Source organism: Gorilla gorilla, chromosome 3, assembly GCF_029281585.2.
Source record: "Gorilla gorilla gorilla isolate KB3781 chromosome 3, NHGRI_mGorGor1-v2.1_pri, whole genome shotgun sequence".
Classification (NCBI taxonomy): domain Eukaryota; kingdom Metazoa; phylum Chordata; class Mammalia; order Primates; family Hominidae; genus Gorilla; species Gorilla gorilla.
The window spans coordinates 141417700-141561878 of NC_073227.2; the positions used below are offsets into that span (position 1 = coordinate 141417700).

General features: G+C 37.8%; 1 protein-coding gene and 1 pseudogene across 1 annotated transcript; both read right to left on the reverse strand.

The window, feature by feature from the left end:
- Nucleotides 1-29076: 29076 nt before the first annotated feature.
- QRFPR (pyroglutamylated RFamide peptide receptor) lies at nt 29077-82523 on the reverse strand. Its single transcript, XM_004040339.5, has 6 exons — nt 81812-82523; nt 42106-42264; nt 38477-38538; nt 34499-34734; nt 32137-32234; nt 29077-31425 (listed from the first exon to the last, which is right to left on the reverse strand). Exons 1-6 carry the CDS (start codon nt 82149-82151, stop codon nt 31028-31030), a joined length of 1293 nt encoding a protein of 430 aa, XP_004040387.2. The 5' UTR covers nt 82152-82523; the 3' UTR covers nt 29077-31027.
- LOC101127351 (putative monooxygenase p33MONOX) lies at nt 70914-71856 on the reverse strand (annotated as a pseudogene).
- Nucleotides 82524-144179: the final 61656 nt, after the last annotated feature.

The window sequence follows — 144179 nt, forward strand, 5'->3', positions numbered from 1 at the left end:
CCTTTATTACCCTTAATATTTTGGGGTTGTTGGCTCCCTAGATCTGAGAAAGAGAAATAAAGTTTTTTCTAGATATTTCAGAATGTGGAAATATTGCATATTTAAGCCTAGGCACTTTTTACTGTCTACTTACTGCCATTCTCCCCATATTTTCATCTTTTCAGAAATGCAGGTCCTAACACATGCCAGGAGCCATAGCCATTTCCCACTGCAGCCAGGCTCTCTTACACACCTTTGAATGAAGGACTTACATCTCAAACATTGCCTGAGAGTTTCTTTCAACCCATCTGAGACATTTAAGTTCCTATCTCTGCTTCACTTCCTTCTTGATCTCATAAACCCAAAGTACCACCTACCAAGGCCTGGGCTTCTCTGAAGTTCAATGTTTCCCACTGGATGTATTTGGTATCCAAAGGAGAATCTTTATTTCTGTTTAAAAACTTTTTTTGTATACATGGATGTTGAGTCTGCAAACTCAGGATCTATAGCAGCTCTTCCTGCTGTATTTTTTCTCTACTTCACTTTCAGGCAACAATTCTCTGTACCTTCAGTCTTCTCCTTGGCCCCATAAGACATATTTCCTACCCTGGTGATGATGGAGGCTCAGATGGCCTGAATCTGAGTCCAATATTTGGGAAATGTGAGCTGGGCTCCATCATGGAAACATCTGGCAGAAAGTGAACTCCAGGCAGGAGTAGACATTCTGACAGTTCTTGAAAAACATGCTCAGCCATGACTCTCCTCTCTTTAATCCTGCTGGTAAATTCATTCATCTACTCTGTAAGGTTTATTATCTATATAATAGATTGTATTCATCCAAATATCAAAGGTCATCCCCTAGCTACATCAAAAGTCATCACCTAACTAGTTTAGATAATAAACTAACCAGTTTAGATAATAAATCATACAATATACCTAGTTTCAGCACTGAATAGGTTTCCTGCACATATGTGGCTAAAATTCAACCTCCTACCTCCATGCTACTACCGTAAAGCGACCCACTTAATTACATTGAAACTAACAAATGATATAATCACTCATGTTTCTAAAGCACATCTAGCCTTGTGATAGAAAGAAAATTAATGAAATGAGCTTTGCTAAATTGTCTTGATTCCTTTAGAAAAAAAATAGAACTTCTAACAATACATAATTGGATAAAAATAATAAACTATTCAATTTATGACCATGTGTTCAGAAGAAATTAGAAAGAAGTCTGCCTAAAAAGAATGGAGACGTGACTTGCTGTATTTTCCATCCTCCAAAGCTGCCTTATACACACCCACACACAGACCTGAGCAGGCTGTTAGCGCTTCATGGCTTATGCTCAATGAAGGAGCTGTACTTTTATTTGCATGATCCACAGTTAACATTTTTCCACATGATGAAAAATGTTAGTAGCCAGTTCCACCTTTGTCAAAAAAGTAAGCCGTTCAGTTAAAAACAAAAATTTTAAACATTTGTTTCAACAAAGGGTAAATCAGATATTCAGAATACTACAGATTTTGCTTAACTGGTAAAACTGAGTTATTGTGTGCTGGTTACTCATCCTTTGGAAAAAGAAGGCTTTTCAATAATGGCCCATGCTTTATTTATAAAAGGACCGTGGGAGACACCGGTGTTGAGAGAGATGGACATGTATTATGCTGGAAAGAGTACTTGCAACTAACACTGGTAATTACAGTAACAGCTGAAATTGATTGAGTTTCCTGAATGTTTGGCACCACACTAAGCACTTTATGTGCAGCACATCATTTAATTTCAAAGCAGCCCTGCTGCATCCGATGAGCTAGATATTGCAGGATCATATTTGCAGGATCATAGTCTACCTGCCAATGATAAATTATAATGATTTTGTCATAAATTTTCCAGTGAAAATTTCTAATGATTATCTGCTTCAGCGCTGGGAAATGTTCACAGGGGTGTGAATTACCAAATATGAAGAGTATTAATTATTTGTATTAGAATATAGATGGAGTGTTAACGGGTATGATATATTGTAAGCTCTCCCCAATTAACCCTGAAAGATGATAGCAGAGAGGTTGCTAGTTAAAATTTTTGTAAGTTTAAATCTGATGACTGAAATATGATTCAGAGGAAAATTGTACATAGTGTTAAGTGAGAATTATATGTCAAGGCAGGGGAACTAGAATTAAAGAAGGTGGTTGGGTATTACTGGAAATCTTCAGAAAAAGCCCCTACCCAATGTAGGAACAAGTTGGGCCCAACAGGCTGTGACTTTTATATGTTGTTAAACAAGATGTGTCAAATGTATCCGTATTTTTCCCATTCCAATTATTTTATATTTTCTGAAGATGACAAACAATTCCTGCAAATCAACTTAAAATTTATTTGTTTATAAATCTTGCTCACTTGTAATTTATATATATATACACATATAATACACACACAAACACAAACACACCTATATATGTTATCAAAAAGTTAAAGATTTTTCCCTACGTGGTCCAGATATGGCAGAAAAAGAAAATTGTGATTCAATCTCTCCATGGGTCCACAACGTGGTAAAAATTAGTAAAGAGGGTCAGAAGACTACCATCACCAGTCATTTGGAGGAACAGCCCCCCAGTTTTTACCACAATGGATTGACCTCAATCTGCAGTGGGGTAAAAAGCCCATCTAGGTTCACACTGACAAATGACCAATGCTGTCTGATGGCTCAGAAATATTGATATAAAAAATTGATCCTTTCTTCCTCAGAGCACAAAAAGCAGCATTCATATGGCATTTGATTTGATGAAGGGATAATAGGAGAATCAAAAGAATCAACTGTCAACATAGACCAGAAAGGGAAGGCATCTCTACTTTTGGCAGATTCCTAATTAAACAGTAGCCAGATATAAGGATAAGACCCCCAGCCTAGCCTGAGGGTCTGACACCTGGGATGCAAGGTGATACTCTAAGCTACTGCTTTTCCACATTAAATATGCCTACTCCCAATTGAGTGGCTAAATATTTTGAGTTACACCTCTAGTTGAAAGAATCCAGGGGACAATTTCTACTCTGAAATTCCCAAAATTTTCTCTATTGTCTACTTATTTGTGGAACCCAGAGATGGCCATAGGCTCATTTCCACACCAAAGCAAAAGCAGCTGGCTGTATAGTCCTCTTGTTCCCCTATGCCTTTGGTTCTGTAGGTTCAAGTGGACAAGACAGGAAGGAGGAAATAATGTAATAAAGTCACTGAGAAAAGCAGAGGCCCCAGTTCATTTTTACTTTAGTAAGTTCATTTTTACTTGACTAAGTTCTAGGTAAACATCAGTTAAGGAGAAAAACTAGAGAAATTTTAATAGTAGATTAAATTTCTATTCAAATTTAATTAGAAAATATTTTTACTATTTTACACATGAGAAATCTGAAGCTTATAAGAAAATTAATTTGACTTTACTGTCTACTTACTGCCATTCTCCCACATATTTTCATCTTTTTAGAAATGTAGGTCCTAACACATGCCAGGAGCCATAGCCATTTCCCACCACAGCCAGGCTCTCTTACACACCCTCGAATGAAGGACTTACAACTCAAACACGGCCTGAGAGTTTCTTTCATCTCAGGTCTGTACTTATTCTAAAGTGCATCCTCCTAACCACCCAGGTTTTTCACTCCTTTAGGACGTATTCACCACCTCAGCCTAGGTGGTGATTTCACAGGGAAAACATGGTGAATCGCTTTTTCACTGCCTCATTGACATAATGAGGATGATATACATGTGAAGATTATATATATATACATATTCCATTTACTACTTAAAGGCTGGGACTTGACAAGTCCTTTTCTTGAACACAAAGACTAACATCACAAAGGGCATCTTTTTTTTCAGTACCTGGTTTCTAGTTGCTAATAATCTATCGGGCTCATAATATAAAATAAATTTATGTTATTTTATGTGCCCTAAAAGGGCTATAAAGTACAAATAAACCTTGAGCTATCTTTCCTGGAAGTTCAAAAGAATACTGTGAGATCATAGCAACATGAGTAGAAGAAAGAATGCCTGTACAATGAAGACATATTCCTTTATGGATCATTCCTGAGAGTAAAGGTTTCATAAAATTTGTTGGGAAACAAAGAAAATAGGTCATTTAAAAAATGTATGAGGCTGGTTTAAAATAAGCCAAATGATTGCATTCTCTTGATTATCCCAGATTTATCTCTTTCTTTCCTAGAATTAAGTGGGTCTGAAATAATGTTTGATTGATGTTTTTCTGGTACAAAACACATATAACCTATTTGCTTATTAGGAGGAAATTCAGTTCACCATTGAATAAACCATTCTGGTATTAGTCTATAAATAAATAAATTATATTTGTGTACCTCCTGTGGCTATGAAATAGTTAAATAATAAAAAGTAACAATATTTGGAACATGGGAAATGGGACTGATGAATTGAGGAAAAACATGCATTCTCTATGATCTATTATTTTTGACAGAAGAGAGAATCTTTTTCATTTTGGAAAAAATCTGGAAGGTTTTCTTTCCAGACTTTTTGAGAGCATACAGTAAATACTTTTTTGCCAATAACAATGATAATGTCACAGAAGAGAAAGAGTGACATGGATAAAGATGCTCCTAAGTAATAAGCTGCAATCAGCATTTTGCAGAATATGTTAAAGAGTACAATTCTTGGATACCGGCATTTCATGTGTCCATGTAGTAGGAGCCAGAACACAGAAGTGCAATTTCTTAAGATGTTATTTTTTAAATGTGAATTTTCAGTAACTTACAAAGAAAGGGAATTTTGGATTATCTGTAACTGGTATTAAAAACTGTTACCAAGAAAGTTAGCCTTCCAACACAATAAATAATAAATAATAAATGGTATAGAACACAGAAGATATCCTGAAATACTATAAGAACCCAAAATAAAGTGGTGGATCCATAGATTTCATAAGAACTAAATGGTGTAGAAAATGGAAGAGAATGCAAAACACTTCAAAAGCCAAAATAAAATGATGGATACAAAGTGGACATGAAATAAAGTAGACAAGAGAAATAGGCTTAGTTATGATCCAGATTAAGCTGAAGTTAGCAGACGAGACTTTAAAATAACCATTATTAGTAAGTTAAAGAATGTAGACAGAAATATGCACAACATTGAAGAAAAAAATGGAGGGTTACAATAGAGGATTTATAAATAAAGAATTTATTTTAAGAGCTCAAACAAACATTGCTGTGATAGTTAATTCTGTGTGTCAACTGGAAAGGAGAGCTCAGGTTAAACATTATTTCTGGGTGTGTCTGCGAAGATGTTTCCAGATGAGATTAGCATTGAATAAATGGACTCAGTAAGTAGACTCCCTGCCCAGTGTTGTTGGGCATCATCCAATCTATTGAGAGTCTGAATAGAAAAAAAAGGCAAAGGAAGGAGAATTTGTCCCTTTTACTTCCTGCCTCCCTGCTTAGCTGGGACATCTCATCTCATCTTCCCAGTTTTAGGATTAGGATTCATACCCAGCTTCCATGGCTCTCCAGCCTTGGGACCCAGACTGAATCACTGGCTTTCTTGGGTCTCCAGCTTGCAGACAGTAGATTATGAAATTTCTCATCCTCCATAATTGTGTGAGCCAATTCCTCATTATATATATTAATAATTATATATTATATAACATAGATTATATATGTGTGTAATATATAATATGTATATACATATATATTTTTTCTCTGTCTCCCTCTGGATTACCTTGAATACAATTCTAGAAGTGCAAAATACACAGTCTGAAATTAAGAACTCTTTTGATGGGTTTAACAGTAGACTGAACATAGGAGAAGATAGGATTTACAGACTCAAGTCAGTAGAAAATATTCAAGAAACACAGATAGCAAAAAGAATAGAAAGAACAAAACAAAACAGATAAGAAATGTGGAACAGGATTTAAAAAGTCTAACATGCATATAACTAGAATCCCAAGGAGAGAAAAGAGAGATAAAAAAGTTGAAGAAACAATAGTCAATAGCTTTCAAATCTCATAAAAAGAAACCCCACAAGTTCAGTGAGCCCCAAGCAAGATAAATACAAAGAAAACTTCAGCTTTATTCTAAAAAGAAATAATAAGAGAAGATCTTTAAAAGAAAAAGATCATATTGCTTCTGGAGAAATATCAGGAAGAAATCCACTGACCAGAACTGTGCTAGAAGACATCATTAAAGAACTAAAAGAGAAAAAACAAACCTGCCAATTTAGAATTCTATACAGAATGAAAGTATCCTTCAAAAAAAAAGGCAAAGAAATAGACATTTCCATATAACCAAAGCTGAGAGAACTGTCACTAGTAGATCTTCAATACAAGAACTACTGAAGAATGTTCTTCATGTCAAAGTATAATGGTCCCAGATGGAAGAACAGAAGTACAGAACAGAAGTATAACACAGAAGTCCAAGAAAAGTTTATAACTTATGTAGGAGTAAAACAATGTGACAATAGCAGCAAAAAAGGATAGGAATGGTTAACTATTATAAGTTAAAGCACTGCAAGGAGCTTGACTATTGTGAACAGTGCTGCAATAAACAAGTGAGTGCAGATATCCCTTTGGTATACTGATTTCTCTTCCTTTAGATAAATACCCAGTACTGGGACTGACAGATCATACGGTAGTTCTATTTCTAGTTTTTTGAGAACTCTCCACACTGTTCTCCATAATGGCTGTACTAACTTACATTTCCATCAACACTGTATAAGAGTTCCCTTTACTCTGTATCCTTGCCAGTATCTGTTATTTTGCAGATATCTGTTATATCTGCTCATTGCAGTGTTTGAGATATGGCAAAAGGAGACAAAATTATGGTTGCATTTTGTGATTTCTAGGGTAACCTCTAAAATGACACAAAAACGTACAATAAAAAAGCTGATAGATGAGATAAAATTCAATAATAAAATGTAATTGATTAATGCAAAATAAGTAGGTATCTTAAGTCAGTAAAGAGTAAAAGGATTGTATAACTTTGGCCTTTTTTAAAATACAAAGTTGACTTACATAGTTGAACTATTTGACCTAAGAGTGTCTACTTTGGGTTTTTCATGTTGTTTTAATATACTGTTAGAAACGACACTTACCTTAGTGCAGTTTCCATTTCACTTCCCACTGCATACTGGTAAGTCCACAACTTGGGACTATTGCTCTGTATAAGTCAATTTGAATTGTACATTGGTATGCACTAGATTCTATCACCTTCTCAGTTCACTTGACACTTTATCTAGTTAAAAATTTACAAAACTAACAAACATAAGATAAGTATGCAGCATGTCCAACAGCCAAAGAGGCCAGAGGTCAGGCCAGCTCAAAGTATTTTTCACCAAAAGTATATCCTGTTCCTCTACCAGATATCATCAGAAGATAAGAATTATTATACTCTAAAGATGTAAAATGAACTTGAGAGAGAAAGCAATTTTGTTTTTTTAGAAGGCAGTAAAGCAATCTAGATTCCAGGGTTTTAAAATACAAATCTCCACTTCTCACCCTAGGTCCATCCTTTTATTCATTTCCAATTTTGTAAATGCAGTGATTTTAATATACAAGGAACTCAAACAACTCAACAGTAAAAAAATAATAATCCCTTTAAAAAGTGGGCAAAATACATAAATAGACATTATTCACAAGAAGAAATATAAATGGCCATCAGGCATATGAAAAATTTCTCAATATCACTAATCATCAGGGAAATACTAATCAAAACTACCATGAGATATCTTACCTCAGAATGGCTGGTATAAAAAGACGAAAATTAACAGATACTGGCAAGGATACAGAGTAAAGGGAACTCCTATATAGTGTTGATGGGAATGTAAGTTAGTAGAGCCATTATGGAGAACAGTGTGGAGAGTTTTCAAAATACTAAAAATAGAACTACCATATGATCTGGCAATCCCACTCCTGGGTATTGATCCAAAGGAAGAGAAATCAGTATACCAAAAGGATATCTGCACTCACATATTTATGGCAGCACTGTTCCCAGTAGTAAAGATATGGAATCAGCCTAAGCGTCCATCAGAGGACAAATGGATAAAGCAAATGTGGTATATATACACAATAGATTAATATTCTGCCATAAAAATAATGTAATCATGTCATTTGCAGCAACATGGATGGAACTGGAGGTCATTACATTAAGTAAACTAAGCCAGGAACAGAAAGACAAAAAATGCATGTTCTCACTCATATGTGGGAACTAAAAAAGTTGACCTCTTGGAAGTAGAGAGTAGAATGGTAGACACCAGAGACTGGGAAGGGTGTGTGGGTAGGAGGTGCATATGAAGAGAGGTTGGTTAATGGGCACAAATATTAGATATAAGATATAAATTCCTCTTTTTTTTTTTTTGAGACGGAGTCTCGCTCTGTTGCCCAGGCTGGAGTGCAGTGGCGTGATCTAGACTCACTGCAAGCTCCGCCTCCCGGGTTTACTTACGCCATTCTCCTGCCTCAGCCTCCCAAGTAGCTGGGACTACAGGCCCCTGCCACCATGCCCAGCTATTTTTTTTGTATTTTTAGTAGAGATGGGGTTTCACCGTGTTAGCCAGGATGGTCTCGATCTCCTGACCTCGTGATCCGCCCACCTCGGCCTCCCAAAGTGCTGGGATTACAGGCGTGAGCCACCATGCCCGGTCATAAGATATAAATTCGAATGTTCCATAACAGAGCAGGGTGACTACAGTAAGCAACAACATACTTTATATTTCAAAGTAGTTAGAAGAAAGGACATAAAATATTCCCGACCCATAGAAATGATAAATACTCAAGGTGATGAATACCTCAAATATCCTGACTTGATCATTCTGTGTCTTACCCATGTAACAAATACTCACCTCTATCACATAAATAGGTAAAATATTATGTAGCAATTTAAAAAATTGTATCACAAGTCTTGAGAGTGTAGCCACTCTCGGGTTCTTTCCGGTTTTTGGCATCTTATTCCTTCTCTACCAACCAGGCTTCCAAAACTTATCAAGTTCTTGGAGAAGTTTATAGAGCAATTAGGAATATAGCATCTCAAGTATTGTCACAGACCTAACGGCATCATCATTTCTGTGGATGGGGCTCAGGAAGTCTTTGTTTTAAGATACAGAAACCGCTCTTTCAGGCTATTTTTTAAAGGTACAAAACAAAAACCCTCTAGGTACTGAAAATGTCCTCTTCCTATAAAAACTATATTCTTTGAATCTCACAGCAGATCATAGTGATCTGCTATGAGATTTCCTAAATAGAATTGGCCCACAGAGTTGTGGTTGGGTGAATCTCTATCAAGCATGTCTATTGGCAGGGCTGTTTATCAGTAGGAGTATGCTATTAATGCAATTGCCTGTGTTCACAGATAGGTGAGTCAAATTAATTTCTGAATTGATGAGGTTTTCTAGGCATTTTTATTATTCTTCCACATATTTTTCAAATTTGCTGGAGGATCTCAAAAAGACATGGATGGAAAGAAATGGAAAACAGCCAATGCTCTTCTTCAGTTACATTGTCTGTTTTCTGAGTAAGTTAATGAGTCTCAGAATTTATCTTTATTTGTGCATTATTCCTCACATTCATATTCACTTTAATTTGTCTTCCAAAAGAATAGTTTTAGAAAAATGATTTATTGCACAAAACAAAAGTCAGAAAGAGACAAAAACAAAGTTTTATTACCAAGGTAAGAGAGGGTATCTGGGCAAGAGGAAGTAAAACCATGAGTCTGCATGAAATGAAAAACACCTCCCTTATTCTCATGACTTCATCTTTCAGGCAGCTCCTCTAGTCCACCTTCCCACAGGCTAAGACAGGCTCTTGAACAGGGTGTCACGTTTTTACACAAGCCCAGGTGAACCCCAAAAGGAGCAAAACGAGATATAAACCGGGCTGTCAGGAACATCCACTAAACTTTAAAGCTCTGTACCTTTTGTCTTGGGGCCAAACCAACCTTGTGGCTTGCAAATTCCAAGCATCTTTTAATCTTTGCTTTCCAGACTTTAGAGGCAACTCACCAACATCTAACCACAAACCAAACTTGAAAATACTTAGCTCTGACCCAACCATGTGCCAGAGTTCCAGATGTCTTTAAAATTAACCTGTTCTCTGAGTCCTCTTAAAGGTCAGTTTCTTTAGCTACCAACTTGCCACTGTGCAGCAATAGCGCCATCTACAGAGCAATGTTAGGAAAAAGGACACCTGGTTAGGTGCAGGTCAAATTTGGGAGAAGGGAGTGGAATAATACATATATTTTTTGAAGTATAGCCCTTTACAGTCTATTTTCCAAATGCATTTGGTAGAATAATAATATCTTTACATTTAAAGAGCAGCTTGGTATTTTTCACTTTCGAGAGTTTGTTTAAAAATGTGAAAAAGAAGAGATATAACAATGAACTAGAGAGGATAACAAATTTGGAATTAACAAATCACAATTTATGTAGCACATGGGTCATGGTAAGCTATATAGGGTCCTAAGGCCAGCAATTATGGTGGTAGCTCCTTGATGCCTTATCTTCCAGATTGTGGCAGAGGAAGTGGCTTCTTATCAGGGCAGTTACATCTCATGAGGGTAATTCCTTCAAATTCAGCCCGGAGCCTACTTCTCCAGCCCTTTTAAAAATCTGATGAGTCACCCCAAAACTGTTAATTAACCTCTTTTTACATGAACTGACTAGAGGATATTCTGTTGCCTTCAACCTAACCCTGACTCTATATGATGACATATTAATGAAATAGATTACTAATGGAATTGAGGCATGAGTCAAGGGGGCCTCTGCTACAGCTGCCACAGAAAACCAAATGCCTCCTTGGGCCCACTTTCCTTCAGAGGCAGCACAAGCAGCAGAAGATGGGCCTCCTCCTCTGTAAGTTTCATTTATGTTCTTAAAAGATTAAAAAAGTGACAGCTAACCTGTATTAGAATATAGGTGTGATGAGTGTGTCTCCTAGATCTCAAGCCAGTGCTAGGTCCTTGTGGTGGAGCTAGATCTCTTAAGGCATCTGGGAAATGTTGTCTTTAGCTTCCAGTCTGGCTGTCTCAGTGGTAGAGAGCCAGACTTCAGTACTGGCCTCACATGCTTTCAGCCTAAAAGTTCTTTCTGCAATTCACTAAACTCTCCTTTCATTTCAGAGGCAGTTGGTTTAGCAAGGGCAGCTGGTAGTGTACAGCAGGGGTCCCCAACCCCGGGGCTGGGGACCAGTACCTGTCTGTGGCCTGTTAGGAACCGAGCTGCACAGCAGGAGGTAAGCAGTGGGCAAGTGAGCATTATCACCTGAGCTCCACCTCCTGCCAGATCTGCCGCAGCATTAGATTCTCATAGGAGCATGAACTCTATTGTGAACTGTGCATGCAAGGGACCTAGGATGCGTGCTTCTTATGAGAATCCAACTAATACCTGATGATTTGAGATGGAACAGTGTCATCCCAAAACCATCCTCCACACCCTACCACCACCTGATCATCAATGGAAAAATTGTCTTCCGAGAAACCAGTCCCTGGTGCCAAAAATGTTGGGAACCACTGGCATACAGGGTTTTCCAAACTTCATTCTTATATCACAGTCAAGGCTAATATTTATAAGATGTTCAACTGCCACTGCTGAGCATCCAGGGGCATGGGAAGAGGGCAGGCCTTAGAGACAGGTCTGACTTTAGATGCTGCACCTCTATTATCCTCACTAAGTTTCAGCCTCCACCTCTGCAAATTAAGGATAAAATTGCCTCTCCAGTCAGCCAGTGACTCTGAAGATAATAAAATGGTAGGTATTTTCTCATTTTTCAAAGGTTCTAATATAGTCATTGGCTGCTCTGGAAGTTCAAAGATGATCAACTTTTGAGGCATTTAAATATATGCTATTTGATAATTATTTTCAATGGTATATAAAGTATGAAAATATGGGATGTAGTTTATATAATAAAGCCAACATTGGCCTCAGTATAAAAAAATGCTAAAACTCCTTTCATTCTTTCAGTTCTATGCTTATACTTTGTACACTTTTCTCTACGTATGTTATACTCCAATAAAAAGTTTGCAATAAAAAATGCAAACTGCAAAGAGATTTTATTAAGATAAACCTGGGACACAATGAGGTGGATTAAGCTATAGACAAATATATTCCAGAAAAGAATGGGCAATGAATGTAGAGTAGGTATTCAGGTAGAATGAAGAGAACAAGTAAAAGATTTATATAGTTGTGTTCTGGGAGTCTCGGCACAGAGTATTTTTTTTAAACCCAAGAGCTTTTTATTTTACGCCATAATACAAACGGATTTAAGTCAAAACGGAAAAATGTGCAATTGTTGGAAATTACCCTTCAGTCAGGTTTCTCAGTTGGCTATTTAACCTAGTGATTTGAGTAAAGATTATAGTTTTTTTCCCCTTCGTCGTATAGTGTATTTCTTTTCTTTTTGTCTTCAAGTAAATATTTATTTTTATAATATAATATCATCATAGTTACAGACATTTTAAATGTAGGTGTTCTTTCAAATGCTTGGAAAACATAAGTACTTTTTATCTCAGAAATATGCAGTGATGGTGTAGAGAGGGGGTTGAAGTGATTTTTAAGTCGAAGATCAAAACATGCAAATACTTGCAGTCATATCACATGAGTTGTATGAAGAAGAATATAATAGAAAGTCTCTAAAAACATAAAAGCTGAAAGAAGTAAGAAACATATTTTAAATGTCTCAGAGTCAGATGTTTTCATCTAAAAAGAAAATTACTCTCAAAGTTCGTTTACATTTCTAAGTGGCTCGAGTCATAGTGACTAAAATAAATTCTAATTTTAAAATTAGTAAATCTGAGTGTGCCCCAGCAGTATTGTCTTGAAATGAATAAAACTAGGGTGGGTAAAAACCTGGATTCTGCTGGTAAAGACAGTCATGGAGGCCGGGCATGGTGGCTCATGCCTGTAATCTCAGCACTTTGGGAGACCTAGGCAGGCGGATCACTTGAGGTCAGAAGTTCAAGACCAGCCTGACCAACATGGTGAAACCCCATCTCTACTGAAAATGCAAAAATTAGCTGAGTGTGGTGGCGGGTGCCTGCAATCCCAGCTACTTGGGAGACTGAGGCAGGAGAATCACTTGAAATGGGAGGTGGAGGTTGCAGTGAGCTGAGATTGCCCCACTGCACTCCGGCCCAGGCAGCAGACTGAGATTCATCTAAAAAAAAAAAAAAAGACAGTCATGGAAAGCATTTGGCTTTTCCATGACAGCTGTAGCAGAGGTCCCAGGGCTGGCTTCCTCATTCTCCAGTGTTGAACAGTGGAACATGGGATATCCATTCTCCTGGCATGGATCATGGCAGAAGTGATCTGGTCCTGGAGCCAGCAGTGGGGATTGGCTCTCAATTTCCTACCCATCAATGTTGGATACTAACTAGCTGGAATAATGTTTTTAAAAGTCTGTTTTGATTGAAAACACTGGGCAAGGGTATATGTGTCCTGTTGGAGCAAACTGAATCCTAACTAATGCAGGATGATAGAGGAAAAAGTGTTTGAGGAAGAATTGTATCCCATTTTCAGAGCTCGAGTATAAAATCAACAATCATGTGCTTTGAATGTCTGAGTAGACTCTTGCCTATTGCTGAGAAACTGAAGAAAATATTACCGCATTTAGTTTTATATGTCTATATAGTAGAATGGCCATTACTTTGAATTTGCAGAGATAAATAAATAAACAAAGCATAATGAGGGAATACTATAAACAATTGTATATAGCATACAACAAATCAGATGACTTAGATGGAATTAACAAATTCCTAGAAAGACACAAACTACTGAAACTAGCTCAAGAAGAAATAAAAATTCTGAATAGATATATAATTATTGAATAAACTGAATTAGTAATCGAAAAAGTTCCACAAAAAAAAGCTCAGGCCCAGATGGCATCGTGGGTGAATACTACTAAATAATGCAATTTATAAAGCCAGTATTACTCTCGCATCAAAACCGGACAAAAATATCACAAAAAAGAAAACTACAGACCAATATTCCTTATGAATACAGATGCAAACATCTTCAACACAATACCAGAAAACTGAATCCAGCAGCATACAAGGATTGTATAACAAGACCAAGTGGGATTTATCCCAGGAATGCAAAATTTGTACAACACATGAAACTTAACCAATGTAATACATATTAATTAAATAAAGGACAAAAAACACATGAACATCTCAATAGATATTATAGAAATATAAGGGAATGTATCCAATTTGATAAAAGACATTTAGGAAAAACCCACAGCAAATATGACACTTAGTGATAAAAGACTGAAAAGCTTTCCTCCAAGGTCAAAAACAAGACAAGTTGTTCATTTTTACCACTTCTATTCAACATTGTGCTAGAGGTCTAGCCAGGGCAATTAGGCAAGAAAAATAAGTAAAAGCAATCCAGATTGGAAAGGAAGAAGTAAAACTATCCACAGATGGCATGATATTATATATAGGAAGTTCTAAAGAATTCTTAAAAATCTACAAAAATGTAGCCCAACTTTCAATTCTTTTAGCCAAAAGAAAGTTTGTAATTTGTGTCTTTTATCTTTATTTAATTGTGTGTCTAACTTGTCTTTAAAAATTTTTTAAATTTTTTGATGTTCCTGGGAAAATCTAGTTCTAATTAAGAAGACATTTAATTAAATCTATACAAGGTATACATTTTCATAACAGCAAGATATAAATAAATAGATATTGGCAGTAGGAGTAATGAGTGATTCCATGTTTAAAAACTTCCCACCAGCCTAGCACAATGGCACTTGATGGTTAGATTTACTTTTATGAATTTTTAAATTTAATTAAAGTCAAATAAAGTAATATAGTATGCTTTACTTTTTTAAGTTTTAGGTTTTAAACATTTAACCACCACCATCTTATTGATCCTTTATATTATAACCTCATTCTATACAGAAAAAATATGATTCAAATAGATGAAGTGACTTGCCCTAGCCAATTCAGCAAACAAGCGGCAGAGGTGGGAACATGAACTGAGGATATGACCTTAGCCAGTGTTATATCCACTACTCCATGAATGACTGACTAAACAGGGAATGGGAGGGGCACAGGGAAAGTATTCCAGGCCATTGTGAACATCCCTCCACCCAGATTAGCAAATTCTACCTTCTTGGAATAAGTGCCCAAGTAATTATCATCCCTGGATAAAGCCTTGGTGATAACCAGTTAATTAATCAGGGCTTCTTCATTCTTCAGTGCTTCCCACACTCCATGTTGGACAATAGTGTTCATACTCTAACCCAGACCTTTTGTTAATCTTCTGTTCCATTTTCCCACTCTCACTACTACAAATGTTTCATTAATGGAGGCCTTCCATCCAAATTTTCAAGAATTTCATGATAAAGAGATATAAAATGTTAGACAATTTGAGAACTTATTATAAAGCTCTCAAAAGCAATGATTCAAGATCAGTTTATATATATGTACAATCTTGTTTTCCTACACAACATTCTTTAACAAAGCTTTAGTAAGTATTGCGTGGACTTTAGAGCTGCTGTATTTCCACTGAGCTATATGACTCACATTATTTATAAATACAGAATAAGGATAAACTCAGTGACCCTTGTGGAAAAAATTAGGATACATGTCAATTTAAGTCAACAAATGTTGTACCACTATGTTGTACAAAGCACTGTGCTTTTTTGTATCTCTATCTCACACAGGTGTATATGAATAAACTTATACTCTTTTCCCTCAAAGATTAGTTGTCAAGATAAGACATAAATGCAACTAACTCAATATTGAGCATAAAATAATTAAATAGCATTTTCCTAAGCCATTTGGTAAAGAAAATATTTAATACTTTTACCAATATAGTCAGTTGGCTTTTTGGGATCTCTTGGGAATTTCAGTGCTCCTGTAGTGAACCTTGATCTAGGACCAGCTTGCTTTTTCTCCCTCCTGTGCCTCCCTTTGTCAGCAGAAGCCTTACTGTTGTCACCAGTTGACAGTATTCATAAGATGGCTGCATCAGTACTTACCTAGAGTCCAGAAGGAAGGTGAAAACTTTTGTATCCCAAAGGTGGCAAAAACATTCTGAGATTAATTTTCGTTGGTCAGAATTGGGCCATGTATTTAACCTTAGACTAATCACTGTGGCTTACACTAATCATGGAAGATTCCTGGAGCTGCGAGCAGGGACACTTCTAGTCAAACACTATGGTCTAAGTTGGGGAAGGGGTGATATTCAGAAGGAAATTTTTTACCATAAAAAGGATAGACATTATCGGTATGTAACAAAATAACAAACCACAATTGCCCACTACAGACCTTTAATGCTTTTTAATTATTGCCGAAAGGCATTAAAGGTCTGATATCTACAGAAAAGCTTGCAGAAATAGTGCAGTCAGATAAGAGAAATGAACTGTAGCATATCCAATAGCCTTCAGTGGTCCAGGTGACAGTGTTAAGACAAGGTATTAAAATATAGAACTCAATATTTAGAATAAAAAAGATAAAACAAAGCCCAAAACCTACTAATAAGGGCCTCAGAATCAGAATAGGAAGCTTCAGTGGACAAGACAATGAACCAGCAGCAACAATGCACAGCACAGAATCTTGTTTCTTTACCCACAATGGATAAGGTTACCATCGACGAATGAAAATATGATGAATTTCTAAAAAAATGCTACCACATATACTCATATATTCATATATTTATGGTTATTCAGATTCTGGTATCCAGAGTAGGCAACATAAAGGTCAGTAGCCCATCCACCACTCATTTTAGCAGAAATCTGTCTGTATATACACATGCTGCAGGAGGACACAAAAACTATCAAGGTCTAAGACAACAACAGAAGACAGAGCAGGACTAATCAGTAAAAAGAGCCTTAGGACTTTGGCGAGAAGTCAATTCAGGCCAAGCTCTTCAGGAAGAAATGCAGGCAATATTGTTGTGTCCTTCACATAGGAATATGACGTAGGAAACATAAAAATATGTATTTTTACTTGCTTTTTTCTCTCCAATAAATAGTAACATCTTGAAGTGATTCAGCTATATATTTTTACCCTACCCCTCTTTTGACATAGTCATGTATTTATGAAAGATGTACTGAGGACAAGGATGCTATCTATAGCCATGGAAACACAAAGCTTTAATCAGTTCTTGAGCAATCTTAGGATCTAACATTTCTCCTCCTGTATTTTGAAAGCCCCAGTGAGTTTACATTCTCAGAGGACCTTATTACCAGCAAGGCCCGGAGTCCCAAGAATAAAAAACATCTTCCTCTCCTCTGTCAGGGGTGATGAGGGTAAGGTGGTGTCTAGAGGCCCAGCCACACCAAATTTTCAACTGGAACAGTTATACCAGATGCCCCTTAATCTCCTCTATTTGCAAACATCTGCCCTACCAATGTGTTCTGTGCTACATCTCATACTTACCTCCTACTGTGTCCAGCCCTATTATCTGTGCCTTACAACATAGATTAACCCATCATATTTACTCATTCCTGTCCATATTCGTTCTCATCTTCCCCACTATCTCCTCCTGTTTTCTCATCATTTTCCCATTATTAAAAACACAACAACTGTCACATTTTCTGGACAGCACCTCTTATTTCAGCGTTCTTTTTGTGTTCGCCTTCTCTGCTGACTATATTTCCCAGACAAGCCCATTTACTCTTTGGTATTGTTAGAAAATGTCATTAAGATCACATACCTTGGTTGACCACTAACTTGTGAAATCTTCCTTTAATCTGGCCCAACTGTCCACTCAGAAACTCTCTCAATCATCTTTTATTTACACATTTCCCATAGTTGACTGTTGTGGACCATTTCTACACAAGCTAGCTTTCTAAATACTATCCTTACTCACAGTAGATCATGTTGCTTAAAACAATCTTATTTGAATTTCTATAAAATACTCCCTACTACCTCCAGAAATCTTTTTTACACTATTCTCCTTACCGGGAATGTTCTTGCTTCCCCAGATCATTCCAACTCCACAACTGGTCTAAATCCTTCAAATTTACCATTTCCTTATTGTCTTCTTGACTGTTCCAGGATCTTCTCTAAGTATTCATGGAAATATTTATAACTCTCATTTACACTTATCCTTTGCTTCCTAGTGTTAATTATCTTATAGAATTTTAAAAGAAACATAATAAATATCCTCCAAGAAATTTTAAGGAGGATTCTGGTGACATGAAGAGGAAATGGAAGTTATATCAAAAAACCTAATGGTTTTTATATAAATAATACAAAATTTGAAATGAAACTATTATGAATTGGGATGAAAAGAAAGAGTGGATACAAAATAAACAAATCACTGAGCAAGAATATTATATTTCAAAATTCTCCCAGAAGAGAGAAAATTAAAATTCTCCAGCTTTTTTGATTTCATGTATCTATACACATACATGCAAACACAAAATAAAACAAAAATGTAAAAAAAAAAAAAAAGAAACTTTCGCAGAAAAACATTTAAAAAGTTAAAAAAATGAAAAACTAAGTAAAATGGAGAGAAATATCAAGCCTGTTTAATAAAAATTCCAGAAAGAAAAATAAAATAATTAGAGGGAAGAAAATATTTGAATAAATGGTAAAAACTTTCCAAAAATAAAAATCAGAAATCTCAGACTAAGAGTTCTTACAGAGTACCAAAGGAGCAAAAAGATCAACAACACCTAAACATGTTAGTAAGATTTTATAGAATCTGAAGATTCAATACAATTTCTTTCAAAAAGCCAATGTCATTTTCCACAGAAATACAAAACACAATCCTAAAATTTGTATGGACTCAGAAAAAACTCAGAATACCCAAAGTAATCTTAAGCAAAAAGAACAAAGCTGCAGGCATCACACTCCCTAATTTCAAAGTATATAATAAACTACTGTAATCAAAACAGCATGGTACTGGCATAAAAATAAAAACATCGACCAATGTAATAGGATAGAAAGCACAGATAATTGACATATTTACTGTCAATCGATTTTCAACAAATGTGCCAAGAACACATGATAAGGAAAAGACAATCTCTTTAATAAATGGTGTTGGAAAAACTGAATATCCACATGCAGAAGAATGAAATTGGTCCCTTATCTCACACTGTATACATAAATCAACTCAAAATGGATAAAAGACTTCAGTGTAAGACATGAAACTGTAAAGCTACTAGAAGAAAACAGGGGAAAAGCTCCATGGTATTGGTTTGGGCAATATTACTTTTTTCTTTTTCTTTTTTTTCCTGGGCTTAGCTCTGCTGAAGACGCAATGATTCCTTGGATAGGACTCTAAAAGCACAGGCAGCAAAAGCAAATATAGACAAATGGGACTGCATCAAGCTAAGAAGCTTCTGCAGAGTAAAGGAAACAATTAACAGTGAAGAGACAACCCACAGATTGGGAGAATACATTTATAAACCATACATTTGATAAGAGGCTAGAAACAAATATATATTGGATAAAACTCAATAGTAAGAAAACAAATAACTGGATTACAAATGGTCAAAGAATCTGAACAGACATTTTTCAAAAGATAGGATACAAGTGGTCAGCAGATATATTTAAAAATTCTCGGCCGGGCGCGGTGGCTCACGCCTGTAATCCCAGCACTTTGGGAGGCCGAGGCGGGCGGATCACGAGGTCAGGAGATCGAGACCATCCTGGCTAACACAGTGAAACCCCGTCTCTACTAAAAATACAAAAAATTAGCCGGGCGTGGTGGCGGGCGCCTGTAGTCCCAGCTACGCAGGAGGCTGAGGCAGGAGAATGGCATGAACCCGGGAGGCGGAGCTTGCAGTGAGCCGAGATCGCGCCACTGCACTCCAGCCTGGGGGACAGAGCGAGCCTCCGTCTCAAAAAAAAAAAAAAAAAAAAAATTCTCAACATCTTTAAGCATCAGGGAAATGCAAATGAAAACTACAGTGAGAATGTCAGAATGGCTATTATCAAAAGACAAAAGTATTGGTGAGGATGTGGAGAAAAGGGAATCCTTGTACACTGTTGGTGGGAATGTAAATTAGTACAGCCATTTTGGAAAATAGTATGGAGGTTCCTAAGAAAATTAAAAGAATTACCATATAACCCAGCAATTTCACTACTGGGAATGAAATATGTCCAGTATGTGGATGAGACATCTGCACTTCCAAATTCATTTCAGCATTATATTCACAATAGTCAAGATATGGAAGCAACCTAAGTGTCTATCAACAGAGAAATGGATAAAATAAAAATGGTGTGTATATGTGCAATGGAGTACTATACAACCTTTAAAAAGGCCAATTTGTCATTCACAGCAACAGAGATGGGACTGGAGAACATTATGCTGAGTGAAATAAGCCAGGCACAGAAAGATTAATACTGCATGATTTTACTTATATGTGGAATCTAAAAAGTTGATGTCATAGAAACAGAGAGCGAAAGGGGGTTACCAAAGGCTGGTGAAGAGGGAGAATGATGCAGAAAGGAAAATGTTAATCAAAGGATAGAAAATCTCAGTTACACAAAAGGAGTAAGTTTTTATGATCTATTGCACTGCATGGTGACAACAGTTAATAATAATGTACTGAATACAGTAATCCCCCCTTGTCTGTTGTTTTGCTTTCCAGTTTCAGTTACTGTGGTCTGAAAATATTAAAGAAAACTACCAGATGAAAAGAATTCATAAGTTGGAAATTGTTCTATTTAAATGTATGTATACATTTATTTATAATTGTTTTATTTTATTAATAGTTGTTAATCTCTTACTCTGCTTAATTTATAAATTAAACTTCATCATGGATATATATATGTAAGAAAAAGCATGATATATATATAGGGTTTGGTACTATCTGTGGTTTTAGGAATCCACTGGGGGCCTTGGGATGTATCCCCCATGGATAAGGGAGGACTGTAGTATTTCAAATTTGTTTTAAAAATAGATTTTTAACATTCTTACCACAAAAAATAAATTGGTGAGGTGATGGATATGTTAATCAGCTTTAATCTTTCTACAAAGTGTACACTTTACCCCATAAATATACACAATTATTATTTATCAATTAAAAATAAATAAATCAGAAAAAATATAGAATCTAAGACAAACAGCAAGTTTTAAAAGATATCAAAGAGAGGATGTGGAGAAATAGGAAGACTTTTACACTGTTGGTGGGACTGCAAACTAGTTCGACCATTGTGGAAGTCAGTGTCGCGATTCCTCAGGGATCTAGAACTAGAAATACCATTGGACCCAGCCATCCCATTACTGGGTATATACCCAAAGGATTATAAATCATGCTGCTATAAAGACACAGGTACACGTGTGTTTATTGTGGCACTATTCACAATAGCAAAGACTTGGAACCGACCCAAATGTCCAACAATGATAGACTGGATGAAGAAAATGTGGCACATATACACCACGGAATACTATGCAGCCATAAAAAATGATGAGTTCATGTCCTTTGTAGGGACATAGATGAAGCTGGAAACCATCGTTCTCAGCAAACTATCACAAGGACAAAAAACCTAACCGCATGTTCTCACTCACAGGTGGGAATTGAACAGTGAGAACACATGGACACAGGAAGGGGAACATCACACACCAGGGCCTGTTGTGGGGTGGGGGGCTGGGGGAGGGATAGCATTAGGAGATATACCTAATGTTAAATGACGAGTTAATGGGTGCAGCACACCAACATGGCACACGTATACATATGTAACAAACCTGCATGTTGTGCACATGTACCCTAAAACTTAAAGTATAATACAAAAAAAAGATATCAAAGAGAAAGAAGATATCTCAGACTGACATCAGAACTCTAAATAGACATGTTGGTATCAAAAAGACAAAACATCACAGATTTAGATGTTTTGAAGGAAATAAGACTTATACTTTTTTTTTTTTTGAGACAGAATCTACCTCTGTCTCCCAGGCTGAAAACTTATACTTTTATATGCAACTAAACCACCATGGAAATATGAGGGCATGACTAACCATGATTAACATATGTTCAGGCACACAAGCACTGGATATTCTCTGTTTGCCCACCGTTTCTGCACCACTGTGCTCCGTGTCTGAATCAAGGAGCACCTTTGTCTTTTGATTGTGCTTGAGGAATGAAGACTGCTAGCAGATCAGAGGGAGGAAGGAGTTAGGTCAGCATATTAATGTTTATGAGACTCTCCATGAGGGGTAGCAAAGGTTGGTGGCATTCTTCTACCCAGGACAATAGCACTTACAGGCAGTTCTTTCCACACAATTCTCTCTCTCTCTCCCTGTCTCTCTCATTTTTTTTTTCTCTTCCTCCTCTTCCTTTTCTTTCTTTTCCATCTTCTTGCCTCCCCTTCAGGCCCAGGGGTGGAAAGGGTGCTTTGTTGTTATTAGCAGCTAGGTACACTAATCCTTTTGTTTTTCTGTATCCTGCTCAAGCCTTTGTAAGGAGTCCCTTTATTTATCTCTCTTCAAATTACTCAGTTTGAACGTGTCGTCTGTTTCTGGACAGCACCCTGAATGACAAACATAGCCTCAAGAGGTTTGTCATGTAAGCATACATTAGAAAACATTTTTGAAGAAAGTTTTATGAAGGCTTCTATTAAACATACGGGCCATAAGGATGAGTAAATAATCTATTTTTAATTTCAACAATCTATTTTCAATTTCCAAAAGCCTTATTAATCCAATTCTTCCTTTTTGTAGCATGCTTTATTTATGGTTTTATAAAGGGAATATCTTATTAAATCTCTATAAGAATACGAAACAATTCCTAATTTTTTGTCACCTTGAATTATTTGATTATTCTAGTTAGTTTTCTGTCTCTTCATCTTAGTTTTTTTCTTCCATTTTTCAGGGTTTTCTAAAATATCAATGATCTTTTAAGAGTGCAGAAATGTGAAGCTGACCAAAAACTCTGTACATAGGTTGAGGGTGGCAAATGGCTGGCTTTGACTTAGGGTTATTGTGAATCTGATCATCACACTTGGGCACTACAGTATTCTAGAACACTGAGGTGTCTGCCAATATCTCCCCAGGCTCCTTTAATTTCCTTCAGGAAGAAATGCATGTGTATGTTTGGGGTGGGAATGTTAAGCACTGAGGAATAAACACCTTCCTGGTAGCCATTCAATTTATGGCAGAAGATGGAATAGACCGTGATGTCTAACTCTTCTGGAGACATATCATTAATTCTTCCACTACTGTGGTCTGCTGTGGGCAGAGCCTGTGACTTTCTCTCTTTTTTTTCATGATTTCAATGCTTTAATCAACATCTAGGTTTTATCAGGGTATTTATTGAAAATTTGTATCCACTGTGGCTATCCTCTCTTTTTCATCATGTTTGTGGATCTGTACATTTGCTGTTCCTTTAATATCATTTTGATAGGATCTCAGTAGGGAGGAGAAATAAATATGTTTACATAGTCTGCTGTTTTAAGTAAGAAATCATTCCTTAATTATTTTTGAGCCACTCAGGCTGTTGGAGTTTAGAGAACATCTGTTACACTTGAAACGCCTCCTCCCTACAGACAAGAGATATAACTGGGTGCTTCTCAGATATTCCTTTTCCTTGAAACTCCTTCATTAAAAAATCACCTTTGCCAGTTCGTTAAAAATTAATTTTAAAAATAGTTTATTTATATATAAGTTTTCTTAATAGTTTTGTAAACATGGCAGCAGCCAAGGATTCTTGCATAGTGACAGAAGCCACGAGACTCAGAACACGGGAATTCATTTACTTCTGTGCTCTGGTAATTCTAATGATTCAAATAGGGTCATTTTTTGTCATCTTATTTCATTTGCTTTTATTTTTTTTTCTTTTTTAGATACATCATAATCTCAGTTCTAGAAAACAAAAATTTCTGTGAACAAAGGCAGAAAGGGGCCTGAGATTTAAGCCAGGAAATCCATGTCTGTTTTTAAAGCTATGAATCACCTGTTTTATATGACTTTCGCCAGCCAACCCTTTTCAATCTGTTCTAGTTCAGAATAGAAAGGATTTTCTTGATCTTGAGATGGAAGGAGACTGGCTAGATCTGACACAGAGCAGGAGCTCCAAAAAATACCTGTTGAATAAGTCAATGAGAACAACATACTGTCAGTTTACACTTCTTAATGGATGGGTATGGTGTTTGTTTTTTAACATGTAAAGGACTTCTGTACTCTCCATAAAACCTACAAATATGGCATTTGAAAAGTAGGTGAACTGCTTTTTTACTCTACTAATAGCAATAACTTTTTTAATATTGTATTTAAAGAGCATGCTAGTCTTACAGATAATTGAATTAAATGGCTTCAGGTTAAACTTTAGGGCAGTAAAGCAGCAAATCATCATAAGCCTACTTTGGCAAGCTGAGAATGTAAAAATAACTCTTTATGGAGTGATAAATAAAGGAATTTTATTTTTGTAGACTATATGGAGTAGGCCAGGTTAAGCATTAGGGGTAACTTTCTGAATGTGTAGTTTTCACATTTTATTAGCATGACTTCACCTGCCACACGTGGCGATAAACATTCTTTGAAAATATAGATCATATGAGAATGTAATATCATTTATTTGGTTACTCCTCTACTGGCAGGCACTCAGAATTTTTTCCTATTGTTGAATTATTGTTTCTATTATGAACAACAGAACACATAGTTTTCAACAATTTATTCAATACATTTAGAGGACTTTTGATAATGCACTCTTTGAAAACTTCCCCATTGCTAAAAGATAAGAAAGAACAGTTCATAATGATAAAATGGCCAATCATAAAGGAAGATCTGAGAATCCTATGTGTACATGTACCTGATAACATAGCCTTAACACGCTAGCAAAAGCTGGTATCTTTAAAATGAGAAATAAGCCAATATAAGGCATAGTGGAAGACTCTAACACACCTCTCTCAGTAACTGACAATCTAGGCAAACATGGGACCACAGGTGCAGGAGTGCTGAGTGATGTGGAGCTATGTGCTGCCTGTCTGTGCAGTTTATCTGTGCCCTCCTGGTCTGCGGGATTCTGGATGTACTATTTCCATTTTATTATGAATTAATTATTTCTGAGACTGCCCATGCTTAACACTTGTTGGGTAAGACAGTACCCAACACACGATAAGAAGTTTTGGCTACATAGTCACTTCATAGTAGCTCACTTGGTCTCTTTAGGGGCCAGTAGCATTTCAGGCACTACCTTTTGATGATAAATTATTTGCTGCAAATAGCATGGGCTTGCTTCAGCAATACAGCGATAAGCACTGTAACTTCTTAACTACGACCTGTCAGAGGCTCCACATTGCATCTTTATCTAATATCGATGCCTTAGTACTATGGAATTTTATGGATCATATGATCCAAGTAACAGACTTTTCTCCTACTACAACATAAATTATTGAATCTCTAATTCATATGGTTCAAATGACAGAGTTGCTTTGATTACAACCTTACCTGCTGCAGAGCTCTTTCTAGCTCCGGGACACACTCATATCTAGCAGCCTACCATTTCACCAATAAAATGATCAAAACATGGTTCTCTAGAAAAGAGTATCAAATACAAAGAGGCCTCCCAAGAACTGTACTTCTTTGTTAGTGGTAAGAAGTTCAAGGTACAAAAATCCATAATTTTCTTTGAAAGACCTCTAAAAACTTCACCAATGTGGCATCCTCTAAATCTGTAAGTTTTATCACTGTTATCTCCCACTTTCTGGGGTACATGTTTCCCAATAGCACAGAGTCCTTTCTATATACATGTAGCAAGTGTGTGTGTGTACACACACACACATACACACACATATATATACACCATATATATATACACCATATATATATATATATATATATTCATAGTATCAGATACAAGTACTATAATGTCATAGAAGACCAATATTATCTTCTGTGGAATATCCAGACACTTCATGTTCCTTTGGGCTATCCTGTAAAGTAACAGACAGATAAACATAATTTTTGTTAAGACAATAGAATATACATTGTTGTTTATTCCATGTGAATGTAGATTACTGCTTATTCTCCTTCTTAACAGGCATTGAAAACAAAGCAATGGCCAGATCAATAGCTGCATAGAGCCTACTAGACGCTGTGGTAATCTGCTCCAGTAAAGATACCACATTCAGCACAGCACAGCACTTGGGGCTACTACTTGTTTGTGGCAGTCTGCGTCATGTATTGTGATCCATTTAGGTTCTGCAGGAGTCAATCATATTAGTGAATCCAATGAAGATATGATGGGTATATATGCAGTATCATTTAAATCTCTGAGTGCAGCACCAATCTCTGTTGTTCACCTGGGGCCAAAATATTATTTTTAATTCACTCTCTTGACTGGTGGTGGTGGATAGCGCAGTTTTAAAAGCCTCCACTAGGCTTTTCCTACTATGGATACTCTTCTTCAGGTCAAGGAAGAAGTATGAAGAGTTGTCATTTTTACATTGCAAAATGAAATTCCTTCGTGAAGTGTACTTTAAAAAATCAAACTATAACTTGTATACAATAAATTCAGCCTTTTAATGTATGCAATTTAATCAATTGGAGAAATGTCTAAAGCCAAGTAGCTATTACTAAAATTAAGCGATAACACATTTCTATCATCCAAAAAAGTCACTCTCTTGCATTCAATTGGCTACTTAACTACTAGCCCATGGCACCACCTGCCTGTTTTTCATTCCTACAGCTTTGTCTTCTCTGGAATTTCATGTAAATGGAATCATAGAGCACATAGTCTTTTTTGGCTGGCTTCTTTCCCTCAGCAGAATACTTTTGAAATTGATCCTTGTTGTCCTAAGTATCAACAGTTAATTCTTTTTTGTTAGTAAGTCATATTCAATTGGATTGCTTTACCACAATTTGTTTATCCATTCACCAGCTGATAGACCTTCGGGTTGTTTCCAGTTTTTAGTGATTATGAATTAAGCTGCTATGAACATTCATGTGTTTTAATTCCTCTTGAGAAAATATCCAGGAATGGAATTTCTTTTCTTTTTTTTTCTTTGAGATGGAGTCTCGCTCTGTCACCAGTCTGGAGTGCAGTGGTGCGGTCTTGGCTCACTGCAACCTCTGCCTCCCAAGTTCAAGTGATTATCCTGCCTCAGCCTCTGGAGTAGCCGGGACTACAAGCATCCGCCACCATGCCCGGCTAATTTTTGTATTTTTAGTAGAGACAGGGTTTCACCATGTTGGCCAGGATGGTCTTGATCTCCTGACCTCGTGGTCCACCCACCTCAGCCTCCCAAAGTGCTGGGACTACAGGTGTAAGCCACTGTGCTTGGCCAGGAATGGAATTTCTGGGTTGCAGAATAACTGTTCAATTTATCAGTTAATTGTTTCCCACATAACCGTGTCATTTTATATTCCCACCAGCCATGGGAATTCCAGTTGCTCAACGTCCTTGCCAACACTTTTTAACTTTAACTATTCTAGGGGGTGTGTAGCACCATCTTACTGTTGTTTCGTTTTGCCATTTGTAATGACTATTGATGTTGAGCAGCTTTTCATATGCTTATTGATTTGTGTTTCTTCTTAGGTAAAATGTTTGTTGAAATAATTTGCCAAGTTTATTACTGAGTTGTGAGAATTCTTTATAAATAATGCATTTGTGGTCTTTACCAGATGTGTTTTGCACATATTGTCTTATAATCTGTGGCTTGCCCTTTCATTTTTATAGCATTACCTTTCAAATAGCAGAAGCTAACAATTTTGACAAAGTTAATTTTATTAATTTCCTTTTATGCTTCCTGCTTTTAGTGGCTTATGAAATCTTCGCCTAATTTATGGTACCAGGATTTTCTTCTATATTTTATTGTAGAGGTTTTATAGATTTAGCTCCTATGTTTAAGTATATGGTGCATTATGGGTTAATTTTTGTATGTAGTGTAAGAATCAAAGTCCTATTTTTGGTACTTGAATATCCAGTTGTTCCAGAACCTTTCGTTTTAAGGTTATCATTTCCCCCATTGAATTATGCTGCGACCTCAGCCAAAATAAGTTGATTATAAATTTGTGCCTTTTCTTCTGGTATCTTTATTATTTTGCATTTAGCTAAATATCTATCCTTAGGCCAATGACACATTTTCTTGATATTTTAATTTATTGTAAGCCTTCAAGTAACATAGTATAGGGCCTGAAACTGGGTTTCTCTTTTTAAAATGGTCTTGGGACTAGTAATTAATCTTTAATCAAACTAGTATGTGTAACACTGGTGTTCTGAACCATACCAAACTATGGCAAAAAAAGGAGCTACCCTTCATAGTATAATCAAAAGGGACATGAACTGTGAATATTTCTCAGAAGATCATATCTATTTATAGAGTGGAGAAAAGATACTGACCTCTGTTTGGCACAATGATCCATAATGAAATAAAAGGCTTAGAGGTCTGAGCGGTGAAACGTACTTTTTTACTGCTTTCACAAATGTTTTACCTAAATGCTAATAGATGAAAAACTAGTTTTCTGTACCACTCCCAACCCTACCTCCTGGATCCAATAAAACCTTTTCAATTTTCACTCCAAGCACCAGGTAAAGGAAAACCAGATGGATAAAATGAGTGACAGGCAGCCTGTGGCAGACAAAAGGGGAAAAAAGCAGATGGCTGAGTAGAAGACAAAGGGAGTAAAAGACTCAAGGGACTGTAAAGTCAGAGAAAAGAGAACAAAAGGCAGTAGTCAGGTTCCTTTTGCAAATCCAGGGTGAACTCTCTATGCACTCACAGGCTGTGTTATATCAGTGTCTGGACTCAACGTCCAGATGAGACTCACAGCTTCTTTGGCTAATAGTAGGACATTTTCAGGAACAGATTGGACCACATTTACCTTTTGAACCTTTATAACAGAGCAAAGGGATTATATGTTTAAAGGACAAAAACAGTGTGCTATTACTACTTCTGTTTCTAAAACAGCTTTGATGCAATGTAAGCAAATTTTTTTAAAAAAAAATTTTCATAAGATGTCTGGAAATTTTACAGTAAATATTTAAAGTATTACCTAATATCTAAATATTTAGGAATTAAAAGAAACTTCTAACCTTAATAATTACATGGTCAATAACAGTGCTGATTTATCTGTTTTTCATTAAGTCATATTTAGAGCATGTATACACCAAATGTAGAAAGGATTATATGAATATTTACCGACTGAGTAAGGATAACCAAAATCAGTGAATCCAATTCATTTTTAATGGTTTAATGTTTAATGATAATCATTGTTTTGCCATAGGGTAACTAGACATGACAGGCAGTTTATATAAATAACCCATAATTAGTCCACTTCAGTAGAAACTAAACAATCAGTCTCTCTCTTTTCTCTTTGTGAATTTTGCAGTGTCATATTGACAATTTTTCATAATACTGCACACTGCTTCATCTTTGTCTTTTTCAGGCATGCTTCACTGACACATACAAAATTAAATGTCTGTATCTTGAAGATCCCAATAGTTAGTTCCTTGGTTACCAAATCTTAAAGCTTTACCTGTAAAATGTCCTATAGGCTCTTAAGCTTCTCTTCCTTTCTATTACCTGGCTGGGAGAGTAAGTGCTAGAAAACTGGAAGCAGAATAAACACTGGCTGTGAGGTTGCGGCTGGACTTTGGGAGTCTTAGCTGTTGAAAGGAAAATGACAGGGTGCTGTGATGGTGGCCTCTGTATCCATGACATTTGGGAACCAGAGAGAAGATTGAAGAGACAAGGAGTGCACTTAAGAGAGGCTGGGGGAAGGAATATGGGTGGGGAACTCTATTTTCTTCCTGACCTAGCTCTTGAGGGTCAGCCTTGGGCACAGTACAATTTCATGGGCTTGGAGTTGATTCACTCCCTCATCTACTAACTGCACAGAAAATTCCTTTTATATAAGAAATCCCATCAGTGAAAATAAGGGGCTTAAAAAGATAACCCTATGAGATAGTTTTGTCTAAATATATCACAGAAATGAGGCTCCCCAAACTTTCTTCTTTTGATTAGAGAAACCAGTTACAACACAGGTATGAAGGGAAAGTTGGGCAGGGGTTGGGGAGAGTCTCAGAAAGGAAAAGAGAACACAAAGGGGAGATGTGAGACATGGGGAGCTTATGCCTCAGAGCTTGAGGCTGCTTTAGAGTACAAAGGGCTTGTCTGCTTATGCCTCATTTTATTCTGGCAGCAACTCTGTGAAGTGGAGGGGGCATCACCTCCAGTTTACACAGGAAAACATGAAGGCTTAAAAAGGCGACGTTACTTGCCAGTCATACAACAAGGCAGCAAGGTAACTGGCAGAACCATACAAAGCTCCAGTACAGGCATCTTCCTCTAAGTCTCATTCATCCGTCACTTGGCTGCTTCTCCCTTTGCTTTGACTTTATGATTGTGGCACAGACCTCATGTGTAAGAGACTGTATTACCTAAATTCAACAGTGCACTAAAAATCACATTACAGCATTGAAGTATTAACTTAATTTTCAAGGAAGAAGATATTATTTTAAGTTATTTTCTTATTCAATCTAGCAATACATAGAAAGTCACATTACAGTGACTGCGTGGGAGAAAAACTGTTAGCTAAGAACCCTGATTTCTGTACAAGATTTTAAAAAATCCACTGAAATAATCTTAAAAGTATGGTTTACAAATTTTTCAAAAAAATTTTTTTTGAGACGGGGAGTCTCACTCTTTCGCCCAGGCTGGAGTGCAGTGGCGCGATCTCGGCTCACTGCAAGCTCCGCCTCCCGGGTTCACACCATTCTCCCGCCTCAGGCTCCCGAGTAGCTGGGACTACAGGCGCCCGCCACCACGCCCGGCTAATTTTTGTATTTTTAGCAGAGATGGGGTTTCACCGTGTTAGCCAGGATGGTTTTGATCTCCTGACCTCGTGATCCGCCCGTCTAGGCCTCCCAAAGTGCTGGGATTACAGGCATGAGCCACCGTGCCTGGCCTTCCATGTCGCTTTTTTAAGGCTAGTCAAGTGAAGCAGTGGGAATGAGAAGGAACACAGAAATCTGTTAAGTGGTTGTGATCAATTGGTTGTAAACATCACTGCACTTGGATTAGCCTCGTGTCATTTTTTAATGGAAACATGATTTGTTTTCTTCTTGTCATCATCTTAAGAATAAAAAGAGTATTTGACTTTTGCTCAAAATAATTTTCTCTTTGGGTTACAATCTGAAGGGCATTAATTAGGAAGATATTGTTATAATTAATGCCCACTGTCTAAAGGAGAATTCTCAGCCAGTTCAGACCTAAAAAGAGCAAGATGTCGTTTGAGCTTTTTCTTCTCTGTCTGTTCACACAATTTGACTTCAATGTTGCCATCACTGAATGCTTCTCCTTTGGTTTCCTCCACTGGATTCTCTCTGAGGGAAAACTTTGCTTTCTTCCGCATAATCGTAATTCCTGAATTTCCACGCCTTTGTGCTGGAGAGAAGGTTTTATTTACTATGCAATAACAAACTGCAGACAAAACATTTTTTTTGAAGTTTTCATTCATAAATGCATAGACAATGGGATTACAGATGGAGTTGGAAAATCCAATAATTTGCACGATAGCAAAAATCATCTTGATTGTGACATCATCATATTCCTTTTCAAAATTACCTGAAATAAAGCAATATTTTAGAATGTACGTTTATCTTAAGGAGTATAAAATAAAACTTCTGTTTGTCACCTGTCAAAGACTTAAACTTGTACAAGTATCTAAAGGTGTGAAAAGTTCTCAACATCGTTTTGGGAGAGGCATCTGATATCTGAATAAAAATAACCTTTGTGATGAGTCTTCACTTAGAGAATCTAGGCTTACATGCATAGCCTGGTGTCCAGCATATAGTAGGGGGCTTATAGCATTGCAGCTTGATAACTTCAAGCTTCATGTAAACTGGAAGCAGCAGTAACCCTTCAAATGTTCACTTGCCTTAGAGAAACAAAATCATACTGAGAACCATGGTAAGTCCTGGGTTATCAGAAAGAATATACTGCAGGTCTGACTCTTCAAGTCAGGGTTCTAAATGGGAAATGCTCATAGGATGTCACTCCTTTCCCAAAGTTTAAATAGCCTAGGGAGAACAGAAGGAGTAACATGGGAGAGGAATCTCAAAGCTTTGATCTTCTGTAATTATTAAAGATTTAGTCATAGTCATACACAATGACCTACCACGTAATGACCTTGTGATCTTGAAGACATGAAAGAAACATATGAAATGTTAGGTATTTGATTATCCAAGTGAACAGTGACACATTTCAAAGATTCATTGTCTATTCTAGCAGGAAATGAATGAGAATGTCTATCAAATGAGAATGACAAGCACTCACTGTATTCAATCATCATATGGACAACATGGAATGGTGCCCAGCACACAGCAAAGAGAGCCACCACTGTCACCATCATAATGACAGCTCGTTTCTTCTTCCTAAACCCACAAGGAAACATTGTATTAGTTAACTTCTCCTTGGCAAGTGTGCCAGCTTGATAGCAAAGCTATTAAAGTCTGAGCTTAGTTCACTCAAACATAATTTTTAAATTAAGTTCATGATAGGTTATTTGTGGGCTGATTATCATCTTTTCCTATTGATATTACCCTCACATCATAAATATTCTTTGAATGTCTGCTCATTATGGATCTGGCACTCTGCCAGATGCATGACATGGATAATGTCATTAATTTTCCCAATAAGGCATTTGATAGATGCAGAAATCGAGACACACAGAAGGTTAATTAATTTGCAAAGTTAGATGGCTAGTAAAGGCTGTATCTTGGATGTGAATTTAGGAAGTCTAACTTTTGTGACTTCAATATGAAGCTCTTACTCACTTTACATTAAAGAGCATTCATGCCTGTGGTAGTAAAATATCAATATTTATAAAATATGGGCCAGGTGCAGTGACTCACGCCTGTAATCCCAGCTTTTTGGGAGGACAGGGCAGGAGAATTGGGTGAGTTCAGAAGTTCAACACCAGCCTAGGCAACATGGCAAAAACGCATCTCTACCAAAAAAAAATTATGAAATATGGGAAGCTCCAGGGATATAATTTAAATGGATATCTATACGATATATCTTGGGGTTTTTTTTTTTTTTTGAGACAAAGTCTTACTCTGTTGCCCAGGTTGTAGAGGAGTGGTGCAATCATGGCTCACTGAAGCCTCAACCTGGGCTCAAGAAGTGATCTTCCCACCTCAGCTTCCACATAGCTGGGACCACAGGTGCATGCCACTACACCCAGCTAATTTTTACATTTTTTGTAGAGACGGGGTCTCACTTTGTTGCCCAGGCTGGTTTCAAACTCCTGGGCTCAAGTAATCTTCCAACCTCAGCCTCCCAAAGTGCTGGGATTCCAGGTGTGAGCCACCACACCCGGCCTGATATATCTTAAAAATATGATTAACCAGGGCTTCAAACTAATTTTCTCCATGACTTCTGTAAAGAGGATTTACATCTGCAAGAGCTCTACACATTTGCATGGTGCTTTCAGTTTATAAAAACTCATACTCATTATCTCTTATTATTATTATTATTATTATTATTGAGATGGAGTCTCGCTCTGTCACCCAGACTAGAATGCAGTGGCGTGATCTCGGCTCACTGCAACCTCAGTCCATCAGGTTCAAGCAATTCTCCTGCCTCAGCCTCCCAAGTAGCTGGGATTAGAGGCACCCACCACCACGCCTGGCTAATTTTTGTATTTTTAGTAGAGACAGCGTTTCACCATGTCGGTCAGGCTGGTCTCGAACTCCTGACCTCAAGTGATCCACCCACCTCTGCCCCCCAAATTGCTATGATTACAGGAGTGAGCCGCTGCACCTGGTCCATTATCTCTTATTTCAACATGGCAGCTCTTTCTTTCAAGGAAGTGGGAGGAACCAACTTAATGATAGGTCCCAAGGTGTGGAACAGTCTAGGAGCCCCTGTACATTGACAAGAGGGGTTTCTTTATTCAAACTGAGCACTAGAGCACTAGAGATCACTGCACACTTGGAGAGATGATAAAATCCCACCAAATCACCAGACTCCTCCATTTAAGGCTTTTTTTGCTTTGTTTCTAATAGTCATTCAGTGTAGGTTATTAAATAAATGATATGGACTACAAGTATCATAGCAGTAAGTCATGTTTTAAAATTTCTATTAATGAATAAATTCAGAAAGCAAAGCCCTTAGGTAAAAATAAATCAATAATAATAATTTAAAATAAATAGCATGCTTCGGTTTCCAAAGGATTTTCATACAGATCAATCTCATGTCTTTTAGCATTATCCTTGGGTGGGATTAACTAAGGATGGATGTTATTATGCTCCTTGTACATATGAGGGAAGCAGGGCCTTGGGAGTGAGACTGATGTATATCTTGTGGCTGGTGAGTGATAGAGAGAGTACCCATAGGACCACAGGGTTCTGACACCAGCCCACAGTCTTCCTACCACATCATGTATGTTCTAAATTCCAAGTCAGTTTCTACCTATAGCTGTAACTTCCCAGTTGATTTGCGAGCTGATAATCTTGTTGTTTCTTTCAGACACATGTAAAACTTCAAGAGTTTAAAATCAGTCCATGCCCTAAATTTGAATTGCAAAGGATGCTTAGATTAAATTACCTAGAGGTTCTGAGAGCCCTGGCAACCATCCCTTCCAGCACAATTAATTAAAAATAATTTAAAGAGGTGAATATTTCATTAAACAGACCTGGCTATTTTGGACATTTCTTTTCCGTGAATAGTTCGAAGAACTGAACCATCCCCAACTCTTTTCTTTATCCAAAGTTCATAACCAATTTTACTGTACAGAATAAGCATCACCGTAAGAGGCAGGAGGAAGAGGATGACAAGGATGAAGGTGGTGTAGATCTTCTGGTGCACAGGGCTGGTCCACTCTTCTAAGCAGCAGATGTGTTCTTTTTCATATAGGAAGTCATATTTGATCTTCATAATAAGAATAATTCATTAAAAGAACCAGTAGTCAGCATCAAAAGAACAGAAATCAGCCAAGTATTATTGCAACACAACATTTTTTAAGTTCTTTCAAATTTGTCCCCAGCATGTATTTCAAATGAGATACATTTTTCATTGTTCTTTTGTTGTGAAGCATAGTTTTTCCACTTCACTGCTTAAGTTCTTAAGAGTTTTATACCATCTTTTCTATTCTAAATGGAATTCAGGTCCATAGCCTGTTTACTTTCATTTATTATCTTTCTCAACTTCTATTTCCACTAGTCACAAGTTTTCAGTTGACTGAAAGAACACTATATTTGCCAAAGTATATACTGAAAATATTTTGCAATACATGCTAGGTAGTTTAATATTAAATTATTCTGCTTCTTCAATTGTTGAGATAGATTTTTGACAAGGCTTGAGACATCTTTCAATTGAAAAGTACTGAAAGCCGTGTTTTGTTACTGCTACTTCACATATTGCAATGATCAGATTGCTTAGAAAGATATTAAAGAAGCAACTGGCAGCTTTTATCCTGAGATGAATGAGAAATTGGGATTCAAACTATTGCCAATACACAAATATTCAGATTGTACTGGTTTATTCATACTATTTCTGGTAGACTCATCTTATAAGCTCAAAAGTATTATTAACAACAATAATAAATAATAGAGAGTGCTTTAAGGGCTAGTTCAAGAACAAACTAAATATTTAAAGCATATTCAAAAGTCACTTTTTTGGGTAATAGGAATAAAAACGAGAATATTTATCAAAACCATTGTTATTTTAGTTACTGTGGAGCTGAATACTTGGGTCTCAGACATATTTCTGCCTACATTCCCAGGAAATTTTATCACCAATCTGCAATGTGAATTTAATGAGGGAAAGCAACTTTTTGGTTACTCATCAGAGGTAAGAAAATTCAAGTTCTGACCTAGGTGTTACTTACAAATGCAACTAGGAATAACACTCACTGAAAAATAATCTCAAGATTCAAACTCTCTGGAAATAGGATGTTAAAATGAAATTCATTCCAACTCCATGGAAGCAAAGCATGCAAAGGCCAATGACCAGGGGGTATGGACTGACACATCTAAGAGCATGCTGGACTGGGAGTCTTGGATCAGGTTCACATAGCCCTAGGGACTACGGACTTCCTGACTTCAGCAAAGTCCTGACTGTGGACTTCAGCAAAGACTTCCTGAGGGTATGCTCAGAAGGTTTTATGGAAAATTTCAGATCTTTGATCTTCAATTTCAGATCTTCTATTTCCAAACATACACTTCTCTAAAATTCCACTGCCTAATATCGTCCCCAAGTTTGAAGTGTCACGCTGGGTCTACATTCCCACTTCCTGTTTCATAATCACCCTTCTCCCATGTTACAGAAATCACATCTCTCACCCAGAATGAATCTTACCACGGGGCACCAAAACAAGATATAATTCAATGACTGATGTCAGTGAAGCCACATTGATCAAGGCATCATAAACACATGGCAGGGCTTTGTGCTCTTCTCTCTCTTAAATATATTTCTATTCAGGGTAAAGCCTGGCAGAGAAAAAAAAGGTATTTGACAGGTGTTGAGAAGTTGTGAATTCACATTTTTCATACAGTAAGGAGGCAGGAGCAATGACAATTTTAACCATCTCGTTGCTTCTATCACCTGAAAATTGACAAATACATCACTCATGAGAGAGACCCCAGTACAAGTGAAGCAGAGAGCGGCAGTGAGAAATGCTGAAGGCAGGGTGCTTTGTATCATCCCTGTGATAAGTTCACACTCACTGCAAGCTCAGGACGATATTAGGCAGTGGAATTTTCGAGAAGCGTATGTTTGGGAATAGAAAATCTGAAATCGAAGAGTGAAGATCTGAAATTTTCCATAAAACCATCTGAGCATGGCCTCAGGAAGTCTTTGCTTGTCCTAATAGAATTTAGGAGTGAGAAGGTGGCCATGGGATGCATATTAATACATTTGTTTAATCAGATGTTTTCCTGACAGGAAGCAACTTTGACTAGACTGATCTGTTTGACAGTGAGGACTGGCTTTGCCAATGACATGACATGCATTTTCTACAAACACAATTAATTATGTATTTAAAAAATATTTAGGGTATTTTTTAAACACATAAAAATACTTTCTATATTAAATAAAACAAAATGTTTTTGTTTTATTTAAAAATGGATACATCTGTTTGTTTTCTATGGGCTAGAAATGGACCACACAATTTAGAACTAGAGTGAATCATTATGAAAGGGCTCCACCAGTCTGGGCTTCCCATTGGAGATAAGGGCAGCATCCGCAGACAGGAGCTGGCATGATCCCTTGCCAGCCGGCTGGAGGTCTCAGCGCTGTTATCTTTGAGAAGTCCTGCAGCAAACAATCAGTCACAGGCAATACTGTCACACCTAGAGGGCATTGATTCCAGTGACATCTGCCCCCTTCCTCTCCCCATTTTCCTCATCAGGTTCTGATGAGAGAGAGGCAGCCAATTGTATGGGGGGTGGGGGGGCGGGGAGAGGAGTGGGGCAGGGGAGAGAAAAAGAAACACAAGGAGAGGAAACAGAGAAGAAACTGACCATAACTCCTTCACATTTCTAGGCCTGAAAACTATTCACACTGAGGGAAGGGAAAAATTATAAATTGATTAAATAAGAGTATGATTTATGTAATTGTATTACTGGACAGGACAGTTTAATAACAGAACTCACACTATTCTTCTGAGTGAAAGTGACCAGAGAAATTTTATTATCTGACTGGAAGAGTTGCTCAAGATTTTTTCATTCATGATGTTTCACCAAGAGGACTAAAAAAGTCCTTAGATGCATTTTTCCAGGTAGCAAGGGATAAAATAAAATTACTTTCTGCTCTCACCTATGGAGTCCAGCTCATTCAATAAATTAGTTACATGAAAAAAAATCGGGTTACTTTTTGAATTTTCTCTTATTTTAGGCTCATTTGTTATCCTTGAGGATGACATGACATGGACAGTAAAGTTTCACATTTGCCTATCTCTACTTTAAAAGGTACAACGGGATAAATCATTTAAAACTTATCTTAGGGGGTATATAAGCAACCCCCTACTGTCTTTGAAAACTCCTGTCTGGGTAGATCACCTATGCAAGACATGTTAAAGTCCACCCTAACAGACAGGCTGGGCTGTCTGAAACCAACTCAGCGCTCTCCTTCCTGTGAAGCCCCATGCATGGTGGGCCTGTCTGACAAAGGTGTGGGGAAAGGAGAGAGGTTGATTAAGATGATCTCCTGATATGTTTCCAATTAGAATTTCAATGTGTCAATGAATAGGAGGCAGGTAAGAAAGGACTTCTGAGAGTCAACTAAGTAGATAATTTATTACAATTTTTTTTTACGTGACTTAAAAATAAAAGAAAAACCTAGAGCAATCATTCAACTCTTAAAATGTAAGAAAACATTTAGGGACACTGGGAAAAGCATACTCAGCTTGCAGGAAAATGTAGAAACTGACCTGTGTATTTTTGAAAAATTGTATTTTAAGCATTAGAGTCCTAACAATGTATCAGGAAGAGCTAGATAAAACAGAGAAAATGAACCTTAAAAAATCATTTTATTCCACTTGAAAGACCTCCAGTGGAATAGCTGAGGTCATACAAATTTGCTGTATTGCTCCTGCAGGAAGGAAAATAATTACAATTAAGAGGGGTGAGAAAATAGTTCAACAATATGATTATCCATCTCAGCTGGAGTCTACCTCAAGTTGTTGCACGTGCCACATGGGTGATCCTACGATGACTGCCACCAGCCAGACCACACCTGTAAAAGCGTTAAAGTCATGAGAGTATGACTCAGCTAAGTAAAACACATCCATGCATAATTATCTAACCCTCAAGATTCCCTATGCGAGGGCAGCTGTTCTCTGCCCTAGGGCAGTGCCATGGTCTCCCCCAAGTTTCATGCTTCCACTCTTTCACCATCCTCAAAACTGCTGCTGGAATAAACTTCCTAAAACAAGTTTTAAACATTTAATAGTGTTTCACGGCCTACAAGATAAAACCCAGTTTCCTTAGCATGGCCCATGAGGTTCTCTACCATCTCAATTGCCTCTCTCTCCTCTTTCATTTCTTTCCATGCTCTTCACAACGCAGTCCTCTACTGAGGAGCCTGCAGTGCTGGTTTCAGTTTCCGTATCCCAGAATGCACTGCGCCACTCCCTGGCCACCCTATCCCCAGTGTCTATCTGTGGACTCATTTTCCAGGACTTGACTCAGAAATCACCTTCTCTAGGGAAACTTTGAAGGTCACTACTATTTCCAAATAAACTGACTACTAATTCCTTGTTGTCTCTACATGCCCTCTAGTGCAGTGTCTTCGTTGCCCTTACTCACTTCTCAATTTCCTCCAAACTCCTTGAAAGCAAACACAATGCCATTTATTTTTGTGTTTCCTCAAATAAGAGTCCTAGGAAAATTCCTGGCCCTCTGTAGGAGTTGATCCATGTTTGTGGAATGGATGAATAACTTTTAAACATGACATAGACCACTCTCTGTCACCTCTTTTTAAAATCAAATGTACATTTATCTTAAGCACCATAACATGGGCATCACGTGTATACATATGTAACAAACATGTACGTTGTGCACATGTACCCTAAAACTTAAAGTTTAATAATAAAAAAAAGAAAACAAACACTGATAACTTCAGAAACCAAAACGCTCTTTCCAAATTTCCTGTCTTCCACAAACTTGTTGAGATGGATTGCTTTAATGATGTACTCTTAGAAAAGAAAAACAGGGATTGACTACCAAGAATAATTTCAACCCATGTGTTTTAACAGACATGGAAGAGGACGGAACCAAGGGCCCCAACTTTGATTTGGGGGAAAAGTTTCCAGCTCGAACTCTGCTTGTTCTTTCTATATTGGGTGGAACGTTAAGAAAACAGTTTATTGCTTTGGGTTTCAATGACTCAATTAAGCCATAATTGGGGTTTATTATAAAGAAACAGATAATTTGGTGCTGCCTATAAAAATTCATCATGATCCAATGATACCTGGCAGCTGTAGGACTCACAAGTCTGTCTGGCTGTCTCTATTTCTCACTCTCTCTCTTTTCTGCCTCCCTATTACCATACACATCTGTTCTATTTTAATCACATACAGTTATCTTATGTCCAATCATTTTTCTGGACTTTAGTACAAATTCTGGAGGAATTGAGTCTAATTTTCGTAGCTCATTGCCTACCTTCCTGGATCCCTGGATGGTTCTGAGATAGAAGGGCTAGAGTTGGATGAACAATACTGACACAGTTACCACATCGGGGCAAGAAAGCCTAGAGCATCTAGGCCAAGCTTGTCCAATCTGCATGTGGCCTAGGAAGGCTTTGGATATGGCCCAACACAAATTTGTAAACTTTTAAAAAATATTATGAGATTTTTTTGCGATATATTTTTAAGTCATCAGCAATCGTTAGTGTTAGTGTATTTTATGTGTAGCCCAAGGCAATTCTTCTTCTTCCAATATGGCCCAGGGAAGCCAAAAGATATGACATCCCCTGTCTAGGTCTAGGCAATCTCAGCTGGAAGGAGGAATGGGGCGTGACTGACAAACACTGACTGACAAGGCTGAATGACAGTGTGACAAAGCCACAGGAGACATTAGACCACAGTTCACAAAAGCCCCCATGGCGAGATGAGTCTAGCTGATTTTAAAACCTTCTTGTTTCCTATGTCTCTTTTGAGTAGGAACTGCCTTGACTGCCTATTATCAACTATGCTTTGAGATGTTGCCACTCGTGCTACTTCTCTTTCCTTTTAAATAACTCCCCTCCTCCATGTAATCCTTTCCTTACTTGCTTTCCATCCCCACATGCTGTTTTCAGGAGTTCTGATGTTGGAAAGATGTCAATTATTAAAAGCCCAGAAATCTCTGAATTCTTAGTAGGAAAGATATGACATAAAATTAAAACTAACTAACTAAAACTAACACCTTTCTCCCCTAATGATTCAGCTATTATTTTCAAGCTATTTAAAATGACTTTGGCATTGCAAAGCCTGCAGGGGTTCTTTCTGCAATTCCACAGCCCAATACTGGCTAAATTCTTACAGCAGAAATAAATGTTTACTCATTCTTCTCAAGTGAGATATTAGTAAAAATTGCTTTATTTGATTATCACATTAGTTGCTTGCTACACCTCTGATTATTTGCTATATTAAATTCAAACTACTGTGAAGCACACTAAGGTTTTAAATGGCTCAATTATAATTACTGAATAGAGAAATGCTTCCATTTTACTGTGTTAGACTTTAGGGCATTGCTTCAAATTTACCATTTATCATGAGGTATGTGTTCATTGTGACTTGCTGACTCAGGAACAATTACAGCAAGCTGACGATCCAGAAATGCCTAAAGGAAAAGTACGAAGTGGGTGGAATGTGCCTTTGCCAGGCATCCCCAGCACTCAGAACCCACTGTTCTCATGTACCCTGTCACTTTCTACCCTTGTGTACTCACCACAAGGGCAGCAACCCTGTTCTCCACTTTTCTAAAACCACATTTCCTGCTCCCTATCATTATCAACCTGCCTGGCCAGGTGCAGTGGCTCACACCGGTAATCCTAGTATGTTGGGAGGCCAAGGAGTACAAGGAGAGGCCAAGGGGGAATGGCTTGAGCCCAGGAGTTCAAGACCAGCCTGAGAAACAGAGAGAGACCCTGTTCCTACTAAAAATAAAAAAAATTAGCTGGGTGTGGTGGTGGGCACCTGTGGTCCCAGCTACTTGGGAGGCTGAGGTGGGAGGATCATTTGAGCTTGGGAGGCTGAGGCTGCAGCGAGTTGTGATCACACCACTGCACTCCAGCCTGGGCTACAGAATGAGACCCTATCTAAAAAAGAAAAAAAAATCGACCTGCCCTTGTTAGCTTGGCTTGGAGTCTTCTTATCTCAAGATGATAATTCCCAGCTGGGCATAGTGGCTCATGCCTGTAATCACAGCCCAGACTTTTGAGACCAGCCTGGGCAATGTAGTTGACACTCTGTCTCAAAAAAAAAAAAAAAAAAAAAAAAAAGATAGTTCTCAATCTAATGAGTGTTAATGTGGCAATGCCACTGGTAGGTTATCTTAGATTAGCTGAACGTAGTGCTTAAACGTTTAAGATGTAAACTGAAAAAGTATACCCAAAATGATACATTTTCAGTTTTGAGGTCAGCCTAAAAGAGAGATGGTGTGGAGATGAAGGCAAACAGGGAAAGCACTGAAAATCTCAAATTATATTCCAATGCCTACAAGTTAGATAAAAGCTACTCTTCTAGTTTAAAAATATGGTTCTCTATTCTGTAACGAAGAATGTCATTCACACTGCCATTGGCACATCCAGTGGCCTCACCTAGCATTGTGAAAGCCCTTCGGTTGGTGTATTGCCACTTCATTTTAAAAGGATGCACAAGTCCCTGGTGCCTTTCCACAGCAATGCAGGTCATAGTGAGGATTTCTGTCACAACAGCGGTAGACTGGACAAATGGCACCATCTTGCAAATGAAAGCACCTGCAGTAAGGAAATAGGACAAATCATACATCAAAACAAAAAGAATAAAGGTTTCATCTGTGTCTTTGTAATTATCACTATCAGTCCATTCTGAGCCTCTGCCAAAAAGTTTGATAATTGTACTTACTCTGTAGACATAAAATAATTGAAAAACATTGCATTGGCTTATCTTTCTCCCTCTAACTGAATTTTATGTTCCTAAATGCTATGCAATTATGTATAATAAGACAATGAAAGGACAAATCAGTATCTAGCCATAGAAACAGTGGAAAAAAAGCAATATGACCTTTGCTTGGGGAAGAGCGAAGTCATTGTAAACTGGCCTCCTGGGCTCTACACTACAAAGTAATCTTTGATTGTCTCTTTTCTTTTGGCTTCCTGGCAAATCACAACAAAGAATAGTTCTCATCAAAGACTCCCATATTTCTTCTTTTATCATTTATTCTCCTTTGACTCCCTGTCTAAGACTTTATATATGTGTTACACCATTACACTCCAAACTGATTTTACTTTCTCTAATGCAACGGTCTTAAAGTGGTGGCCACTAGGCAAGTTTTGGCCTGAAAACATGCTTTATTTGGTTACACAATAGTTTAAAATATTTGAATGTACTGTCAATCTTTTAAAATGTTTATACTATCTGTCTGGTCTCTTTACCATTTGGATTTGTGAGTCTTGGTCTGGCACCTCTGGTCTTGAACCCATGCTGCTTGCTGCTACCAAATTCATCATTCCCAGCTACAAGAGAATCATAAACTCAGGGAATATGAAGTTGGAAGACTCATCAGAGGTTATCTAGTTCTAGTTTATACCAAAAGCAGAAATTCTCTCTTCAACTTCTCTCTGAAATGCTCTGCCAAGCTCTGCTTAAATACAGGCTGAACATTTCTAATCCCAAAACCTGAAATCTGAAATGATCTAAAACCCAAAGCTTTTTTGAGTGCTGATATGATGCCACTAGTAGAAAATTCCACATCTTCCCTCATGTGACAAATCACAGTCAAAACACACAAAATTATTTAATATATTGTATATAACTACCTTAAGGCTATGTGTGTAAGGCATATAAGAAGCATAAATGAATTTCATGTGTAGACTTCGGTCTCATTGCCAAGATACCTCATTATGTCTGTACAAATATTCCAACATCCCAAAAAATCTGAAATCTGAAACACCTCTGGTCTCAAGCATTTCAGAGACGGAATACTCCATGGGAATACTCCTTGCTTTCACAGCCCCGCTTCAGGTCTTTTCATGGCTTTTCCTGCTCCTTGGAATGCTCTTCCCTGAGATCACTCCCCCACATCCTTCCCTGAAGTCTGCTCAAATGTCACTGTGATGGTTAACTCTATGTGTCCAGTTGACTGGCTTAAGGAATACCCAGATAGCTAGCAAAATGTACTTCTGGATATGCCTGCGAGGGTGTTTCCAGAAGAGATGAGTATTTGAATCAGTAGATGACAGGAGAAGATCCTCCCTTCCTAGTGTGGTTGGGCAGCGTCCAATCCACTGAAGGCGCGAATAGAACACAAAGGCACAGGAAGGGTGAATTTGCTCTCTGCTGAAACTGGAACTTGCACTTTCTCCTGCCCTTTGACATCAACGCTCCTGGTTCCCACACCTTCTGACTCAGACTGGGACCTACACCAACAACTCCCTGGGTTCTCAGGCCTGCAAGCTTGAACTGGATCTCCACCACTGGCTTTTCTGGGCATCTAGGTGGCAGATAGTGGATCATGGAACTTCCCAGTGTCTGCAATTGAGTGAGCCAATCCCCCATAATTAATCTCTCCTAAATATCTCTAAAATATCTTATTGGTTCTGTTTCTCTGTAGAACCCTGACTAATGCAGTCACCTTCTCAATGAGGCTGACCTACTCTAACAATCATATTTGTAATTGAGCCTGTCCCATTCCCTATCTCCTCTCATTCATCATCTCTTTTATTCTACTCTTTTCCCATTCTCTTTCACATGTTAACATACTGATATATAATATATATGCTGCTAATTTGTTTTTTATTTTTATTATTTTATTAGTTTTATTATTTATTTACCCCTACTAAAATATAGATGCCAGAGCAATAATTTTTGTCTATTTTTTTCGCTGATGTATTCCCAGCTTTAAGAATGGTAATACGTTAGGCCATTAATAAATATTCATTGAATTGAAAAGAACAGATGAGTAAGAGGCTCATCACTCCTAAAGGCATCCCATTCTATTTTAGAGAGGCCCTAACTGGAAAAAGTGCTTTTAAATTCCACTCATTCCTAGCTTTGTTCTCAGAGTCTCAGAACTAACCAACTATCTTTTCCAAACAGTGGCTCCACATGTATTTGACAGAAGCCTTCGTGTCACTCCTGTCTTTCCTAGTTGTCGCAGCTGTTTCTCATTTGCTATGCTTTTCAGAGCTTTCGAAAAGGTGAATGGAGAAGGGAACGCCCATGGACCATGGCCATGCACCAGGCAGAAGGGAACTCACCAATGTTCAGGATACGGCTTGGCCAAGGCAGAAACTGTGGGACTGTATCGGCTCCCCAAGTCTGAACACCCTCTTCTGTAACTGAAACTGATGTTTACATCAGCCTTCTGTGCTAGACTTTTCAAATGGCTGGCTTCCGTTGAACTTGAAATCAACTTGAAATGAACTGGATCACTTTAATAGACATTTTGTTAACCCAAGACTCCCTTATCTCCTATCCTATCCCTAAGGGTAAATGTACTTAGATATCACTCTAGATACTCCCTTCCCAATCCTTTCTGGGGGCTCCAAATGGCAACCCAAGAACCAATCCCACTCACTTCTATTCCTTGTTACAATTTCCCAAAACAAAATCCTGTTCAAACTTAAGGCCTTCTTTTGTTTAGAAAGATGGTTTAGATGCCAACAGTGGGAATTTACTTTCAATGTTAATAAAGTCCACTGTGTTTGAATAGTTACTATACTGTGAATAAATCAGTTTACCTCAAGTCCTGGTTTGGATATGGTACTTGAATAAATGAATATGGGTATAAATTATTAATCTGCATATTTATCCTAGGTTTTTTTTCTCTTGTCTTGCAAATTTAATCAGAACTTTTTCTATTGAGAAGAACCTTGTACTTTTTAACATTTTATAAATAATTTGGTTGAAAGGAAGTATATTTTAAATACAACTATCCAAACAAAAGAGAATTTTTGCTGTATTCATTTTAGTGTTATCTCATTATAGTGTTATCCATCCTGAATATATTCAGTTTGTGTATTATAGTACAGGATATCTGTCAATTGATTCATTGATATCAGTATACACTCTGATTCTGCTTTATCTGATTTCTTAGCCACTCTGAGCCTCAATTTCATTATTTGAAAAAAGGGATTAATAATACCCATCTGTCATAGGACTGATGTATTTCATAAAGTGACATAAACACCTAATACTGGATACATTCTTTAATAAATGGCAGCTCTTTCATCATTAGGCAGCCCTATTAAAAGAATTAAGGTAAATATGATGCACTTGGGGCTGACATGTTCTTTGTGGATAAACTGACCATTAAAGAACACCTAATCTAATAACCTTATTTCCCAGAGAAAGACACTGCAGTTCAAAGAGGTTAAATGATGTGCTCAGGTCCACACAGCTATTTATTGACAGAATGAGTCCAGGTTGTCAGACTCCAGTTCCTTCCATTACATCACCCTCACTTATCTTTCTGTGCCCATGCTATGTGGCAGTTTTCTTGTCTAACTGCTCATAAATCATCTGTTTAATAACCCACCTGTGAATTTCGCACCAAGCTATAGTATAATCTGTCATCTTACTGTTTTAATAAATTCAGAACAGCATTTGCCCTATTCATTACTTCTGACATTTCTCCAACCAGCTCTCTAAGAAATTACTGAGAGTGTTTCCTTGATCACATTTCCAAGTTTCTTCAATGTTCTGTCATGTAATTTATCTAGGATGTAGATTTGAGTTCTTTTAAAAATAGGTACATGCTCTTTTGCTATCTACTTACTTATCGTGGATATTTATTTTCACTCTAACCATCTTTGCCCTTTTTAATTGAGAGAGCACTTTTCAAGGTCTAGACGACTAAAACAAAATAAACACTGAAGACTTCTGGTTTTCCTCTGCCCTTCATTAAGCCTATCATCAACTCTCCCCTTCTTTTTCAGCTTCTTCTTCTGGTAATCTCTCTGTTAGCTCTTCAGTCAGCTTATTCTACCCTTTATCTTCCCCAATGTGAATTGTATGGGTCTAAATTATTTGTAAGAATGTGTCTTTTGTGACATTTCTTCCCATAAATCTGGTAATTTTAAACTGGGATAATCCTACATTCCCTGCATAGGGACTGTTTACTTGGGATATCCTTCTTTTTTTTCCTTACAGGACAATTAGATGTTAGTATCACAGTTGTGCTTCTTAAAGTTGGCCTGGAATGGGTATTTCTCATATTTTGATTTTCCAGCATCCACCTCACTTCTCCAAATGGCAACACAATTTCTTTTTAGAATATTAACTCTTCCCCACTGTGGGCAGGTTAGGTAAGAACTCCTACTTAGGAGGACAAAGCAGTAATAGGTGAGATCCTCTCTAGTGTTGAAAGGTTGAATGCAGATGGAAGAGAGGTTTGGGGTGGTGTGGTCACGTGCTCACCAGATCATAAGTGCTAATAGGTCACTGCTGAGTTATGGCTGCTGACCTCTGAGCTCCCTTGGTCGCTTTCTGTTGTAGGCCCATTTCTTCAGCTTCACGCTGATCCTGTGAGCCTTCAACATCCTTCCAATACATTCTCTTCTCTTAAGTTACTTAGCTGTCAACTGTTGCTTGCAACGAAGTAGACTTATTTGATATACTTCTCTTGTGCTACCTTATTCTCTGGAAGGTAGGTTTTTTAAAAATGTAGTGTACTATGGGCTATGTTCTCTCTGTGTGCACTGTTAACTCTAAGATTAGACAGTCCCCAGTCCTACTACTATAGTTTGCCTCCACTGCTGCTTCCATTTCTACTATGTCTGACTCTTGAGATAGAAGCTACAATTATTTTATTTTGCCTACTGGATTAGGAACAATTGCTTTGGTTTAATATCTACTGCCTTCCATTCTCAACTTAAATCATTTATACAACTCTATTGCCCAAAACATGGACCTTTTGCTCTCACTGAGAACAGTGTTCACTCTCCTATCCACTCAGCCACCACCACACAGAGCAAGTCTTAATTCAAAGAGAAACAAGACTACATTATTTCTAAACATGATGCTTGAAAATTGAAAACAGTTTGGGCAGTGTTCGTATTCACTTTAGTGTGTAACAGGGACTTTTAAAAGGATCTGAATGGAAGGGACAGAATGAAAAAAACCAGAGTCTTTAACCGTAGAGAAGATTTAAAACATTATTAATTTAGAAAATAGTATAATGAGGTATAATTGCATGAAGGTATCTAATGATAATAATTACTCTGTGAATAATTTGTTCCAAGTTTGTTGAAAAACAATGTGAATAGACACATTGCAGTTTCATAAAGGAAAGGTTACTTGATGCAACCACTATTTGAAATAACGGTCTAACAGATTATAAAACATTCTGGCATGTAATTACCTTAATTTCATGTGCCAAATAAACAAATCATATTCAAACAGTCTATGCGCCCTTGTCCCAATACAACCTGTAGGGTCCATAGGCACAGACCTGGGGGTGGAGCTCTAGCCAGGGACCATGTCCTTCTCTTCCCAGCACTTCCCTGCCCCTCTTCCTGTATCATTAATATATAGAAACATGATTGTGTCTTTATCTTATATGCTGTGACCTTGCTGAACTCACTTATTACCTCTAGGTGTTTTTGTAGATTCTTTGGAATTTTCTACATAGAAAATAATGTCATCTGCAAATATACTTTTATTTCTTCCTTTACAATCTGCATATGTCTTACTTATTGTCCTTGTTTCTCTTAGTGGTTTTACTTTGAGTGCAATTTTGCATAAGAGTGGTGAGAAGCAGATATCTTTGACTTGTTCTCAATCTTAGAAGAAAAACATTCAGTCTTTCACCATAAAATATGATGTTAGCTGTAGGTTTCTTGTAATGCTCTTATCAAATTGAGAAATCTCCTCTGTATTACTAACTTGCTGAGAATTTTTGTCATGAATGGGTGTTGAAATTTGTCAAGTGTTTTCTTAATTGGTGTAATCATATGATTTTTTTCTTCTTTAGCTTGATGGATATGGTAGATTACACTGATTTTGGAATTTGAGTCAGCCTTGCATACCTGGAATAAATCCTACTTCATCATGATATATAATCCTTTTTATACATTGTTGGATTCTGTCTGGTATTATATTGATATTCTGTGTGCCCATGTTCATAAGAGCTATTCGTTTGCAGCTTTCTTTCTATTGAACTGTCTTTCTCTGGTTTAAGTGTCAGGGTAATGAAGGCCTCATAAAGTAAGTTGGAAACTATTTCTTCCAATTCTGTTTTCTGGAAGAGTTTGTGTAAAATTGGTGTTAATTCTTTCTTAAATGGCAAAATTCTCCAGTGAACTCACCTGGGCTTGGAAACTCCTTTCTTGAGAGCTTTTCAATTATAAATTCAACTTTTTTATTTCTTACATTAAAAAATGTTTTTATCAAAGAATTATGAGCATGTGGTTTAAAATCAGAAGGGCTACAACAAAGAAGAATAGGTGTCTGCCTATTTCCCATAAACCACTTGTTTTTAATTCTACTTCTGGGGGCACTACCATCTCTAAATAAATTGCCTTATACAGCTTTTCTTTTGATTTATTGATTTCAGATGATAGATATAGATTACCTTCTTGGGTAGATGGGCTATTGGTTCACTTTTGTCATTTCCCACTGTTGCTTCTCCCACAGCTTCTAATTTTCTTACAGTTATAACACTGTCTTCAATAATTTATTTGGAAAGGTTTTAGGGGATGTATTTCTTAAACTCTAGCATGTAGTTTCTTCTACTTTGATGCTTAAAGCAATATATTAACACCCTCTTCATTAGTCTATTAACTTCCAACAGTTTATCTTGCCCCCCACTTGTGAGATGATACCTCATCTCTGTACCTCTCTCCTCCTATTTTCGCATTCTTCTTTCTCCAAATGTCTTTTATCTATAACTTTACATTTACTCTGTCAAGACTGATAGTTTTTCATTCTGTTCCACAGGATATTAAGTATTCTTCCCTTGGCCTACTTTTTAATTATAAAAGATTAAAACCATAAACAGCATTTTAATTACCATGACTAATATTAACTACAAAGCCAATGTGTATGTTTTAAATACATCTCCCTTTCAGTGACTTTATAGTCAAGATCCTTGTGAATATATTTATGTCTCTAAAGCATACCGTATTTTAATCTGCTTTTTATATGGACATAACTTTTTTATAGAGTATTTTTATTTAATTTTTCCTGGAATTTTGGGTTGTATTTCTTTTTTCTAGCTGGAAGAAGAAGATATATCTCCTTCACCACAGTATAGTAGTTTAGAGTATAGGCTCTAGAATTGGGCTGTCTGAGTTTGAATCATGGGTCCATCACTTGCTAACTGTGACCTAAGGCAAATTATCTTACTTCACTGTGTCTTGGGTTTTCTTATCTATAAAATGTGGATGATAATAACAGTACTTCCCTCATAGGACTCTTGAAGGATTAATGAGAAAACAAGCCTGCTGTGTTTAGGCCAATGTCTAGTACTATGTGAAAATGCATTAGCTATTCTTATCATCATCGTCATTTTTACTATTACATATCAACTTTTAACATCACATATATACTGCTTGGGATCAATTCCAGTGTTTGTTCTTTTAAGACTTCCTTCTAGAAGACCACTGACTTCCAATTTTGATGACTGCAGTTTGTGTTTTGCTTTGTTTTATTTTTAATGACTGCTCTATAGCTGTCATCATTAAATTCATTTTCAATCGATTTCTTCTCCGGTTTCTTTAATTTCATGGCTTCTCATTTCTTGTATTTTACCTATATTTTGCATAATATTTTTCAAGTAACTTCTTCAACATAATAAGGAAAGTAAGCTCTTTACATTCTTATATATCTTTAAATGGCTGTAGTTTGACTTAAATTCAACATCATCTGCCTTTAGAATGTTGAAGACCTTACTTTATTGACTTTTAGCATCCACTGTTGGTGCTAACCTGTCTATATTGTCAGTTTGATTTTTGCTCCCTTATAAATATCCTGGTTACGGCCGGGTGCAATGGCTCATGCCTGTAATCCCAGCACTTTGGGAGGCCGAGGCGGGCCGATCACGAGGTCAGGAGATTGAGACCATCCTGGCTAACACGGTGAAAGCCCATCTCTACTAAAAATACAAAAAATTAGCCAGGAGTGGTGGCAGGGGCCTGTAGTCCCAGCTACTCGGGAGGCTGAGGCAGGAGAATGGCGTGAACCCGGGAGGGAGAGGTTGCAGTGAGCCAAGATCACGCCACTGCACTCCAGCCTGGGTGACAGAGCAAGAAGACTCCATCTCAAAAAAATAAAATAAAATAAAATAAAATAAAATAAAATAAAATAAAATAATTATCCTGGTTACTATTTGGAAGATTTTATTAATCTCTTTGTAATTAGAAATCTGAAATGTTATGGGGATGTGTTGAAACATGTGTCCTTTTTTTTACTCTTTTTCCATAGCCCTGTGTGTGCCTTTTACATTTGGCAACTCTCAGTCCTTTACCTCTGTGTTTTAATTTGTTCCTTTAAAAAATAACTCCTATTGATCAGATATTGGAATTCCTGGATTGATCCTCCTATGTTTATACCTTTTATATACAGATATAGATATAGATACAGATTTGCCTATTTGCTCCACATTATGGAGATGTTCTTGTTTTTGTCTTCCAACTCTTCTAATTTATATATAATTTCAGCAATATTTTTACTTTCAAAAGCTTTTCTTGCTCCTAAAATAATTTCTTTTCAGAGAAGCTTGTTCTTGATTTATGAAGTCAGTCTCATCTTAAATCCAGACACATACCCCCCATTTAATATCATAAACCCCTTCCTGAAAATGAGATATTCTATGTGGAAATGTGCCCTTGTCACCGATTTCCTATTGTTTAAAAGGCCAAATTAAACATCTAACAGATTTCATTAAGTATAACTAAAACATAGGAAAGCCAGCATTTAAAATATAAAATCTTAAAATATTGGTCCCTGATTACAAAACAATTAGAATGGTTATCAAATTGTTCATATGCATGCTACTCTGTATCAATAACATGCCCATTTTTCATGGTACGTCATAAATATTTTTCTCCAATAAGGCATAGCAATCAGCATACAGCAATTTATACATGCAATAGAAAAAGTAGGTAAAATTTACAATGAAAATAGGGCAATCACCTGGGATGATCCGTTACTCCTGAAGAAAAAAGCAAACTGGAAACTTGAAGAAAGTGGAAAGGGAAGGATGGTTAAAATGTAGTTATTGTCAAGGCCTATGGAAAGTGACATCACAGGTGAGTTGATGACAAAAAGGCAATTTCATGCAAGAAACAGGCAGAGATTCTTTGTCATTTTCATTGGGTAGGGACTTGTAAATGATGAATGGCTCTTCAGGGGATGCAGGTGTCATTTTAGGATGAAAAACTACAAAATCAAACTTTACTTAACTCTCTTCAAGTTTATGTTTATAGAATTTTTGGCACAGTGTTAGAAGAGTCAGGCACTCACAGTCCACCAAGTTCAAGGATAATATTCTTCACTGTATTTGTTTAGTCCCCATATTATTTTCAGCGGGCGGTGTCTGGTGGTTTGATTGAAGGCTCTCCCTGTTATCACTATGATCAACTATTTCAGATTGACATTCTGAACAAGTTTAGTACTTGATTTCTCAGCATGACATTTAAAGAATCCATCAATATCTTTTTCAATTTCTTTTCAAAACAAGTCTTCTTTGCAAGAGTAACAATCACAAAGAATGGTTTACATTGAATAAAATGATATGATGCCTCTCTTAGTGTCAACATTCGGCACATGCATCCCTTTGTGAACACTAGACATGCTTTTCAAAACAACTACTTGTGATTTTGATGTATTTGGAAGGTATTTTATTTTTGGAAGGTAGCTTGATACTTTTCCTATATATCATTTTGCTTATAATATTAGATTATTGAGTTTGGGCACATAAACTTTTCTTATATAAATATCAGCTAAAAGGTCACTGTTGAGTGATATATTCATTGCAGAAGTTTGAGACTTATAAGCCAATACTAATTCCACTGGGAAAATGTCAAATGAGGAGACATTCTTCTGGATATGTTTTTATGTATAAAAATACTAATTAGAGTTTATTTCCAAATTCCCTTCTATGATTAACCATTTCTTCCAGGTTTCATTTATTCATTTGTTTCATTCTCCTTTATTCTTGGGCTTAATACCTAGGTGATGGGTTGATCTGTGCAGCAAACCACCATGGCATATGTTTACCTGCGTAACAAACCTGCACATGCTGCACATGTACAATAAAAGAAAGAAGGAAAGACAGCTTTCCTCAACTGTCTGACAATCCTTGGTTGTCCTTACAGGTTTTAGAATGGGACAGCATGAAAGACCACTAGCTGCTCTGTGTACAGGTAGGAGCTGTCCCTTGGAAAACTTTGACTTAGGATGAGTGGGTCTTGATACTGTGAGTCTCACAAATTTCAGACTTTTAGGTTTTACTTTGTGGGAGCCACAGCTCATATGAATTCTGTAGTTCTCTTCAGAGTGCTTCCTTCAATTACTTTGTAAGAACTGTTTGTGTGTATATTTGCAGCAAAAACAAGTTCCCTAGTGCACAATTTTGTCTATACTGGTATGTTTCTTCTAATTTTCATTATTTTAATAGCTACAAATACAGCTTTAGAAAGGTAACTGAGTTGCTTAAACTTTCCACTAATGACAAAAATTAGATTTTCAAATAATAGAATAAAATGAGCCTGGGTTAAACATTAGGACAGTAAAGCAGAAATCAGAAATAATGGGGTTTCATTATGTTCATAATGTTAAAATAACCCATCATGAAGTAATAATGGAAGGAATATTTTTGTATACCAGGAAAGAAATGGAAAAACTTTAGGCATTAGAAAGAATTTCTTGAATGTGATGGTAATCAGGCAACAAAGCACATTGTAAAGTGAACTTCCTCAGAAATGCTTAATAAAATATTAGGAGTACTTATGTAATTTATGTACTCAGTTGTTCACCAAAGATACAACTCCGAGTTAGTATAACGTAATGTAAAAAAAAAAAAAGCAGAATGGTTAAATAAATTGGGGTATGCCAATATAATGCAAATCATTCAATCATTAATAATATTTCAAAAGATATTTAACAATGCAAACAAAAAATGAAATTAAACAGTAAACAAATAATATATTCATGTACAGACATAGACAAACACTAAGAGGTTTCTACTTTGCTACAAATGTATGTGGGAAAAACTTAAATACACTAAATTTAATGCACTGATGTGATCATCATAATTCTCTCTGGCGGTTGGAATAAATATTTTTTGTTTTCTTTACATGTATTTGTTCTATACATTCATTAGAATGTTTTGGATTATGAGTTAAAAATTCAATTCAACTGGTTTAAACAACAAGGGAAATGTATTATCTAACACAAAAATAATTTCAGAGGTAGGGCAGTAACAGGGTCATAAATGCCACAGCTGAATGACTTCACTACAGTTCTGAGTTCTTTCCACTGGATTTCTTTATCCTCCTCAGTGTGGTTTGCTTTGTACTTATGATTGTCACTTTGGCAAAGAAGATGACTGCAGTATCTCCAAGCACTGCATCTCAAACAAGCTTCAAAGACCAAAAGCAGAAAACGAAGTATGTACTTTCTCAAGCCCTTCATAAAAGTAAGGAAAACCTCAGACTTTATGGCAAGAATGTCTTACATGCTCATTTAAAAAATCATCATTGGCAAGGGGAATTGAAGTTAAAACACTGGCCTAATTTTTTAAAAGTTATTTTTAATTATAATGAATACATAATGGTTATACATATTTATCAGGTACATGTGATGTTTTGATACAGGCATACAATATGTAATGATCAAATCATGGTCACTGGGGTATTCGTCACCTCAAACATTTATCATTTCTTTGTGTTAGGAACATTACAATTCCAGTCTTTTCGTTATTTTAAAATATACAATAAATTATTGTTAAACATAGTCACCCTATTGTGCTACCAAATACTACATTTTATTCATTCTATCTGTGTTTTTGTATCCTTTAACCATCCCCTCTTCACTACCCTTTCTCACTACCCTTTCTCTGGTAACTATCATTCTACTCTATCTCCAAAAGTTCATTTTTTTTCTTTCGTTCCCACATATGAGTGAGAACACATGACATTTGTCTTTCTGTGCCTGCCATATTTCACTCAGCATAATGTCCTCCAGTTCCATCTATGCTGTTCTGAATAACAGAACTTCATTTCCTTTTATGGCTGAATAATATTCCATTGTGTGCATGTACCACATATTCTTTATCAATTCATCCATTGGTGGATATTTAGGTTGATTCCATATCTTGGCTATTGTGAAGAGTGCTGAAATAAACATGGGAATGCAGCTATCTCTTCAATATATTGATTTCCTTTCTTTTGGATGTATACTCAGCAGTGGGACTGCTGGATCGTATGGTAGTTTTATTGTCAGTTTTGTGAAGAACCTCCATACTGTTTTCCATAGTAGCTATATTAATTTACATTTCCGCCAACAATGTATGAGGTTTCTGCTCTCTCCCCATCCTGGCCAGCATTTATTATTGCCTCTCTTTTGGATGAAAGCCATCTTAACTGGGGTAAGATGCAATCACATTGTGGTTTTCATTTGTAGTTCTCCAATTTTAGTGATGTTTAGCATTTTTTTCGTATAACTGTTGGCCACTTGTATGTCTTCTTTTGAGAAATATCTATTCAGATCTTTTGCCCATTTTAAATCAGATTGTTTATCTCCTATTAAATTGTTTGAGCTCCTTCTATATTCTAGTTTCTAATCCTTTGTCAGATGGGTATTTTGCAAATATTTCCTCCCATTCGTGGGTTATGTTTTCACTTTGTTGACTGTTTCCTTTGCTGTGCACAAGCTTTTCAGCTTGATGTGATCCCATTTGTCCATTCTTGCTTTGGTTGTCTGTGCTTTTGAGGTTTTACTCAAGAAATCTTTGCCCAGATCAATGTTCTGGACTGTTTACCCAGTGTTTTCTTCTAGTTATTTTACAGTTTTAGGTCTTAGATTTACGTTTTTAATCCATTTTTGATTGATGTATAATGGCAAGAGATAGGGGTCTAGTTTCATTCTTCTGCATATTGATAACCAGTTTTCCAGCATCACTTATTGAAGAGACTGTCCTTTCCCTAGCATATGTTCTTGGTACCTTTGTCAAAAATAAGTGACTGCAAATGCATGAATTTATTCCTGGGTTCTTTATTCAGTTCAATTGGTCTATGTGTCTCTTTTTCATGCTAACACCTTGCTGTTTTGATTCCTATAGTTTTGCAGTATAATTCGAAGTCAGATCGTGTGGTTTTTCCACCTTTGTTCTTTTTGCTCGGGATGGCTTTGGCTATTCTGGATCTTTTGTGGTTCCATATGAATTTTAGGATTGTTTTTTCTATTTCTGTGAAGAATGCCATTGACATTGTGAGAAGGATTGCATTTAATTTTTACATTGCTTTGGGCAGTATGAACACTTAATAATATTGATTCTTCCAACCCATGAACATGGCATATTTTCCATTTTTTGTGTGTGTCCTCTTCAGTTTCTTTCACCAACTTTTTATAGTTTTCATTGTAGAAATCCTTCACTTCTTTGGTTCTGATAGTTTTTTGGTGGAGTCTTTAGATATTTTTAAAATTTGAGATCATATCATCTGCAAACAAGGATAATTTGACTTTTTCCTTTTCAATTTGGATGTCATTTATTTCTTTCTCTTGTCTAATTGCTCTGTCTAGGACTTCTAGTTCTATGTTGAAAAAAAGAGGTGAAAATGAGCATCTTTTTCTTGTTTCAGATCTTAGAGGAAAGGCTTTCAGTTTCCCCATTCAGTATGATGCTAGTTGTGAGTTTGTCATACATGGTTTCTATCATGTTGAATATGTTCCTTCTATACCCAATTTTTTTAGAGATTTTATCATGAAAGAATATTGCATTTTATCAAATGCTTTTTTGGTATCTATTGAAATGATCATATGGTTTTTGTCCTCCATAGTGTTGATATGATGTACCACATTGATTGATTCGCATATGTTGAACTATCCTTGCATCCCAGAAATAAATCCCACTTGATCATAATAAATCATCTTTTTAATGTGTTGTTGAATTTGGTTTTCTAGTATTTTGTTAGAGGTTTTTGCATCTATGCTAATCAAGGATATTGGTCTGTAGTTTTTCTTTTTTCGTTGTGTCTTTGCCTGGTTTTTGTTTTGGGGTTATACTGACTTTCTGGTATGAGTCTGGAAGTATTCCTTCCGCTTTGATTTTTTTGTAACAATTTGAGTAGAATTGGTATTAGTTCTTCTTTAAGTTTTTGGTAGAATTCAGCAGTAAAGCCATCAGGTCCTGGACTTTTCTTTGATGAAAGGCTTTTATTACTGCTTTTATCTCATTATTTGTTGCTGGTCTATTCGGCTTTTGGATTTCTTCATGGTTCTATCTTGATAGGTTATAGGTGTCTAGGAATTTATCCATTTCTTCTAGGATTTCTAATGTATTGTCATACAGTTTCTCATAACAGTCTCTAATGATCATCTGAATTTCTGTGGTATCAGTCGTAATGTCTCCCTTTTTGTCTCTTGTTTTATTTGAGTCACTCTCCTTTTTTCAGTCAGATTAAAGGTTAGTTGATTTTGTTTATCTGTTCAAGAAAACAACTTTTCCTTTCATTGATCTTTTGTGTTTTTTAAAAGTCTCAATTTCATTCATTTCTGCTCTGATCTTTACTATTCCTACCTTCTACTAATTTGGGGTTTGGTTTGTTCTTGCCTTTCTAGTTCTTTGAGATACATTATTAGATTGTTTATTTGAAGGTTTTCTGCTTTTCTGATGTAGGATTTTATTACTTTAAATTTCTCTCTTAACACTGCTTTTGATATATCCCATAGGTTTTGGTATATTGCGTTTCCATTTTCATTTGTTTTAAGAAATTTTAAAAAAAAACTTAAAAATTTCTTTATTGACGCATTGGTCATTGAGGGGCATACTGTTTAATTTCCACGTGTTTTTGTAGTTTCTAATGTTCCTCTTGTTATTGATTTCTAGTTTTATTCCATGGTGGTCAGAGAAGATACTTGATATAATTTCATTTTTCAAAAAAATTTTGAGACTTGTGTTGTGGCCCAACATATGTCATAGCCTAGAGAGTGTTCCATTACTGAGAAGAATGTGTAGCTGCAGCTGTTGAATGAAATATTCTGTAAATATATATTAGATCCATTTGATCTATAGTGCAGACCAAGTCTGACATTTTTTTGGTTGATTTTCTGTTTAGATGATCTCTCCAGTGCTGAAAGTGAGGTGTTGAAGTACCCAGCTATTACTGTATTGCAGTCTATCTATCTCTGTCTTTAGCTCTAATAAGATTTGTTTTATGTATCCAGGTGTTCCAATGTTGCTTAATTTTTAAAAAATTATTTCAATCTCTTTGTTAAATTTCTCTGATACAATTCTGAATTCCTTCTCTGTGTTATCTTGGGCTTCTTTGAGCTTCCTCAGAACAGTTATTTTGAATTCCCTGTCTGAAAGGTCACAAATCTCTGTCACTCCAGGATTGGTCACTGGTGCCTTATTTAGTTCATTTGATGAAGTCATATTTTCTTGATGTTTGTGAACATTTGTCAGTCCTGGGCATTGAAGAGTTCAGTATTTATTCCAATCTTCACAGTCTGGGCTTGTTTGTACCTATCATTCTTGAAAGGGCTTTCCACGTATTCAAAAGAGATTGAGTGTCATGATCTAAGCCTGTGGTCACTGCAGTCTTATCAGTACTAGGGGGCAGCCTAAGAGTACTGCAGACTCCTAGGTACACTGCTCTGATGGACTTGGGTAAGATAAGGAAGAATCCCTGAGCTACCAGACAAAGTCTCCAGCTCTCCTCTCTCTCTCTTTCCCCTAATCAGAAGGATATTCTCCATTATGGGCTGCCTGGAACTAGGGGAGAAGTGATGCAAGCACTCCCATGGCCTCCATAGCTGGCACTATGCTGGGTCACACATGAAGCCAGCATAGTACTGGGTCTTGTCCAGGGTCTCTGAATCCTACTGCTTGGCTCCACTAGGGCTGAGACGGGGTCTATTCTTTCTTGAAGAATATGCCCACGCAATACCTTTATCATACCAGGTTTCCATTAGCAAAGAATAATATCAAACAAGACCTAAATACAGAGTTACTCTATACTAATGCACAGGGTGTTTGTATTAGTTTCCTACTGGTTCTGCAACAAAGTACCACAATCTTAGTGACTTAAAACAACACTAATCTATATGTTACAATTATGGAGGTCAGAAGTTTGAAATGGGTCAACAGGGCTGTGTTCTTTCTAGAGGCTCTAGGGGAGAATTCATTTCCTTGCCTTTTCTAGTTTCTAGAGGTTGTCTGCATTCCTTGGCAGACAAGAGAGGATCATTGCCCATATGATAATGATAGCATATTATTAATTAAATGCCATGGACCTGAGATCCTAAGAGAGAGCATGAAAGCAAGAATAGTCAAGAACGTAGGGGGTGGAAAGGAGAGAGAGAAAGAAGGCAGTCGAATATTTCTGCAACAGAGATAAGGTAAAATAAAAAAAAAATTAAAGCCGTAACCAGGAATTCAGACCAGTCCGTATCTGCTGATCCAAACAGTAACTACCAGTTACATTTCCAGCAGTCGCTCAAATGCAGATATTCAGATTCCCTCCCAATTCAACTCCCTTCCCCTACACTGGGAATTCTAAGACGTAGCACCGGATTCCAGGTCCTAGAAAGCACTGGTTCTTGACTTAGCTATATGTTGGAATAACCTGGGAGCTTTAAAAGAAATTGATATTTAGATACACTCTGAAAGATTGTGAATTTTAGGGTATGCTTGGGGACTTAAGCTTTTTAAAGTTCCCAGGTGATTTAAATAGGCAGCAAAGCTTAAGAACCACTAGGCCAGAGAATGGATTTGAGAGAGAGCCCTCACTTCAAGGTCTACGTTTCTAACACTGCTTCCAACTGAAGAGGTTAAGGGGCTTCAGGGGGAGAGGATATTCTTTGTCTTTCACTCAGATTTATTTTATATTCTATCTTCTCTTTCATTCACATATTTGTTCATTCACTCACCTATGGGTCATACACTACTCCAGGCTCTTTAAATACAGGCTGTGCAACATATATACTCTCCCACCTCCTCTTCCTAGAAGGAGACTAGACATGAAACAATATCTCACAAATAACCATAAAATTACAAAGTAGTATTCAAAGCAATTCTTTTTGAATATAGTCAAAATACTTTTTAAAAAAGCAAAAATCTGGGTTAAAGTTGATTGTGAGATGACAAAAGAAAACCATGCCTTAAAGTAATAATAGCAGGTAATACCTAGAATGTTGTTTATTGCTTATTGTCTGCATTATAAGAGATACCTACACTGGTAGACTGGTAAATGTTAACAAGCAGCTCTCCAAGTTAAAAAGGAAGACATTGCTTTGTAATGTTTGCTAATTTTTCTGATGTAAATACTCCTGCCAGAGCCAATTTCAAAACTACCAACACAATATCAATGAATGTGGAGTTCAGAAGAGATGTACACAATCAGCTCTCATGGGCTGGTACAAACTAGCACAAGCATACCATTGGCTATCTGATAATGTTCAAATAAATGATAACTGAAAAGAATTCCAACTTCCATACATATATCATTTATTAATTTTTGTTTTGTTTTCTCTTCTATTATTTCTTTGTTTCTGAATCATTTTCTTTATTCTTGACAGAATAGTTGGGGGAAGGGAAGTTTGTGTTTTATAGATGACTCATCTTTCATCTCTTTCCCTGCACTGCTCTCATAAACTTGTGGTGTTTTGCAACAGCATGAAATTGCCTCTTTACTCTTTCCTGCTCTATCTCTTCTTTTGTCCTTATTTATGACATAAGCTTGCCAGAAATGTCCTTGATCATGGCTGAGCCACACTGATCACAATGTTCTAAGTTATAAAACTAATTTCCACTGTAGGAACATTTCTTGAGCAGTTACCATGTGCTAGGTACTGATCTAATAAGCATTAACACCATCAACTCATAGACTGTCTTGACAACACTAAAAGATAGGTGATATTATTATTTCTGCTTGTATGAGGGATAAATGAGGAATAAAGTAACTTGTCCAGGGTCATTTGTATATCCAGTAAGGGATGAAGACAAATAGTCTGGCTCCAGAGTCTGTGTTTGTAATCACTATGGAAATGCATCCCCCAAATCTCAGGTTTTCCACAATTAGTGTAGAGATTAGGCCTTACAAAGGAAGTAAGTATTCAAGGTGTTTCAATGGTTTGGAAGCACCAATGTGATCTCTTTTAAATTACTTCATTACCTGCCAGATTAATAGAACTCTATTCTCTACCTATACATATGTTTAGGTATGGAAGACAGCTGATGTGATGGTTAATACTGTCAACTTGATTGGATTGAAGGATGCAAAGTATTGTCCCTGGGTGTCTTTGTGAGGGTGTTGCCAAAAGGGATTAACATTTGAGTCTGTGGACTGCGAAAGGCAGACCCACCTTTAATCTGGTGGGCACAATCTAAGCAGCTGCCAGTGAATATAAAGCAGGCAGAAAAAACGTGAAAAGGAGAGACTGGCCCAGTCTCCCAGCCTGCATCTTTCTCCCATGCTAGAAGCTTCCTGCCTTTGAACATCGGACTCCAAGTCCTTCAGTTTTGAGACTCAGACTGGCTCTCCTTGCTCCTCAAGCTTGCAGACAGCCTATTGTGAAACCTTGTGATCGTGTAAGTTAATACTTAGTAAACTCATATATATATATATATATGTGTGTGTGTGTATATATATGTATATATATATGTGTGTGTATATATGTGTGTATATATGTGTGTGTATATATGTGTGTGTGTGTATATATATTTGTGTGTATATATGGGAGTGTATATATATATATATAGGAGTGTGTGTGTGTATATGTGTGTGTGTGTGTGTGTGTGTGTATATATATATATATATATATATCTCCTATTAGTTCTGTTCCCCTAGGGAACCCTGACTAATATGGCTTATTATCACCATTTTCCTTCTTTTCTATATCTCATCTCTGTAACTTGCATGTGACCCTGCTCCTTTCCCACCTCGTTTTTCTAAACACTATTATTTTTTTCAGATCTTACTGGGGTAACATTTCTTAAACATTTTTTGAGCAACAGAGTTCCTCTATTATGAGTTAGTAATCTCTGCACATAACACAGTCCAAAATTAAAATTTATTTTATACAATGAGTACACAACAAATTTGCTTTCAGTAACTGTGTTTACTACAGTAACAAAAACAGTCAGAGAGCTATGTAGCCCTGGGCAGAAATCATATATAAGATGATAGTGATTCTGCTCTGTCACCACTTACACCTTTCAGTGTAATCTAATGTAAAATGGTTTGCCTTTGTCATAGGCTCACCTACATACAGACATTACAAGATGGATAAAAACTTAGTACTTTCTTAGAAGCTAACCACAGGTAACTCATTTTTTCATTTAGTTGTGTTCCTTATAAATTGCAAACACCGATTCTTCCAGTTTAGTATCCCAATTCTGAGAGCTGGCTAGAACAAAGCATTATCACTTCGATGGACCAGGATTATGATACTGCTGAGTTCTGATGGGTTTAATTTATTTTTAGGTCAACTGTGCTTGCCTGGTTCCCCTGGGTAGCCTGACTCCCCTGATAGTAGTGGTTTTGACCATGATCATCTCACACACACACGTATCCAGAATTTTTACTACAGTAATGCTCTTTGATATTTTCTATTCCACTGTATTTGCATTTTGTAAAACCACTAATATTGACTCACCAAATGACTTCATGACTCATTCATGGGTTGCAACTCTTACTTTGAAATTCACTGCCTCAGTAGTGTTGCCTCTGCTCCAAAATGAAGCTCAAACTCCTTAACACAGCACTAGAAAGTTCTTCAGAATCTGCATCTTCCCTTTCTTTCCAACTTCATTTCTCACCACATCCCCTCTGAATGCCAAACTCCAGGCATACGGAACTATTCACATTTTCCAAAAAGCTTGTTGTCTCTCCCCAAGCACCTTCCACAACATACACTGTGTGCTGTTCGCCCTTGCATCCCCAGTTCAACATAGTGCCTAGCATGTGTTAGGCATTTAATAAATGTTAGTTAAATGAGTAAGTGAATGAGGAAATGAACAAATGACAAAAATGCTATGAAAATCTGTTCAGAAGAATGTACTGTTACAATAATATCTCGCAGATTTAACTCTGAAAATCCAGCCACACGCTACAGAAACGAGAAAAAGCACTCAATTTCCCTAATTATAGTTAGAGAAATTTGTAATTTCTGAAAACCAGGATAAATAGTTTCACAAAGACCATATTTACTTTGAGGAAAATTTCACTCATTCAATTTGAATCAGATGGATCCAGTCTTCAATAGATAAAGCAGACAAGTAAAAGTGATAATGTATTACATTCTGCACCCTCCTTGGTATAATGATGATGTGGAAGTTAAGCTTTACTAGCATAGAGTCCTGATTACTGTAGCAACTACTTCTATGATATTATAGATAATCAGAGAGAGATACGCAGCCACGGTCTATTTGCTAATAAAAAGTGCTCAGTGGTGGCCTACCACTACTGGCCAAAATAATCTATCCCGTGTTCCTCAGAAGCAAAAGCGGAACACAGCAATGATATATTTTAGGCCACTAGGTCTCAAACTTTATTGAACACACGGACCACTTAGGGAATTTTGTTAAAATGCAGATTTTGATTCAGTAGGTCTGTGATGAGGCCTGAGACGATTCTGAAAAAGTTCCAGGTGATGCTGATGCTGCGTGTCCATGGACCAGGCTTTAAACAGCATGAAAAGTTCACAGTAGATTGAAGAATTCCTGTTGCTCCTAAGGAACAACATTTCCCAGACTAAAATATTTTTTTCACGAGGTAACTAGGCCGCAAGTTTGTAGTATGACAACTTGACCTAATGACATGTAGCGCTGGAAGCAAAACCATTTAATAAAAGGAACAGCCTCTTCCTTCCTTTGCCTGCTCCCAACACTGCTCCTGTTCCCTTTTCAAATTACAAAGAACCAGTACTATTTATCCTAAAATAAGATATCTTCCAGTTGCCAGTGAAGCAACCACTTTTTATTTACCTCCATATAAGGAACTTTTTAAAAACAATAACTGCAATTGTCTGCAATATTCTATATTGCTGCTACCCAGAGCTAAAACATGTTGAAAGATGTGTGAAAGCCATGCAGAGCCCACACAGCTCAGTATATAATTCTGGCTCATCAGTCTCTCACCTAATGATTTTTGTTAGAGATTTTCTTAAGGTTTTTTAATGAAAGATAAGGAAATCCCATTCTCACAGAGTCAGCTTCCCATCTGTCAGTGACATCTGTAAATCAAGATTTTCTGACCATAATAGAACAATATGGCTGGTTTTCTTTTAGTTCTCTTTCTTTTTTAAAAGCATTTTTTTTCTATGTACCTTTATCCAGGAAGAGGGGAAAAAGTGGGGAGAGGAGACACATGTATGCAGCTGCTTTCGCTATAAAGTCTTTCTTCGGCATGTTGACGTAAGAAAGGCAAAATCCCAGCAAGTTATTTTCTGGACATCAACAAACTGATTCTAAAGTTTATATGGAGAGGCAAAAGACCAAGAATAACTAACACAAAATTGAAAAAGAAAAATAAAGTTGGAAGGCTGACACTACCCAACTTCAGACTTATTTTAAAGCTACGTTAATCAAGATAGTGTGGTATTGGGGAAAGAACAGATGAATAGATCAATACAATAGAATAGAGAGCTCAGCAATCACATAAATATAATAAACTAATCTTTGACAAAGGAGCAAGACAATAAAATGGAGAAAAGATAGCCTTTTCAACAAATGGCACTGAAACAACTGGACTTCCACAGGAAAAATAAAAGAATCTAGACACTACGAGAAAGACCACTTAAAAAGAAGTCTGCCTAGGATAAAAGCAAATCTAATTTAGATAACTAACCATACTTATCTGACATGAAATACCCATTATTGTTATTGAAATAAACTTGTAAATATATCATGCAGAGCTGTTCTTTCAAAAGCTTCAGGCTTTCATAGATAAATGTAAAAGAAACAATTTAAGCTCTCTGGAGTCCATGCAAGCCTAGCACATTTTGCATCCTCCAGAGATTTCTTAAAGAAGGAGCCAAAACTAGGCCGGGTGCAGTGGCTCATGCCTGTAATCCCAGCCCTTTGGGAGGCCAAGGTGGGCAGATCACAATGTCAGGAGTTCAAGACCAACCTGGTCAACATGGTGAAACCCCGTCTCTACTAAAGATACAAAAAATTAGTTGGGCGTGGTGGCGCACACCTGTAATCACAACTACTCAGGAGGCTGAGGCAGGAGAATCGCTTGAACCTGGGAGATGGAGGTTGCAGTGAGCAGAGGTCGCACCACTGCACTCCAGCCTAGGCAACAGAGTGAGACTTCCTCCATCTCAAAATAAATAAATAAATAAAGAAGGAGCCAAAACTATATAACCCTTCACATGTCAATCATGTTGGCCTAAAGCACTGCCCTTCCTTACCAACCCTGCTGAAGCAGAGGCCTCATGTGCATTACATGAACCATCATTGCTACAAAATAGCCTTGCCATAGTTCTAATTATTTTAGGTTCCCCAGCCCTTTTCCACTTGAACCATACTGGACCCCAAATCTAGGCCAACAAGGTTCCTTCTTTCTCTTTGTAAAAAGAATAAGGAAACACAGTGAGGGTAGAGTTAGGAAATGAATTTAAAAGGATATATAGAAAAGCCATATGGTAAGAGTAAGAGTGAGGGGCCACAAGGACTATGAGAAAGTAGAAAACCTGAAGGCAAGTTAATATAACAGGGCTAAAATTTATTAATGTATGAATTTTCCTAGCTTCTTTCTCTCTTCCACCCTTCACTCTTTCACTAAGAGAAAGCCTTGCCGAATATTTCCCTGTACTGGCCATTTAATTATCCAGATTGTGGGGAATATCAGGATGGGATATTTGCATGAATAAGACTGAATTGAAAGAGAAAGAGAGAGAGGCAGAACAGAAATAAAGGGAATGGTGAAGAAGGGAAAAAGAGAAAAGCCTGCACTGGAGTGGAGAAAAGCAACCAGACAGCGAGAAAGTCTAAATGATAACTGGCTGAAGTTATCATTTTCATAATCAAGTCATAATCAAGTCAAGGAACATTCAGCTGGGGTCAGACTGGGAACTTGCCACAAAGGGGTTGAGGGAGCTTGAGGTCCTGCGTTACAAGGGCAGGAATCAGTAGGATGACTCTGTATGAATACTGGTGTGGTAACATCATGCCTACAGTCCAGGGTGGCCTGGAAAAACACTCTACAATTGGGCATGTCTTTCAAAGCATGAGCCTTGCAAAGCATGAAAGAGTTTTGTGGAATGTTACCGAATGTAACAGAAAAAACTTGAATGGAATGAGAGAAAGGGGTTCTAAGACATGTTAACTGAAATGTCTAAAAACTTTTGGCCAGGCATGGTGGCTCACGCCTGTAATCCCAGCACTTTGGGAGGCCGAGGCGGGTGGATCACAAGGTCAGGAGATCGAGACCATCTTAGCTAACACGGTGAAACCCTGTCTCTACTAAAAATACAAAAACAAAATTAGCTAGGCATGGTGGCGGGCGCCTATAGTCCCAGCTACTCTGGAAGCTGAGGTAGGAGAATGGTGTGAACCTGGGAGGCGGAGCTTGCAGTGAGCCGAGATTGTGCCACTGCACTCCAGCCTGGGCCACAGAGTGAGACTCCATCTCAAAAAAAAAAAAAAAGAAAGAAAAAGAAAACTTTTTGAAATATGTAATTGAAGATTAAAATTATTTTACATTAGTGCTGGTCACTGGACTAAATTTCTTTGAGTTTGACACTGTACCTAGCCTGGTCTTTCTGGAGTACTAGGATTTATTCAGCCTACAAGAGTAAAGGGAAAGGTAGAGGATATGAGATAGTAAAAACATAGAATAAACCAAAAGATTAACCACCATAGCAGTAAAAAGCAATTCGATTTAATAAGCAGGTCTTTGTTCACTACTGGAGAGAAGTGGAGTCACATTCATGGCCCAGCCCTTGAGATTCAGGAATTCTTTATGCTGAGCTCCATACAGCTGTTTTTTTGGGTTCCATTTAAGTCTCCATGAGACCTACTAGTTACTGTCTTTAAATTTAAAAGAGATCCCTCTCTTCATCATTGCTACAAAATAGCCTTCCCATAATTCTAATTATTTTAGGTAAGTTGAATCTTTTTTTCTTGCAAGACTACGATATTCACAAAAGATAAATACAATCTCATCCCTATATGCATCACAAAAAAGGAATATAACTGATTCCTAAAAAGCTGTGGGCGGATCATGAGGTCAGGAGATTGAGACTATCCTGGCTAACACAGTGAAACCTCGTCTCTGCTAGAAATACAAAAAAATTGGCTGAGCATGGTGGCAGGCGCCTGTAGTCCCAGCTACTCGGGAGGCTGAGGCAGGAGAATGGTGTGAACCAGGGAGGCGGAGCTTTTAGTGAGCCGAGATCACACGACTGCACTTCAGCCTGGGCAACAGAGCGAGACTCCGTCTCAAAAATAATAATAAATAAATAAATAAATTAATTAATTAATTAAATTATATATATATATATATATATAAAACTAGTGTCATCTCTTTCCCAGAAATCACTGTTTGGATCAGGTTCATAATGACAGTTAGATTTTGATCCAGTAAAATTCCTCGTAATAAGAATAAATCCTTTATTGTTTGTAGACATTACAGTAAAGAATTTTTTTTAAAACCAAGCATGTAGTTTTATCTGTAGAATAGCTTCATGGTTACTTTTACACTTGAGCCAATACAGACTTCTGTGAATATGTATATGTATTAGGGGCCTCTGCATTAGTAGACTTGCGGGCCCGGTTACTTATAGTCAGTGTGCAAGAGTCAGTTTTCACAAAGGTCTATGAGGAAAAGATCATGGCAAATTTTCACTACAAAAATTTGTCTTCCAGGTCTCAAACTAGTACCTGAGTTCGAGGGGTGGAACTGCTGAAGACACCCCTGCACAAACAGGGCCAAAGCAGGTGGTGAAGCATAATTCACTGCAGAAAGTGAAATTCTTCCCCGTCAGTATAACCACTGTGGTTAAAAACCCAACACTGAAGCAGACTGGTTGGTCAAAGCCTGGCACCAGTATTTCCAGTCTATATGAGCTTGGGCATTTTACTTACTATAAAAAATTAAGATTTTTTTTTAAAGGCTACAAATTCCATTACTTTCTGTGAGCTCTCTAAAACATGATTTTGCCACTTGTCACATCAAGTGGAGGAATCTGTTTCCCTATTCTTTGAATCTGGGCCAGTTATGTGACTTGCTTTATCACAGAAGTAACATTTGTGTGACATTCAATCCTAGGTCTTGAAAGATTCTGGTGCTTCTACTCTCTCTCTCTCTTTCAGAATATGGTGCCTCCACATAAAGAATTCTGGGTATCCAACTGAAAGAGGAAACCATGTGGGACAGGGATGGCCTGGCCCTTGCTGAGGTCACCAGTTAAAACAATGAGCCCCTATGAGGTCACCAGATAGATGTAGCACTGAGAGTGAACAAAGTGAGACTAGCAGAAGAACCATCCAGATGAGCCAACCTGAAATTGCTGACCTGTAGAATCATGAATGATTCTTTAATCACCTAAATTTTTTGTGGTTTGCTATGCAGAATAGCTAATTAATACACTAACATGTCTCTGAGCCTCCATTTTCTCATCTGTAAGATGAGGATAATATTATATTTGGCACATAGTAAGCTCTATGTTAAGACTTTGGTATCCATTTTCATATTATTATTTCCACTTCTCTGCAGTGCATAGCAAGGCTCTAGTGCCCAGGATTGCCCAGATCTCAGCAAGTCTGCACCAGCATCACAGGAAAGTCAAAGGACAACATTCATACACCTGACATCATTGTTTCACGGTCACTCTCACCCTGGTGTCCAAATTGAGGTGCCGTCATGTACCTCTTTAGGCTATGAACTATACAGCAAGAATGTCAACAAGATAACGGGCTGCACATGTCCATTATCAAGGGAGGTTCCGCTGGGGTGGGATAGGGAGTCAGGCACACAGGGGTTGAGAAAAGTTGTCTTAAATTACGAGACAGAGGCAGGGGACAGTGGGACCGCTTCCTAGGAACATTGGTGTTGCAACATTGTGCCCACAGTCTGGGTGGCCTGGAAAGACACACGAGCCTTGAAAGGAACTACAAAATCAGCTTCAGTCCCAACAAATTTTTTTTAGCACCACTTTATCCTCCTCTAGAGATGTATTATTGCTTCTGAAATAAATGAAAGCAGCACTCTTTTCTGTTTTCTGAGTACAAATGATTAGTTTGAATCCTCATAGTTTGAGCATAAAAGTAATTCTTTTCATGTAAATTGTATTTATGTGAAATAACTACTTTATTGTATTTTATCATAAATAAACTATAATGGACCTGGTTTTTACAGTTGCTTTGTAAAAGTACACACCAAATATATTTGAGATATTACTAACAGTGCAACAAGTTTTTAAAAAGTTCTCTAATGTCCTTATTGTCTATAAAATTATTCTACACACAAATGTAGCTAACACTTTAAGTAGCAGAACTTCGAATATGTGAACAACAATTATAGTTTCCTTTCTTTGGATACCCTCTAGGTGCCTGGTCCTTTTGACACCTGGGGTCATTCATTGTCACAGCAACACTGTAAGGTGGGAATAAGTTTTCCTAAGTTTACATATTAGGACACCAAAGCAAAGAGAAATTAATACCACAGTCAAACATTATCTTTGTCAACCTACAACATTTGCAGATTTTTTTTTTTAGAGAAAGTAGTAAGGATTTTTATTGTCAAAACAAGAGATCACAATAGAAGATACAAATAAATTAATTCTCATAATTTTAGACTCCAGGGCCTCTCTATGGAAAGGCCAGCTTCTTACACAGACAAGGTACTATCCAAAACAAAAAATTGGGTATTTGAGACAGTGTTCAAAACAAAAACTGAACTTGTACACAGTGAGGAGAAATAAAAAAGTGGTTTCCCTATTTCCCTCCCTCAGTAAGGTTATGTATTGCATAAAGGGATGAGGCTCATTTTGGTGAAAAATGCTTTCATACAGAAAATTTTGAATTCATTCACCTCCTCCCACAGACGTTCCAGGCCCTGACCTGAACAAGGAAATCAAAATAAGGTAACACCACTGGCTCCACATAAACCTCAAGACTATAATCTAACTGTACCTACCATCTCCTTTACTTTAAAAAAGTTTAAGTCCATTTACCCATACCAAGTCAGTAGACTGAATTTTCTCTCTTAGGAAGCTTTTAACCAAATTGGAGCTAAATTAATCTCACTTTAAAGTGCAAGAAAGGCTCTGCTAGACTAGTGTTTGTTCTGTGGCATAGAAAGAGAAGCATGCCTCCCCTGGCACTGGCCTAAGAGGCCCCACATGAAGAACTGGTTGCAGGACAGTGATCCATTAGGTCTACCAAAAAGCAGGGGGACTCAAGGTTCAGCCTAGAAACAGGGGTCCCTGCCAAGTCTGGTTTTACCTATACCCAGGTCCCAAACAAATCTTGGGTCCCCTAACTGATAAGGCTGGAGCACAGCACCAGCCATCAACAGGGCCAGAGTCGTCTCAGCCAGTCAGTGAGCACCTCTACGCCATGATTTGTCAATGCTCACATGGATAGTAGTAAGGAATCAAGAAGCCTGGGTTTTGGAACAGCACAAACATTCTTTACCTAGTAAGCAGTGATTGAAGTTCTTACCTAGGGTAAATGATGAAAAAATAGGTAATGAGGTCCCCATACACCACTGCTGAGAATATTTAGTCTAACTTTAAAGCAGTACAAAATGGCTTCTTCCACACAACAGGGGCAAGCTTTGTATCAATATTTCTCAAAAACCAATTGTATCTACAGCCCTAGCCTCAATTTAACAGGTTTTTTACTTTATTTATTTATTTATTTAGAGACGGAGTCTCACTCTGTCGCCCACGCTGGAGTGTAATGGCGTGATCTCAGCTCACTGCAACCTCTGCCTCTTGGGTTCAGGCAATTCTCCTGCCTCAGCCTCCCAAGTAGCTGGGACTATAGGCACCCACCACCATGCCCAGCTAATTTTTGTATTTTTAGTAGAGACAGGGTTTCATTGTGTTGGCCAGGCTGGTCTTTAACTCCTGACCTCAGGTGATCCACCTAACTTGGCCTCCCAAAGTGTTGGGATTACAGGCGTGAGCCACTGTGCCCAGCTGATTAAGTTTTTAAATATACCTTTCCTATGTCAAAGCCAAGATAAAAGGGCAGTGGAGTGCAAGAAACCTTCTTTACCAGAATCCCTGGAAAGAAAGGGCTCTAGAAGCTGGTGGGTGTGAGCACATTCAAGTCACGGGGTTTGAGATTATGGGCCCGTGGTGGCTGTTTCCTCCCTTCCGTCACTGGGAAGTCTATCTTGGGTGGCTTCAAGGCTGCTGGATCTTCAGCCATTCGGTTGGCCTGGGCATGGATCAGTTCCATTGGAGAGGGCTTCTGGGCTCCTCGGTAGGCCTGGGTGGCAAAACTTCCGGAATCATACTTCTGAAGGGATCTCAGTCCAAAGAGGCCCCACTTATCTGACAAGTTTCTGTCCTTATCCTCACTTCCAGAGTCCATGGTGCTAGGATTTGGGCCAGGTAAGGCTGTGGAAGAACCAGAAGTGAACCAGCCCCTGGGTCTCTGCTTAGGTGAAAAGTGAGAAGCGGTGCTTGGGGTGGACAGGGCTGATGCAGGCGGCCTCTCTTCTTTTGTTATCTCTCCACTCTGCAGGTTTAGTTTGTGGAGTGCTTCTGCTACTCTAAGGTACTTGGTCTTCTGAGTGGTGACACCCTTGTGGGGTGTGTAGCCAGCATCTCTCAGCCCTGCCTGTCGCCCAAAATGCTGAAAGCTTTCCTGGGTCTGTTTTGTGATCATATAATTCATGACGACATGGGTAGCTTTAGCCTTCACCACTGGGACCTTGTCCACACTGTCAATGGCCGATGACAGGGACTGGCAGGGGAGGGTAGATTGGCCTCTCCTTCCTCCACCTTGGTGAGGTGCTGATACTTGCGCTCTGAAATCACTGGCTTCCAAGGGATGCTGTCCATGTCTGATGGAGGAGGAGTCATGGGTGCAGGGTCCTTGAGGTTATCATCATAGCTGAGTGCCCGGCGGTATATCCTGAAGGGCAGGGACATCTTGCCTAGAGGCCCACTAGCCTCAAGAGCAGGCACCTCTGGTTGTCTTGAAGCCATTGAAAGGCTGAGATCCAGGTGCTTTTTCTATATAGAATCCCTGCCACCACGGTGAAATGATGTGACAACTAAGCTGACAGACGGATGTTAATGAGGAACATGGTCCAGCTGCTGCAAATTAGCAAAGCTTCCCAGGAAGAGTCCATCCAGAGGTTCTGCTATCCTGCTGCCGCGGGACTGCCTGTGGCCGGAAGTCCGGCACTAAAAAGGTTCCAAGGGCCTACATCCCCAAGAGGCTGTGGCGCATCTGGACCCAAGCCATGGTGAGAGTGGCAGTGACTTCAAAGGTCTCCAGGACTCACTAGGCAACACTACCCGATGTTTACAGATTTTAAATGCATCTCAATCCCACAGGAAATTTTTTTAAAACGTTAACATATTTTCATACATGTATTAAAGGGGACTTCAAAATGAGATCGCATAAATGAAAATATGTAAATACTATATGCTTCATAGAGAAATCAAATGGGAAGTAAGAAGAACTAGATATGCATTATATGCATTAATATTTTTGTGAAAATAAAGCTTGATCTAAAACCTGTATCTTTGTCATATTTTCTGCCACCACATCAACCACTGGGGGGCAGCATCAAACATTATTTTATAAATTCTCTCCTTGGTCTTCTAACAGGGGAAGCTTTAATGCCAGGCCATGTAACTTATAATCTAGTTAATACAAACACTAATAAAGGATGGAACAGGATTAGAACCCAATATTGTTTGATTCCACAATCCATGTTCGTTTTCACAGCATCTAGTTGTTTCTCTATCCTTCTATTTCTCCCAGGATGTAGGAACATGCTGTCTTTTAAGATTTCTATTACCCTGAATAGCCTACAATATCTCTGATATGACAGTAAATGTGTTTCTCCAAAACCAAGCTACAGGTAGGACTAATTTAGTTTTGCAAAGACAGATAAAAACAATAAGCACTTACTTGATTACTTCGGAATTCATCCTTAAGAATCTTTAGTTTTAAGACATAAAATGAAACAAATAGTATAGCTTCTGCTGAATTTTTCTTAAAGGCACAGACTGAGAGGGAACTGCCAAGATCAACTTCTAGAACCCCGTTCACTGACCTTTCAATAATTCCTTAGCAGAGGGAGAAGGCTTATGTCCACTACTAGAAGGAATTGGCAGCCTGGAAGTTGGTCCACTGGGGAGTATATATCAATAAATGAGATGGGAGCAGCAGAGGGAGATCCCAGCACTCCATCCCAGACCAGGAAAGGCAGACAAAGAAGAGCCACTCAGAACTATGGTTCAGCTTGATCCTGAGAAACCTAGTGCAGGGCTTGGCCTTATGGGGAGACATATGATCGGGGAGCTTTAGTCCCTGTAAGTTGACTCACTCCACTAGACATAAATGGCCAACTCTGCTAAACATATCTACCCTGAGTACCTTCCTATGGAAGAACTTCATGCTAAGCAGTCAAGCCTTTTCAAGGGGCTTAGTGGCTAACAGGGTCCCAAGTGTCACTACTGCAGTTGTTAGCTTGTCACACTTCCATTGATTCAGTTAGTAAGGAGACAATGAGCATCAATGGATTCAGGAAGTTTATTACTTGCACAGATGCCAAAGGCAAGATCAACACAGGAAGACACTGAGCCTTGAAGAGCAAGATGACTGACAGCATGGGCAATGGGTTGCTCTGCTGGGGAGGAGCAACCCTTAAACCACGGCCAAGAAATTGTACAGACTTACACAAAAGACTGTAGCTGAACCTTAAGTGGGAGCAAGGTGGGGAGCAAGGTGGGAAGTCTTACACTCAATGGAAACCAAACGGGAGATAGATGAGAGAAGGTCAGTCTCCCACAAGATAGGGATAAGAAACTGCCTCACAGCGGCTCCTCAATAGGCTTTTCTTCCTGCTGTAGGGAGTATCTCTGGGTGTTTGAATAGGAGTGACGATGGTGCTCCCTGAGGTGTGTGATTAGTTCTATGGGTAAGACAGCAAGGCCAAACTGGCTAGAATCCTTCCAGAATTTTCTGCAACTACTGGGAAGTATTCGCTCTCATTTCCTGAGATAAAAAGTTTTATTTTTTATTCCAGAATTTTTTATTGTGGTAGAATATATATAACATAAAATTTATGATTTTAGCCATTTTTAAGTGTATGATTCAGTGGCATTAATCACATTCACAGTGTCGTGCAATGAACACCACTATCTGTTTCAAAAACTTTTTCATAACCCCAAACAGAAATCTAAGCATTAAGCAATAACTCCCCACTCTGCCCTCCCCATAGCCCCTGGTAACACTAGTACCTTTTCTGTCTCTATGACTTTGCTTACTCTAAATAGTTCATGTAAGTAGAATCACACAACATTTGTCCTCTTGTGTCTGGCTTATTTCACTGAGCATAATGCTTTCAAAGTTCATCCATGTTGTAGTAAGTATCAGAACTTCATTCCCTTTCATGCCTGAGTAATATTCCACTGTGTGTATACACAGCATATTTTGTATATCCATTTGTCCATCGATGGACACTTGGTTTGAGACAGGGAGTTTTAAAGAAAATGTAAGCTTATAGCTCCTGGGGTCATCTTTCACACTTGGGCAAAAGACAGCTCGAGAATGAAACCACAACACAGAGGGAAGTGGAGCTGGCCACCGAGGGGGAGGATGATCATTGTCGAAGACCTTAATCCAGTTATGCCTAAAACCAGCCCTAACTCTGAGCTTTTCATTTGCAGAGGTAGAATATTCCCCTTTTTTTCTTAAGGTAATTTAAGTTGGGCTTCTCTTCCCACAAGCAAGAATCCTAATAAATCAACAACTTGTCAAAGAATAGTTATGTTTTAGAAAAGCAAACTAAAAAGGGTATTCATTTTATGCCTCCTAAGTGCACAGTGAAATATTTAAAACTTCTTACTGCTAAATCCTTGTCATTATTTTAAATGTAAACTGTTCTTGTCCTAAGTAGAGAGAATCTTTTACATAAATCCTGTTGCTGTTACTGCCACTCTCCCACCTACCAAAAAAATTTAGTGACCTACAGCATCTTTTCTTCTCAAAGTGTGCACGTAATTGATTCTAGGAAAGATCAACCAGAGGCTGTCCACGGCATAATTCCTGACTTTATTTCCAAACTACTGTTGCTGTTGGACCTCTGTTTAATTTACATCTTTTTTAAATACTTCCTTATTTTAAAAAGACTATTCTTCATCAACAGCTTTTATCATTTCTGTTGACTTTTTAAGCCCCACAATACTGTTGATTTTACACCAATCTTACCATATGTAAATTTCCCCCAAGAACTCTAAAATTTCTGAAATATCATAGAAAAAAATTATATAACACATGTAACTGATGTTTTATAGTCACTGATTGAATAATAAAATGGGACCGAAGAAGTTCCAGGTTAAGCTCTCTGTTCTGAATTGGCCCTCAAAATTAAGATCTTTTCACTAAATGAAGTTCAACAACCTCCTTTAATTCATTTCACAATGTATCAGCTCTCAATCTCTAAAAACACACCCTAACATTTCATGTTGTGTACAGTGAGTGCTTTCTTTCTCTCCCTCCTTTCCTTCCAGTTAAATCCTTTCATTTTTCATATAAAGTCATGCAAAATTCTAATTCTTAAAAAGAGAGACAGGAACTGTTATAATGAAACTTGGAGCTTCGCCTACTACCATTCTATTACCCGCCCACATCCGCTGTGGCCCTGGGCAAAATAGACTGAAAAACCTTTGTGGTGAGGTGTGCTAATTTATAACTAAAGTTCTATTCTCTAGGCAAGAGAATAATTCTTCTTGTATTTCTTTGTATGTCTTATATTCCAATCTTTTCACCATTTTTGACTCCTTTCCAAATTCATCTTGAAAGACTCTAAAAACGTTAAGGGCTTTAGTAAAGATGCAATAGGCTGCAGAAAATGGAAGAATTGCCTCTGAGCTCCTTGTTGGACTCCAGTTAATATAATCTACTTTTGCATTTTCTAAGCATTCTGACTGCCATTGCTATTTTTTAAATATATAATAGCTATATTGAGCTGGTACAAGGGGTAGGCACTATACTTTTTTAAAAAGTGTTTACATCTATTATTTCTTTTAATCTTCATATCAGCCTGAGTCCTGGAGCTGTCAGCATTTACACTACATCAATGATTTTAAATCTTGGCTGCAAATTATAACTTTTCTAACTTGGGGAACTCCTGGTGCTGTCAGCACTTACACTACATCAGTGGCTTTCAACTTTGGCTGCAAATTATAACTTTTCTAACTTTGGGAACTTTTGAAAACTCCATACCAATTATAATCAGACCAATTAAATCAGAATCTCCAGGGGTAGGAACCAGGCATCTGTGTTTTAAAAAACTCCCAGATGATTTACTACATGTTGCCAAGATTGAGCATTACCACTCTAAAAGGAATTCTCATATCAGCTGCTGAGAAAATTAATTTTCTGTGTTTTCTTACCCTATTACTCTTCAAAGGTAGTAAAAGTGCATGAATGTGTACTTCCCCCAACGATGCTGCCATTACTTAGAATATATTTCAAACTCCTTTTTTTTGGAATTGGTTTTAGTCAATTTGCCAGCCACTGCTAGAAAATTCTTTTCACTGCCCACAGCAGGATTTGGGGGAGGGCTGCAGAGCTGTGTGTGCACCTGAGGAGACCATCCTCCCCCTGGCTGTGCCTGAATCCACAGCAGGATGAAAGTGGATACAGAACCCAGCAGGATCCTAGCAAGGCCACTACTCCAGGCACACCCCAAACACTCCCCATTTCATCTTATTAATGCTTAGAGTCATAAAGCAGGCTAGCATTAGAACTGATTTTCTATCTCCTTCTGGGAAGTGTTCAGAATTAACATTCCTATGCCTTAAGTTTTCATTTACCTCAGCTACCACGAGTCCCATTCTCTCCCAGCCTATCCCTCAACTTTGGACTCAAACCCATCAGACTGTGAACATCCCCTGATCTGATTCAAGCTCCCTACTCCTCAATACTTGCACTGTGTGCTCTGGAACCCTGACATCTACAAAATGCCCTGCATTCTCCATTACTTCTTTGAATGCTTCCTCCCCCTTCTTAGTCTATTGGAAACTTGGCTTTTCCACAGAAACACAGCTTTCTCAATACCTGCAATATCCCAGTGCACACAGGAAATACCCAAGAAATGCTGAATACAGGAATGACTCATAGTGCCATTAATAATACTTTAGACTTTGGGCAGAGGAACAAGATACCATGAGAGAATGAGAGATGATGGTAATATATTCATGTGTAAGTGCCAAGTCTTCAGATCAGGTGAAAGACCATGGCTTATGATATTGATTAGATACTATTTCAGAATCATCAGCAAAGAAGTGAGAGTCATGACTATAGCCTCTATGCAGAATTTGATGATGAAAGAAAAGAGATTGCATGCTAAGCTTCAGTGGACACTTACTCGCAAAATAAGAGAAAGACTGAGAACTCTCAAAAGGCAGAAAATACAGAGATAGAGACATAAAGGAAACAAAGAGGCAAAAAAAGACTAGTTCATGGAAACTTAGAGAAGAGAGTGGTGTTCTGCAGCACTGGTCACAAGCAAAATCAGTTGTTCAGTATTTAGCTGGAAGAAACAGAACATGTTCAGTGAGTGAATTTGGAGGATCATTTGGACATTGTGAAGAAAAAGATAAAAAGGAGGAAAAAACAAAACAAAATGAGGAGGAACAGGCTGCAGATAAGTACAGGTAAATTTGGTGGCCCTAAGGAGGCAATGGGCAAATCCACTTCTGCAGTCTAGCCCAGTAAATCAGAGAAGAGAACAGAGACAAAACTTTCCTAAAGGAAAGGGCCATGGCAGAGCAACTCCACCCTCATATGAGTAATAAAAAACTCATAAACATGTGCCATTTATAATATTTGGGTGCAGAGAATCGCCACTTCTGCTAGCTCCACGTTGGAAGGAGTCCTGGGGAGTAGAGAGTGAGTCAACTGGTAGATCAAAGGTAAGCCGATAAGGGGATGATGGTAAGGTGGATGAAAGGAATTGAATGTCAGCTTGCCTCCATGCTGGGCACACTTAGATGCTGTGGATCAGATGTATCTCTTTCCAACTTTAGTGTAATTCATGTAAAAACATGTTTGTGGCTACACTTTGCCTCACCTATTATTCGTGGTCCCAGCAGTGTACAAAAGAAAACTCAATGTCTTTGCTCAGTGGTGTGCTGGGAAAGCAATTGTTTGATTTCTGGGTTGTTTTTTTTTTCACTTTTTTAAAAAACAGGCCTAACTAGTAAGTGCTGATTTCCATGATGTGAATACTCCCACCACGACCAGTTTTAAGGTAACAACATGATGTCCCTGAAAGGGGACCTGAGTAGGGTTGTGCACACTGGGCTCTGTAAGGCAGTGTGGCTGGCTCCAAAGAGACAACTATAACTGGTTTGGGCTGGGGCTGGCGCAGGCCATTTTCAAAAGCCCTTCAGGAGATTCTCTGTGTAGCCAGGTCTAAGAGCCATTACTTACTTCAAGTAGTACTTAACAAACTTTTTTTTTTCCTTATAAAGGCCTGAGCTGACTTCTCTAGTGCTTATCAAACTTTAATGTGCACGTGAAACAATTGAGACCTTGTTAAAAAGCAGGTTTTGACTCAATAGGTGCTGCTGGTCCCCAGCAAGAAAGAGGAATGGACTAAAAGAAGAATAAAACAGTCATTCACAGTCTTACCATTGTCAGAAATATTTGAGAGACAGGCAATGTAGAGATGTCACAAACTGGAAGTCCATGAATTATTTCTGACCAAGCCATAGAGATGTTTTCTTTTACCTGATTGCATTTTACTTTTTGTATTTGACTTAGAAGTCAGCATCATAAAAATCTGTATTCCCAGCTTTTCAGAAGGAGAGGTGGGGAAGCAAGAACAACAACAAAAGAAGATGTGACAATCCTGGGCACCACTCCAGCATGCTGCAATCCTGCCCCCTTTAGAGGAGACAGTCTTCCTTTTGTCGCCGTTGCTTCCTGGTGATCTTCATTGCTTTGTTTGTGTTTCCTACCTCACCCCTGAAGGAATTTGAGGGGTATTCATATTTTAGGTTTTTACATAACTATATATATATATATTTTTTTTTTCCTCCCCAGTTGCACTACTTTTCTGTCTCATTTCCTGCCATTCCCCACATATAACCTGTGCATTCTTGCAATGCCTTGCACGGTATTCTTGGAACACACCATCTTCTTTCTTCCCTCCAACTTGGCACTGACCCCTATTCCTAGAACACACTCCATCCTCTGCTGGAAAGAGTCTAAATTATTCTCTGAATTATTCTTCCAGACCCAGCTTGAACATCACATCCTTCAGGAAGCCTTCCTGACTCTTCTGTGCTCGTAGAGCAAAGTGGATCCTTTTTCTATCAAATCCTGTTTTTGCTCATTTTGGGGCCATCTCCTATTCTCTGAGGTCCTGAAGGGCACAGATAGACTTTACTCACTTTTGTACTCTCAAGGTAGAATACTTTGCCAGATAGGAGATCCTCAATAGCTTTGTAAAATAATAAATTATGAATTAATTTTTGGCTCTTAGATTACATTCTCTTGAACTTTTGTTAATTTATCAAGGAAATTTTGCAATGATTATCCTGTCATATAATGCACAAGTTAATTCTATTTTCATATTGATCTCTAGCCCCTCTGCAGGCTCTCACCTCTCCCTCGCACTTCAATTTTGGTATTATTTACTCAATTTATAAGATCATTATTTATTCTATAAATCTGGTCCCAGATAAACATAGGCCACCTCCAATTAAACACCCCTTAATAGAATTAATACCTTATACTTTCATGGCATGACCAATATTTTTCAAAGCACTTTTACTAACACACTTTATTCTCACACTAACCCTATAAAATAAATGAGCGATATATTACTCTCCTTCAGTATTTAGAAGCTAAAATGAAATGTTCTCCATGAAGTAAGAAGCAGGGAGAAAAGAAAACTTGAGAAAAACCTTGGCAGTGCCCAAATAAGCCCTGAGGATGGAAGATGCACCATATGGCCTTTCTTGGCCATGATTCCCCAACATGAACTGGAGCTAAAGATCTGGCTCACTGCACTTTTTTTTTTTTTTTTTTTTGAGACGGAGTCTTGCTCTGTCACCCAGGTTGGAGTGCAGTGGCATGATCTCAGCTCACTGCAACCTCTGCCTCCCAGGGTCAAGCAAGTCTCCTGCCTCAACCTCCCGAGCAGCTGGGACTATAGGCGCATGCCACGACGCCCGGCTAACTTTTTGTTGTTGTTTGTATTTTTAGTAGAGACGGGGTTTCACCGTGTTAGCCAGAATGGTCTCGATCTCATGACCTCGTGATCCGCCCGCCTCGGCCTCCCAAAGTGTTGGGATTACAGGCGAGAGCCACCACGCCTGGCCAGACTCACTGCACTTTCAAACTTCTCTAATCCCTAATATTTTACTGAAAAATTGAGACCCAGACATACTAAATTAACATGTATTACAGCCAAAATAGTAATCCAGTTCTTTTGATCCCCACCATAAAATCCCACTTTGCATAATTATTTTCACCTTTACAAATGGAGCTATAATCATCCCCAGCACAACGAAGCCTCATAAATCTGCTTTCACAAACATTTAGAAATGAAAACTCATGTGCTTTTCCCCAAAAAACCAAGTTCCGTATGATGATCAAAAAATACCCCATTAATTTTATGGAGTTAGTTGCACTGAGCAACTTTAAAATGCCCAAATACAATTACTGCATCAGAGTGCATAAGAAAGTCTCTAATCCATAAATCAATGTCTTACTTTCCACATTGTGTATTACTTTCAAGTCAATGCTCTGTACTCAATGTTTAATGCTTTTTTGAAAATATTTACATTATAGATTGATAAGAATCAAGGACTTTAACATTCTGACTGACTAACAGCAAACTCAGTTTAAGCTAATGGGAAAAAAAGCAATGCTCACGATCTCAAATTGGTAATGGTAGGATGAAACACCCTCCATGAGTTTAAGAGAATTAGTAATGGGATAGAAATAGCAGAGATTGAAGGCATAATGATCTATTTCTCTTACATTTCTAACCATTTTGATGTGGCCACAAGAATACACCCAACCGTGAAAAAGGGGAGGCCCATGGTGCACCTTAAGCACTGGTGAGAATACAACACACTACTGCTCCTGGGTTTACACCGGGGCATTCTCCAGCTGTGTTCTTGGAAAAGCTGGATCATCTCGAGAAATACGTCTTTTTTTCCAACCTCCACACACTGCTCCCAACTCAGTGACTCCACCTCTCCTCTGTCATTTTTTCCCCCATTATACGGAAGGAGGAGAATGTTATCTCTTCTTTTATAATAGGAGGGCATCAGTTTTCTGTGTTCCTTCTTCCTGCATGACACTTAATACAGTTTTTAAAAGGACTAGTTCAATATTTTTTTTTTTTTTTGCACATGAATTATATTTGTTTTATGCTCATAGGTACAAGAAGCTGTCTGCAAGCAACTGGGAAGTAAGGCTGGAGGGTGGGGGAATGAGGAAATGAGATTTTTAACTTTGGTTTGTTTAATTATTTGAAATATTTTTATCTCACTTTTAGTAAGAAAACTAGGGGAGAAAAACCTGGTAATGACGGGAAAGGGAGCTGAAATAAGTGGCGAGGGGTGCGACTTCCCGCCTCACTGCTCGGGACCTTTCCGAAGCTTTTCCCCAACCTATGTCTCTAAGACACAAGAAGGAAGCACTGGAGGGGAATCAGAGGCGGCCAAAAGAACTTATGTCCAGGTGAACACAGGTGGCGAAGTTCTAAGAAAGAGCACCGGATTCATTTGACAGAGAAGTGTAAGGAAGAGACAGACGAGAGAGAGACAGACAGACGAGAGAGGAGAGAGAGAGAGAGAGAGAGAGAGAGAGAGAGAGAGAGAGAGAGAGAGAGAGAGAGAGAGAGAGAGAGAGAGAGAGGGATCCCCTGAAAGGCAGAGGGTTAAGAGAGAAGGAGCGAAGGAGCGGGGCGCGACTCTTACCCCCCAGCCAGTTGTCGGAAATGTTCTGGAGCATGGTGACGGGAATGCAGAAGAAGGTGATGAGCAGGTCACTGAGCGCCAAAGAGCAGATAAAGATGTTGGTGACGGTGCGCATGGCCTTGCTGCGGGTCACCACGTAGAACACCAGAGCATTGCCAAAGAGCGCCAGGGCAAAGATGAGCACGCCGGTGAGCACGAGGGCCAGCTTGGCGCGCCGCGGCAGCTCTGGGGTGTAGACGAGCGGTCGCAGCCGGTACAGAGCGATGAACTGCTCCCGCGTCAGGTTGTGGTCCCGCAGCAGCCGAGAGAACTGCTCCGGGGTAATGTTAAGCGCCTGCATTGCTGTGCGCTCCCGGGACGCGGGGCCACCGCCCGCTACTGGCTGGCCATCCGCATCTGCGGGGCAGCGAGGGCTTCGGGGGAACCAGCCGGAGGCCGCCTCCCTTCCTCTACTCTGGAGTCAGGCGCGCGGGAGGGCTCTAGGCTGCACCCCGGGAGGTTCGGGAAAGGAGAGCAGCTCAGGGCTCAAACCCACGATAAAGAGGCGGGAAGCCAAAGCACTGGGAGACTCAATCTCAGAGACCAAAAAATGTTCGCGGTTCAAATAAAGTTCTTCCCTTGCTCTTCCCTAAGGCGAGGTGCCGCCACGGTCCGGGGTGCTGGAGCGCCACGCGAGGGTCCTGGCTCCTCTGGCTCCCCGCCTTCTGGCCATGCGATGCGGACGCCGGACCCGCTTGGGGAGCGGTGGAGGGTGGGGCTGAACTCGGTGACGCCTCCCTCACACCCAGCTTCAGTGGCGCCAACGCCCCTTCCCCGCACCCTCAGGGCGAGGGAAGACTTCCCTGGCTCACCAACTTGCTGCCGCCCAGCGCCTTTCTCAGGGCATGGCCCCAGTCAGGTAATGCTTGTATGTGAAACTGGGTACTGGGGGGTTCCACAGTTTCAAGTTTCTCCTCTTGCGAAATAATGGGAGCCACAACTACCCAAGGCAAATAGGGCTTATTTTAAATTATTTTCTGTATTGAAAAATAATTAAGATAGTTAAAATATAGAACTTGGGAAATTGCAAAGATAATACAGAAAGATCCTGTGTACCCACCCTTCACCCAGTTTCTTTCATTCATTACATCTTATTTAACTACGGAACAATACAAAACCAGGAATTTGACACAGGTACAGTGTTTGCATATTTTTATCTCAAGTGTAGATTCCTGCAACCATCAGGATACAAACTCTTCTATCACCACAAAAATCTCCCTGGTGCTTTTTATACTCACACCCAGCCCCTCCCTCCACCATCTCTAACTCCGGGCAACCACTAATATGTTCTCTCTTAACTTTTGTCAGAACATTACGTAAGGGAAATCATACAATACGCTTCCTTTTGATATTGAATTTTCTTCGCTTAGCCTAATGCCCTTTAAATCCATCCAAGTTGTTGCATGTATTAATGGCTGTTTCTTTTTATTGCTGAGGCTGTATCACCGTTTATTTAACCATCCACCTCTTGTAGGACATTTTGGTTGATTACCATTTTGAGCTATTACAAATAAAGCTGCTATAAAGAATCATGTACAGGTTTTTGTGTGAACATAGTTTTCCTTTCTATAGGAAATGCCAAAAGTTTTGATTATTGAATCTGTAATGTGTATATTTAATTTTTAAAGAGATTGACTACTTTTCAGAGTGGCTGTACAAGTCTCCATCTCTACCATCAATGCATGAGAAGTTACGTTTCTCCACATCCTTGCCAGCATTTGGTTTTGCCGCTATTTTTTTTAAGCTATTCTAATAGATCTGTAGTGATATCTCTTTAGGGCCTTAATTTATATTTCCCTAATGGCAAGTAATATTGAACATCTCATGTGCTTATTTGCCATCCTTGAATCTTCTTTGGTGAAATGTCTTTCCATGTGTTTTGTCCGTTTCTAATTGTATGGTTTAGTTTATTTACTGTTGAAAGTTCTTTTTATATTCTACATACAAGTCCTTTGTTAGTAAACAGTTTGCAAATATTTTCTTCCAGTCTGTAGCTTGTTATTTATCTTCTTAACAGGGACTTTCACAGAACAGCTTTTAGTTTTAGTGAAGTCATATTTATCAATATTTTCTTTTATAGATAGCTTTTAGTGTTCAGTCTAACAACTTCACCAAAGCCTATTTCTCAAAAACTTTCTCTTAGGTATTTTTCTAAAAGTGTTATAGTTTTACATTTTATGTTTTGGGCTCTCTAATCTGTTGAATTGATCTATGTGTCTATCCTCCACATTCTTGACTACTGTAGCTATATAATAAGTTCTGAAATCAGGTAGCGTGATTTCTCGTACTTCATTCTTATTTTTCAAAATTATTGTAACTATTCTAGGACCTGTGCCTATTCATATACATTTTACAATCAACTTGTCTATGTCTACAAAAAACCTTGCTGGGATTTTGATAGAAATTGACATATTTACTAGGTTGAGTTGTTCAATCCATGAGCAGAATGTCTTTCCATAAATTTACATCTTTGATTTATTTCAAAGGCATTTTACAGTTTTCAGCATCTAAGTCCTGTGCATATTTTTAGATTTGCACCTAAGTATTTCATTTTGGGCGGACATTTGTACACGGTACTGTACTGAATTTCTAATTTTTGATTCCATGTGTTCATTACTAGTACACAGAAATCCAATTTATTTCGTATGTTGATCTTGATTCCTCCAATGTTGATGAATTCACTTAATTTTATTAGGAGGTTGATATGATTTGGCTCTGTGTCCCCACCCAAATCTCATCTTGTAGCTCCCATAATTCCCATGTGTTGTGGGAGGGACCAATGGGAGATGACTGAATCATGGGGGTGGGTCTTTCCATGCTGTTCTCATGATAGTGAATGGGTCTCATGAGATCTGATGGTTTTAAAAACAGCAGTTTCTCTGCACAAGTTCTCTCTTTGCCTGCTGCCATCTATGTAAGATGTGACCTACTCCTCCTTGCCTTCCACCTTGATTGTGAGGTCTTCCCAGCCATGTGGGACTGTAAATCCAATAAACCTCTTTCTTTTGTAAATTGCCCAGTCTTGGGTATGTCTTTATCAGCAGTGTGAAAATGGACTAATACAGAGGGTTTTTTGGTAGATTTCTTGGAATTTCCTACATAGACAATCACATTATCTGAGAAGAAAGACAGTTTTATTTCTTCCTTTCTGATCTGTATGCTCTTTATTTCCTGTTTTAGCTGTTGTTTGTTTGGTTATTGTTTTTGTTTTCTTTTGTTTTTTTTTTTTTATTTTTTGCCTAACTGCAATGGTTGGAGTACACAGTTTACTATGTTAAATGGCAATGGAGAATGGAGATCCTTGTCTTGTCCTCAATCTTATAAGGATGTATTCAGCCTTCTTTCACCATTAAGTATGATGTTAGTTGCAGATGTTCTTTATCAACTTGAGAAGGTTGCTCTCTATTCTCAACTTGTTGAGAGATTCTATCAATGGTGTTAAATTTTGTTAAATGATTTTTCTTCATCAATTAATACTATCAATGTGATTTTTTTCTTCAGCCTGTTAAAATGGTGAATTGCATTGATTGACTTTTGAATATTGAATCAGCTTTGAATATTTGAAATAAACCCCATCTTAGTCGTGGTGTGTAATTCTTTATATATATTGTTAAATTCTATTAGTTAGGATTTTAAAGAATTTTATGTATATCTTCATGAGGGCTATTGGTCTGTAACTTTTTTTCTTTTTGTATTTTTTATCCTGGTTTTGGCAGTCAGGTAATAATAGCATCATAGAATGAATTGAGAAGCATTCTCTCCTTTTCTATTTTCTGGAAAAGACTGTGTAGAAATGGTATTAATTCTTCTTTAAATGTTTGGTAGTATTCTCTAATGAAGCCATGTGGGCATGAAGAGTTCTTTTACAGGTGTTCCTAAATGATGGATTTAATTTTGTTAATAGTATAGTGATATTCAAATTATCTATTCCATATTGGGTGAGTTTTTTTAAGAATTGATAAATTTCTTTTGAATTTATGTGTGTAGAGTTGTTAATAGTATTCTCTTAATATCCTTTGTATGGCTGAAGAGTATCCCCTGTCTCATTCCTGATTTTATAATTTTTGCCTTCTCTCTCTCTTTTGTCAATCTAGTTAGAGGTTTGGCTATTTTATTGCTAATTACAAAGAAACAATTCTTAGCTAACAACTTCTCTATTATTTTCTCTATTATTTTCTCTTGAATCTCATTGACATCTGCTCTTATCCTTATTATTTTCTTCCTTCTACCTGCTTTCAGTTTATTTTGCTACTCTTTTTCTAGTTTCTTGAGGTGGAAACTTTAATTATTGACTTGGAACTTTTTCTCTTTCCTAATGTAAGCATTTAGTGCCATAAATTTCCCTCTCAGCACTGGCTTAACTGTGTCCCACATGTTTTATGTGTTATATTTACATTTTCATTCAGTTCAATGTACTCTTTAATTTCCTTTTAAATGTCTTTTTTGACCCACGGATTATTTAGAAATGTCTTATTTAGTTTCCAAGTGTTTTAACATTTTTCTGCTATTTTTCTGTTTTCTAGTTTGACTCCCTTTTGGTCAAAGAGCATTCTCCGTATAATTGCATTCTTTTAAATTTGTTGAGGTTTGTTTTATTGCTAAGGATATTATCTATTTTGGTATATGCTCCAAGGGCATTTGAAAAGGATGTGTTCATATTGTAACTGTTGAAGGAAACCTAAGGGAAGATGTCCAATCATAACCCATTGTAGGAGCAATGGTTCACATCTATGAGTCCAATTCTCTGGACTAGGGGCTGAAAGTTTGGGTCATAGAGGATGGCTCTCAAATTACATAGGAACCACATAGATGGAAGATATGCCCTGCCTCTCCCTGGTCCATAGTGTTGGGATCAAAGAAGGTCAGCAGCATAGCTGCAGGCTGATTCCAGCCCCATGTGACCCAGAGAAGAAATCTCAGGGCTTTCTTAAGGCCAGAGCAGGTCTGGTATGACTATATTTAATTCCTTGTGCTTTATGTGGACATACATTATTGCAGACAGCAATAGTGCTCATCTTTCCCGGTTCTACTCAGCACTCTTCAAAACAAGTAAAGGAGTATAGGGGAAAAGCAAAGATCAACTCTCATAGTGGCTCCCTAGGATATTTGAAAAGCCTATGAATCCAGATTATGAGAATTGTTCTTTGAAATAATGCATGATTGAAGTTAGAGTTTGATTGGAGCTAAGTGTACAAAAAAGTGACATTTGCCTCCAAACTTTTAAACTCTTTTGGGTCTTCCTCCCTCTATTGATATTGCACTAGTCTTCGTTTTCATGACTTCTCTACACCTCTTCAACCCTCATCTCTTCAACCTCCCAACCCACTTTATCTCAACCACTCACATCTCACTCACCCAATTCACTACCTGGTGAAAATACCCCTACTAAGGTAGCCCAAGGCTAATCTCACAAGACACTGCCAGTACTCCTTACCTTTCCTTCTCCCCCTAGAAACTCTTCATGACCATTTCCTGAAATACCTGCTTATTGTTTGAAAACTAGATAAGTACATGAATATTTATGCCTCTATTCAATAACGTTTTTGGATGTCTGCTGCATGCCAGGCACTGTGTTCATCATTAAGAGTAGTATGGTGAAGAAACAGACCCAGTCTTAAAGGGTAACTCCCACAAGGGCATGCAACACAGCTCAGCCTTTGGGGAGCTCATTATCAGTTCAGGGTCAACAAACTACAGCCTAGGCCAAACATGGTTCACTATCTGTTTTTGTATAGCTCATGGGCAAGGAATGGTTTTCACATTTTCAAATCATTTTTAAAAAGCATAAAGAGAATATATTTCATGGCACATAAAATTGTATGAAATTCAACTTTCAGTGCCTATAAAAATAAAAACATTTTACTGGAACATATCATGCCCATTCATCTACATATCATCCTTGGCTGCTTTCACACTACTATGGCACAGTTGCACATTTGTGATAGAGACTGTATGGTTTTCAAAGCAGAAAATATTTACTCTGTGACCCTTTGCAGAAGCAGTTTGCCAGCCCCATCTTGTTAGAGGGGCAAGAGGGACAGAAATATTCATAGCTCAAAATAAGGTGACAAGTGCCACATCCAGACACAGAAAGAACATGTTCTGGAAATTCAAGCAAAGGCAAATCCATACATGCTGTGTGGGGAATGTGGAGTGTAAATCAAGGCTAAAAGGAAGGATAAACTGAAAAAGAGAAAGGTCACTTATCTCACAGAGTGAGTAGCCTCTCCAAAGGCACAGAAGTAGGAATGATTATGTTAGAGATAGGGATAAAGCAAGCCAGAAAGGCAGGATTGGCTTCTGATGCTTATTGGCAATTCTCATGACTAGAAAACAACAGTGACAGAGGGTCCATTTTCCAAAATAAACAAGCTAACAGGGTGAAGAAGAATTGCCAAAGAGCTTTCTACCCTCAAAGATAGGAAGATGGAAGAAAGTATCTGGATAAATACAAAAGGAGAGGCAACTAGTAATTTTATGAGACTGTCTGTACTTTATCTTGTCAGTGAAATGTTGCAATAATCAAACCTTCCTTAGAAAAGATTACCAAACTGTCAGAGATGGGGAGTTCACTAGATGTTTGCTAAAGGTATAAGTAGTCTAAAGGCATAGCGTGTGGTGTTTTCCTCACCTTCCTGAGAATTTTGTCTTTCAGAAGGAAAAAGTTTCTGGGATACTTGGTTTTCTGTTCTTAATTCTGCCCAATGAGGAAAGAGTTGATACTAAGGTGGAAGTGACAGAAGCTTGAGAAGCTGCCAACTCTGAGGGAGATGAGGTAGAACATACTACATACTACATATTGTCAGATAGGGATTCTAAGCTTCAAGAAACCAAGTTAATGATATTTAGAAAAGATTGTATGATCTCTTGGCTATAGTTTCTAAAATGTAAGCTGAATAAAGAGGACTGAGGAGCTTTAAAATTTCTGACACCATAGTAGCAGAGTATCTCAATGAGAAATTTTAAAAAGCAGGAGTAGTAGCCACAGTATGCTACAAGTTTGCATGGAATCAATATTCTGAACTCTGCTACAGAGCAGGAATTTTATAAATTATATGAGGGATGTGTGTGTGTGTGTGTGTATACATGTATATATATATGTTTATTTATGTATACGAACAGATACAAAAATATCTAAAAAGAGTAATTTCAGGAAGCCCAGAATAAATTGATTTTTTGTGAAAAGTGCTTTCAGCAAAAGAGAGAGAATGAGAGAGATTACGTAATTGTATATATTGGGTATTTTTATCCATGTTAATTACCATAATAAAAGACTGGAGGTAACTTATGTTTAAAAAATAATTGCACCTAAAGATTGCACAAAAAACTGCTATAACTCGTAAGCAAATCTAGCAAAGTTACAGGATACAAAATCAACGCACAAAAATAAGTTGCATTTCTATACACTGACAAGAACAACATGAAAAGGAAATTAAGAAAACAATTTTATTTGCAATAGTATCAGAAACAATAAAATACTTAGGAATATACTTTACCAAAGAGGAAAAAAGCTTGTACACTGGAAACTACAAAATGTTGCTGAAGAAATTTAAAAATACACAAATAAATGGGAAGACATTCAGTGTTCATAGATTGAAAAACATAATGTTGCTAAGATGTCAATACTACCCAAAGTAATGTACACATTTCATGTAATCCCTATCAAAATCCTAATTATATTTTTTGCAGAAATAGAATAACCTATGCTAAAATTTGTATGGAATCTCAAGGGACCCTGAATGACCAAAACAATTTTTTTTTTCTTTGCTTGGGTGAAAAGATATCCAAAACAATCTTGAAAAAGAATTAACATTGGAGATCTCACATTTCCCAGTTTTAAAACTTATAACGGATCTATAGTAATCAAACAGTATGGTGCTGCCATAAAGATAGACATATAGACCAATAGAATCAAATGGAGAGCCCAGAAATAAACTCTCACATACATGGCCAAATGATTTCTGGCAAGGGTACCAAGACCACTTAATGGGGAAAGGACAGTCTTTCAACAAATGGTGCTGGGAAAACTGGGTATTAGCATGCAAAATAATGAATTTGAACCTTTACCCTACACATACAAAAATTAACTCAAAATTAATCAAAGACATAAACATAAGAGCTAAAACTATAAGACTCTTGAAAGAAAACAGTGGAAAACCTTCATGACATTGGATATGACAATACTTTCTTGGATATGACACTAAAAGTACAGGTAGCAAAAGTAAAAATAGATAATCTGGATCACATCCAAATTTAAAACTTCTATGCCTCAAAGAACACAAGCAACAGAGTGAAAAGGAAATCTATGGAATGGAAAAAATTTTGCAAATCACATATCTAATAAGGCGTTAATATACAGAATATAAAAATAACTCCTACAATTTAACAACGGCAACAACAATCCCCTTAAGAGATAGGCAAAGGACTTGAATAGACATTTCTCCAAAAAATATATACAAGTGGGCAACAAGCATGCAAAAAGAGGCCATTATTCATTATTAAGGAAATGCAAATCAAAACCAGAATGAGCTGTCACCTCATACCTGTTAAGATGGGTATTGTCAAAAAGACAAAAGATAGCAAGTGTTGGCAAGGGTGTGAAGAAAAGGGAACCACTGTACACTGCTGGTTGGAATGTAAATTGATAGCACCATTATAGAAAATAGTATGGTGGTTCCTCAATATAATAGAAATAGAATTATCATACGATTCAGCAATTCTACTTCTGGATACTCAGAGTAATTGAAAACAGCATCTAGATGAGACATTTTTACACCCATGTTTATGGCTACATTATTCACAACAGGCAAAAGGTGGAAGCAACCCAAGTGTCTATTGACAGATAACGGATAAACAAAATGTGGTATACACATACCATGAAATCATATTCAGCCTTTGAAAGGAAGGAGAGTTTGACATATGCTATAATATGGATGAACCTTGAGGGCATTATGCTAAGTGAAATAAGCCAGTCACAGAAGGACAGATACTCTAAGTTCCACTTATATGAGGTATCTAGTGTGGTCAAAATCATAGAGAATGGTGGTTCCTAAAGCTTGGGAAGAGAGTGGAATGGAGAGTTGTTGTTTAAGGGGTATAAAGTTTTGATTTTGCAAGATGAAAAGGGTTTTGGAGATTGGCTGCACAACAATGTACAGTACTTAAATGGTTAAGATGGTAAATGTACAGTATACCCTGTTTATGTTGTGTGCATTTTACCACAATTTTTAAAAGGAAAAATGCAAAAATAATATCTTTTAAACAATACTTGGTCTGCACTGTTTCATTTAATTTTCATAACAATCATATGAGCTAGGTGCTTTTATTAGCCTCTTTGTATAGATGAAAAAGTGAGACATAGATAATATAATGAAACTTGCTCAAGGTCACACAGCTAAAAACTGGTAGTTTGTTTCTCAAAATTCCAGGCAGTCATACTCTCAACCCTATACTGTCTTTACTACCAATGAGGAAAGTATAAACCATGAGGACAGAACAAAAAGAAGGAGAGGGAGAAGGAGACATGAGGTTGGTAATGATAAAAGCTAGGCAGATAATTATATCAGCAAACCTAGATTGTGGGACACTAAACTAATGGATTAGAAGACTTAGCTGTCAGCTTCTGACAGCTATGGAGTCAGGGCCAAAAGAAAAGTATAAGGGAGAGTTGAAATCCTCATAACCTAAAAAAGGAAGGAAGCATACTGTCAAAAGAGAACAACTTTCTTCGGATTTTGACCTCTGAGAAAAATTTACCACAATAGTCTTCATATAAGAAACACTGAAATACATATTGGATGGTGTCTTTAATAACCATGGGCTTTCTGTAAACTTGATGGCAAGCAAAGTATAATTGCTAATAGCCATTCCTAATAGCAAACTTGATGCAAGCTGAAGGCATAATTCAAGTCATAGTTTATAAAGTGATTTCTACAGAGAGTCAGAATAAGATAATGCAGGTACAGTATCTTGCTTTCTAGTGATCTGACCTGATCAGACGAAACTTAGCAAATGATAACCCTTCATATTTCATAAACTACTAGCCATACTTTGGACAGGAGCCATATGGCAAATGGCTCTAAATTGAGATAAATGGGGTAATCACTATTGTTGATTAAAAAGAGATCCATGTGCTCTGTACATGACGTGCCTGCCAGTGAGTGAATTCATTATGAAAGCTGAGGGGCTCAGCTGTGTTGTTTCACTGTTCAAGTGAATCCCTACAATTCTGCATGGAGATCAGCAACAGACTGTGTAAGTAAAGCATGAAGAGAATTTAACCAACATGTCTGAATAATCATCACCAAAAATCTTTTGGAAATCAGATGTCCAAGAAAAACAGTGAAGACTAGACATGGGTAAACTCTCAATTTCCTCAAGAAGGAAAGTGGGGATTTTAAACAGTGAATTTGAGGCCAGCTCTAGTAGACTTCCAGAATGACTTAATAAAGGGAGGGAGATTATCAAGACAAGTTTTTTGTAAGAGTTTTGCCAAAGTAGCTACATTTTTTTAAGTATAGTTGGACTAACAGAACAAGGTATACCTGTTGTTGATGAAAATTAGCTATTATGACTTCTTTTGCCAAAAACAAAAGGCAATCTTAAGTTTAAAAGAATGTTATGATTTTAACACTCAAAACTCCTAGGTAGTGTTTTCATTTTCATTAAAATTCTTATTTTTGCAGCCTCCCTATTCTCTACTGGGGAATAACTTTATTTCACAGGCCTTAATATTTGTTCTTTCAAACACAAATATTATTTAAGGATTCAATCACTAATGAAGCACAAAACAGATAATGTAGCTGAATTTTAGAAAGGTCTTCTTAGAATCTGTATTAGTCTCTTTTCATGCTGTTGATAAAGACATACCTGAGACTGGGCAATTTACAAAAGAAAGAGGTTTGTTGGACTTACAGTTCCACATAGCTGGGGAGGCCTCACAATAATGGCAGAAGGTGAAAGGCACATCTCACATGGCGGCATACAAGAGAAGAGAGCTTGTGCAGGGAAACTCCCCTTTTTATAACCATCAGGTCTCATGAGACTTATTCACTATCATGAGAACAGCACAGGAAAGGCCTGCTCCCGTAATTCAGTTACCTCCCACTGGGTTCCTCCCACAACACATGGGAATTCAAGATGAGATTTGGGTGGGGACACAGCCAAACCATATCATAGTCCTTTTATGGGATTTTTGAATTTAAATTTTCACCTCCCTAATGGTTATCTGACTTGTCTACAAGCTACGTATTAATAAGGTTAAGATTTCATATGATATATTGCTGAGTGAATAAGATGATGATTCAATGTAATGTATTCAAGAATACATATGCATATTAAATGAAGAGACAGTAAAGGATTAACATCAGTTTATTTCTAGATGGTATAAGTACAGATATTTTTTAGTTTCTTTGTTTTGGTTATAAGTGTTTTCTATTTTTCCTGTAATAAAGATATATATAAGTGGAGAAAATTTTGCAAGTTTTCAAAAGTAGCGGTGCCAAGAACGTCAAAATTTAAAATTTTTATAATTGGATACAGACATGCTTGGAATGTATTTGTTTTTAACTTTTAGCCAATTAGGTTTAGGGGACAGAAATCCTAGCTTCCATCCTCAGGGAAAAGTCATAAACACATTTTAGGATATCTATTTACTTATTCATCAAATACACATTGTTCCCAAGATATGCCACATGCTATGTTGTATATTAAGAATAAAATGATAAATTAGATGCAACTTAATCCTGGGTGGCAGAGCCTTTTCAACTTCATATAAAAGACTGAGGCCTAATTTTCCTAAGTCAGAAGTTCTCAGGCTTGGGGACACATTAGAATCACCTGGGGAGCTCTTAACACCACCAATGCTGAGGCCCCACCTGCAGATATTCTAATTTAATTAAAAAGTGATCCAGGTGGCACTAATATGAAGCCACAGCCTGCAGAATGTTTCCTGAATGGGTATTGAACTTGACAGGTGAGTGCTGTGAGGAGGGGCGCACAGGGGTATAGGGAAGGATGGGCCTGGGCTGGAGGCTGTCACCGATCATGGAGATGGATGAGGGAAGTGGGGTGTGTAGGAAGGGATGATGCCCATTGATGATCTAAGGAATATTGTGCACCTGCTTACAGATTTGTCGTGTTTGAATATAATTTTTAAATGTTTTCACTAAAAAGAACCTGGCCCCTTTAATAAAGGAGCAGTGTGTGCCAGCCATCCTGAGACTGGTGGGGAAAACTGCTAGAAGCCTATGACATAGCTGAGCAATAAACAAACTCCCATGTGGATATAAATAATTTATCACAAACACCAGAACCAGTGGAGAAAAGGCTGCCAAACCTCAGGCTCAAATGGCACTTGGGACGGGTCATGTTAGAAAAGAGCCATAACCAGAAATACACCAGAACCCCAGAATAGAGAAGGTCACAGGACAAGTCTCAACAGTAAGTAATGACATGAAAAACTCCCCGAGAGACTGGCAAATGGAATCAGAGCACCTGGCCATAGGCATAGGGCAAGACTAGGCACTGGGTGTCAAGGAGATCTGTGGTAGGTGGCCAGTCCAGGCTAGGGGCTGGAATTAGGGGCTTGGACAACAGATCCTAGCGGGGCTTAAGGGAATAGGACAAGGCCATTAGGTCAGGGCCTGTTCAGAGGCATGTACGTGAAGGTGGGAGTGAAGGAAAAAACAGACACACAATTCTTAAAACTAAGATATAGAGTGTGGCCACAGAAATAAGTCAACAGTCTATTCAAGAGTGGGCTAAAAGTCAGACTGTGATCAATGAGTATGTATACACCCACTTTATACTGAGTGTCTCTTGTAGTTCAGGAGTGGTCCCTGGTCCCACACTTGGCTCCACTGGCACCAGCAGCAATTAAGTGGGTCCAGCTGCAGGACCTCAAAAGGGTTTCCTGTCAGGGAACCCAGCTGGTCATGACAAGGCAGAGTGGCGATAGATTCCAAGAAGTAGGGAGCAATCTGAGGTCACCCTTCTCAGGGCATGTGGCTAGGAGAACCCTCTCTTCCTCCTACCACACACCAGAAGAAGGCAAGCTCTCTTCCCTGGGTCTTGTGGGCCCATGAGCAGTTTGGGTCTTTGTGGAAATTGGGTGTCAAGAAAGCTGAGGGGGGTAAATGAGGAATGTTGGGAAGGCAGTGAGCATGAGGAAGGAATGCCAGCAACACAGGGAAGAAACACTGGGGAGCAATCTCCAATTCCATGGCAGTGCAGCCGCAGGTGAGAGGAAAAGAGCTTTATTCTGAGAGCAGAAGAACAGAATATAGAAGGAAATTAAGCAGTTATTAATAAGAGTTGGTATTTATTTAGGAAGTTTCATATTGTCCTCTATGTAAAGCACTTAGAAGTGTGGCTCATTCATAGTAAGTGCTCTGTGAATGCCTGCTGCTGCTGCTACTACAGCTACTCTATTTAACAATATGAAAATTTAAAAGGAGTCAGAATAGCATAGGGGTTAACAGCCATACTGACAGCAAAAATCATGACCCTGTCACTTATAATATGGGTAATTTTAGACAAGTTAATTTTTGCCCCTTATTTTCATCAACTATAACATGGACAAAACAATAGGGTCATAGTGAGGATTAAATGAGGTTATATTCATAAAATGCTGATAAAATGCAGATATTGCAGATAAAAGAAGACATAGTAATAGAGGCAATGTAGAATAATAAAACAAATACTCCCTATTATGTCCTGTCATAATAATGGGATCATTTAAAAAATCTCCCTGCAAATCAGTAGTTCCCATATTCAGCTCCATGTTGGAATTGTCAGGGGGAACTATAACAAGTACGATATCTGAATCTCAATCTGTGAGATAGCGACGTAACTAATTTGAATGTAGCATGGGCATCAGAGATGGTAACAGCTCCCCAGATGACTCTAATGGGTAATTAAGTTTGAGAGCCCCTAATGTATAATAAATAACGACTCCTTTGCTTTAAGTAATAGTTTTGTTGAATTAAACAGATAATTTTTATAACAAAATAATCAATGAGTCTAATCTGTCTGCTAATCGCAGCTAATCAGACTACAGATGTATAACCAATGCAGAGAATGAGCTTTGTGGCCTGAATTTGGGAGGTGATAGTGTTAAATTCATAATGCTTGTTCTATGGATTCTTATACTATGAGAAGGACCATAAAAATGGTGCAAACCAATAAATAATTGCTGAATAGATGGAGCAAGAGATTGATTGAGCAGAGTTTTGTCAAGATAACCACAGGGGGAAAAAGGCTGCTCTCCTTAGAATGGTGCATGTGCTTATGCACATTTTAAACATATTAGGTCTGTATTACTCCCCTGAGTTGGTTTAGGATGAGGGTAACACATAATTACTTATATTTCCATGATAGTGTAGCCTGCACACCACTAGTTTAAACAGACATTCTCCCTCAGGGCCACTTCTGAGGTACTGCTACAGACGCAGTTACTAATGTTCCATTTTCCAGAAAATGCCAGTGCCATAGAATGGAAAATCAGTTTCCAATTCAGTCTGAATAGCAAATAGTTCTTCCACCAAAGGGAATGTTTTGCCTATTAGCACGGAACAATCTGATGATTGCAGAAAGACCACAGCCACGAAATAGCAGGCAGACACAAGGTGTTCAGATTTGAGGGTCAGGTGTGCAGAGCTCCTGACATTAGTGAGCAAGGCAGGCAGCCAGAATTTCATGCAGTGTTTTGGAAGGAAGCAATCTTTTCTGAAGAAATTTATCGCATGATGCTTGAACACCAAATTTGAAACAATAGGGAAAGGCAGAGACATTTTTTATCATCTGTATTAGAAACTCTGAGGTGAGAAGTAACCAATGCATTGGACAGGGAAGAGATTTTAGCCACACTGGCTAAAGGCTATCACCAGTTCTTTAATGTCAAGGAGGTAGATATGATTTACACCTACTGAATTATCTTCTGTATGGGCCTGTATTTCTATATCACTCAGAAGAAGCCCAAATTCACTTGGATCTTGGGGTTAGGACCTAAGGGTTCATGGAACCACTCGGTGACATCTTGCTACCAAAGTGCTCTGGTTTACTGGTGACAAGCTTTGTCTCTCATGGGCCAGTGACTATCTCAGCAGGTTTAGTGGCAAGACACTGTTGATAGCACATCTGAGAAAATCATGTGCATGATTAAATGTATGTAATTATCATCAAACATTATATTTAGAGTGAGATGCAGTAAATCCATGTCAGAGGTGTCTTGGTACAACTGACTCAGATGCCCAGGGTTTGCATCCTGGCTCTGCCATCCTCTCACTGGGGAAACTTGGATGCAGTTTCTCCATCTGTAAGTGAGACCATAAAAATACTTTCTCTCATGAATAGTGCCGCAATATTCACAGTAGCAAAGACTTGGAACTAACCCAAATGTCCATCAATGATAGACTGGATTAAGAAAATGTGGCACATATACACCATGGAATACTATGCAGCCATAAAAAAGGATGAGTTCACGTCCTTTGCAGGGCCATGGATGAGGCTGGAAACCATCATTCTAAGCAAACTATCGCAAGGACAGAAAACCACCACATGTTCTCACTCATACGAGGGAATTGAACAATGAGAACACTTAGACACAGGGTAGGGAACATCACACAGTGGGACCTGTCATGGGGTGGGGGGCTGGGGGAGGGATAGTATTAGGAGAAATGCCTAATGTAAGTGACGAGTTAATGGGTGCAGCAAACCAACATGGCACATGTATACATATGTAACAAACCTGCACATTGTGCACATGTACCCTAGAACTTAAAGTATAATAATAAAAAGAGCCACAAGGATAGCTTTAGAACTATGAATATGTATGCGCACCAAAAAATGCTACCACGTACTAATAAAGCATTAAATTTAAAAAAAACTTTCTCTCAAAAAGGTGTTATGAGGATTAAGTAAACTCATACTTGTAAATAATCTAGAAGAATCCCTTCTATATTTAAATTCCTTAAATTTACTTGAGAAGCTATATAAATGCTTCTTAAGTAAATTTTCACAAAGTCTCAAATTAAAAACTCCCTTCTGACTTTATTATGTATAGACATCTGAACAGGGACACCCATTTGATAATTAAAGTCCCAAATCTGGCATTCAGAAGTAGAGGAAATAAGCCTTGCTTCTTGCAGGAAAACATATTGCCAGAATTATTTCTCAGTGAGAGCTGTGTGTAGGGAAAAGAAAGAGAAATCAGACTGTTACTGTGTCTATGTAGAAAGGAAAGACATAAGAGACTCCATTTTGAAAAAGACCTGTACTTTAAACAATTGCTTTGCTGAGATGTTGTTAATTTGTAACTTTGCCCCAACCTGGAGCTCACAAAAACATGTGTTTTATAAAATCAAGGTTTAGGGGATCTAGGGCTGTGCAGGACGTGCCTTGTTAACAAAATGTTTACAAGCAGTATACTTGGTAAAAGTCATCGCCATTCTCTAGTCTCAATAAACCAGGGGCACAATGCACTGCGGAAAGCCACAGGGACCTCTGCCCTTGAAAGTGGGGTATCGTCCAAGGTTTCTCCCCATGTGATAGTCTGAAATATGGCCTCGTGGGATGAGAAAGACCTGATCGTCCCCCAGCCCGACACCTGTAAATGGTCTGTGCTGAGGTGGATTAGTAAAAGAGGAAAGCCTCTTGCAGTTGAGATAGAGGAAGGCCACTGTCTCCTGCCTGCCCCTGGGAACTGAATGTCTCGGTATAAAACCCGATTGTACATTTGTTCAATTCTGAGATAGGAGAAAAACCACCCTATGGTGGGAGGCGAGACATGTTTACAGCAGTGCTGCCTTGTTATTCTTTACTCCACTAAGATGTTTGGGTGGAGAGAAACATAAATCTGGCTTACGTGCACGTCCAGTCATAGTACCTTCCCTTGAACTTAATTATGACATAGATTCTTTTGCTCACGTTTTTTGCTGACCTTCTCCTTATTATCACCCTGCTCTCCTACTACATTCCTTTTTGCTGAAATAATGAAAATAATAATCAATAAAAACTGAGGGAACTCAGAGGCCGGTGCCAGTGCAGGTCCTCCGTATGCTGAGTGCCGGTCCCCTGGGCCCACTGTTCTTTCTCTATACTTTGTCTCTGTGTCTTATTTCTTTTCTCAGTCTCTCATTCCACCTGACTAGAAATACCCACAGGTGTGGAGGGGCAGGCCACCCCTTCATTGTGTTATAACAGCCACTCAACTCAGGCGACATCCAGGATGACAGTGATGCAATTTAAGAACCTGTGGATGTCATTTGCTATTACTCTCCTGTATCAGGAAATAGACTATAAATACATTCCCTTAGGTTCCCTGAATACCAAATAGCACATGGGATTCATCCATTCATCCTGAAAACTATATCCAGTGTTTGCATTTGTTTGGCTTCATGATTGGTTTGTTAGTTTGCTTTTTTGAATTTGTATTTTATGTTTAGATATTTTACAGTCTGGGAAGAGACCCACAGATTAGCCATGAAACTGTAGAAGCCTATTCTTCTCAGAGTTTTCTGTGGTTGGCAAGCTCAGGGCAGAAATGGCTCTTTCGATGGTGGATGTTGGCCAGTGTCCACCAAGGGAAAGAAACACTGGCTAAAGTCCCACAGTCTTAGTGGGCCTATATTTCTATATCACTCAGAAGAAGCTCAAATTTCCCTGAATCTGGGGGTTAGGACCTAAGTGTTCATGGAACCACCTGGTGACATCTTGCAACCAAAGTGCTCTGGTTAACTGGTGACATGCTTTGTCTCTCATGGGCCAGTGACTATCTCAGCAGGTTTAGTGGCAAGACACTGTTGATAGCACATCAGAAAATGACAGATCTTCACAGCAGGAGAATGGCTCTAAGCAGCTCCTCCAGCTATACCTGCCTGGAGAAGGAAGGGCAGGCATGACAGCACCATGTATTCTGGGTGACATAAGCAACTAACCCCTCCTACTAGTGTTTTAAAGGTTTCCTCCTTTTTAATGTGTACAATACAAGTGTTAACAGGAATCTGAGTCAACACAGATGCCGGAATTTCTGGGGACCTTTCCAGAAGAGCAGGTGACCTGGAGCCCTGCCATTCCACAGTGGATCTGCTTTCTCTCCCTTCGCTCTTCTCTTTCCAGCTAGACTTAACAGGGTAGGTTTGTGTTAAAATAATCACTTAGAAAATGGAAGCTATATTAGGAAAGCAGCTCAAAATTTACCTTGTTTCATTAAAAAAAAAATCAGGGAGTAAATTCTCCAGTTTGAGCTGTGAATGAATGCTTTGGTGGCTTTGAAGATGCCAGTTCCAATCAGTCTACTGTTTATCCAGAATGGGACCCAAAGCTTATGAAATCAGGCCTATTGGAGATTGTACTATTTATAATGCCTAGCCCACCCTAATAAGCTTTATTTTCTAGGCACCAAATTTCCCTTTTATGTCATTATCCACTGTCTGCGGTTAATTATTGAGCTCCTATACCACTGGAAGGACAACGGGAACACGCAACATATCACTTTTTGTATAATGCTCATTGCCCTGCTTCTAAATCCTAAACAAACCATCGTCATTTTAAGTTAGCAAGTTCCCATTCTTCCTTAGAGAATGCTAATTTGTGTGGACTGAAATAATACAGTGGAAAATATTTGCACAATAGCATGTTTTTATCCTAATTTTATATTTTGCTTAATTTTACAAAGTAGCTAATATTATCAAATGTAAGTATTTATAATGAAAAATATGGCATTATTAGCTTTATATTTTGCTTAGTTTTACAAAGTAGCTAATATTATAAAATGTAAGTATTTATTTATTTTTATTTTATTTTTTTTGAGACGGAGTCTCACACTGTCACCCAGGCTGGAGTGCAGTGGTGCAATCTCTACTCACTGCAACCTCTGCCTCCCGGGTTCAAGCGATTCTCCTGCCTCAGCCTCCCAAGTAGCTGGGATTAGAGGCATGTGCCACCATGCCCGGCTAATTTTTTGTATTTCTAGTAGAGATGGGGTTTCACCATGTTGGCCAGGCTGGTCTCGAACTCCTGACCTCGTGATCCACCTGCCTCGGCCTCCCAAAGTGCTGGGATTATAGGCGTGAGCCACCATGCCTGGCCATGTAAAATGTATTTATAATTACACTGAGAAAATGGCATTATTAGCTTCTTGGCTTTACAGACATAAATATATTTTATTAAAATATATATCTATCAGTTTAAGTTATAAAACATGTCTGGATTCTCTGAAGGTATTTTGGAACACAGTCATCAGCATTTATTGACATTTCTAGGTTCTATGTATGTCTACCACAGTATCTTATCCAATACTTTATATAATGTTTAAGTTGCTTTCATATGCACTATTATTTTCATCTTCATATCTGCCCTGTAAAGAGGGAGTCAGACATTTTCTACATTTTCATGCCTACTCATTAAAGGTATCGCTTCTCAGTGAGAGGTGTGACATTTGTGTTAAACTTTAATTCTAAAATATATGTTAAATGTTAATTTGAAGATTGAAGTAAAAGAATAAAAGCCTTTTTGTAATCACGCTTTCCTTAAGGATTGTATTCATTTGAAGTATCATAGTAATTATAAAACACAATGATTCTTTGCAAAAATAAAACATTTCAGTATAGAATGACTATCTGTTATTGCTTACCTACAAATGCCCTAATCGGTTGATTTTTAACTTATTTCTAAATATAGAGATAGTCTAACAAAAGCCAAGTATTTGCAGTTTGTAGAAAAAAAAGGAGTAGGAGAAAAGGAAAAAACATGGCTCACATTGAAAATGATTGTATTTTAAGGCAAATTGGTAAACTGTTTTGAAGCCATGTCTAAAATACTTTATTACATTTTCTTTATATGTTTACAATTTTCAGTCATATTAGAAAGACTGTCTTCATTTCCAAGAAATGAATTTACCCATGTGTTATTCTGATACTTGTATGATTTCATTTTTAATGTTTAGATTTCTGACCAATTTGAGATTTAATCATAGTGTAACTTTTTCTTTTTCTCAAAAGCTACCACTTGTCCCAAACTCACTAATTAAAAAGCTCACCTTTATTAAGTACACAATCATCAAACATTGTATCCATCTTCAGCATTCACTGACATTGTATGCTTCTATATATGTCTACCACAGTTTCTTATGCAATACTTTATTGTGTTTAAATTGCTTTGTACCTGGGTCCACTTCATACGTACCTGGGTCTACTTCTTGGCCTTGCCCTTTACTCTGATGTCTGTCTGTGTTTTCATGTGTCTATATCCATGATTTTAATTATAGAGGCTTTATGATTTGGTATCTGCTAGGGCGAGCCATCCACTTTTAAGATCACTGACCAGCTTTCATCCCAGCTCACCCATTCCTTTTTCTCGACACGAGCATTCAGGCTGTGGCTGCATATTAGCACCACCTGAATCACTTTTTAATTAACTCAGAATGTCTGCAGGTGGGCCCTGAGCAGTGGTGCTAAGCGCTCCCCAGGTGATTCTAATGTGTCTCCAAGCCTAAGAACTTCTGACCTAGGAAAATGTAGGCCTCTAATATTTATATGAAGGTAGAAAGGCTGTGCCATCTAGGATTAGGTTGTATCTAATTTACCATTTTATTCCTAATAGGTAACATAGCACGTACTATATCTTGGGAACAGTGTATATTTTATGAACAAATAAATAGATATTCTAAAATGTGTTTATGACTTTCTCCTAAGGCTGGAGGCTAAGATTCCTGCCCACTAAACACTTTTAACTAGAAAATTTAAACAAATACATTCTAAGCATGTTCACATCCAATCATAAAAAAAAAAAAAAATTAAGGTAGGGAGACAGTGTCTTGTTCCTGGCTTTAGCAGAAATGCTTCTGATTTTCCCACATTAAATGAGAATCTGGCATTATCCATTGACTCTTAGTTCACTAATGTGTCAGAAATAAGTGTTAAATTTGGTTTAATATCATTTCAGTATCTTAAAACTTTTTCCTTTGATGTAATTATATAATTGATTTTATTAATAGATTTCATAATATTGAAAAATTATTGCAGAATGAAAGACAACCTACTTGGTTCATAATTGTTTAATGTTCTAGTGGATTCTGTTTGCCAGACTTCTATTTTAGGAGTTTTCACTAGTATTTGAGGAAAAGGTTTTATCAGGGTTAAGTGTCAAAGTTAAACTTTTCTTGTAAAAATAATTTGGACATTTCTTTTTATTTTATTTGAAAAGTTTGATTCACATTTGAGCTATGTGGTCTTTAAAGATTTAGTTTAATTCTTCCATAAAACCATATGGGCCTATTGCTTTTTGTAGGGGTGGAGAGTTGCTGATATGGTTTGGCTGTGTCCCCACCCCAACTCTCACCTTGAATGGTAATAATCTCCACATGTCAAGGGCAGGGCCAGGTGGAGATAATTGAATCATGATGGCAGTTTTCCCCATACTGTTCTAGTGGTAGTGAGTAAGTCTCACAAGATCTGATAGTTTTATAAATGGAAGTTCACCTGCACATGCTCTCTTGCCTGTTGCCATGTAAGATGTGCCTTTTCTTCTCATTTGTCTTCTGCCATGATTGTGAGACCTTCCCAGCCACGTGGAACTGTGAGTCTATTAAACGTCTTTCCTTTATAAATTACCCAGTCTTGAGTATGTCTTTATTAGCACTGTGAGAACAGACTAATACAGTACCTCTTTCATAATTTTATCTACTTTCTAATTTTCTATGAAAATTGGCCTTTTGAACTTTCTGTCTCTAGAGGGGTCAATTTTGGATACATTATATTTTTCTAGGAAATTTCCCACTTTCTTAGGTTGTCAAATGTATTCACTAAGAGTTGTGCAAATTGTTTCTTAGGAAATTAGAGATTTTTTTCGATGGTTATTTTCCCCTTTCATTTCTTTGTGTATTTATGGTTTTTTTTTCATTTTTACTTGATTAAGAAAACTAATGATTAATTTCCATTGTAATTTTTTCAGAGAACAAGATTTATTATATATTGTTGCATGTGTTTGGTTTATTTTGATATTCTTTTTTACTTTTATGAGTTAAATGTTTTACTCTTGGTTTTATTGACATAACTATTGGAGGCTTTAGGTTTTCTTTTTAGTGCTTTAAGGATTCAGATATGTCAAATTTTTATTTTAACTTTGTTTTAGAAATTCTGTAGTTTGGGTTGTATTTGCCTTTTGACCCCCATTTGTTTTTGTTTTTATTAGTAATAGGTTGGTGCAAAAGTAACTGAGGATTTGCCATTATTTTCAATGACAAAAACCACAATTATTTTTGCACCAACCTAATCTTATTGCACTTTGTGATCACACATTGTTGTTTATAACTTCTGCTTTTTGAAATTTTATTATTTTCCTATTGCTGCCATAACAAATTAACACAAAGTTAACATCTTAAAATAAGACAAATTAATTTTATTACAGTTCTGTAGGTCGTAAGTTAAGATGAGCTTGGTGAGTTCTCTGCTTGAGGTCTCACTAGACTGAAATGAAAACATCAGCTGGCCTGGGCTGATGTTCTGGGGGAGAATCTGGTTCCAAGCTCATTTAGGTTGGGGACAGAATTCGGTTCCATGCGGTTATATGACTGAGGTCCCCATGTCATTGGTGGCTAGAGGCTAAAAGCCAGTCTTTGCTCCTGGAGGCTGCCCATATTTCCTCCTCATGCTTTCTTTCCATGTGGCTCCTTCCAGCAATAACAAGGCAAGCCTCTCTTAGGATTTGAATCTCTCTGAATTCAACTTCTGCCTCATCTCCTTAACTTTACCTGGAGAAAGTTCTCTGCTTTTAAGTGTTCATGTGATTAGATTGGGCACACCCAGATAATTCCAAATAATCTCCCTATTTTAAGGTTTACAACCTTACTTACATCTGCAAAGTGCCTTTTGCCATGTAATATATTCACAGGATCTAGGTAATCATGGCATAGACAGCTTTTGGGGGTCATTCTGCCTACCACAGGAACTTATCAAGGTTTCCTTTTGGACCTAACACATGGTAGAGTTTTTAAGTAGCCCACGTGCACTAGAAAAAGAAGGCTTTATTCTCTTATTGTTCAAAATTATATATATACACACACACACACACACACACACACACACTCATAGGACCTCCTTTGTTCATTATTTGTTAGATCTTCTATATCCTTACCTAGTATTGTCCATTTGGCCTGTCTTTGGACCAAGAGTAGTATGGTACAGTCTCTACCTTTTAGAGTTTTTCTGTCTATTCCTTTTCAAAGTTTCTGCTTTATATAGATTGTGTCTGCATTAAATAGTGCATAGATATTTATAACTTTATATCTCCATTGTAAATGGCAGCTTTAACATTATAAAGATCCTCCTTTTTCTTTATTAATGATTTGGCTAACTTCTGCCTAGTTAGATTTCAAGACTATAAACTTAAACTCTACTCTCATTTGCACTTGAACAGTACACTTTCTACCCATTTACTTTTAGAGTTTCTGAATAATTTCATTTTCAGTGTATTGTCTGTATGTGGCATAGAATTGTTTTGCTTTTAAGCTGATCTTATTTATTTTAATAGGTAAATTGAATCCATTTCCATTTATAAATATGACCAATATTTTTAATCTCTATTTTTTCAGTTATCTTATGTTGTATTTCCCATGTGTCTTTCATTAAATAGTTTGTTTTGTTTATTCTATTTTAAATATTTTGGTTTAAATGTGCATAGTTTTGTACTAATGACTTTTAGACTAATACTTTTAAATAATTCTGTAGCCTTCCTTTTTCTTAGGCTTTTATTATTACATTTATTAGCTTTAAAACATATCCTTTAACTACTGTCTATTATTTGTGCACCACCCATGAGCTAATTTTGTCTTCTCCTTTTCTTTCCCTTCTCCTTTCATTTTTTAGTTTTTAAAGCATATATTGATAAGCTTTTATTCCACATTTGTTTTAATCTAAATTCTCATTAGTAGTTTTCTGTAGAAGGTTTCCTGATCCGCTATGATGACGTTCATCTTCTAGTTGATTCCTTAGAACATGTAGATGAAATATATCCTTGAGTTCTTGCATATTTTCTATGGCATATTTGTCTATGTCCTTTGTCTTAGTCTGCTCAGTGTTGCTATAAAGGAATACTGGAGACTAGGTAATTTATAAAGATAAAGAGGTTCCTAGGGCTCACAATTCTGATGTCTGAAAAAGTGCAAGATTGTACATTTGCATCTAGGGAGGGCCTCAGGCTGCTTCCAGTCATGGTGGAAGGTGCAAGGGAGCCAGCACGTGCAGAGATCACATGGTGAGAGGAAGCAAGACAAGGAGGAGGGAGGTATCACCCTGTTTTTAACATTCAGCTCTCTCAAAAGCTAATAGAGTGGGAAATTATTCCTGAGGAAGGGCATTAATCTATTCATGAGAAATTCATTCCCATGACCCAAACACCTGCCTTTAAGGTCTCACCTTCAACATCGGGGATCAAATTTCAACATGAGGTTTGGAGGGGACAAATAACAGCTTTAATACAAACCTTTTGCCTCCTTTAGTATGTTGCTGTTGAAAAGCATTCTTACAGCAACTTACTTTTCTTTCCTTTCTAAAAGACTTCATCTATTTTCTTGGAAGCCAGATAATTATTTTTGTCTTTGAGACCCCATTGTTTTACTATGATATGAATCAGAAATGAACTTCTGGATCATTATCAGGTGTTTAGTGGACACAAGGGTACTTTCAGCATGTAAATGTAATGGTGTGTGTCTGTGAGTGTATATGTGTGTGTTAGAAAAGATTTCAAGTATAGTTTTAAATACAGTATTCTTTCTAATTTTATTTTTTCTCTTTTTAGGAACTCAAATTATATATTATATAATATGAACAGAATCCTCTTTCCCCATATGTTATATGTCTCACTTTATTTTATTACTTTTCTTTTCTTTTTTTGTCTTTTATTTTTTTTCCTTTTTTTTATTATACTTTAAGTTTTAGGGTACATGTAAAAAAGTTTGTTTTTCCATAGGTTATTGGGGTACAGGTGGTATGTGGTTACATAAGTAAGTTCTTTAGCGGTGATTTGTGAGATTTTGGTGCATCCATCACTCGAGCAGTATACACTGCACCCTATTTGTAGTCTTTTATCCCTCACCCCCCTCCCACCCTTCTCCCAAAGTCCCCAAAGTCCATTGTATCATTCCTATGCCTTTGTGTCTTCATAGCTTAGCTCCCACATACCAGTGAGAATATATGATGTTTGGCTTTTTTCATTCCTGAGTTACTTCACTTAGAATAATAGTCTCCAATTTCATCCAGGTTGCTGCAAATGCCATTAATTCATTTTCTTAATGGCTGAGTAGTATTCCATTGTGTGTGTGTGTGTGTGTGTATGTATAATATACATACACTGTTATATATATATAACAGTTTCTATATTCACTTGTTGATTGATGGGCCTCTGGGTTGGTTCCACAACTTTGCATTTGTGAATTGTGCTGCTACAAACATGTGTGTGCAAGTATCCTTTCTGTATAATGACTTCTTTTCCTCTGGGTAGATACCCAATAGTGGGATTGCTGGACCAAATGGTAGTTCTACTTTTAGTTCTTTAGGGAATCTCCACATTATTTTTCATAGTGGCTATACTAGTTTATTTTCCCACCAGCAATGTAGATGAGTTCCCTGATCACTGCATCCGTGCCAACATCTACTGTGTTTTGATGATGGCCATTCTTGCAGGAGTAAGGTGATATCACATTGGGGTTTTGATTTGCATATCCCTGATCATTAGTGATGTTGAGCATTTTTTCATATGCTTGTTGGTCATTTGTATATCTTCTTTTGAGAATTGTCTATTCATGTCCTTAGCCCACTTTTTCATGGGATTTTTTTTTCTTACTGATTTGTTTGAGTTTGTTGTAGATTCTGGATATTAGCTTTTTGTCAAATGTATACATTGTGAAGATTTTCTCTCACTCTGTGGGTTGTCTATTTACTCTGCTGACTATTCCTATTGCCTTGCAAAAGCTCTTTAGTTTAACTAAGTCCTAGCTATTTATCTTTGTTTTTATTGAATTTGCTTTGAGTTCTTGGTCATGAAATCCTTGCCTTAGCCAATATCTAGAAGAGGTTTTCCAGTGTTATCTTCTAGAATTTTTATAGTTTCGGGTCTTGGATTTAAGTTCTTGATGCATCTTGAGTAGATTTTTGTACAAGGTGAGAGATGAGGATCCAGTTTCATTCCCCTACATGTGGCTAGCCAATTATCCCAGCACCATTTGTTGAAAAGGATGTCCTTTCCCCAATTTATGTTTTTGTCTGCTTTGTCAAGGATCAGTTGACTGTATTTGCTTTTATTTCTGGGTTCTCTATTCTGTTCCAATGGTCTATGTGCCTATTTTTTTTTGAGACAGAGTCTCACTCTGTTGCCCAGGCTGGAGTGCAGTGGTGATATCTCAGCTCACTGCAAACTCCACCTCCCGGGTTCAAGCGATTCTCCTGCCTCAGCCTCCTGAATAGCTGGGACTACAGCCACACACCACCACACCCAGCTAATATTTGTAATTTTAGTAGAGATGGGGTTTCACAATATTGATCATGCTGGTCTCAAACTCCTGACCTCGGATGATCCACCCACCTCAGACTCCCAAAGCGCTGGGATTATAGGCATGAGCCGCCACACCTGGCCTCTATGTGCCTATTTTTATATGAGTACCATGCTGTTTTGGTGACTATGGTCTTATAGTATAGTTTCAAATCAGGTAGTGTGATGCCTCTGGATTTATTCTTTTTGCCTAGTCTTGCTTTGGATATATGGGCCCTTTTTTGGTTCCATATGCATTTTAGAATTGTTTTTTCTCATTCTGCAAAGAATGATGGTAGTATTTTGATGGTTATTGTATTGAATTTGTAGACTGCTTTTGGCAGTATGGTCATTTTCACAATATTGATTCTACCCATCCGTGAGCATGGGATGTGTTTCCATTTGTTTGTGTCATCTATGATTTCTTTCTGCAGTGTTTTGTAGTTTTCCTTGTAGAGGTCTTTTGCCTCATTGTTTAGATATGTTCCTAAGTATTTTATTTTTGTTTTTGCAGCTCTTGTAAAAATGGTTGAGTTTTTTATTTGATTCTCTGCTTGGTTGCTGTTGGTGTACTGAAGAGGTACTGATTTGTGTACATTAATCTTGTATCCAGAAACTTTGCTAAATTCTTCCATCAGTTCTAGGAGGTTTCTGGAGGAGTCTTTAGGGTTTTTGAGGTAAATGATCATATGCTCAGCAAACAGCAAGTTTGACTTCCTCTTTACCAATTTGGATGACCTTTCTTTCTTTCTCATGTCTAATTACTCTGGCTAGGTCTTCCAGTACTATGTTGAAGAGGAATGGTGAGAGTGGGCATCCTTGTCTTGTCCCAGTTGTCAGTGGGAATGCTTTCAACTTTTCCCCATTTAGTGTTATGTTGGCTGTTGGTTTGTCATAGATGGCTTTTATTACATTCAGGTGTGTCTTGTATGCCTTGTATGCTGATTTTGCTGAGAGTTTTAATCACAAATGATGCTGGATTTTGTCAAATGCTTTTTCTGCATCTGTTGAGATGATCATGTGATTTTTGTTTTTAATTCTGTTTATATGGTGTATCACGTTTGTTGACTTGCGTATGTTAAACCATCCCTGCATCCCTGGTATGCAACCCATCTGATCATGGTGTGTTATCTTTTTGATATGTTGTTGGATTCAGTTAGCTAGTATTTTGTTATGGATTTTTGCATCTATGTTCATCAGGGATATTGGTCTGTAGTTTTCTTTTTTGGTTACGTCCTTTCTTGGTTTTGGTATTAGGGTGATGCTGACTTCATAGAACGAATTAGGGACAGTTTCCTCTTTCTCTTTCTTGTGGAATAGTGTTGAAAGGATTGGTCCCAATTCTTCTTTGAATGTCTGTTAGAATTCTGCTGTGAATTCATTTGGTCCTGGACTTTTGTTTGTCAGTAATTCTTTTTAGTACCATTTCATTCTTGTGGCTTGTTATTGGTCTGTTCAGGGTGTCTAATTCTTCCTGATTTAAGCTAGGAGGGTTGTATTTTTCCAGGAATTTATCTATCTCTTTTAGGCTTTCTAGTTTATGGGCAAAAGGTGTTCAAAGTAGCCTTGAATGATTGTTTGTATTTCAGTGATGTCCTTTGTAATATCTCCCATTTAGTTTCTTAATGAGATTATTTGGATTTTCTCTTTTTTTTCCTGGTTAATCTTGCTAATGGTCTATCAATTTTATCTATCTTTTCAAAGAACCAACTTTTTGTTTCATTTATCTTTTGTATTTTTTGTTATTGTTTCAGTTTCATTTAGTTCTGCTCTGATCTTGGTTATTTCCTTTATTCTGCTGGGTTTGGGTTTTGTTTGTTTTTGTTTCTGTAGTTCTTGAAGTGTGACCTTAGAATGTCAGTTAGTGCTCTTTCAGTCTGTTTGATGTAGGCATTTAGGGCCCTCTTAGTACTGCCTCTGCTGTATCCCAGAGGTTTTTATAGGTTGTTTCATTATTGTCATGCATTTCAAAGAATTTTTTAATTTCTATCTTGATTTTGTTTTTGACCTAGTGCTGATTCAGGAGCAGGTTATTTAATTTCCATGTATTTGCATGGGTTTGAAGGTTCCTTTTGGAGTTGATTTCCAGTTTTATTCTACTGTGTTCTTAGAGAGTAGTTGATATAATTTCAATTTTCTTAAATTTATTGAGGCTGGTTTTATGACCTACCATATGGTCAATCTTGGAGAAAGTTCCATGCGCTATTGAATAGAATGTGTATTCTGCAGTTGTTGGATGAAATGTTCTGTATATATCTGTCAAGTCCATTTCTTCCAAGGTATAATTAAAATCTATTGTTTCTTTGTTTTCTGTCTTGATGACCTCTCTACTGCTGTCAGTGGAGTACTGAAGTTCCCCACTATTATTGTGTTGTTGTCTATCTCATTTCTTAGATCTAATAGTAATTGTTTTATAAATTTGAGAGCTCCAGTGTTGGGTGCATATGTATTTAGGATTGTGGTATTTTTCTGTTGGACAAGGCTTTTACCATTATATAAGGTCCCTCTTTTTCTTAACTGCTATTGCTTTAAAGTTTGTTTTGTCTGATATAAGAATAGCCACTGTGCTAGCTTTTGGTGTCCATTTGCATAAAATACCTTTTTCCACCCGTTTAAGTTTATGTAGTTCTTATGTGTTAAGTGAATCTCTTGAAGGCAAAAGATAGTTGGTTGGTAAATTCTTATCCATTCTGCAATTCTGTATCTTTTAAATGGAGCCTTTAGGCCATTTACATTCACAGTTAGTATTGAGATATGTGGTACCATTGCATTGATCATGCTATTTGTTGCCTGTGTACCTTGGATTTTTGTTTTTTGTTTTTGCTTTTTAAGTTGTATTTTTGTTTTATAGGTCCTGTTGGATTGATAATTTGAAGAGGCCATTTTGATATGTTTCTGGGATTCTTTTCAAGATTTAGAGCTCCTTTTAGCAGTTCTTGTAGTGGTGGCTTAGTAGTGGCAAATTCTCTCAGCATTTGTTTTTCTAAAAAAGACTATCTTTCCTTCATATATGATGCTTAGTTTTGCTGAATACAAAATTCTTGGCTGATAATTGTTTTGTTTGAAGAGGTGGAGGATAGTGCCCCAATCCATTCTAGCTTGTAAGTTTTCTGCTAAGAAATCTGCTGGTAATCTGATAGGTTTTCCATTACAGGTTACCTGGTGCTTTTGCCTCACATTTCTTAAGATTCTTTCCCTCGTCTTAACTTTAGTTAACCTGATGACAGTGTGCCTAGGTGGTGATCTTTTTGTAACGAATTTCCCAGGTGTTCTTTGTGCTTCTTGTATCTGGATGTCTAGGTCTTTAGCAAGCCCAGGGGAGTGTCTCTCAGTTATTCCCCCAAATAAGTTTTTCAAGCTTTTAGATTTCTCCTCTTCCTCAGAAACACTGATTATTGTTAGGTTTGGTCATTTATAATCCCAGACTTTTTGGAGGCTTTGTTCATATTTTCCATGTTTTCTTTTCTTTGTCTCTGTTGGATTAAGTTTTTTCAAAGACCTTGTCTTCGTGCTCTGATGTTCTTTCTTCTACTTGTTCAATTCTATTGCTGAGACTTTCCAGAGCATTTTGCATTTCAATACGTGTGTCCAATGTTTCCTGAAGTTTTGATTATTTTTTCTTTATGCTATCTATTTCCTTGAATGTTTCTCCCTTCACTTCTTGTATTGTTTTTTGGATTTTCTTGCATTGGGCTTTGGCTTTCTCTGGTGCCTCCCTGATTAGCTTAATAACTAACCTCCTGAATTCTTTTTTAGATAAATCAGGGATTTCTTCTTGATTTGGATCCATTGCTGGTGAGCTAGTGTGAATGTTTGGGGGTGTTAAAGAGCCTTGTTTTGTCATATTACCAAAGTTGGTTTTTCTGGTTTCCTCTCATTTGGGTAGGCTCTATCACAGGGAAGGTCTAGGGCTGAAGGCTGTTGTTCAGATTGTTTTGTCCTATGGGGTGTTCCCTTGATGTAGTACTCTCCTTTTCCTAGAGATGTGGCTTTCTGAGAGTTGAGCTGCAGTGATATCTCTCTTCTGTGTCTAGCTACCCAGCAAGTCTACCCAGCTCCAGGCTGGCACTGGGTGTCGTTCGCACAGCGACCTGTGATATAAACAGTCTATGGGTCTCTAAGCTGTGGATACCAGCACCTGTTCCAGTCAGGTAGCAGTGAGGTGAAATGGACCTTGTGAGGGTTCTTAGCTTTGGTGATTTAATGTTCTATTTTTGTGTTGGTTGACCTCTTGCCAGGAGTTGGTGTTTCCAGAGAGCATCAGCTGTGGTAGTATGGGGAGGAACAAGTGGTGGGCAGGGCCCTAGAAATCCCAAGCATATATGCTCTTTTTCTTCAGCTACCTGGTGTGGATAGGAAAGAAGGACTGGGTGGAGGCAGGGTCAGGCATGTCTGAGCTCAGACTCTCTGTGGTGGGTCTTGCTGCAGCTGCTTTGGAGGTTGGGGGTGAGGTTCCCAGGTCAATGAAGTTGTGTACCTAGGAGGATTATGGCTGCTTCTGCTGAGTCATGCAGGTTGTCAGGGAAGTGAGGGAAAGCCGGCAGTCAAAGGCCTCACCCAGCTCCCATGCAATCCAAAGGGCTGGTCTCACTCCCACTGTGCCCCTCTAACAACCTCAAGTCTGTTTCCGGGCAGGGGGCAAGCAGGGTTGAGAACTTGCCCCAGGCTGCCTGCCTCCCAGCTGTGAAAGAAAAGGACTATGGTTCTTCCCCCACCTGTGGAGTCTGCACACCAGATTCATGCCCTCCCCCTGAGTTCTGGCCAGCAGGCTTCTCACCCGGTTCAAATTGTTACAAAGAGCTGGAGACTTCCTTCTCCCTGTAGTGTTTTCCCCTGCACCTCTGGCTGCTTTTTCAAAGGATCCCTGTGATGCCAACCAGGAATGGCATGCTTGGGGACCCAGCGAGCTTCCATAGCCTTTCCCGCTGCTTCCTCTACCCCTGTATTTCTCTCGGCTCTCTCAATTGACTCAGGTCCAGGTAAGGTCAGAAATTTCTCATGCAAACTAGACCTTCAGTTTCTCCAGTTGGGGGGTGGGTGGGTGTGTTCAGGAGCAGAGGCTCTCCCTTCCCTACTTTGGCAGTTTGAGCACTCACAGTATTTGGGGTGTTGCTCGGGTCCTGCAGGAGTAGACCACTTCCTTCAGAGGATCTGTGGGTCCTCTTGGGATTCCTGGTTTGTTTTTGCAATTGTTCTGGAGCTAAAATTTATGATGTGAGCTTCCACACATTGCTCTATCCATCAAAGTTGGAGCTATAAGCTAGTCCTGCCTCCCATCTGCCATGATGCTCCTCTGCTTTTCTTTATTATAGTTTAATTCTTTAAATATTTTTTAAATAACACAATATTTGTACATATTTATATGGTACAGGGTGATATTTCAATTATACAGTGTGTAATGATCAAATCAGGGTAATTTGCATATCCATCACCTCGAGCATTTATCATTTCTTTGTGTTGGGAATGTTCAAAACTCTCTCTTCTGGCTACTTGAAAATATGCAGTAAATTACTGGGTTTTTTTTTCAATTTTTATTTTAATAGATTTAGGGGTAAAGTCCAGTTCTGTTACATGGATATACTGTGTAACATTGAGGTCCAGGCTTTTAGTGTAACCAATGTACATTTTACTCGCTAGGTAATTTCTCATCCTTACCCCTTTCCTACAGTCCCACCTTTTTGCATCTTTCATGTCTATAATTCCACTCTCTACATCCATGCATACTCATTATTTAGCACCCAATTATAAGTGAGAACATGCAGTATTTAGTTTCTGTTTCTAAGTTATTTCACTTAAGATAATTGCCTCCAATTCCATCCATGTTGCTGCAAAAGACATGATTGTATTCTTTAATGGTTGAGTGGTATTCCATGATGTGTATGTGCTGTATTTTCTTTATCCAATCATCCATTGATGGGCACTTAGTTGATTCCATATCTTTGCTATTGTGAATAGTGCAGTGATAAGCATATAAGTGCAGGTATCTTCTTGATATTATGATTTCTGTTCCTCTGGGTAGATACCCTGCAGTAGGCTTGTAATTATTATTAATATAGCCATGCTACAATGCTACAAAACACTTGAACCTATTCCTCTTATCTACCTGTAATTTTGTATCCTTTAATCAGCCTCTTCCTATTGTCCCCACCACCCTTCCCAGCTACTTCCCAGTAACCACTATTCTGCTCAGTATTTCTGTGAGATCAACTTTTTTAGCTTCCGCATGCGAGTGAGAAAAATGCAATATTTATTATGTGCCTGGTTAATTTCACATAATGTTCTCCAGGATCATCCATGTTGTTACAAATGACAAGATTTTTTTCTTTTTAAAGGCTGTATAGTATTACTTGTTCATTATGTATATATACCATATTTTCCTTTTTTTAAAACACTTTTTATTTCCATAGGTTATTGGGGAACAGTGGTTATTACATGAGTAAGCTCTTTAGTGGTGTTTGTAAGATTTTGGTGCATCCATCACCTGAGCAGTACACATTGTACACAATTTGTAGTCGTTTATCCCTCACCCCCTTCCCACGCTTTCCTCCTGAGTCCCCAAAGTCCATTGTGTCATTCTCATGCTTTTGTATCCTCATAGCTTAGCTCTTACTTATGAGGGAGAACATATAATGTTTGGTTTTTCATTCCTGAGTTACTTCACTTAGAATAATAGTCTCCAGTCTCATCCAGGTCACTGGGAATGCCATTAATTCGTTAATTCATTCATTTTTATGGCTGAGTAGTCGTTCACCATATATACATACATACATACACACACACACACACACACACACACATATATATATATATACCACAGTTTCTTTATCCACTCATTGATTGATGGGCATTTGGGTTGGTTCCGTGTTTGCAGTTGCAAATTGTGCTGCTATAAACATGCATGTGCAAGTGTCTTTTTTGTATAATGACTTCTTTTCCTCTGGGTAGATACCCAGTAGTGGGATTGCTGGACCAAATGGTATTTCTACTTTTAGTTATTTAAGGAATCTCCACATTGTTTTCCATAGTGGTTTTGCTAGTTTACATTCCCACCAACAGTGTAGAAGTGTTCCCTGTTCACCGCATCCATGCCAAAATCTATTATTTTTTCATTTTCTGGTTATGGCCATCCTTGTAGGAGTAGGATGGTATCGCATTGTGGTTTTGATTTGCATTTTCCTTATAATTAGTGATGTCAATCTTTTTTTGTATAGTTGTTGGCCATTTGTATATCTTCTTTTGAGTACTCTCTGTTCATGTCCTTAGCCCACTTTTTCATGGGATTGTTTGTTTTTTTCTTGCTAATTTGTTTGTTGTAGATTCTGGATATTAGTTTTTTGTCAAATGTATAGATTGTGAAGATTTTCTCTCACTCTGTGAGTTGTCTGTTTACTCTGCTGACAGTTCCTTTGGCCATGCAAAAGCTCTTTAGTTTAATTATGTCCCAACTATTTATCTCTGTTTTTATTGAATTTGCTTTTGCGTTCTTGCCTAGGTCAATATCTAGAAAAGTTTTTCCAATGTTATCTTCTAGAAGTTCTATAGTTTCAGGTCTTAGATTTAAGTCCTTAATCCCTCTTCAGTTGATTTTTGTATAAGATGAGAGATGAGGACCCAGTTTTATTCACCTACATGTGGCTTGCCAACTATCCCAGCACCATTTGTTGAAGAGGGTGTCCTTTCCTCAGTTTATGTTTTTGTTTGCTTTGTCAAAGATCAGTTGGCTATAAGTATTTGGTTTTATTTCCGGGTACTCAATTCTGTTCCAATGGTCTATGTGCCTACTTTTATACCAGTACCATGCTGTTTTGGTTACTATGGCCTTATAGTATAGTTTGAAGTCAGGTAGTGTGATGCCTCCAGATTTGTTCTTTTTGCTTAGTCTTGCTTTGGCTATGTGGACTCTTTTTTGGTTCCATATGAATTTTAGGATTTTTTTTCTAGTTCCGTCAAGAATGATGTTGGTATTTTGATGGGAATTGTGTTGAATTTGTAGATTTTTTTTCAATACGGTCATTTTCACAATATTAATTCTACCCATCCATGAGCATGGAATGTGTTTCCATTTGTTTGGATCATTTATCATTTCTTTCAGCAGCATTTTATAGTTTTTCTTGTAGAGGCCTTTTGCCTCTGTGGCTAGCTAGGTATGTTCCTAAGTATTTTATTTTATTTGCCGCTATTGTAAAAGGGGTTGAGTTCATGATTTGATTACCAGCTTGGTGCTGTTGGTGTATAGAAGAGCTACTAATTAGTATACTTTAATTTTGTATCCAGACACTTTGCTGAATTCTTTTATCTGTTCTAGGAGCTTTCTGGAGGAGTCTTTAGGGTTTTCGAGGTAAATAATCATACCATCAGCAAACAGCAACAGTTTGACTTCCTCTTTACAAATTTGGATGACCTTTATTTCTTTCTCTTGTCTAATTGCTCTGGCTAGGACTTCCAGTACTATGTTGAAGAGAATTGGTGAGAGTTGGCATCCTTGTCTTGTTCTAGTTGTCAGAGGGAATGCTTTTAACTTTTCCCCATTTAGTATTATGTTGGTTGTGGGTTTGTCATAGATGGCTTTTATTACATTCAGGTGTGTCCCTTGTATGCTGATTTTGCTGGTGGATTAATTTTTTGATATGTTGTTGGATTTAGTTAGCTGGTATTTTGTTATGAATTTTTGCATCTATGTTCATCAGGGATATTGCTCTGTAGTTTTCTTTTTTGGATATGTCCTTTCCTGGTTTGGGTATTAGGGTGATACTGGCTTCATAAAATAAATTAGTGAGGATTTCTTCTTTTTCTAACTTGTGGAATAGTGTCAATAAGATTGGTACCAATTCTTCTTTTAATGTCTCATAGAATTCTGTGAATCCATCTGGTCCTGGACGATTTTTATTGGTAATTTTTTATTATGATTTCAATCTCACTCTTGTTATTAGTGTGTTCAGGGTATCTAATACCTCTTGATTCAAGCTAGGAAAGTTGTATCTTTCCAGGAATTTATCCATCTCCTCTTGGTTTTGTAGTTTATGCATCTAAAACTGTTCATAGTAGCCTTGAATGATCTTTTGTATTTCTGTGGTGTCAGTTGTTATATCTTTAGTTTTGTTTCGTATGAACTTATTTGGATTTTCTCTCATCTTTTCTTGGTTAATCTTGCTAATGATCTATCAATTTTACTTATCTTTTCAAAGAACCAGCTTTTTGCTTCATTTTTATCTTTTGTATTGCTTTTTTCTGATTTCAATTCTTTTAGTTATGCTCTAAACTTGGTTATTTCCTTTCTTCTGCTGGGTTTGGGTTTTGTTTGTTTTTGTTTTAATAGTTCCTTGAGGTGTGACCTTAGATTGTTTGTGCTCTTTTAGACTTTTTGATGTAGGCATTTAGGGCTATGAACTTTCCCCTTAGCACTGCCTTTGCTGTATCCTAGAAGCTTTCACACGTTGTGTCACTACTGTCATTCAGTTTGAAGAATTTCTAAATTTCAATCTTGATTTCATTTTTACCCATTGCTCAGTCAAGAGTAGGTTATTTAATTTTCATGTATTTGCATGGTTTTGAAGATTCCTTTTGGAGCTGATTTTCAGTTTTAGTCCACTGTGGTCTGGAAGAGTGCTTGATACAATTCGATTTTCTTAAATTTATTGAGGCTCGTTTTATGGCCTATCATATGGTCTATCTGGGAGGAAGTTCCATGTGCTGATGAATAGAATGTATGTTCTTCACTTGTTGAGTAGAATATTCTGTAAATATCTGTTAAGTCCATTTATTACAGGGTGTATTTTAAATCCAATGTTTCTTTGTTTACTTTCTGTCTTAATGACCTAATGCTGTCAGTGGAGTATTGAGGTCCCCCACTATTATTGTGTTGCTCTCTGTCTCATTTCTTAGGTGTATTGGTAATTGTTTTATAAATTCAGGAACTCCAGTGTTAGATGGATATATATTTAGGATTGTGATAGTTTCCTGTTGAACAAGGCCTTTTATCATTATATAATATCTCTTTTCGTCTCTTTTAATTGCTGTTGCTTTAAAGTTTGTTTTATCTGATATGGCTACTCCTGCTTGCTTTTGGTGTCAATTTGCATGGAATGTCTTTTTCCACCCCTTTACCTTAAGTTCATGTGACTCCTCATATGTTAGGACTCGTGAGGTAAGAATTGGTAAAATCTTATCCGTTCTGCAATTCTGTATCTTTTAAGTGGAACATTTAGGCCATTTACATTCAATGTTAGTATTGAGATGTGAGGTATCATTCCATTCATTGTGCTATTTGTTGCCTGTGTAATGTGGTTTTCTGGCTTTTTTTTAATGTATTTTTGTTGTATAGGTCCTGTGAGATTAATGCTTTAAAGAGGTTCTGTTTTGATGTGTTTCTAGGATTTGTTTCAAGAGTTAGAGCTCCTTTTAGCAGTTCTTGTAGTGCTGGCTCGGCAGTGGTGAATTCTCTCAGCATTTGTTTTTCTGAAAAAGACTATCTTTCCTTTCTTTATGAAGCTTAATTTTGCTAGGTACAAAATTCTTGGCTGATCATTATTTTGTTTGAGGAGGCTGAAGATAGCGCCCCAGGCCCTTCTAGCTTATATGGTTTCTGCTTAGAAATCTGCTCTTAATCTGTTAGGTTTTCCTTTATAGGTTACCTGGTCCTTTTGCCTCACATCTCTTAACAGTCTTTCCTTCATCTTAAATTTAGCTTACCTGATGACAGTGTGCCTAGGTGAAGATCTTTTCGTGATGAATTTCCCAGGTGTTCTTTGAGCTTCTTGTATTTGAATGTCTAGGTCTCTAGCAAGGCCTGGGAAGTTTTCCTTGATTATTTCCCCAAAAATATTTTCCAAACTTTTAGATTTCTCTTCTTCCTCAGGAACACCAATTATTCTTAGGTTTGGTCATTTAGCATAATCCCAGACTTCTTGGGGACTTTGTTCATATTTTCTTGTTCTTTTTTCTTTGTCTTTGTTGGATTGGGTTAATTAGAAAATCTTGTCTTTGAGCTCTGAAATTCCTTCTTCTGTTTGTTTGATTGTACTGCTGAGACTTTCCAGAGCCTTTTCATTTCTATAAGTGCATCCATTGTTTCCTGAAGTTTTGACTTTTTTATATTTATACTATTTCCGTTAATATTTCTCCCTTAACTCCTTGTATTGTTTTATGGATTTTCTTGCGTTGGGCTTCACCTTTCTCTGGTGCCTCCCTGGTTAGCTTAATAACTAACCTCCTGAATTTTTTTTCAGGTAAATCAGGGATTTCTTCTTTGTTTGAATCCATTGCTGGTGAGCTAGTGTGATTTTTTTGGGTGTATTAAAGAGCCTTGTTTTGTCATATTACCAGAGTTGGTTTTCTGGTTCTTTCTCATTTGGGTAGGCTGTGTCACAGGGAAAGCCTGGGGCTGAAGGCTGATGTTCAGAGTCTTTTGCCTCACAGGGTATTCCCTTTATGTAGTACTCCTCTCCTTTTCCTAGAGATGTGGCTTCCTGTGAGCCGAGCTGCAGCATCTCTCTCCTGGGTCTAGCCACCCAGGAAGTCTACTTGCCTCTGGGCTGGTACTGGTGGTTGTCTGCACAGAGGCCTGTGATGTGAACCATCTGTGAGTCTCTCAGCCATGGATACCAGTACCTCTTCCAGTGGGAGTGGCAGTTGGGTGAAATAGACTCTGTGAGGGTTCTCTGCTTTGGTTGTTTAATGCACTATTTTTGTGCTGGTTGGCCTCCTGCCCAGAGGTGGTGCTTTCCAGAGAGCATCAGCTGTGGTAGTGTCGGGAGGAAGAGGAGATGGGTGGGGTGCTATTACTCCTAAGAGTATAAGACCTTTGTCTTCAGCTACCATGGTGGACAGGGAAGGACCACTAGGTGGGGGCAGGGCTAGGCATGCCTGAGCTCATACTCTTCTTTAGTGGGTCTTGCTGTGACTGCTGTGGGGGTTGGGCGTGAGGTTCCCAGGTCAATGGAGTTATGTTCCTCAGAGAATTATGGCTGCCTTTGCTGTGTCATGCAGGTTGTCAGGGAAGTGGGGAAAAGCCACCAGTTACAGGCATCACCCAGCTCCCACACAACCCAGAGGGCCGGTCTCACTCTTACCGTGTCACCCCCAACAGTACTGAGTCTTTAGGCAGTGGGGGAGCAGGGCTGAGAACTTGCCCAAGGCTACCTGCCTCTCATCTGCAAAAGCAAGTAGGGCTTTCATGCTTCCCTCACTTGTGGAGTCTACACACCAGATTCACTTCCTCCCTCCACTTCTGGCCAGGATACTTCTTGATCAGTTCAAGTTGTTACAGTTCAGCTGGAGGTTTCTTTTCCTGTCACCTTTTCCCAGTACCTCAGGCAGCCCACCCCAAGGACCCCTGTGAAGCAAGGGAGAAATGGCTTGCCAGCAAGCCTACGGGGCTTTTCCCGCTGCTTCTTCTACGTCTGTATTTTACTCATTTCTCTAAATTGACTCAGCTCCAGGTAAGGTCAGAATCTTCTCCCATGATCTAGACCTTCAGGTTCCCCAGTGAGAATGTGTGTTTGGAGGCAGATGGTCCCCCTTTCTCATTTCCACACTTTGGACACTCACCATATTTGGAGTGTCTCCCAGGTCCTATAGGAGCAATCTGCTTTCTTCAGAGGGTCTGTGGGTTTTCTCTGTTTTCCTGATTTATTCCTACAGTCATTCTGGAGCAAAAGTTCACAATGCAAGCCTCCACATGCTGCTCTGTCCATCTGAGTGGGAGCTGCAATCTAGTCCTGCCTCCCATCTGCCATACTCTCTATACCGTATTTTTTTATATAAATTTGTCTGTTAATGAATACTTAGGTTGATTTCATATTTTTGCTACTGTGAATAATGCTGCACTAAATAGGAGTGAAGATATTTCTTCAATACACTGATCTCCTTTCCTTTAAATGTATATCCAGTACTGGGATTAATGGATCATATGGTAGTTTTATTTTTAGTTTTTTGAGGAATCTTTATACTGTTTTCCATGGTGTCTGTACTAAGTTACATTCCCACCAACAGTGTATAAGTGTCCTGTTTTCTCTGCATCTTCACCAGCATTTGTTATTTTATTTTTTATTTTTTGTCTTTTTGATAATAGCTATTCTAACTGGGGTGAGGTGATCTCATTGTGGCTTTTATTTGCATTTCCCTAGTGATTAGTGATGTTGAAAATTTTCATATACCTGTTAGACATTTGTATGTCTTCTGGAAAATGTCTACTTCACTCATTTGCCCAGTTTTTAAATTGGATTTTTCTTTTTTTCTTTTTCTTTTATTTTTGCTATTATTTTACTTCCTTGTATATTCTGGCTATTAATTTCTTGTCAATAAATAGCTTGCAAATATTTTCTCCCATTCTTCAGGTTGCCTCTTCCCTCTTTTGATTGTTTCCTTTGCTGTGCAGAAGCATTTTAGTTTGATATAATTCCATCCGTCTTTTTTTTTTTTTTTTTTTTTTTGCTTTTGTTGCTTGTGTTTTGAGCTCTTATTCGTAAGTTGTTATTTTTTTTCCTGGCCTTTGTCCTGAAGCATTTCCACTATACTTTCCCTTAATTTTATAATTTCCAGTCTTACATTTAAGTCTTTTGAGTTGATTTTTGTATATGGTGAGAAAGATGGATCTGATTTCATTCTTCTGAATGTGGATATCCAGTTTTTCCAGCATTTATGGAAGGGACTGTCTTTTCTCCAATGTACATTCTTGGTAGCTTTCTTGAAAATCAGTTGGTTGTAAATGTATGGATTTATTTCTGTCTTTTCTATTCTCTCCCAATGGTTTATATGTCTGTTTTTATAACAGCATCCTGCTATTTAATTAATATAGCTTTCTAGTTCATTTTAAAGTCAAGTGGTATGATGCTGCCAGCTTTGTTCTTTTTGTTCATGATTGCTTTGGCTATTCAGAGTCTTTTGTGGTTACATACAAATTTTAGAATTGTTTTTCTATTTTTGTGAACAATGTCATTGGTGTTTTGATAGTGATTACATTTAATCTGTAAATTGCTTTGGGTAATATGGTCATCTTAACAATATTAATTCTTCCAATCTGTGAATATGGTATGTCTTTATTTTTTGTGTGTCCTTTTCAAATTCTTTTAACAGTGTTTTGTAATTTTCATTGTAGAGATGTTTCACCTCCTTGGTTAAATTTATTCCTAGCTATTTATTTTTTTACAGCTATTATAAATTGAATTGCTTTCTTGATTTTTCAGTTAGTTTATTATTGGTATATAGAAACATCACTGATTTTGTACATTACAACCTTACTTAATTTGTTTATCAGTTTTAAATGTTTTTTGTTAGTCTTTAGGCTTTTCTACATATAAGATCATGTCATCTGCAAACAGGGACAATTTGATTCCCTCCTTCACAATTTATATGCTCTTTATTTCCTTCTCTTGCCTTCATCTTTAAATTTTTTTTCTCCCCATCTTCTGTTCTTTGCCATTCTTTTTGTCATATCTTTTCTCCCTTGGGCACTTGTAATTAAGTGCTTATTTCTTAGATGTTTTTGTCTTTCTAAATTTCTTTCCTGAGTTTTTTCAGCATGTGTTCATACCTTGTTTTTACATTTCTATTTATGGCCTTTGAATTTATTATTTTTCTATTCTTTCATATCAGCAATTGCTTGTTCAATAACATTAAACGAAATTTAAATTTATTTATGTTGCAGTGTTGCTCTGCTTCTTGCTTTTCTTCTCTTTATCTATCTCTCACTTTACCAAAATGTTTTGGTAATTATTTTCTGCTTCATAATTATCAGAAATTATAGTGGGTACTTGAGTGGTATTTTGTTTGTTTGTTTGCTTGATTCTGTTCATGTTTGTGTAGCAACTATACGGACCAGAATAGCAAGGGAGGAGTTTAGGTGATTAACTCAGTTTTTCTATTTCAAGAGTGCCCTCTAATGTTGCTACAGCGAAGTGCAGTTTCTTTAACAGCTCTTTTTTGTTGTTCTGCATTTTTCTTAGTTTTGATTCTATCTTGTTTTGGTAGAATATTTCATCTTAATCACTTTCTTCTTTTTTTCTCTTCACCATCAAACATTCAAGGAAACTTTCTGTTTCTGAGAAGCCTACTTATCCCAGAAACAATATCTTCCCGTAATAGTTGTCTATTGCTGCAAACAAACAACCCCAAAACTTAATGATTAAAAGTAATAGTTTCTTTGTTTATGATTTTATGTGATATCTGGGCATGGCTGTTTTGGGGCAACTTGCCTCTGTTTCTCATGGTGTCCACTGGGCCTATCCATACAGTGCAATTTGGGCTGGAAGATCCAAGATGGCTTTGACTCCTTAGCTGGGATGGCTGGAATGCCAGGGCCTCTTTCTCCTGTGGGACTTTATCCCACAGGATAAAGACTTTCTAACTCTCCTCTACTCTCATGATTTTTTTTTTTTTTTTTTTTTTTTTTTTTCCTAACACGGAGTCTCGCTTTGTCGCCCAGGCTGGAGTGCAGCGGCACAATCTCGGCTCACTACAAAGTCCGCCTCCTGGGTTCACGCCATTCTCCTGCCTCAGCCTCCCGAGTGGCTGGGACTACAGGGGCTCCCCTACCACAACCGGCTAATTTTTTTGTATTTTTAGCAGAGACGGGGGTTTCGCCGTGTTAGCCAGGATGTTCTCGATCTCCTGACCTCGTGATCCGCCCACCTGGCCTCCCAAAGTGCTGGGATTACAGGCGTGAGCCACCGCACCCGGCCTCCTCTCGTGATTTCTAACTGAAGGTCATTTTTGTCTTAATGCAATCTCCGACAGGAGAGCTGGATTTCTTTACAGGGTGCTCAGAACTCCAACAGGGCACAGATGCAAGCTGTACAGTCTTCTAAGATCTAGCTTCAAAAGTTATATAGTCTCACTACAACATTCATTTGTTCAAAGCAAGTCACAATGCAAACCCAGATTCAAGACTCTACTTCCTAATGGGAGGAGTGTCAAAGTCACATTACAAAAAAAAAAAAAAAAAAAAAAAAAAAAGACATGAGTGATGGGAGAGTTGTTATAGTTACCTTTGGAAACAATCTATCATGTTTCTCCAGACTGATGCCTCTAGTCTCTAGTTCCATATACTTTATAAGCTTTTTATTTTTTGTAGCCCTTACCAAGTCCTATCAGGGCTCAGATCTGTTTCCAGTATTCTTTTTCCAACTTGAAGTAGACTCTGTAGTCTACTTCCTAATTGATGTTATCTGTCTTCCGCTACTGCTATGACCCCATTGTACCTGTGTTCTCCTCCCTTTTGTGTCATTCCTACTTGACTTCACTCAATCCTCAGCTCCACAGCCAACTATACTATTCTTGGATGATTACTTCCACTCTCAAAAATAAATTGAAGTTTATAGAATTTATTTATCAGTTATGCTACAAATGGCTTAGTTATGTAGCAATAGGCCATTTCTCTTGCCATAGATATATAGGTAGAGAGAGAGAATATACATACATATATAGATGGATAGATGGATGGATAGATAAATGATAGGATAGATAGTTGGAAAGATTCAAATTTAGGCAGCTACCATTGTCCTATCTATCTTGTCTTAAAATTGAATCCTCATAGTTACAAATCTGAGATAGAGGATTTGCAATTCCATATGTCTTTAAAAATGTGTTATATTTTATATTTAAGTGCTACCTTAAATATTCTAATATATTAAAAAGCTTTATATTTGAAGACAATGCAAAAGTATATGCAGAATTTCCAGGCTATCTTTGGTTTTGATGCCCCCTAAGGTTAAGGTTTTCTTAGAGGTAATAGGAAAAAATTTAAATGGACGTAAGAGTAGAAGAGACTTTCACCAAAGGTTGTCTAGGTTTTTGTTCAGTGAATGGACATATTATCTCATTCCATCAAGTGACACCAAAATGCTTTCCAAGTCTTGGTCAATCACTAGCATGGAAATAAGAAGGAAAAGATATCATCCACAGATGATCCTGGGAAAGGCTGTTACTTGTCCGGATGCCCTGCCTGAAAAACAGCATGGTCTTAAAAGCATTTTAATGCCCAAATACACTTTAAACATTTTAATTGTTCTTTTTCCAAAATTAAAATTGAGAAACATATAATACCTAGTAGATATTACTGAATACTATATACATTTTAAATTTTCAAATTCTTTTTGCCCACAAAACTTTATTAGCAAACTTAACCCAAGGTTTTAAGAATTTTCCAAACTAAATTAATTGTTCTTATTCCAAAGATGAAAATGCAGTGCACCCAGCAATCAAATGGTACCAAGTAAGTGGAGAAATAATTTTTCTCTCTACTAAAGTCCTGCAGGTAGCAACTGAACATCTACTGAGTGGATTAAAGATAATCTGTTATTTTTCCTTATCTAGGTAAAGGTTGAGAGACTGTCTTGCCTAGAGAACAGAAGGCAATGTGGTTAGCCTCTCAAAAGTAGAGTATTAGCCAGGTAGGTATTATAGATGCAGTTTCTTTAATTGTTAACAGTGGTTTATTTTTCTTCATTATAACTGAAATACCTTGTTACTCAAACTGTGATTGATAAATCAGCAGCATTGACATCACCTGGGAGTTTGTTACAATTATAGAAACTCAAGTACTATAGAATCAGAATCTACATTTTAACATGATCCACAATTGATTTCTAGTCACATTAGAATTTGAGAATCATTGGTATAATTTGTTCTTAAAAGACCTGACTCTTTAGTTAACCCCATAAGAAAGATATCTGTTACAGCAAGATTATTACTCACAATTTATAATAGATTCAGATTTTTTTTGAAATAGTAATGAAGTCCACAAATTGCATACCACTTAAATGAAAACTATTGTTGTTAAAAATATACAAAGATCAAGAAGAAATAGCCTTCACCTGTAAAGAACATACTAACATACAAGAGCTTTTTAAAATTAGGGATATAATCCCAAAACAAGGCACTTAGAAATAATTTCTATAAGAGATCCATAGGCTATAGAGGCAGCACTGAGGAGGTCAAGGAAGACTACATAAAGGAGTTAGCATTTGAACTGGTCTTTCAAGGACCGAGAGAATTAAAGATAATGATGATGAGCAAAATCTTAATAGGCAGGAAAACCCAAGCAATTTATCTAAAATAAAGGGTACTTATAAAGGGGCATAAACTAAAAGCTAGGAAGGTAGGATAAGACCAGGTATGTTGTAGGCCCCTTCTCCAATTTAGTCCCCTCTTCTCATGGTAACAATCAGCATCCAAATGTGTAGGGTGTTTAAAATGTAATTTGTGGTAAAGGGGGAGGTTTTAGAACTAGACCAAGATATAGACCAAATCTTAGTTTTGACTTTTGTTAGATATGGGTCCTTAGTGAAATCAGTTGAACCTCTGAGCCTCATTGAACGTCGGTTATATTAATTCATGCACATAAAACATTCAGCATGATGCCTGGTACATAATAATTACTTGATAACATTATTCTCTCCTTCTGGGTTTTGGCATCCTGCCAGTTTTATCACCTGCCAAGTAGTGCAGTAAATATTTCATGCCTTCATTAGTTTTGCTCTGGAGTTATAGAAATCCCATGTGAAAATGAAATAATAGCAAAGAATGCCTCTCTATCTGTCTCTCCAACAAAATGTGATATAGCAATTCCTTAACCAAAAGTAATGAAAAATGCCTTAGATCTTAGATAGAGAATCATGTTATGTTAGAAGTTCTAACTATCATAAAGCATTAAGCCCCAAAGATGATTTCATCTCATCTATAAAATGGGAATAAAAGCCTACTTTTCAAAGTTGAAGGAAAGATAAAATTACATATATGAATTTTTACATCATTCAGTACAGAGCCTAGCATACAGTAAACATTGCATAAATGAGAGCTATAATCAACAATAATAATTACTATTTTATCAATAAGCTAGATAAGTAGCTCTTATCCCAGTTCCACTTGAGTGCATCCCTTTTGATAATGCTGCTTAGTAGAAAAGTAGAATGGAACCTACAGAAGTGGACAGTGTTTAAGTTTTCCTGTCCATTCAAGCCCTGCAACTCTTCACTGATGACTTTGAGAAGTCTTAAAATTCTTTTTTGCCTCTCTACTGAAACCATCCTTGACAAGATCATGAAGTGTCTCTGCGTCAGCAAATCTAATCACTGAGTCTTGGTCCTCCTCTCACTTGACATTTTGGCAGGATTTGATAAAGCTGATACTCTCTCCTTGACACACTTTCTTTTTTTTATTTTCATAGCTTTAGGGATACAAGTAGATTTCAGTTACATGGATGAGTTGCATAATGGTGAAGTCTGGGTTTTTAGTGTACATGTCACCTGAACAGCGTACATTGTACCCAGTAGGTAACGTTTTATCCCTCATTCCCTTCCCACCCTCCCCACTTCTGAGCTCCAATGTCCATTATACCACTCTGTATGCCTTTGCATACCCATAGCTTAGCTCCTACTTATGAGTAAGAATATGGGGTATGTGGTTTTCTATTTCTGAGTTAGTTCACTTAGAACAATGGCCTTCAGTTCCATCCAAGTTGCTGCAAATGACATTATTTCATTCTTTTTTATGGATGAGTAGTATTCCATGGTATAAATATACCACATTTTCTTTATCCATTCATTGGTTAATGGCCACTTAGGTTGATTCCATATTATTGCAATTGTGAACTGCCTGACATACTTTCTTAAAGCTTCAGCGACATCACTATTTTCCTTGGTTCTTCTTCCACATAACTTGCTGCTCTTTCTACCACACTTCTGTGAGCACCTCTTTTCTTAACTCTTGATGTTGAAGTACTCTAGGGATAGGCAGCACTTCCTTTATCTTCTCTACCTACTACCAACTAACTCCGTGCTGAATGTGTTCAGAGCTATGGCTTCAAATGTAATTATAGCTAGATCACTACCCAATGTATATCTGTAGCCCTGGCCTCTCAAGTGAGCTACATACTCATATCCATATCCAATTTCCTAGCCTGATTTCCAGGGCTGCTATAACAGATTACCACAAAGTTGGTGGCTTAAAGCAACAGATATTTATTCTCTGACAGCCCTGGAGGCCAGAAGTCTGAAACCAAGGTGATGGCAGGACTGTGAACCAACTGAAGGCCATAGAGGGGAATCCTTCTTGCCTCTTCCAGCTTCTAGTGACTTCAAGCATTCCTTGGTTTGTGGCTGCATAACTCCTTATCTCTGCCTCTATCTTCACATGGGCTTCTCTTCTGTCTTGTATCTGTGTCTTCTCCTCTCTTGTCTCCTTGTCATTGGATTTAGGGTCATCCAGATAATCCAGATAATCCAGGATGATATCATTTAGAGGTCTTTAACTTAATTACAACTGCAAATATCTTTTTTTTTCAAATAAGGTTATATTCATAGCTTACAGAAATTAAAATGTGGACATATCTTTCTTAGGGGCCACTATTCAACTTACAACACAAATCATCTGCAGACTCTACTTACAAATATTAATATAACCCAATCCCAACCACTTCCACCATTTTCATGGCTTCCAATCCAGTTCAGCCACCATCATCTCTTGTCTTTGCATGCCTACATAACTGGTGTCCCTGCTTCTGCCTCTTCATAGTCAATTCTCTCTTCATTGCAGAGTGGTCTTTCAAAATGCAAATAGGATCATGTCTCTTTCTTCCTGAAATTTCTTCAATACTTTCCCATCATACTTAAAATCCAAAGTCCTCACCAAAGACCTCCAAGGCCCTATAGACTCTGGCCCCTCCCCAGCCCTCCAAGCTCATCTTCTACTACCATCTTCCTCTGTCACTCAGGCTGAGCCGTGGTGGTTTATTGCTCTTCCTTCACTACCCCAAGTGTGTTTCCCCTGGAGCCAGGGATATATTCTTCCCCCCAGACTCCCACCAGTCTCTCTCCCATACTTCTTTCAGGTTGCTGCTCAAATAGCATGTCTTCAAAAGACCCTCTCTGACCACTGTTTCTTTTTTTTTTTTTTTTTTTTTTTTGAGGCAGAGTCTTACTCTGTTGCCAGGCTGGAGTGCAGTGGCGCGATCTCGGCTCACTGCAACCTCTGCCTCCTGGGTTCAAGTGATTCCCCTGCCTCAGCCTCCCGAGTAGCTGGGACTACAGGGACACACCACCACGCCTAGCTAATTTTTTGTATTTTTTAATAGAGAAGAGAGTTCACCATGTTGGCCAGGATGATCTCGATTTCTTGACGTCGTGATCCCCCTGCCTCGGCCTCCCAAAGTGCTGGATTACAGGCGTGAGCCACCACGCCCAGCCTCTGACCATGCTTTCTAAATGCCCTCATCTGATCACCCTCTATTGCCTTATCCTGCTACTGTTCTGTGTAGCACTAATCACTACCTGCCATTGTGTGTCCCCTTTACCACCCCCGCTATGTCTCTTTCTTTAGAGCTGAGGCTTTGTCTTCTTCACCTCTGTTTCCGTAGTAACTATAGCAGTCTCTGAAGAATCACAGGTATTGAAAAACTATTTGTTGAATGAATAAATGAAAGAATAGCTCCTACAAAAGGTCAAAAAGGCAGGAGATTTTTGGGTGCAACAAACGCATACTAATCTATAACATACTTTTCTTCATGTGTCTATTAATTTAATTTTGAATTTACATAAGAGATAAACTGGCAATTCCCCTCTTTTTTCCTATTCTTTTTCTGTAAATAAGGCAATAATATATCTTAGATATGTGGTGCACAGAGAAAGCAAAAGGAAAACTTGAGGTAATTACCTAATTCAAAATAGAGGCATATTTGTCATTTCAATTATCTGAATATTTCACCAATGTTTTGGAGAGGCTTAAAATATTTCAGTAATGGCTTGAGTTGCTTTATAAGCACTGCCTTAGAAAAGAAGATATTTATTAATTAACAAGCTTTTTCACCTACCTCTCTTCTTTTATGTCTTTTATCAGTTTTCATTCATCCAGGATTGAAGCATCACAAAAGAGGGACTCCTCCCTATTTGGACAGTTTGGTTTGTTTTTATTCCTACAAAAAGTGGCGATCTTAAGGTTACATGAGTCATTCAAGAACTAAGTCTTGTGCTGACATGCATGCATGCAAGCAGTGTAGTGTTCATTCTGGACACAGAACCTGACATTTAGAAGTCTTAATTATCCCTGCTTACAGCAAGTAGTTTGTAACAGGGCTACCAGTGTTCTTACTGTAGATTAATTGAAAATTTCTCTGGTCTTGCAGTGGTACTTTCATGGTAGGTCTGTGCTAGATAGATAAAAAGGGGTCTGGAGCCAAGATGAGGCTTGCAAATCTGAGAAGGTTCACCCTTGACCTACCCCCAGTGGGTAATCCACCTCTGATAAACACTACAGTCTTCTAGAGCACAGTTTCATCTGTAGGTTTGTTTTTGTTTTTTCTTTCTGGTGATGAGTAATTTAAAACTTTTATAAGAAGTTTTTACATAAATTTTAAAGATAGAATCCAGATTTCAAAGATATAATATACCTACAGTGGACCTCAGAATGCCTAAACTGTGGAGGGCACCTTTACTCTCCTCTGTGGGAAGGAGTGTTTCCATGGAGACATTTCAGCAGCACTGGGAGATAACACTACGTTCCAGAAGCGTTAGTCAGGAGCACAATTTCTACCTGAATTTCCACTCTGAATGGTTATCCCATTCAAAGCTTTGAGTTAGCGTATACAGAAAGTTATAATACACCTGCCCAGTATCCATAATCTGAAAAGCAATTACAATCAGAACAAGTAACAATTGACCAAGAAGCAATGGACAGAGATAGACATTTTAGAGCTGGGAGATGCTGTTCAGAGGTTCTTAAATGGCACTTCTTTAAAATCTTAGTTTTCAGCACATTAGACAAAGTAATTTAAATCTAATGTTGAACACTGACATTTTTTTTCAGTGCAAAAAAATACTTAGCCAGAGGATAAAATCTTTGGAATTTCAAGCTTTCTAAAGAAAGCAATCGCCGGGTGTGGTGGCTCACACCTGTAATCCCAGCACTTTGGGAGGCCAAGGAGGGTGGATCACGAGGTCAGGAGATCGAGACCATCCTGGCTAACATGGTGACACCCCGTCTCTACTAAAAGTACAAAAAATTAGCCCGGCGTGGTGGCGGGTGCCTGTAGCCCCAGCTACTCTGGAGGCTGAGGAAGGAGAATGGCATGAACCCAGGAGACTGAGCTTACAGTGAGCCAAGATCGCGCCACTGCACTCCAGCCTGGGCGACAGAATGAGACTCTGCCTCAAAATAAATAAATAAAATAAAATAAATAAATAAATAAATAAAAAAGAAAGCAATCATTTTCAGTAAGTTTTTGGTCATGTTTTCAATCTTTTATCTGCTACTGTTATCCTATGACTAATTGAATGGATGTGTTCTATTATTTTCAGTGACTGTTGTTATTGTGTAACCTAATGTTTTCTGCTTGTAAATTTGTTACCTATTCATTTTATGAAATTAAATAAATATGTATTCCACAAAATTACACTGACTTCCAGCATTGCTACTGTCTGAATAAGTTTGAGAACAACTTATCAAGTCCAATTACCTTGTTATTTGATTAAAACTCAGATGTTGTTACACAGAAAGAAAAGTTATGGGAAAAAGCTAAGATTAGAATCTGGGTCTTCCACCTCAGACACTATGTTTCTTTCATTGTTCTTGACATATTGTGGACTATAGAGATTTTATTTCTTATGCTAGATGTCAAATATACTATATGATGATGGCCTTTTGTGCATAGAAAAAGTGGAAACATATACAAAGGTACAATTACCTAAGGAACAGTGCTGCTTTCTCTGGATAATCCACAGGCAAAAAGTAAGCAAAGTTTAGACCTGGCAGCCCACGGATTAAAAAATCAAAATAAAACAAGTATAACAATTTCATGGTAATGAGAAGAAAATAACATTCTCACACTCGCAAGTACTCACTCCTGCTATGATGTTGGTTAGAATAATCAAGGCAGCCAGGGATGAAAGAAGTCAAGACAAACAGCTCTGAAGGAGCAAAAGGACACCAATGAGTTCTTTGGTTTCCCAAATTAAAAAAAAAAAATCTCTTATTCTCAAAGAAAGAAAGAATATCTATGCATAGTTGTGGAGCATATAACAAGATTGGGGTCAGAGATTAACTGGAGCCTACCCTCATCCTGTTCTCTAGGTCAAAATTTGGGACTTTCTTCCAGCAATTGATCAGGAATAAGAACAGGATGTAATACTGAGAGAACCCTAGTCTGAGACCAAACTGAGTCAGGTCACCTAGCTTTAGCAGGGAACTGCCATAAGCTAGTTTTGTAAGTAAAGGCTTACTTTACTTAATGGAGCTTCCATTTCCGCATCTGAAAAGAAAAATGTTTTTAAAATATCTATCAGATCTACAGTCTAGAAAGGGATAAAAAGAACCTCTTCTCATTTCTCTTCACAAAAGACATTTCATCATTTCCTTCTGGCTAAGGGCAACAAAGTCTATTGTTTACTGAACTCAATCGATGGAATTTTATTGATACATAATATTTTTACATATTTATGGGGCATATGTAATATTTTGTTACATGCATAAAAATGTGTAATGGTCAAGTCAGGGTATTTAGGGTATTTATCACCTCCAATATTTATCACTTCTATGTGTTGGGAACATTTCAAATCCTTTCTTCTATTTTGAAATAAATGATACATTGTTGTTAACTATAGTCACCCTCCTCTGCTACTGAACATTGGAAATTATTTTTTCTGTATAACTGTATGTTTGTAACCAATAACCAATCTCTTTTAATCCCCCCACTTCCAGCCACACACCCTTCCTGTCATCTGGGAACATTCTACTCTACCTCTTTAAAATCAACTTTTTTAGTTCCAACATATTCGTGAGAACATGTGATGTTTATCTTTCTGTGCCTGGTTTAGTTTGCTTAACATAATTACCTCCAGTTCCACCCATGTTGCTGCAAATGACATGATTTCATTTCATATGGCTGAAAAACATTCCATTGTGTATAAATACCATATTTTCTTTATCCATACGTTTGTCGATGGACACTCAGGTTGACTCCATATCTTTGCTATTGTGAATAACACAGCAATAAGCATAGGGGTGCAGGTACCCCTTTGATAAACTGACTTCCTTTCCTTTAGATAAATACTCAGTAGTGGGATTGCTAGATCATAAGGTAGTTCTATTTTTTAATTTTTAAATAACTCTTTATGTTGTTTTCCATAGTGGCTGTACTGATTTATATTTCTGCCAACAGTGTATAAGTGTTCCCTTCTCTGCATCCTCATCAGCATCTGTTTTTTACCCATCTATTTAACAATAGCCATTTTAACTAGGGTAAGGTGGTATCTCATTGTTGTTTTGCTTTGTATTTCCCTGGTGATTCTGGGGTTGAATATTTTTTCATATACTGTTGGCCATTTGTAGGACTTCTTTTGAGAAATGTCTATTATGTCCTATGTCCCCCTTTTATTGTTTTTTTTAACTGTTGTTTGAGTTGCTTCTATATTCTGCATATTAGTCATTTGTCAGGTGAATAGTTTGCAAAATTTTTCTCCTATTCAACAGGCTATCTTTTCACTCTGTCAGTTGTTTACTTTGCTGTACAGAAGCTTTTTAGTTTAGTTAGTTTAGTACAGTCCCTTTTGTCTATTTTTGTTTTTATTTCCTATGCTTTTAAGGTCTTAACTATAAAATCTTTGTCTAGGACAACGTCTTGAAGTGTTTCACCTATTTTTTCTTCTACTAGTTTTACAGTTTCAGGTCTTACATTGAAGTATTTAATTCATCTTGGGTTGAATTTTGTATATGGTGAGAAATAGGGGTTGTTTTATTCTTCTATGTATAGACAACTAGTTTTCCCACTACCATTTATTGAAGAGACTGTATGTTCTTAACACCTTTGTTGAAAATCAGTTGGCTGTAAATACATAATTTCTCAGTTCTCTATTCTGTTCAATTGGTCTATGTGTATATATTTTTACCAATTCCATATGTTTTTGTTACAATAGCCTTGTAATATATTTTAAATTCAGGTAATGTGATGCCTTCAGATTTATTCTTTGTGCCAAAGATTACTTTGGCCATTTGGAGTCTCGTGGTTCCATACAAATTTTAGGATAATTTTTCTATTTTTCTGGATAATGACATGGTAATTTGGTAGAGACTGCATTGAATCTGTACGTTGCTTTGGGTAGTATGGTCATTTAAGAAATATTAATTATTATGATCCACAAGTATGGTATATCATTCTATTTGTTTGTGTGCTCTTCAATTTCTTTCACCATTGTTTTCTAGTTTTCACTGTGAATATGTTTCATCTCCTTGATTAAATTTATTCCTAGGTATTTTCTTTTTTATTTTTGTAGCATTGTAAATGGAATTGCCTTCTTGATTTCTTTCTAAGGCAGTTCATTACTGGTATACAGAAATGCTATGGATTTAAAATTTTTTAAATTTTTGTGGGTACATTGGTGTATATATCTATGGGGTACATGAGATATTTTGATACAGGCATACAATACACAGTGGTCACATCAGAGTAAATAGGGTATTGTATTAGTCCATGTTCATGCTGTTGATAAAGACGTACTCAAGACTGAGAAGAAAAAAAGGTTTAATGGACTTACAGTTCCATGTGGCTGGGGACTCCTCACAACCATGGAAGGTGAAAGACACATCTCACGTGGTGGCAGACAAGAGAAGAGAGCTTGTGCAGGGAAACTCCCATTTTTTAAAAAACCATCAGATCTTATGAGACTTATTCACTATCACAAGAAAAGCACAGGAAAGACTTCCCCTCACGATTCACTCATCTCCCACCAGGTCCCTCCCACAACATGTGGAAATTATGGGAACTACAAGACAAGATTTGGGTGGGCACACAGAGCCAAACCATATCCTTTCACCCCGGCCCCTCTCAAATCTCATGTCCTCACATTTCAAAACCAATCATGCCTTCCTAACAGTCCCCCAAAGTCTCAACTCATTTCAGAATTAACTCAAAAGTCCACAGTCCAGAGTCTCATCTGAGACGATGCAAGTCCCTTCTACCGATGAGCCTGTAAAATCAAAAGCAAGTTAGCTAGTTCTAGATACAGTGGAGTACAAGCATTGAGTAAATACAGCCATTCCAAATGTGAGACACTGGCCAAAATAACGTGGCTACAAGCCCCATGAAAGTCCAAAATCCAGTGGGGCAGTCAAATCTTAAAGCTCCAAAATGATTTCCTTTGACTCCATGTCTCACATCCAGGTCATGCTGATGCAAGAGGTGGGTTTCCACGGTCTTGGACAGCTCTGCCCTCGTGGCTTTGCCAGGTACAGCCTCCCTCCGGGCTGCTTTCATGAGCTGGCATTGAGTTTCTGCAGCTTTTCCAGGTGCATGATGCAAGCTGTCAGTGGATCTACCATTCTGGGGTCTGGAGGATGGTGGCCTCCTTCTCACAGCTCCACTAGGTTGTGCTCCAGTAGGGACTCTGTGTGGGGGCTTCAACCTCACATTTTCCTTCTACATTGCCCTAGCAGAAATTCTCCATGAGAGCCCCACCCCTGCAGCAAACTTCTGCCTGGACATCCAGGCACTTCCATACATCTTCTGAAACCCAGGTGGAGATTTCCAAACACCATTTCTTGACTTCTGTGCACTGGCAGGCTCAACACCACATGGAAGCTGACAAGGTTTGGGGCTTGCACCCTCTGAAGCCACAACTTAAGCTCTACATTAGCCCTTTCAGCCATGGCTGGAGTGACTAGGACATAGGGCACCAAGTCCCTAGGCTGCATACAGCATGGAGACCCTGGGGCTGGCCCACTAAACCACTTTTTCCTCCTCGGCCTCTGGGCTTGTGATGGAAGGGGCTGCCATGAAGACCTCTGACATGCTCTGGAGATGTTTTCCCCATTGTCTTGGGGATTAACATTCAGGTCCTCATTACCTATGCAAATTTCTGTAGCCAGCTTGGATTTCTCCTCAGAAAATGGGCTTTTCTTTTCTATTGCATTGTCAGGCTGCAAATTTTCTGAACTTTTATTCTCTGTTTCCCTTTTAAAACTGAGTGCCTTTAACAGTACTCAAGTCACTTCTTGAATGTTTTGCTGATTAGAAATTTTTTCCACCAGATACCCTAAATCATCTCTCTCAAGTTCAAATTTCCACAAATCTCTAGAGCAGGGGCAAAATGCTGCCAGTCTCTTTGCTAAAACATAACAAGAGTCACCTTTGCTCCAATTCCCAACAAGTTCCTTATTTCCGTCTGAGACCACCTCAGCCCTAACCTTATTGTCCATATCGCTATCAGGATTTTGTTCAAGGCCATTCAACAAGCATCTAGGAAGCTCCACACTTTCCCGCATTTTTCTGTCTTCTTCTGAGCCCTCCAAACAATTTCAACCTCTGCTTGTTAACCAGTTTCAAAGTTGCATCCACATTTTTGGGTATCTTTTCAGCAACGCCCCACTCTGCTAGTACCAATTTACTGTATTAATCTGCTTTCATACTGCTGATAAAGACATACACGAGACTGTGAAGTAAAAAACCTTTAATGGACTTACAGTTCCATGTGGCTGCGAATGACTCACAGTTATGGTGGAATGTGAAAGGCATGTCTCACATGGCAGGAGATAAGAGAAGAGAGCTTGTGCAGGGAAACTCCCATTTTTTTAAAAGCCATCAGATCTTGTGAGACTTATTCACTATCATAAGCAGAGGATGGGAAAGACCTGGCCCCAGGATTCAGTCATCTCCAACTGGGACCCTCTCACAACACATGAGAATTATGGGAGCTACAAGATGAGTTTGGGTGGGGACACAGAACCAAACCATATTAGATATCCATCACCTCAAGCAATTATTTTTTCTTTGTGTTATAAACAATTCGATTATACTCTTTTAAATATACAACAAATTATTGACTGTAGTCACCCTGTTGTGCTATCAAATACTAGATTTTATTCATTCTATCTAACTATGTTTTTGTACCAATTAGCTGTGCTCAATTCCTCCTGCCACTCGTTTCCCAGTCTCTGGTAACCATCATTCTACTGTCTATTTTTCATGGATTCAACTGTTTTAATTTTTAGCTTCCACAGTTAAGTGAAAAATGAAAAATATGTCTTCTATGCCTGGCTAATTTCACTTATTACAATGTCCTCCAGTTCCATCTATGTTGTTGCAAATGACAGGATCTCATTGTTTTTTATGGCTGAATACTACTCCATTGTGTAAACATACCACATTTTCTTTATCTTGTTATCTGTTGATGGACACCTAGGTTGCTTCCAAATCTTGGCTATTGTGAATAGTGCTGTAATAAGCATGAGAGTACAGATATTTCTTCAATATACTAATTTCCTTTCTTTTGGGTGTATGCCTAACAGTGGAATTCCTGGATCATATGATAGTTCTACTTTTAGTTGTTTGAGGAACCTCTGAACTGTTCTCCATTGTGATTGTACTAATTTATGTTCATACCAACAGTGTATGAGTGTTCTTTCTCTGTGTCCTTGTCAGCATTTCTTATTGCCTGTCTTTTGAATAGAAGCCATTTTAATTAGGTAAGATGATATCTCATTGTAGTTTTGATTTGCATTTCTCTGATGATCAATTATGTTGAGCATCTTTTCATATATCTGTTTGCCATTTGTAAGTTTTTTTTTAGGAATGTCTATTCAGATCATTTGCCCATATTTTAATCAGATCATTTGTTTTTTCCTATAGAGTTGTTTGAGCTAATTACATATTCTGGTTATTTATCCTTTATCAGACACAGTTTCACCTTAGCATTTGGCTTATGATAAGGAGTCCAGCAACCACCATGAGACACATTTTGTCCCAAACTCAATTCTAAACTTCAGGTCAAAGCCCTAGGAAAGAAAACTGGATCTAAGGGATCCAGAGGCAGATGACAATAGAAGTTAAAAGGCACAGTGCAAGTAAACATGGCTGATTCCTGCCAATAAAGTCAAACCCAAGCTTCCTGTCTCATGGATAAAGGCCATGTTGGTATCTGTGGCATAAATGAGGTCTAGGGAATTCAAGGCTACTGACACCAGGAGAAATACGGTGTATGTGGGTAAAAGCAGATGATTCCCACCTTCTAGGGCCCCCTGCTTCATGGGTGCAAGTCACTTTAACACCCATGGTGGCACCTGCCAAGTTCGCTGGGACTTGGGAATGGAAGAGGGAAAGAGGATACTCTTCCCTCTCTCCCTCATGTACCCTGGGTATCTGCTAGGAAGAGAAGGGAACCAGGCATACCTGCTCCCCTCTTTCTAGATAGGAAGCCATTCATCTTCAGTCTGTACCCCTTTCAAATGCATCCTGAACCCCTGAGATTCCTTTGAAAAAATGCCTTCTTTTTCCCTTTCTCCTTCTCAGTTCTCTCTTCGCTGATAAATAATTGCTATATATATATATATATCTGAGTGCTCAAATATTGGTTGTATCTCTGTTTAGATTGTTATATCCTCTTGCTTACTTGATTACTTTATCATGATATAATTACCTTCTTTGTCTCTTTTTACTATTTTTGACTTAAAATCTGTTTTATCTGATATAACTATAGCTACTCCTGCTCACTTTTTTGGTGCCCATTTACATGGAATATCTTTTTCTACCTCTTTACTTTCAGTCTATGTGTATGTGTCTCTACAGATGAGGTAAGTTTCTTGTAGGCAGCACATAGTTGGGTTTTTTGTTTTTCATTTTGGTCCATTCAGACTGCCTGTATTTTTTTTTTTTTTTTTTTTTTTTTGGAGACAGAGTCTTGCTCTATTGTTTGGCTAGTGTACAGTGGCATGAGCTCAGCTCACTGCAACCTTTACCTCCTGGGTTCAAATGATTATCCTGCCTCAGCCTCTCTAGTAGCTGGGATTACAGGCACCTGCCACAAGTCCCATCTTTTTTTTTTTTTTTTTTTTTTGTATTTTTAGTATTGACAGGGTTTCACCATGTTGGCCAGGCTGGTTTCAAATTCCTGACCTCAGTGATCCACCCACCTTAGCCTCCCAAAGTGATGGGATTACAAGCATAAGCCACCATGCCTGGCCAGTGTATATCTTTTAAATGGAAAGTTTAATCTGTTTACCTTCAAGGTTATTATTGATATGTGAAGGCTTATTCCTGTCATTTTATTGTTTTCTGGTTGTTTTGTGTATCCGTTGTTCCTTTCTTTCTTATTGTTTATCATTGTAGTTTCATGGTTTCCTGTAGTGATAACATTTGAGTTCTTTTTATTCCTTATTTGTGTGTGCTCTACCAGTGAGTTTAATATTTTTGTGTGTTTTTATGGTGGTAGATATTGTTCGTTTACTTCCAGATGTAGGACTCCCTGAAGCATTTCTCAAAGGGCCAGTCTAGTGGTGATGTATTCATTCAGCTTTTGCTTATCTAGAGAAGACTTTATTTCTCCATGATTTATGAAGGATAAATTTGCTAGTGTAATATCCTTAGCAGATAGGTGGTTTTCTTTCAGCACTTTGATTATATTATCACATTCTCTTCTGTTCTGAAGGGTTTCTGCTGAGAAATCTGTAGGGTCTGATGGTAATTCCCCTAAGAGTGACTAGACACTTTCCTCTTGTTGGCTTTAGAATTATCTCTTTGTCCTTGACTTTTGACAGTTAACAGTAATGTGCTCTGGAGAAGGCCTTTTTAGTTTGTATCTATCTGGTCATGCCTGAGCTGCCTATATTTAGATGTCTCAATCTCCTGCTAGACTTTGGTTGTTTTTAAGCTATTATTTCAATAAATAGGCTTTTTAAAATCCCTTTGGTTTTCTCTTCACTTTAAGGAATACTAAACATTTTTATATTTGGTCATTTTATGGTGCCCTATATGTCACATAGTCTTTGTTCATTCTTTTTAACTCTTTTTTCTTTAATTCTGTCTAACCAGCTTATTTCAAAAGACCTCTCTTAAAGTTCTAATATTCCTTCTTTCTTGATGTAGTCTACTGTTAAAGCTCTCAAATGTATTTTTTATTTTATTCAATAAATTCTTGCATTCCAGAATTTCTGTTTTGTTCTTTTTTATGGTATCTATCTATTTGGTAAATTTCTCATCCATATCTTAAATAGTTTTTACAATTTCTTTGTATTATTTTTCTGTGTTCTCTTATATTTCACTGAGGTCCTTTAATGTCATTATTTTAAGTTCTTTTTTTGGCATTTCCTAAATTCTTTTTTATTAGAATCTGTTTCTGGGGAATTATTGTTTTCCTTTGGAAACATCATATTTCCTTTTTAAATATATTTCTTGTGTCTTTACATTGATAACTGTACTTCTGGTATAATAGTTACTTCTTCTAGTTTTTTGGGTTTACTTTCATAGGGGAGGACTTTTCCCTGAAGATATATCTATGATTTTGGTTGGGTATAGCAGTTTGACTTTGATTCTGGGTGTGTGCAGTAGTGTAGTCTCTGTATAATTCTTTCAGTTATAAATAGCATCAGTGCTGTCTGTGATTTCCTCAGTCACTTAGGGTAAACTTGTTAGTAGAGGCTGTGGTGAAGTTTTGCTTGAGATGGTGATGCCAAGTGGGCCTGTCCTTGGACCCAAATGGTGGAAGCAGTGGGCTTAGTATGCCTGTCCTTGGGCCTTAGGGCAACAACATACTCTGCACTGGTGTTAGTGGGTCCAAGCAGGCTGATTCTTGAGCTCCATGTGGCTTGCTTGGGTGCCAGCTGTGGCAACAGTGGGCTGGACAGGCTCATCCTCAGGCCTGCAGGTGGCATGTGAGGATAGGTACCAGCTGTAGTGGTAGAGGCAGTCTGGGTAGGTCCATCATCAGGCCCCAGGTGAAGTGCTTGGGCACTGGCAGTTGGAGCCAGGTCAGGTGGGCCTGTCTTTGGGCCCTCAGGTGGTGCATATGGGCTCTGGCTGCAGTAGGTAGGGACAAGGAGATTTCCGGGTTTCCAGTGAAATGTTCAGATGAGGGCAGCAGCAGCAGCAATGAGCAGGGAAAGCCTTCCCTCAGGGCACGTGCAAGTTTTCTGTGGCCTTGCTGCTGGGGAGAGTGGAATTGCTGTCAGTGACAGCAGCTATTGGCAGACAGCTGAGAGCACCTGCTTTGGCCCTAGGCAGCAGTTGTAGGTGAGGAGCCTATCCTCAAGGTACATGTAAATGCATGGCAGCCCAACTGCTAGGACAGCAGAGTTGCTGCCAGTGGCCTGTGCTTCAGTCTCAGTGGCAGCAGAAAGAAACGGGAAAGAGGCTAGGAGAAGACCTAGAAAGAGAGATCCTCTGGAAGACCAAGCTGTGGTGAAGAAGAACAGCCCCAGATTTCAAAACTTAAAAGAAAGACATCTTTTCTCCTCGTAGCTCTCAGGAATTTATCTCTAACTGTACAAATGTGATTCAAAGAATCTTGCCTGAGTCACCAGTTTTCTATCTGCTTATAGATATCCAATACAGATTGTACAGAATGTAAGGGTACAAAAGGGAAATAAAGTCCAGTATTTTCATTAATGATATCAAAATATTTCATATTTTGCCATAGAAAAATACAGAAAATAGAAAACAATTTTTTTCCTTATGAGACAAAGAACAAAACGTACAAATAGAAGATAAAATTTGAAAATTACGATTTTATCTAGTTTAAATTTGGAAACCTTCAGCTGGGAGCATCTACTAGACCCTACACAGGAATTTGACCACAACTTTGCTTTAAATGATGTATTAATTTTAAATTGAACTATTTTTTAAAAACCTCTTTGGTAAATGAATCTCATTCCTAAAAGATTTATTCATCAAAACTCCATTGTATTTCCAGTGTTCTTGGAGCTGTGGGAAATATTACAAGAGCAATCAGAAATTAAATTCAATTGTTTCTTCTGCTTAGTGGGGAGAATTTAACTACTGTGTCTACATAATTTCTTATTTTCTCATGTAGGAGACCCAGACTTGATAATATTATGGTTAATGGTTCAGTATATTTGAGAATCCAAAGACAAAATACTAAAATGAAGTCAATCAAAACCCCCTTTCCCTGAATTTTTGCAGGAACAATTAATCTCAATTGAGACTAAAAGCCAAAGGGGAATAGCTAGCACATTATTAGTTCAGTTTTATATACTTTGATGAAAAGCTCATTATTTTCTTCTGATTAATTAGTATGCATCACTCAAAGATGTGAAAAATATTTAAAAAGTTAAAGTGAAGATATTTTTAAAGAAACCTTTTGTTCCTCAGTTTAGTTTATTTGTTACACTAAAAACAGCAATAATTTTTGCTTTCCATTTGTTTGTTAAATTTTCCTCCATCCCTTTATTTTGAGCCTATGTGTGTCTTTGCACGTGAGATGGGTCCCCTAAATACAGCACACTGATGGGTCTTGACTCTTTATCCAATTTGCCATTCTGTGTCTTTTAATTGGGGCATTTAGCCTATTTACATTTAAGGTTAATATTGTTATGTGTGAATTTGATCCTGTCATTATGATGCTAGATGGTTGTTGATGCAGTTTCTTCATAGTGTCGATGTTCTTTACAATTTGGTATGTTTTTGCAGTGGCTGGTACCGGTTGTTCCTTTCCATTTTTACTGCTTCCTTTGGGAGCTCTTGTAAGGCAGGCCTGGTGGTAACAAAATCCCTCAGCATTTGCTTGTCTGTAAAGGATTTTATTTCTCCTTTGCTTATAAAGCTTAGTTTGGATGCATATGAGATTCTGGCTTGAAAATTATTTAAGAATGTTGAATATTGGCCCCCACTCTCTTCTGGCTTGTAGGGTTTCTGCAGAGAGATCTGCTGTTAGTCTGATGGGCTTCCCTTTGTGGTTTCATTCTCCTCGTCACATTCAGGTACACCAATAAAACGTAGATTTGGTCTTTTCACATAGTCCCATATTTCTTGGAGGCTTTGTTCCTTTTTATTCTTTTTTCTCTAATTTTCTCTTCTCTCTTTATTTCATTAAGTTGATTTTCAATCACTGATATCCTTTCTTCTGCTTGATCGATTTGGCTATTAAAACTTGTGTATGCTTCACAAAGTTCTCTTGCTGTGTCTTTCTGCTCCACCAGGTCATTTATGTTCTTTTCTACACTGGTTATTCTAGTTAGCAATTCATCTAACCTTTTTTCAAGGTTCTTAGCTTCCTTGCATTGGGCTAGAACATGTTCCTTTAGCTCAGAGGAGATTGTTATTACCCATCTTCTGAAGCCTTCTTCTGACAATTCGTCAAACTCATTCTCCATCTTCAAACTCATTGCTGGTGAGGAGTTGTGATCCTTTCCAGGAGAAGAGGCATTCTGGTTTTTGGAATTTTCAGCCTTTTTGTGCTGCTTTCTCCTCATCTTCATGGATTTATCTATCTTTGGTCTCTGATGTTGGTGACCTTCAGACAGGGTCTTTGAATCGACGTGCTATTCCTTTCTGTTTGTTAGTTTTCCTTCTGACAGTCAGGCCCTCTGCTGCCAGTCTGCTGGAGTTTGCTGGAGCTCCACTCCCAACCCTGTTTGCCTGGGTTTCACCAGCGGAGGCTGCAGAACAGCAAAGGTTGCTGCCTGATCTTTCCTCTGGAAGCAGGAGTTGCAGTCCTAATCTCTGATAAAACAGACTTAAAATATCAACAAAGAATAAAACAGACTTTGTATCAACAAAGATCAAAAGAGACAAAGAAAGGCATTACATAATGGTAAAGGGATCAATGCAGCAAGAAGAGCTAACTATCCTAAACATATATGCACCCAATACAGAAGCACCCAGATTCATAAAGCAAGTTCGTAGAGACCTACAAAGAGATTTAGTCTTCCACACAATAATAGTGGGAGACTTTAACACCCCACTGTCAATATTAGACAGATAAATGAGGCAGAAAATTAACAAGGATATTCAGGATTTGAACTCAGCTCTGGACCAAGCAGACCTAATAGACATCTACAGAACTCTCCACCCCAAATCATCAGAATATACATTCTTCTC

What these genes read in the sequence shown, in the direction of transcription:
- QRFPR (XM_004040339.5), bottom strand. Translation starts at nt 82,151, where the DNA reads ATGCAGGCGCTTAACATTACCCCGGAGCAGTTCTCTCGGCTGCTGCGG. An exon ending in GGCACGTGCAACAACTTGAG is followed by an intron (nt 34,735 to 38,476) that starts GTAGACTCCAGC and finishes CTTATTATGAAG; the next exon opens with ATCAAATATGACTTCCTATA. An exon ending in CCATATGATGATTGAATACA is followed by an intron (nt 31,426 to 32,136) that starts GTGAGTGCTTGT and finishes GCTTTATTTCAG; the next exon opens with GTAATTTTGAAAAGGAATAT.